General features: G+C 43.8%; 5 protein-coding genes, 1 long non-coding RNA gene and 1 pseudogene across 8 annotated transcripts; 3 read left to right on the top strand and 4 right to left on the bottom strand.

Moving 5' to 3' along the window:
• Positions 1 to 27,087: 27,087 nt before the first annotated feature.
• Positions 27,088 to 34,995, bottom strand: ATP5MG (ATP synthase membrane subunit g). The gene is made up of 3 exons (XM_082683674.1): positions 34,627 to 34,995; positions 28,542 to 28,702; positions 27,088 to 27,290 (listed from the first exon to the last, which is right to left on the bottom strand). Exons 1-3 carry the CDS (start codon positions 34,676 to 34,678, stop codon positions 27,192 to 27,194), a joined length of 312 nt encoding a protein of 103 aa, XP_082539800.1. The 5' UTR covers positions 34,679 to 34,995; the 3' UTR covers positions 27,088 to 27,191.
• A 106-nt stretch (positions 34,996 to 35,101) lies between these two features.
• Positions 35,102 to 37,315, top strand: LOC309840972. The gene is made up of 2 exons (XR_014298877.1): positions 35,102 to 35,289; positions 36,418 to 37,315. It is a non-coding gene; the product is annotated as an uncharacterized lncRNA (long non-coding RNA).
• UBE4A (ubiquitination factor E4A) lies at positions 36,951 to 79,592 on the bottom strand. Its single transcript, XM_082683558.1, has 20 exons — positions 79,383 to 79,592; positions 72,816 to 72,977; positions 68,218 to 68,391; positions 67,538 to 67,650; positions 66,359 to 66,511; positions 65,676 to 65,835; positions 65,223 to 65,425; positions 64,827 to 65,018; positions 63,590 to 63,923; positions 62,600 to 62,720; positions 60,066 to 60,370; positions 58,434 to 58,566; positions 57,271 to 57,458; positions 54,246 to 54,346; positions 54,017 to 54,130; positions 50,258 to 50,432; positions 43,797 to 43,977; positions 43,007 to 43,154; positions 41,072 to 41,229; positions 36,951 to 39,932 (listed from the first exon to the last, which is right to left on the bottom strand). Exons 2-20 carry the CDS (start codon positions 72,934 to 72,936, stop codon positions 39,803 to 39,805), a joined length of 3,204 nt encoding a protein of 1,067 aa, XP_082539684.1. The 5' UTR covers positions 72,937 to 72,977; positions 79,383 to 79,592; the 3' UTR covers positions 36,951 to 39,802.
• LOC309840963 (cytochrome c oxidase subunit 7C, mitochondrial pseudogene) lies at positions 48,695 to 50,249 on the top strand (annotated as a pseudogene). Its single transcript has one exon. The product of its transcript is annotated as a cytochrome c oxidase subunit 7C, mitochondrial pseudogene (transcript).
• A 5,511-nt stretch (positions 79,593 to 85,103) lies between the features above and the next one.
• On the bottom strand, positions 85,104 to 93,987 carry CD3G (CD3 gamma subunit of T-cell receptor complex). 2 transcript variants are annotated; one of them, XM_082683666.1, is made up of 7 exons: positions 93,767 to 93,987; positions 88,476 to 88,499; positions 87,789 to 88,010; positions 87,057 to 87,188; positions 86,396 to 86,439; positions 85,912 to 85,991; positions 85,104 to 85,281 (listed from the first exon to the last, which is right to left on the bottom strand). In XM_082683666.1, exons 1-6 carry the CDS (start codon positions 93,819 to 93,821, stop codon positions 85,926 to 85,928), a joined length of 543 nt encoding a protein of 180 aa, XP_082539792.1. In that variant the 5' UTR covers positions 93,822 to 93,987; the 3' UTR covers positions 85,104 to 85,281; positions 85,912 to 85,925. The 2 variants fall into 2 exon arrangements, with proteins under 2 accessions (XP_082539792.1, XP_082539791.1); XM_082683665.1 differs by having other exon boundaries at positions 85,908 to 85,991; positions 93,767 to 93,982.
• A 1,161-nt stretch (positions 93,988 to 95,148) lies between these two features.
• CD3D (CD3 delta subunit of T-cell receptor complex) lies at positions 95,149 to 101,345 on the top strand. The gene is made up of 5 exons (XM_082683667.1): positions 95,149 to 95,400; positions 97,439 to 97,651; positions 98,109 to 98,240; positions 98,536 to 98,579; positions 98,798 to 101,345. The coding sequence occupies exons 1-5, from the start codon at positions 95,346 to 95,348 to the stop codon at positions 98,861 to 98,863; spliced, it is 510 nt and encodes a 169-aa protein (XP_082539793.1). The 5' UTR covers positions 95,149 to 95,345; the 3' UTR covers positions 98,864 to 101,345.
• A 4,097-nt stretch (positions 101,346 to 105,442) lies between these two features.
• CD3E (CD3 epsilon subunit of T-cell receptor complex) lies at positions 105,443 to 116,608 on the bottom strand. The gene is made up of 7 exons (XM_082683664.1): positions 116,471 to 116,608; positions 116,246 to 116,357; positions 114,348 to 114,371; positions 108,686 to 108,901; positions 107,563 to 107,730; positions 106,964 to 107,010; positions 105,443 to 106,078 (listed from the first exon to the last, which is right to left on the bottom strand). Exons 2-7 carry the CDS (start codon positions 116,292 to 116,294, stop codon positions 106,022 to 106,024), a joined length of 561 nt encoding a protein of 186 aa, XP_082539790.1. The 5' UTR covers positions 116,295 to 116,357; positions 116,471 to 116,608; the 3' UTR covers positions 105,443 to 106,021.
• Positions 116,609 to 120,124: the final 3,516 nt, after the last annotated feature.

The following is a 120,124-nucleotide window of genomic DNA, read 5'->3' as shown; positions in this document are numbered from 1 at the left end:
CCTCAATGAACGCGCTTTCAAAATTGAAAAAAAAAAAAAGAGAGAGAGAGCCCCTCCCATTTTTATGCTGGAGCTCTCTCCAAAATACACACACCAAGTGGCAAGTCTCCCGCCACCTCCTCGCCCCACTATGCACTCGGGGCTGAGGAACCTCTGGCTCTCGTGCCCTTCTGCAGAGAGTTGGGTCCTGTTTCTCCAGCCCGGGCATTGGGGCCACGGCGTGCTCCGCTAACGAGGCGGTGTTACAACGAAGCTGAAGCTGGATGGCTAACGGGGCCTGGAGGGAAGAGGCGGGCAAAAGCGCCCCCGCCCCTTCTTCCTCAGTTCTCGGCCTGCCGCTGCATGCAAAGCAGACCCTAATGTATGCATGCAGAGGGAGGGGGGCTAGCGAGCACGTTTCTGATTAAGAGAGGGGGAGGAGAAGAGCGTTGGGCATTATGATACACGGGGTGGAAGGGGCCCGCCGGCGGCGAGCTCTTGCGCGGGGTTAGTAGGCTGAGGGGGAAGGGGGAAGGGGGAAGGAAGGAGGGGGGTGAGGGCGGGGGATGAATACCCACCCGGTTTACTTTATTGCGGGAAAGAGGGGAGGGCGCCTAGAGCTAGGCGTTAGAAGCCTACGAGGCTGGGAAAGCAGCGAGGGGAGGGAGGGGTTTGTACCGGGAGAACTTGTGTTGGCTGTGGCTGGGGGATCGATACGCAGCCCGCAGGCCCCGGGGCAGCCTCCATCCCCCCAGCCGAGGTGGAGTTCGCTGGAAGGTCACGCAGCCTTCCTGGACTCCCGCATGGGTACAGAGCACACTGCTTGTAATATTACAGCCTGGGGCGGCGAATTTGGGAAGGAGGGGGAGGGTCGTGGTGAGCAGGTTGCTCCGGCCCTCTGGAGGGTGCACTGCACGCCTCCAGAGAAGGTCCACGGTCTCCTGGTGCTGAAAACCTACGTCCTTCCGCGGGCGAAACGTTAGTGCACAGCGAAAGGTGGGGTGGGGGCTAGAGGGGAGCAGAGAAAGGGAGGAGACGCAGGCAAGCTCCAACTCCCCCAACTCGTCCGGGATCGATCGTCGTTCCAACCGCGCAGGATGGAGCCCAGATGGTTTGCAAAGCGCACACTCACAGCACACACACAGAACTAGATTCCGTTGTTACATCGCGTGGCTTACTGGGTGCAAAAGGGGTGGGAGTAGCGGGAGAGTCTCTTGAGCGGCAGCCCCAAGACTCTGCTGAGGATATAGACACCCCATTGTGGACGGTTTCTCCATTGCAATATATTTGGCGGTAGGCGCTGGGGGTTTTGCTTCAGTGTAGCTGCTCTGATCAGTTACAGATTGGGGACCACGTGGATTCCCTCATGCATCCTGATTTGTTCACTCTCTCACTCTTTCTCGCTTATTTTTCTTTTGTATTTGCCGCCCCCCCTTCTTTAATATGCATAACGGTCTGCAGAGGTAATAGGCAGGGGACTGAGTGACAGGCTTTACATAACTGTGTCAATCGGATTTCTCTCAGTCCTCCCTCCCTGAGAAAACATAAACTGGCTAGGTTCTGAGTACCCTTACTTCAAGCTCACTTCATTTGGCACAGGTGGGAAGTCTGCAGGTCGGGGAGGCTGGCGCGCGGGGGGCGGGGTGGCGGGTTGCGCAGGAAGGAAGAATGTCAGAGAACAATGTATGAAGTCCCCCAGACTCAAGCCCCTAGGTAGGAAAACTCCCTGAAAAATCTAGTTTGTCTCTTTGCCTCCAGACTAGTCCAGAAGGAGCCAGAGCAAATCAGAATTTGGTTTATTGTCGGAGCTTTTAAAGCAGAAATAATAATAACTTATATTTGTTGGGTGCTTTCTGTCACCTCAGTGTTTTTATGTGCATTCAATTCTCGCCAGCCCTCTGAGATAAGTCTGATTTTACAAATGGGGAAACTGAGATGGGGCGCCTGGGTGGCTCAGTGGGTTAAGCCGCTGCCTTCGGCTCAGGTCATGATCCCAGGGTCCTGGGATCGAGTCCCGCATAGGACTCTCTGCTCAGCAGGAAACCTGCTTCCCTCTCTCTCTGCCTGCCTCTCCATCTACTTGTGATTTCTCTCTGTCAAATAAATAAATAAAATCTTTTTTAAAAATGGGGAAACTGAGGCCTGGGATAATGTCCAAGGTCACACAGCTAGTAAGAAGCACCACTCAAAGTCATGGGGACCTGACACGGATATCGAGTAGCCATACTGCTGATCCCCAAAGACATACTATGCAACCTTACACCCATTAGGATGGTTACTATAAAACAAACAAACAAAAAAAATGAGAAAACAAGTGCTGGTGAGGATATAAAGAAATTGGATCCCTTGTTGGTGGCAATGTAAAATGGTACTGCTGCTGTGGAAAATAGTAACAAAACATTATGATGGTTCCTCAAAAAATTAAAAATAGAATTACCATGTGATCCAGCAATTCCATTTCTGGATATATACCCAGAAGGACTCAAAGCAGCATCTCAATGATTTATAGACCCTTGTTCTTTGCAGCATTCTTCACAATAGCTGAAACACAGAAACAACTCATGTGTCCATCAACAGATGACTAGGTTACCAGAATGTGGTATATTCATTTACTGGAATATTAGTCAGCCTTAAAAAAGAAGGGGAAAAATAGGAAGGAAATTCTGCACTATGCTACAATACAGATGAATCGTAGGCACGGTATAGTGAGTAAAATCAGCCAGTCACAAAACGACAAACACTGTATGATTCTGCTTGTGTGAGTTACTTAGAGTAATCAAAATCATAGAGACAGAAAATATGTGGTTGCCAGGGGCTAGAGTGAGGGGAAGGGGGAGTTATTGTTTAGTGGGTATAAAGTTTCAGATTTACAAGATGAAAAGAGTTATGGAGGGCAGCTGGGTGGCTCAGTGGGTTAAACCTCTTCCTTCAGCTCAGGTCATAATCTCGGGGTCCTGGGATCAAGCCTCACATCAGGCTCTCTGCTCAGCAGGGAGCCTGCTTCCTCCTCTCTGCCTGCCTCTCTGCCTACTTGTGATCTCTCTTTCTGTGTCAAATAAATAAATAAAATCTTTTGAGAGAAAAAAAAAGAAAAGAGTTATAGAGATGGTTGGTGATGATGACCATACAATGTAAATGTCTTAAAAATGCATGTGGTTGGGGCCCCTGGGTGGCTCAGTGGGTTAAAGCCTCTGCCTTAAGCTCAGGTCATGGTCCCAGGGTCCTGAGATTGAGCCCTACATTGGGCTGTCTGCTCAGTGGGGAGCCTGCTTCCTCCCTCTCTCTGCCTGCCTCTCTGCCTACTTGTGATCTCTGTCTGTCAAATAAATAAATAAATAAAATCTTTTTAAAAATGCACATGGTTTATTTTTAAATTTTAATTCAGTTTCTTTATCTTGAATACCTAATATATCTGTATGGTTAAAAGTTTATTTTTTAACTGTTTTTAAAGATTTTAAAGATTTGTTCGCTCTTGTTCTGAACTCCCCTCCTCTAGTCATATCACACTTTTTCTTTTTTCCTTTTTTCTTTTTAAGATTTTATTTATTTATTTGACAGAGATCACAAGTAGGCAGAGAGACAGGCAGAGAGAGAGGAGGAAGCAGGCTCCCGGCTGAGCAGAAAGCCCGATGAGGGGCTCGATGCGGGGCTCGATGTGGGGCTCGATCCCAGGATCCTGGGATCATGACCTGAGCTGAAGGCAGAGGCTGAACCCACTGAGCCACCCAGGCGCCCCATATCACACCTTTTCTTAGGGACAACTAATGTTAGCAGTGTCTCAAATAGTCTTCCAGGGATAGTTTGTGCCTAGACAAGCGAGTCCGTATAGAAGTTGTCTCATTAATGAGAGAGTAGTGACCACGCTTCCTAGATCTTGCTTGGAAATCTGTATCTTGGAAATAATTCCTATTACTGGATGGCATGTCCTCATTCTTAGGACCGCATGTAGTAGATGTTTATTCGCATAGTTTATTTAACTTGTTCTCCGGAGGTGGTCACTTAAGTTGTTTCCAAACTTCTGAGATTTCAAACAATTTTGCAGGGCATTACTTTGACCATTTTGCTAATGTGTAAATATCTCTGTAGTATAAATTTCTAGAAGTGGAATCACTGAGTCAAAAGATATGTACACTTCAGAGCGCCTGTGTGACAAAGTCGGTGAAGCATCTGACACTTGACTTTCGCTCAGGTCATGATCTCAGTGTCGTGAGATTGAACCTGACATTAGGCTCTGCACTCAGTGCAGCGTCTGCTTGAAATTTTCTCTCTCCCACTCCTTCTGTTCCTCCCTTCCGCTCATGGCTCTTTCTCTCCCTCTCTTTCCAAAAATAAATAAATATTTTTTTTTAAAGGTACCATATGTTTGTAATTTAATAGATGTTGCCAAGTTATCCCCCATAAAGATTACACTAATTCATAACTCCCACCAGTAATGTTTGAGTGCCTCTTTCCCTCCACTCTTCCAGAAAGGATTTTTTTTTTTTTTAAGATTTTATTTATTTATTTGACAGAGAGAGATCACAAGTAGGCAGAGAGGCAGGCAGAGAGAGAGAGAGAGGGGGAAGCAGGCTCCCTGCTGAGCAGAGAGCCCGATGCGGGACTCGATCCCAGGACCCTGAGATCATGACCTGAGCCGAAGGCAGTGGCTTAACCCACTGAGCCACCCAGGCGCCCCCAGAAAGGATTTTTAACTTCTTGATCTTCACTAACCTAATGGAAATGGAAATATTTGACATTTTTTCCAAGTGACAAAAGGGAAAATTTAAGATAGGGACCCCAGGGGCGCCTGGGTGGCTCAGTGGGTTAAGCCACTGCCTTCGGCTCAGGTTATGATCTCCAGGTCTTGGGATCGAGTCCCACATCGGGCTCTCTGCTCAGCGGGGAGCCTGCTTCCCTTCTTCTCTCTGCCTGCCTCTCTGCCTACTTGTGATCTCTCTCTGTCAAATAAATAAATAAAATCTTTAAAAAAAAAAAAAAAAGATAGGGACCCCAAATTGTGCCCCTTTTTGCAAGCTTATGAATTACTTCTGGTTTGAATGGACCTCTAGTTGTTCACTCCCTTTTCCCCTCTCCAGAAAGACTCTTCATGGGAAGCCAGTATGGTGGTGGAACTAATGTGGGCTCAGAGTCACAAATCTGGGCTTGAATTGCAAGTTCTGTAATTGTAGCTATGTGATCTTGAACCAGGTGCATAGGCTTATTACACCTGTTTCCTAATTTGCAAAAATAAAGATACTAATAGCAACATCAGAGAGTATTATGAAGACTGAATGACATAATCTAAGTAAAGTGTCTTCTCTCTCATTCAGGTAGACACATTTTACCCCCAGGGATTTTCTTAGGCATTGATGAAGATGCCCTCTCTCAGACCAGCCATGTCCTTTCTCCAAACAGGCTGCCAATGGAAAACATTGTATTAGTAGACCTTAAAGTCCTTAAAGTCATCGAACTAAAAAAGAATAGTGCCTGAGTCATTTAAGCTTGCCCATTGGATGCCTTGATCATCATTGAGCAGAAGACAGTTCAGAATCTTTTTTTTTTTTTTTAAGATTTTTTTTTTTTAAGAATTTTATTTATTTGACAGAGTGAGATCACAAGTAGGCAGAGAGGCAGGCAGAGAGAGAGGAAGGGAAGCAGGCCCCTGCTGAGCAGAGAGCCCGATGTGGGACTCGATCCCAGGATCCTGAGATCATGACCTGAGCCGAAGGCAGTGGCTTAACCCACTGAGCCACCCAGGCGCCCGACAGTTCAGAATCTTAATAATTTTTTAAAAGATTTTATTTATCTATTTTGAGAGAGACAAAACAGAGGATGGGGAGGTAAGAAGCAGAGGGAGAGAAGCAGACTCCCCACTGAGCACAGAGGAATGGTGGGGAGGGGGTGCTCAATCCCACAACCCTGAGATCAGGACCTGGGCCGAAATCAACAGCCAGGCACTCATCCAACTGAGCCATCCAGATGCCCAGACAGTTCAGAATTTTTAGATGCTACTGTCTTCTGGAGAAAGAAGGGCCAATCCTTATTACCCTTCTAAACAGGCACCTTTTTTTTTTTTTTTTTAAGATTTTATTTATTTATTTGACAGAGAGAGATCAGAAGCAGGCAGAGAGAGAGAGAAGGAAGCTGAGCAGAGAGCCCAATGCGGGGCTTGATCCCAGGACCCTGCGATCATGACCTGAGCCGAAGGCAGTGGCTTAACCCACTGAGCCACCCAGGCGCCCCCAGGCACCATTTTATTATAAATGAAGCGATGGTTACATCTTGCTACTGCCCTGAATCCATGAGTTTCCATTTCTGAGCTCCAAAAAATTAGGTATAACAACACCTATGGCCAAAAGGTCTTTAAATACTGACCTCGGGGTCACCTGGGTGACTCAGTTGGATAAGCGACAGACTTTGGCTCAGTTCATGATCCCAGGGTCCTGGGATGGAGCCCCCCATTGGGCTCCCTGTTGAGCTTCTCCCTCTTCCTCTGCCCATCCTCCCCCCTTGTGTTCTCTCTCTCTCTTTCAAATAAATAAATAAAATCTTTTAAAATAAAATAAACAAATACAGACTCCAGCATGGACAGCTGACTTTCTGTTAAGGATTAAGTACATAGTCCTGGCCAAAGGCAAGGGCCATGAGCTCTTTGAGAACAGGAGTCATGTATCTTCGTATCCCCTGTGCTAAGCAGTATCTGTACCAGCTCAATTAATGTTTGCAGAATAAAGGACCCTTCCCAGCTAAACTCTCAGACCTTGAGATTCATAATCAAAGGGTCTTGTTTTATCAGAAGATTTTGTCAGCAGCATGTACTGGGCTATGGGTTTGATTAAAAAAACATTTTATGTGGGGTGCCTGGGTGGCTCAGTGGGTTAAGCCTATGCCTTCGGCTCAGGTCATGATCTCAGGGTCCTGGGATCGAGCCCCGTGTCGGGCTCTCTGCTCAGCAGGAAGCCTGTTTCCCTTCCTTTCTCTCTCTGCCTGCCTCTCTGCCTACTTGTGATCTCCGTCTGTCAAATAAATAAATAAAATCTTAAAAACAAATTTATGTAAAGTCAGTTTAATTGTGTCCTTTAGAAATTGTATCAATGATGGGGTGCCTGGGGGACTCAGTCAGTTAAGCCTCTGACTCTTGATTTCAATTCAGGTCATGATCTCAGGGTCATGACATCCAGCCCCTGACCAGGCTCTATGCTGGGCTTGGAGCCTGCTTAAGACTCTCTCTCTCTCCTTCTCCCTCTGCCCCTTCCCACCCACTGAGCATATGCTCTCTCTCTTTCTCTCAAAAAAAAAAAAAAAGGAACCGTTGACTAAAGTTCATATCTCTCAAAGAGAGAAAAATGATAGGAAGAACTATTATTTGATTATTACGATCTTACTTGTAGACTCTTGAAGCAAGTGTGGCACCAAAGCATTTCCTTTCCTTCTCTTCCTAGTTACCTCTAAAGTGTACTCCTTGTACACTTTACCCCCTTGTGTTGCCTTCCTCTTTTGTTCCCAGGTTTCAGCAGAAAAAAAAAAAAAAAAGTACACTTTTTTTTTTTTTTAAAGATTTTATTTATCTGGGGCACCTGGGTAGCTCAGTGGGTTAAGCATCTGCCTTTGGTGCTCAAGTCATGATCCGAGGGGTCCTGAGAGTGAGTCAGGCTCCCTGCTCCACTGGAGTTTGCTTCTTCCTCTGCTCTTCCTCCCACTTTTTCTTTCAACCTCTCTCTCTCTCAAATAAATAAAATCTTTTAAAACAAGGATTTAAAGGGGCACCTGGGTGGCTCAGTGGGTTAAAGCTTCTGCTTTGGCTCAGGTCATGATCCCAGGACCCTGGGATCGAGCCCCGCATCCAGCTCTCTGCTCAGCGGGGAGCCTGCTTCCCTTCCCCCTCTCTCTCTGCCTGCCTCTCTGCCTACTTGTGATCTCTGTCTGTTAAATAAATAAATAAAATCATTTCTACTTATATGTCACTTTTTATTTTTTATTTTTTTAAAGATTTTATTTATTTACTTGAGAGAGAGAATGAGAGAAAGAGCATGAGAGGGCGGAGGGTCAGAAGGAGAAGCAGACTCCCTGCTGAGCAGGGAGCCCAATGCAGGACTCCATTCTGGGACTCCAGGATCATGACCTGAGCCGAAGCCAGACGCTTAACGAACTAAGCCACTCAATTGCCCTATATGTCATCTTTAAAAAAAAAAAAAGATTTTATTTCTTTATTAGAGAGAGGGAAAGAGAAAGCACAAATGGGGGAAGGAGCAGAGGGAGAGAAAGAGAGAGAGAATCCTAAGCAGACTCCGAGCTGATTGTAGAACCCAGCAGTGGGCTCAACTTGGGGTGGGATCCAACGACCCTGAGATTAGGACCTGAGCCAAAATTAAGTCTACCACTTAACTGACTGAGCCAGCCATGTGCCCCTAAGGTGTACTCTTATAATAGTCGTCGTCGTCTTATTATTATTTTAAGATTTTATTTATTTGACACAGAGAGACAGTGAGAAAGGGAACACAGGCAGGGAGATGGGAGAGGGAGAAGCAGTTTTCCTGTGGAGCAGGGAGCCTGACACAAGGCTCGATCCCAGAACCCCGGGATCATGACATGAGCGGAAGGCAGACGCTTAACAACTGAGCCACCCAAGCGCCCCTCTTCTTCTAGTCTTCTGATTGGTGTCCTAAACCCTCAACTTTCTGTCCTTTTACTTACTGAAGGAGTCTTTATTGAACTTCTGCTTTGTACCAGGTATTGGTTTAGACCTGGAAATACAGTGATGCCATGTGACAGAACTTTCACAGAAACATGCAAAGGAAAGAGGCCTTTGAAAACCAAAGAGTACCTCAGTATTGCTTGAACATAAGGTACATTGGGGAAGTGTCAAAAAAGGACTAGGCAGATCAAGCAAGGATTTTGGATTTCACTCAAGAAAGGTTTAGAAAAAATGGAAGATTTCAAGGAGGGACTGACGTAATGGGAGTTTGTGCCATGTCACTGTGACAAATGAGTGTAAGAAAGCAGGCTGACAGTGAGACTCGAGGCAGAAAATGCAGTTAGAGTATCTCTGAGCTCTTCCCGGGACTTAGATGCCCATATCCACATGTAATAGTCCGGATTGTGAGTGCCATGACAGTGGAGATGAGGGAACAAGGACAGATTCCAAAGATATTTAGCAGATAGAATGACTTTTAGAGGTCCATTTAGATGTGGAGGGTGAGCAAGAAGTGTTTTCCTCAGGTTATAGCTAGGGTCAACCAAGCAGATGCTGATACCACCAGCACGATAAGAACAACAAGAGCAGGAGGAGGATATTATTTGGCGATGATGAGTCTGGTTTCAGAGCAGCTCTGAGATGTCTGTGAGATCTGCAGGTGGACCTGTTTAATAGGCAGCTGGGTATATGGACTGGAGCTCAAGAACAGGTTGGAAATCTAGATCGCGAACTTGGCAGCATAGAGAAGGTTTCTGAAAGTGCAAGCCCAGATGAGCCCAACAGAAAAAGTGTACATAGTGCACAGAGGCAAATGGGTCAAGGATAGAACTAGAAGAAACCCAAGTCTGTTGGGTGGGCTGATAAAAAGTAGCCAGTGAAAGCGATCAGAGGAAGAAGGTTCCATGAGGTCAAAGTGGACAAGTGGGGAGCCAAAAGGGAAAGCATTTCAAAGAGAAGAGCTGTAAGCAATGTCAACCGTAGCTGAGAGATGGATGGAGAAGCAAAAGGACTGTGGACGGTCCCTGAGAGTCCTGGGGAAGTCACAGGCGATGTCTGTGCAAGCAGTAGGAGAACAAAGGTGAAGTCCGAGGTCAGACTGTATTTGGTTGAGAAGGAAATGGAAAGGACAAGGAGACGCGAGTGGAGGCCACTTGTGGTTGTTTTTTAAGCTAATTTTTGATTATTATAAAAGTCATGTATGCAAGGTGAAATTTTTCAAGTAGTATGAAACAATATAAAGTTAAAAGTCTGCATGTCTCTTCCCTCCCTCAAAAAGTAATCACTGTTGAGTTTGTTGTCCAGTATTTCAGAATATCCACAAGCATATATGTATATAATGTATATATCTAAATACAAATGGACACACACATTCCTTTTTTCAGTGTGTTAGCTAATATGTCTGATCCCTTTACTTATTTCATTTATGTGAAATATTTCACTTCTATGTTCTGGAAGCCTTCCTATATCTTTCTGACCTTGTCACCTGCCTCTCTCTCTCTCTCTCTCATTCACAGTGTTCCCCCTGCACTGACCTCCTTGCAGTTCCTGGAACACACCGGGCACACTCACACCTTAAGCCTTCTGCACTTGCCGTGCCCTCTGCCTGGAATGTTCTTCCCCCAGATATCCTCTTGGCTCCCTCTCTCACTTCCTTCAGATCTCTACTTCAATGCCCCCTCCTCCCAGAGGCAACCACCTATCATTCATAAAACTTTACCCTACTTCATTTGTCTTTGAGCCACTTATCTGTTATTTTATTTTTTTAAAGTACCCGCCAATGTGGTACCCAATGTGGGGCTTGAACTCATGACCCTGAGATCAAGAGTCCCGTGTTCCACCGACGGAGCCAGCCAGACCCGCAAGCACTTACTGTCTGCCCTGTCTGTCTTGCATCAGCTGACTTGTTCAGTGGCTGACTCCCCCACAAGAATGTGAGCTCCATGAAGAGAGGGACTGCCTTACAGCTCTACATCCGGAACCTAGAGTATCGGATCCTTAGTAGGTACTTGATAAAATAGGGGAAAAATAGAGAGAGCCAGCCTCGTATAGTACAGTGGATAATAACATAGGGTTGAAGACTGCTTGGATTCTGATCTTTATTTCTTTGTAGGTGGGTGCACTCGGGTGGTGAACTTTTTCTCTGTAAGATAGGGTCATACCAGCACCTCACTCCTTGGGGTTTATGTGTGAACATATGAAACATACTTAGAGCAGTAGCTGACGTGTTGTGAGTGGTGAGGAATGATCCTGGCTTGATCATTAGCAGTATTCTGTAAAGGCTCTAGTAGCGCTGACGTCAGTGGCTCATTCTTCCAGCTCTTCTTCATGTCTTTGATTATGATTATGCCTTCTTGGCCTCCTTCCTCTGAACTTCACCCCTTAAATACCAGTGTCTCCTGAGTGCTTTTCATTTCTTACATTCTCTTCGGGTGAGCTCATGGTTTTAACTACTACCCAGCCTGAAGAGTGCTCCAAACCGCACTGTTCCCCAGGGCCTCAGACTCTTGCATCCAACTCTGAGCATTTCCATTCTAATTACTTGTTAGATTGGATGACTCACTGAAGTGTGGGTTCCTCAAGGGCAGGGATGGCTTTCTTGGTTATCTTTATCTCCGCTTCTCCAGAGGAGGTGCTCTTGGAAGGCGTACTTTGCAGGTGTTTACAGTCTAGTGAAGGGAAGGAGACAATACATATATGACTATAATAGGTCAGATGGTGACAAGTGCTGTTGAGCACGACAGAGAGAAGAGAGAGCTGGGAGAGGCTAAGGTATGATGGTCTATAAAGGACGGCCAGGGAAGACCTTTGGATGTTTGAAGAGAGTGCTGAAGGACTGATGATACCTGAGGGAAGAGTATTTTGAGTACAAGCCGACAAATGCAGAAGGCCTGTGGCAGAGTGTGTTCAGGGCACAAGGGGGCCCGTGTGGCTGGTGAAAAGGAAGCTGAGGGGAATAGTGGTTGGAAAATAGGTGGGTAAAGAATTGGGGCAAGGGTGTCTCTGATCATACAGGGCCTTGAAACGAGATGACAAATCACTGGAGGCTTCTAAATAGAAGACTGACAAAATATGACTTAGTATTTGGAAGGGTGCCTCTGGCTGCTGGTATAAGAATAGACAAGAGGGAAGGGCGCCTGGCTGGCTCAGTCAGTGGGGCATGCAACTCTTGTTGGGTTTTTGAGTTCAAACCCCATGTTGGGGTTTGAATAAAATAAAATCTTTAAAAATTTTTTTTAAAGATTTTATTTATTTATTTGACAGAGAGAGATCACAAGTAGGCAGAGAGGCAGGCAGAGAGAGAGGAGGAAGCAGGCTCCCTGCCGAGCAGAGAGTCCGATGCGGGGCTCGATCCCAGGACCCCGAGACCACGACCTGATCCGAAGGCAGTGGCTCAACCCACTGAGCCACCCACTCAACCCACTGAGCCAGCCCCCAAAAATAAAATCTTAAAAAAAAAAAAAAAAAGAATAGACAAGAAGGAGGCAAAGGGTAAAAGCAGGGAAATCTGTTGGAAGGTTATTGCACTGGTCCATGTGACAAGATGTTGGGGCCTTGGCCTTGGTTGGTAGTGTGGAGGTGATGAGAAATAGATTCAGGATATATTATGAAGATTGAGTGAAAATGTGCTGATATATTAAGTGTAGGGCTTGAGAGAAGGAGAGGTGAGAATGAATGGATAAGTAAATGAGTAAGTGAATAGGATGTACACGTATATCCATTATAGAGTGATGGCTTCCAAGGGCTGCCTAGGTCAGAAAATAAAGGGGAAATATTACCTAATGACGATGCAGCCAAGATTCTGAGAAGAATATTTACATTCACAGCCCCTCCACCCCAGTTCCTTACCATCTTCCCTGCATACTTCAAACCAGAGTCATCTGCCTCCCACTCCCATTGATACTGGTGACAGCAAAAACCCCAGTGATTTCCAGGTTGCTAAAACTAATGGTGACTTTTTCATTCTGTTGTTCCTGGTATTTTGGTAGCATTGTCGAACTTCTGGAAGTTCTCCTGCCTTGGTGTCTATGACCCCACACTTCCCTTCCTGCTTTTCCTTTTACCTCTCTCAACTTTCTATCTCAAACCCCTGCACTGGCTTCTTGTCACATATCCATCCCTCAACATTGGTGTTTCTTAGAGTTATGTTCTTAGCCCTCTTTTCTTTTTAATATTTCATTCATTTATTTATTTTAAAGATTTTATTTATTTATTTATTTATTTATTTGACAGAGAGAGAGAGCACAAACAGGGGGAGCAGCAGGCAGAGGGAGAAGCAGACTCCCCGCTGAGTGGAGAGCCCAACGTGGGGCTCGATCCCAGGACGCCGCCATCATAACCCAAGCCTACGGCAAACATTCAACTGACTGAGCCACCTAGATGACCCGCACTTGTATGTCCTTAAACTGAATTCCTCTTTACAGTGAAGTTTGCTTCTCTCTGTATCACTTCTCCTAATGGCACCACCATGCTCCTGTAGTTGCTCACTTTTCTTCAGGATTCCTGCAATGGTTCCCAGGCTAATCATCCTCTGCTACAAAGACTGACCTTCCGAAAATGCAAATTAGACCATACTTTAATAAATACTTAAAATACTTTTAAAATTCCTTATCATCTTTTTTTTTTTTTTAAGATTTTATTTATTTGACAAAGAGAGACACAGCAAGAGAGGGAACACAAGCAAGGGGAATGGGAGAGGGAGAAGCAGGCTTTCTGCCAAGCAGGGAGCCGGATGCAAGGCTGATCCCAGGACTCTGGGATCATGACCTGAGCTGAAGGTAGGCGCTTAATTACTGAGCCACCCAGGTACCCCTAAAAGTTCCTTATCATCTTAAGATCCTTTATTATCTGGTCTCACTCTTCCCTCGCCTCTTACCTCCAAACACACCTCTGATTCCTTATGTCCTTGCCTCACTGAACTTGAATTTTCTTGTATGGTTGTGCTTTAGTGCATGTCATTCCCTCTGTTTAAAATGTCCTTCCTTCCCACTTGTCCTGTTGGCTAACTCCTGACCCACTTCATGTATTACACCGTCCACCCCAACCTTCTTTGACCTCTCCTGTGTATACCACTGTAGCATAATATGCAGACATCTGTCGTGGGTATAAACATACTGTATGGTCATTGTGTGGTTTGTGATAATGTATTCTGCTACCTCTTCCACTAGACCATGAGTCCTGTGAAGGTAGGAAAGTGTCTTTCACTTCAGTGTCCCAAAAACTTAGTATGTCCTATAACAAGAGTATAAGAAATGTTCATTGAGCCAGTAAATGAATACATAAAAAATGGAGAATGGATAGGAAGAGATGGCTGAAGAGTAGAAAGGAAGAGAATCAAGAGCAAATATAAAAGGATAGTTTTGGAAAGAAAGTCCTAAATGTCTCTTTCTAGGACAAGAGAAAAGAAGGAAAGGGATAGTTAGAAGCAGATCAGTTTGAGGTGAAGGTAAGAGATCGAAGGAGTCCATCTTGGACAGTTTCTAATTTCCCCTTAACGCAATAGGAAAGGTATAGCTCTTTTCTGGAAGACTTGCATGTGCGTGAAGTTTTGTAACTGCTTCTTTGAATCTCACCTTTCACACCTGCAAAACACTTGATTCTGTTCCATAAACCTCATCTCTTGCAAAGAGCTCTTTGGGTTTTGAGCTCTTTAGATATGTAGCAATGGACCTAGTGATGATCATTACTTAAGTATGACTTTAAATCCATGCAGATGAAACCTGCTCAATTCCAAAGCCTCTCCCATTTGATCAGCCCTTTTCATTCTTTCTATGTATTGTCAATGCTGCAGTTCCTAGAACTGGAGACATTACTTGCCTCCAAATTACTCTGAAAAAATTCACTAGACATAACATTACCAAGTGATTTCTTTTTCTTCCTTTCCTTCCTTCCTTCTTCCCTTCCTTCCTTCCTTCTTTTACAAAAGAGAGAAAAAGGATAATATTATCCTCTAACTGAGATGTCTAGCTTTTTTGAGTCATGCTTAAAGTCTAACTAAATGGTCTAAAATTGGTTTAGGATTCCTTTCAGGCATCAATGCCAACTTAGGCTAACAGGACCAGAGTTCAGTTGATATAAATTAGAACAAAATTTTATCCATAGTCGGGATGGAAAATCTAGGTGAGGATTAAGGTCATGGCCAAGGTACAAAAGGGGGAGGAAGTCTGAGTTAATTATAACCTAGGTTCTGCAGTCCTAATTCCAGGAAGCTGTCCCTTAGCTAGGTGGACAACTTGTTGATTGAAGAATATTCTCAGAGGAACTAGATGCTATAGCTCCTCATTCTAAGATGAATTTCCACAAGTTAAGGTGTTAGTACTGAAAGACTAGAACTTCTTGTCAGTTGAAGAAGCCCTTTGAGTAATGAACATTTGGTTATCTTCTCTTCAGCAATCATGACTGGCCTGGAAGATTTCCCAAAGGTTATCTTTCTCAGGGCCAGTTGGGTAAGTTTGCTTTGACATATTCTTGAATCTATATTACAGTGCACGTATTGTGTTCATTTGTTTATTCCTAGACACTTTTGGTAGATGACTAAAGTAAAAAAACAAAACCCCCCAAATCCAGGAGGATATGATCATCATTGTACCAGGCAAAGATCTTCTGATCTCTGAAGCAAAATGCAAGCCTGAATTAAAAGCTACATGATTTTTCTTAAAGATTTTATTTATGGGGTACCTGGGTGTCTCTGCCTTCTGCTGGGGTCATGATCTCAGGGTCCTGGGATCCAGCCCTGTGTTGGGTTCCCTGCTCCCTGGCAAGTCTGCTTCTCCCTCTCCCTCTGCCCCACTTCCCCTGGTTTGTACTCTCTCTCTCTCACTTGCTTTCTCTCAAATAAATAAAATCTTGAGAGAGAGAGACACACACACACACACACTGCACCTTGTTTGCACACCATGAGCGAGGGGAGAGGCAGAGAGAGAGAGGGAATCTTAAGCCGGCTATTCTCTGAGTGTGGGGCCCTACCTGCTCGATCCCATCACCCGAGCCGAAATCAAGGTTCAGATGCTCAACCGACTGAGCCATCCAGGTGCCCCTAAAAACTACATTTATTAATGTCTCTCATATGTGAACTCATCTGAGCTGATATCAAGTTCAAAAACTGAGAATGTACTTTGAAACATTATGGGTAGAGAATGGGTGATTAATTATGATCACTGGTTCATTTAACTTTTAAGATGTTTAGGATTAGGTTTTAGCCTCTCCTCTTTCACCTTATCCTTATCTCTATTTTTTTAAAAGATTTTATTTTATTTATTTTTTTAAGATTTTATTTGTTTATTTGACAGACAGAGACTACAAGTAGGCGGAGAGGCAGGCAGAGAGAGAGAGAGAGAGAGAGGAGGAAGCAGGCTCCCTGCCGAGCAGAGAGCCCGATGTGGGGCTCCATCCCAGGACCCTGAGATCATAACCTGAGTGAAAGGCAGAGGCCCCAACCCACTGAGCCACCCAGGCACCCCAAGATTTTATTTATTTGACAGAGAGAGAGAGAGAACAAAAGCAGGGGGAGTAAGGGAGGGAGAAGCAGGATTCTTGCTGAGCAGGGAGCCCGATGCAGGGCTCAGGGCTTGATCCCAGGACTCTGGAATCAGGATGTGAGCTGAAGACAGAAGTTTAATGACTGAGCCACTCAGGCACCCCACTCTTCTCTATTTTGAGCCTTATTCACACCTAGCCAATCCTATTGCTTAAGACCCAGGAAAATCATGTCCGAGGCTCCGGTGCAAATTATACGCTGGGAATCATCATAGATTCCTGCTAGAGTTTAACTGGCGTGTCTTACACATGGGTTAGAGGTCAGATTTCAGTAATTTTCTAAATAAAAGCATCAAATCAAATCATCACCTTGCCCACCCCTGCCCCTCACAGCGCAAAAAGCAACCCCAGCTTAGGGAGGATGTGGTTAGGGTTAGGAAACCAGGAATCAAGTCCTACATTCCAGACTTCTGCCCCTGACTCACTCACCTCTGGCAAAGGCTTCTACTTCATCTCATTTTTGCAGGTGGGAAGTGAGGAGAGTAACATTTCATTTCAAATCTTCTAGACCGGGTGGCTTCTGTTAACCTGCAAGAGGTCTTGGCTGTCACAGAGAGGGACAAATAAGGAAAACGTGTAGTGACAGATACTGTCTTAAGAGAGATGAGAGATGGGTTTTGTCTCCCATTTGTGTTTCTTGCACTGATAAGTGTGCGAGGTTTTATTGAGTCTCCATCGGCGGATTTCTTCTGGGATGGAGAGTCAGATGGAAATGGTAGAGCAAACAAAGCAGATCAAGGGCCATTCGGCTGCGGTATATAGCCCCAGTGCCATGGGGGTGAGATCTGGAGCCTTGGGTGAAGTGGGTAATAGTTCCCTCCATGTTGTAGTAACACGGGCATCACGTAATAAAGTCTTTCTACTAGCATAGTCAAGGCAGACAAAACCCTCATCGGGTCCAAGTTCAAGCAGGGATGATCGATACACCACTTCTGATTTAACAAGTATTTAGGTGATATCGTTTGTTTGTTTAACCAATCCTGGGCTTACGTGGCTTTCATTCCTTTCCTCCACCTGAAGGTCACTAAAATTGGGAACTGATTTCCTATCATCACCTTAGAACTCACTGTTATCTCAGAACTATATTTATTCACTTGTTCTATTAAGATCCCTACCCCCCTGAGACCCGGAGTGTGGTGACATCAAGGTAAAAATGCAGGCTGTCCTTAGGGAAAACAATAGGTATTTTAACAAGCAGGCTATAATTCAAAACCGCACAACAGTGTTTTAATTGCTTCTGGATCTGACAATAGTGGAATGCATTAAAACTCAGAGCTTCTAAAGATCACCTTTCCTACTTTGCGTAAGGATCCAACATGTAATTCTTATAAAAACCCATCCATAGTTTGCATGTGTAAATCCACGGAGTAACAATGTGGGGTTATAAGCTGCATATGCTGTGCTTCTTTCAGTTCTGCTAAGGATATAAATCCTGAAATGCAGGCTTGGCAAAGACAGGAGTTAAGATGGTCAGTTCCTTAGGAATTTCTGGGATTTTCAGATTACAAGAGAGGTCTTCTATAGAAGATCTGCTGCCCATGGGCTCATTCTTCTCACCCAGGCCTTATGCGAAGGCAGCTCTGCACTCTCACCTTGTACAGGAAAGGGCTGTTAATCAGGGATCCCCATCTCTGCTTCAGAGTGAGAGGCTGAGCTGCGGGAGTGACTCAGCGGGCATCAGCTCTCCCGCTCCAGCAGCCCAGCCTGCAGGCCTCCAGGAAACAAGTCCCCCAGGCCTGCATCTCCCTTTGTGGCAAACTGCCACCAAACTGCTGCGTGTCAACACCGTACCAAACACGGTAAGGACAGTTTGCTGTTTCATTGTTTGAAAACCTACTCTATACAAGCCAGAGAGATGATGTGATAGGCTAGGGTTACCAAGGTGAGGTAGATCTTGTACCTTCCTTAAAAAGCTTACAGTTTAGTAAGGGAAAGAAACAAATGTAAATGTATCATTAGAGTACAATGACAGGTGTTAGAAGAGGCCCAACAGGAGGGCCAAAGGAAGCAGCCTGGGAAAATCCGGAGACTTCTCCAGGTGGAACAGGGATGTGCTGGGTCCACAGAGCCAGGGTAAAGCAGAGGGAAGAGCAGTTTGGAAAGGCATGGAATCACTAACGGGCGGTTTATTCATCACATCTGTACTGAGTGGCTTCTATGTGCTTGGAGCTTGGAATGTATCAGTGAACAAAACATCTATATATTTTTTCATTTTATTTTATTCATTTATTTGTCAGAGAGAGAGAGCAAGAGAGAGAGCGAGAGCACATGCCCATGCCCATGCCAGGGGAGCCGGAGCAGGAGCGGCAGGCAGAGGGAGAAGCAGACTTCCTGCTGAGAAAGGAGACCTAGGCAGGGCTGGATCTCGCAGGGCTCGATCCAAGGACCCTGGGATCATGACCCGAGCTGAAGGCAGATGTTTAACTGACTGAGCCACCCAGTCATCCCAAAAAACAGATTTTAAAAATTTCTGCCTTTGGGGGCCTTGCATTTATTTAAGTAAGGTAAAACAATTAAACAAAAAAATCATAAATCAGTAAATCACACAAAATGTTAGAAGTTGATTTTGGGAAATTGGGATGGGCGGGGGGTGGGGCGGTGTGTGTGTGTGTGTGTGTGTGTGTGTGTGTATGTGTGTGTGTGAAAAAATAAGTATTTGGAGAGAGGTTTCTTGGAATGATAATTAGGGTGGTTGGGGAAGCCCAAGTGAAAACCCTGAATGAAGGGAGGGACCGGCATGAGTCCAGGAGGAGCAGTTCAATCCTAGGGGCCAGCCAGGGCTGAGGTGGGTGGCACGGTTGAAGAAGAGGAAGGAAACCCAGGAGAAGAAAGGGAGGGCAAGAGTGTGGGAAGGTGAGGAGGTCAGATACAAAATAGAAAGCCAGATCTTGTTGGGCCTAGTCTACTGTAAAGATTCTAGCTTTGGAATTTGAGTGAGGTGAGAACCACTGAAGGGTTCTGAGCAGAGGACTGACATGGTCTGACTTACATTTTGATGGGATCGCTCTGAACGGCCTGAAGAATAGACTATAGACCTGTAGACAGGCAAGCTTGGAAGCAGGAGGCCAGTCAAGAGATCATTCCAGCAATCCCGGTGAGAGATGGCAGTGCCTTGGTGTTAGCAAGAGAGTTGGTTAAAAAAAAAAAAAAAGGTTCCGATTCCGGATACATTTTGAAGGTGGAACCGCAGGATTTCTTGATGGATTGATTTAGATATGAGACTAGTAGTTGAGGATGACTCCAAAGGTTTTTAGCTTGAGCAACTGGAAGGATCGAGTTGCCAACAGCGGAGAGGGAGAAAACTGTGGAATGGGTTTCTGGTGGGGAAGAAAATCAAGAGTTGGATTTTGGACATGTTAAATCTGAGATGTCGATTAAGGGAGTGCAGAGGCGTACCTGGGTGGTTCAGTCTATGAAGCCTCTGCCTTCCGCTCAGGTTGGAAACCCTCATCCAGCTTCCCTGCTCACCAGGGAGTCTGCTTCTCCCTCTCCCCTCTCCCCCACCCTCATGATCTCTAACTCTCTCTCTCAACTAAATAAATTAAATATTAAAGAAAAAATAAAAAGAAGTGAAGGTTGTGGAGATACCAAAGGGGCAGTTGCATCTACGTTTAGAGTTCCAGGGAGAGGTGGGACCTAGAGATAAATTTGAGAGTCATCAGTGCGTAGATGTTATTTAAAACCACACGGAATGAGATCATCCATGGAATGAGTAAAGAGAGAGAAGGACTGAGCCTTATCTCTGATATTCCAAAGATACTGAAGCTGGAGGAAGGAGGAACTGGAAGAGGAATCTGAGAAGTGAAGAAAAGGAAGGCAGAAGGAAGGCCGCAGGAAAGCTGGGGAAGTCAAGTGTGTCGTAAGGCGCAGCAAACGGGAAGAGATGTTCAGGGGCGTCAAACACTGCGGAAAGGTTCCCGTAAAATGAGGATTGAGAATGGACTCTTGCATTTCTTGTGTAAGGAGAGTGGTTCCAGTAAAGTGGTAGGAATGAGCACCTGACTGGAGTTTGTTCAAGAGAGAACAGGAGTTGGGGACAGTAAGTGAATATTTGTAACTTTTAATCTTTTTTTTTAAAGGATTTTATTTATTTGACAGAGAGAGAGACAAGGAGAGAAAGAATACAAGCAGGGGGAGTGGGGGAGGGAGAGGGAGAAGAGGGTGAAGAAGGCTTCCTGCTGAGCAGGGAGCCTGAGGCGGGGCTCCATCCCAGGATCCCCAGATCACAACCTAAGCCGAAGGCAGATGCTTAATGACTGAGCTCCCCCCAGGCTCATATTGGTAACTTAAAAAAAATTTTTATCTTATTTCTATTTAAAAAAAATTATTTATTTATTTATTTGACAGAGATCACGAGTAGGCAGAGAGAGAGAGGGGGAAGCAGGCTCCCCGTCGAGCAGAAAGCCCTATGTGGGGCTCGATCCCAGGACCCCAGATCATGACCTGAGCTGAAGGCAGAGGCCCAACCCACTGAGCCACCCAGGTGCCCCTATTATTATTATTATTTTTTTTTTAAGATTTTATTTACTTATTTGAGAGAGAAGAGAGGAGAGGGCCAGAGGAGGGAGGGAGAGAATAAATCCCAGGCAGATTCTGCCATTGAGTCTGACGTGGGGTCCGACTTGGGGCTTGGTCTCACAACCCTGAGATCGCAACCTGAGCCAAAACCAAGAGTTGGATGCTTAACTGACCACCACCCAGGTGCCCCGAGTATTGGTAACTTTTGAGGTGTTTTACTGCAAAAGGGAGCTGGTTTAGTGAAAGATGGGCTAGGTAATAGCATGTGTACACACTCATAGGAACAACAGAGTACGGAAGAAAATTAATTATGTAGGAAAAGGGAGAAATCACAAAGACACAAAGTGGAGGGAATGGGCTTTAAAAAAGAGAAAGAGGGGGTGACTGGTTGGCTCAGTCCATGGAGCATGTGAGTTGTGATCTTGGAGTTGTGAGTTAGCCCCACATGAGGTACACAGATTCTTTGAAAATAAAATCTTAAAATAAAAAGGAGCATGAGCAACCCAGTATAGGCAAGAGGGAGCATACACATGAGTGCCGACAGTAGCGAGTAGATGAAGTCAATGGAAGTTCTCCAATTTCTTCAATTTTCTTAGTAAAATAGGAGGAAAGGTCATCTGTGGACAGCAATAATCATGGGTTGAAGAAATAAAGTATGCTTATCAGGTAGTATTAAATGCTTTCTTAAGGTTCTGTAAAGGAATTTCTATTCTTGCAGTGAGACTAGCCAAACTTCGTTGTTCTCTCCAGCTACACCAGTGCAAGGGCAGAGCACATAGACTTAGCTGAGGATGTGGTTTGGCAAATGAGCACAACAAAGGGAGTGAGAGGCAAGGATGTTGGGAGTATATTCACGGGCGTGATCGTGACTGACCATGGAATATATGTAAGGTAGGTGAGGAAGGAAAGAAGGACATCAGGATAGTGAGGGAGATGGTAGCACCCATTTATCAGTGGTCACAGTGATTCCAAACTATGGAGTGGTTGAAAAGACTGGTAATGACTTGGGAATGAGTGCCCAAGGAAGGGGAAAGATCTAATCAATGGACTTTAACAGGAAATCAAGAGGCTAGTTTGTTGGATCATTTGTGTCAGTGGTTTTCAAACTTTAGCCTATGTCAGAATTACACAAAGAGCCAATAAAAACACAGATATCCTACCCCCAGAGTTTCTAGGTCTGAGTCTGAGAATTTTTTTTTTTTAAGATCTTATTTATTTATTTGACAGAGACAGAGCGAGCGAGAGCAGGAACACAAGCAGGGGGAGTGGAAGAGGGAAAGCAGGCTTCCCATCGAGCATGGAGCCCAAAGTGGGGCTCAATCCCAGGACCTTGGGATCATGACCTGAGCCGAAGGCAGATGCTTAACGACTGAGCCACCCAGGTGCCCCTGAACCTGAGAATTTTCATTTCTAACTTTCCTAGTGATGTTGCTGCTGCTATGGTCCAGGGACCACACTTTGAAAGCTACTGATCGACGTGTATGTTGAAACTGCCAATTATTAAGATGTAAGTAGTTCTGTAGGATGACAGTGAGCAGGGAGAAAAAAAAAACTGTCAAGAAATAAAGAATGGGGCGCCTGGGTGGCTCAGTCAGTTCAGTGTCCGCCTTCAGCTCAGGTCATGATCCCAGAGTCCTGGGATCAAGTCCCACATCAGGTTCCCTGCTCAATGGGGAGCCTGCTTCTCCCTCTGCCTCCTGCTCCCCCTGCTTGTGTGCGTGCTCTACCAAACCAATGAATAAAATCTTAAAGAAAGAATGGTTGGGGTGCCTGGGTGGCTCAGTTGGTAAAAGCGTCCAACTCTTGGTTTTGGCTCAGGTCATGGTTGGGGGGGGGTCGTGAGATAGAGCCCTGACAGGGAGTGGGACCTTGCTTTCAGTAGGGAGTCTGCTTGAAGATTTTCTCCCTCTGCCGGACCCCACCCCCTGCTAATGTGCGTGCTCTCTCTCAAATAAATAAGATTAAAAAAAAAAACAACCTTAAAAATAAAATAATGGGGGAGCCTGGGTGGCTCAGTGGGTTAAAGCCTCTGCCTTCGGCTCGGGTCATGGTCCCGGAGTCCTGGGATCGAGCCCCGCATCGGGCTCTCTGCTCCTCGGGGAGCCTGCTTCCTCCTGTCTCTCTCTCTGCCTGCCTCTCTGCCTACCTGTGATCTCTGTCTGTTAAATAAGTAAATAAAATCTTAAAAAAAAAAAAAATAAAAAAAATAAAAAAACGAAACAATGATTTGGTGGCTGATGAGCTGCATCCGTTAGGGATAGTCGAGCAATCATGTGATTAAAAGCTGGCTTTTATGGGGACTGGTTGAAAATTGGGGGGCTGAAGCAGAAGCTGGTAGCAGCATGAGATTAAAACAAAGCTACAGGGACGCCCGGCTGGCTCAGCTGGTTGGACGACTGCCTTCGGATCAGGTCATGATCCTGGAGTTCGCAGATCGAGTCCCGCATCCGGCTCCCAGCTCCTCGGGGAATCTGCTTCTCCCTCTGACCTTCTCCTCGCTCATGATCTCTCTCATTGTCTCTTTCTCAAATAAATAAACAAAATCTTAAAAAAAAAAACCCCACAAAAACAAAGCTACAGGCTTCATGGCAATGTTTTGCCGTGGTAGATTCACAGGTCGGTGAGTTCCTGCTAAGGGACTCTGGTAGAAATGCTGCTGTAGTTACCTTGAGTGATCACAATTGGACCAGTTCATTTCTGGTATAAGTTAAAACTATACTACTTAGGAAATACTAAGTCTCACAAAGCTGGATATCACTTTACTTGAGATTAGGTGGGATGACATCTGATGGGACAATAAAGCTTAAATAGCTTGGTAGTAGGGCAGATAAGCCTGAGAACAGACAGAACAGTAATACAGAATGGAACTGTGGAAATGCCACACAGGGAGGTTTCCAAGGTGGTCAGGGCATAGATGACAACATGGGGTCATTACCTGGGCCCAGTTTGGGGTGCCACTTACTAATCATGGGGTCCTAGCCAAGTCATTTAATGTTTCTGTTGAATTTCCTGTCAAATGGGTATGTCATTGATGCCACATTACTCAGGGGAAAGTCAAGGATGAAATAAGTCAGTGCACATGGTTTGAAGATGTGAAATGCTGTACAAACATGATGAAAGTAAATTGCATTGAACTGTCCTTAGAAATGAGAGCAGAAGAAACTTAGGAATGTAAGAAAGGAGTGAAAAAGAAAGGAGAAACTGTTATCCAAGGAAAGCGTGAGGTGCATAGAACAAAGAATTAAGTGTGCAGTGTGGACAGTTTCACATTCAATATGATCCCTCATAAAAAAGGGTCTAATATTTATTTTTAGAAGATTTTATTTGAGGGGCACCTGGGTGGCTCAGTAGGTTAAAGCCTCTGCCTTCGGCTCAGGTCATGATCCCAGGGTCTTGGAATCAAGCCCTGCGTCAGGCTCTCTGCTCAGCAGGGAGCCTGCTTCCTCCCCTCTCTCTCTCTGCCTGCTTCTCTGTGATCTCCGTCTGTCAAATAAATAAATAAAATCTTAAAAAAAAAAAAAGATTTTATTTGAGAGAGAAAGCAAGCTCAAGCAGGGGGATGGGCAGAGGGAGAGGGAGAAGCAGGTTCCCCACTGAGCAGGGAGCCCTGTGACAGGCTCAATCCCAGAACTCTGGGATCATGACCTGAATGCTCTGGTATTTATTGACATTCATGTGGAGAAACTTTTTTATAGTTGTTTCCTCAGAAATCCTACCTTTAGACCATAGTTGCTGACATACATGAGTAATAGGCTTGAACTTGAGCAGCTGTCCTCTCCCCTCTTTGTTGTCACCTTGTGCTAACAATGTCTGGGCTTCTACATAGTGAGCAAAGGTGGGGGGGCACCTGTGTTCTCGGATGCACCCTGTGCAGGTTTCTGTCCTGGCTTCTGTTACCTGGAATTGAAATTGCCTGCTGCTGTTAGACCAGACAAACGGAGGGCAGAAATTGTGCCTTGTCAAACTCTTTCTATGGTTTTCCATGCACTGGCCTTAAGATAGCCCAAACCCTGGTATGGCATAAAAGGAACTTCATGATCTGGTCCCCATTCTACGACCTTACATCACTACTTCTACCTGGAGATTCAGCCAGATGTATGTTCTTTCACAACCTCCAATGTGTCCAATTTCTTCTGACTTGACAGCCTTTTTTTTATTTTTTTTTAAGATTTTATTCGATAGAGAGCAAAAGTGCACAAGCAGGGGGAGCCTTAGAGGCAGAGAGAGCAGCAGGCTCCCCGCCGAGCAAGGAGTCCCATGCAGGGCTCAATCACAGGACCCTGGGATCATGACCTGAGCCGAAAGGCAAGGGGTAACAGCCGAGGAAATGAGGCACCACTGACTTAATAGCCTTTACACAGGCTGTTCTACCTGCCCAGTGTACCAGGTTCCATTCTTGGCTCTTACTCTTCTAATTCACTTTTGATACTGGTTCCTCGGACAGCCTTCTTTGAACCCTCTTCACAAGTCTGGGTCAGACTCTTTCAAGCATGCCTTTCACTTCCCTCTTTATAGCACTTTTCACATTGTAACTGCACGCTTAATTACCTGTCTCACCGAACACTGAAACAGGTAACATTCAGTCTTATCCATGACGTCTGCTTCTATTCTTTAGCACAGTGCCTGGATTTAGGAGTTACACGAGTATCTGAGGGATGCTGAAGTTGTCTGCTCATGACTCAGCACCCACAAATTCAGTGAAAGCCAGCCTCGATGGCTCTTCACTAGGAGAGAAAAGACTTTTGGGGTTCAGGAGGGCAAAAGTGAAGTTGCCACTTTGAGGAGCCCGCTATTTTAACTTAAGAAAATACTGTACATGCACTATTAACCACCACACACTGGAGATGTGCTGGATGGCAGAGGAGGAAGTTGCAGTGGAGTGAGTAGTAAATGTTTGTTTTGAGGACTTTTTGGGGGTGACCAGGTGGTTACCAAAAAAATTACATGTCATGAATCAACTAGGCCTTAAAGGTTATTAGTGCTAGCTGATCTCATACCTTTAAATTTAATTCTCACTGTTATGAAACTGAGAAACCCCTGAAGATTACTAGGACTGTAGTAGTAATTTTCAGTCTTTTGCTATGCATATTTTAAGTTACCAAATGTCTTTTGAAGAGGTAGTTTCAGTTTTGACCACCTGTGATTACTTCAAGAAGCAGTAAGTTAGGCATGACTTCATTTCAGAAAAGCAGCAGCCACTGTGGAGACTTTCCTGCTGATCACTTAGGAAAAATTCCCTTGATTAAGCTAAAGCAGTGGTTTTCTAAGTGGATAAATTTGGGACTGACTGGGTGAATGTTCAGTACTGTTAAAGGATTAATACTGTACTGTGAGCCATAATGCTTTTTCAGTATGCAGTTAGCTTTTGGCCGTCAGCTGGTAATGCAGGTCTTGCCCTGGCTGCAGGAGTTACGATGGATTTAGAAATGTACCAATAAACCATTCAAAGATGGTAAAATCCCCTGAAAAGCCAATGAATGATTAAGTCTCTCCTACATCCTCAATAATAACAGCTCAAGAAGACAGATAGCAAGCATTTGTATTTATTTCAGGACATAATGTACTATTTAGAACAATAGAGAATACTAAATTTTTAACTATTTAAATATCCATAGGGTATTTTATTTTTATTAAGATAGGTTCTAAAAATCATGAACTGAACAGATTAATAATTTAACACACATCAAAATTAGATTTAAAAAGGAGGTGGTGGCTCTTAGTAGCTCTGTCCTGGTGTTAAAGATGGTGTAAAGATACTTACTTAGACTACAACGAAGTACTCTAACATTTATAAATGCAGGTGTTATCAAAAGGTCGATCTCTGGGGTGCCTGGGTGGTTCAGTCATTAAGCATGTGCATTCAGCTCAGGTCATGATCCCAGGGTCCTGGGATGGAGCCCCCCATCGGGGTCCCTGCTCTGCAGGAAGCCTATTTCTCCCTCTCCCACTCCCCCTGCTTGTGTTCCCTCTCTTGCTGTGTCTGTCAAATAAATAAAATCTTAAAAAAAAAAATTTCTGTAGCAAAGAGAAACCATCCAAATTTTATTCTTTATATTATGGACATGATTTAACTATATCACTATGGCACGTGGTATTACTATTTTTCTTATTGTAGCAAGTCCTAGTTTTCCCAAGACCTTTTCCCTGACTATTCTGGAAATAAAATAAATTTGTCATGTATTTCAAACCTTCAGGTTAGAATGTTATCCTCAAAAATGTATTTGCCAGGTTGGTATATTCACATATATCCTTTCCGATTTTAGGTTAAGCAAAGACATGCCCTTAGAGATGAGATGTATTAATGTATTAAAGCAAGACAATCCATCTTATTATCAAGAGAAACTATAATCCTTCCATGTAGTGTCTGACAGAGAAAACACTGATTTTGACACATTATCTTCTTTTATTCAAGTACCAGTATGATCACACATGGTCCAAAAACCCTCAAATAATAAGCCACATATAAACAGATGTTAAAGATTGGTCTTCAAACATTATAGCCAATGATGCCACGCTTGCCTATGATCTCGCCGACATAAAACCACATCCACACCTCGGTGGCCACCAAACCATTCAGCAGAGCTTCCTGAAAAAAGCAGCACAAATTTTAATGTACATTGTTTTTCTTATGTATTTAAAAGTACTCTTCCCCAGGATCAAGTAACAGAGAATGTAAGGATGCTATTCATTTAGAGAGCAGTTTTAGCCAAAGTCAAAGTTTACTGATGTTAACTTTGTTCAACAGCTGAGACACTTGAACTTTCAATTATGTAAGGTAAGTAGTCCAGAGCTTATAAATTCTTTCAAAGCATTCTTTAAAGACCTGAACTGACTTAACCCTTTCATTATTAGTTTATGAGACACTTTATGAGCCCTAGAACAACCCACATCCTGGAAATAGCTGACACATTTAGACAGGGCATTCATATGAAAGGATGGCCATAGTAAGGGAAGTCTCTGAAGAGACATTTCTGTCTGGCCAAAGAGAATTCGTTGACAGATGAAGAGCTCTGTCTTCCCCTTTCTTCATTTATTATTTGGTTTAACTCTTTCCAAGTATTCAGTAATGACTCAGTTTCACAGATCAATGTTTTACTGCCCTGAAAAAGCACGCTGTGTGCAAGTGCAACTAAGAATCTTGAAACTCCAGTTGAAGTACTCCTCTACAACAAAACCGGGCCTTTCCTTTTAGCACCTGGATGTGAATTTTAATTTTCCCCTTCAAACTAGACCAGAAATACCAGAGGTCTGAAAAACAACTGTATTTTCCAGGATGTAGATTCTAAAGCCAGAAATAATTTAGTTGTTTGGCTCAAACAAGCAAACATAAAATCCAAGTTCCAGTTCTTAACAATCTTTAGATTTTATCTTAATGCTATTCAGTAACCCTTCATATTACATGATACACTTGCTAGGTTTTGATATTTTTATCTTCATGTAAGTGTTAGTTGCCTGATAGTCCAAGAGATCTTTTGGCTAAACCGGGAGTATTTCCAGGCCTTTGGATTAAAAAAAGTACAAAATCAGCAAAGTAAGCCATCCTATTTTAGTATACTAACCAAAATAGGAGAGGGAAAAGAGTTGCCCAGAAAAAATGCTCCTTTCTTTGTTAGAAGACTAACAGGAAACAAAGACATATGATAGCTGAATTATTTCAACCCAGATGACAACATTAGAAAGGTAAGTATCTTTCTCAGCAGTCAAGAAAGAGATTATCTTTCATTATGTAGGTTTTAGTCTCACTGGAAAATACATATATTAATCAAAACAATCAAAAAAATCCCAAGGGAAGACATTTTCAGTTACGCACATACGTTTTCATTTAGCCCATAGTTACCTTAACTGTGAGCTGTTTGAAGCTACCAGTTTGAGCACTCTTGACTATTTTTTTCAAGCTCTGAATAGCTGTAGGGATCTCAGCAGGGGTTGGAGGAACCAGCTCAACTTTGGCATAGTGCCAAAATGTAGCCAATCGAGGCTTTGAGTAAGTCACAGCAGCTGGAAAACAAAACAAAACAAAACAAAAAACCAGGATGAACTCACAAGAGACCCAAAGAAGCAGATGTGTGGGCCGGACACAAATATTTATTCATGCATCACATTCATTCACTGCTTGTACCAAATGTGCACCCTGTGTGAAAAAGTCAAAGCTGCTCCCTGGTAACAAGAGGCTTTTAAAGATGCAGAACACCTGTGTCACAGGGAAGTTCAATCAGGCAGGAAGCTGTAAGCACATTCAATTATGCCAGGACTTCACTAGTGGCCAGCCAGTACGGTTACTTCATTTACGAATGGCAAATCTGGTTAACTGTAAAGTTATGAGAAGTTGGATTCAGAAGCAAGAAAACAGAGCAATGTAGCCTTATTTTCTTGGTAGAGCAAGTAAAAAATTTGGAGGGAAAAAGTGTGGAAGGGGAGGGAACGAGCTACACAGAACAGCATCCTTAAGAATAAGATTAAAACTTGTCAAAGTGTTGGCTATGAATCCAGATGGAATTATCCCAATTAGTGCCCATTTTTGGTATCCTCATCAATATGTGAATTAAATCTTTCCTTAACAAAAGCCCAGCTGCTCCTCCTTCAAAACCGTACAAATAATAAAAATAAAACCTACATGTATTGTTCAGAGCAGCCAAACTCAAATCTATTACTCTTGTGAAATTCCTCAAGGTAGTTACTATTTCAGAGAAAAAAAAATTCTTAATAACCCAAGTAGATGTAAGATTATGGTAGTGATTTCAGCAAGAGAAAGGCATTTAAAAAAATTTTTTAAAAAAAGATTTTATTTATTTATTTGACAGTAAGAGAGCACAAGCAGGGGGAGCAGCAGAGGGAGACAGAGAAGCAGGTTCCCTGATAAGCAAGAAGCCTAATGCGGGCCTCAATCCCAGGAACCTGGGATCATGACCTAAGCCGAAGGCAGATGTCTAATGGACTGAGTCACCAAGGCATCCCGAGGAAGTAATTTTATAAAAAAAGTTACAACAAGACAATGTGATAGAAACAGCACACTTGCATGAACATCCATAAACTGTCTACTATTCAAAGATGGGGGGGTGGTGCCTGGGTAGCTCCTGCAGTGAAGTGTCTTTCTTCAGTTCAGGTTATGATTCCAGGGTTCTGGAATCCCACACTGGGCTCCCTACTCAGCGGGGAGTCTGCTTCTCCCTCTGCCCTGCCCTCATGCTTGTGCATGTACTCGCTCTCTAAAATAAATCTTAAACAAAAACAAAAAATTAAAACAAACCCAAAACACGGTAAAGATGGATTATCCAAGGTTCTTGGTACTTCTATTATTAGCTTCCTGGATTTGGGTATTCACTACTCTTAGAATCAGTATCTGCACCATCCTTTGTGTTCACAGCCATGGGTAAATCTTTAAGGAGACACAAGTTCTACATAGAACTGACAGTGCCTGGAGGATGGGGCTATCACACACAAAAAAGGGGAGGTCTATCACAGAGTACAAAATCTTGTTTAATTGTCTTTATAGTTATCTTCAACACAGATATTTCATCCTTTAAAAAAAAAACACAGTACTTTGGGGGGCCTGGATGGCTCAGTGGGTTAAGCCGCTGCCTTCGGCTCAGGTCATGATCTCAGGGTCCTGGGATCGAGTCCCACTTCGGGCTCTCTGCTCAGCAGGAAGCCTGCTTCCCTCTCTCTCTCTGTCTACCTGTGATCTCTCTCTGTCAAATAAATAAAATCTTTAAAAGTAAACAACAACAACAACAACAACAACAGTACTTTGTACACAAACACTATACTTTAGTTGGTAAATTTGTTTTTCAGGGAGTACAGGTTAAAAAGTTTCAAACTGCTTTATGTATGTATAAGGGATGAATAAAACAGATGTAAATGAATGGTGGATGATGGGAGCCAGGTTTCTCACTGTAGGAAAATTATAAACAGGCAAGAAAAGAAGCAAGAATAAATCCCATAGTACTGGATTAGAGTTGGAGACATTCATATGACCTCACCTGTAGTTCAGTATATATACAGATGGGCAGATACAGAAACAATCATGTATATGCATATATACACATGGGTTACCATACACACACACCCTTAAGAGGCCCCAGAAGTAATGACATTCTAGCAGTCTAGTAGCAAGAAAGATATTCATTGCCTAGATCTTAGTTTCAAAGTACGTTGTCCAACAAAAGAAACTAGGACTCCTTGGAGAAATGGTTGATTCTAAGGCTGGGCAGGGAGAATGTAACATGACTTTGAAGGATTTTGTAGTACAAGAAAGGGGGTACTCAATGGGACAGAGGTGCCAACCTGAAAGGGTTCTCAATGGCCAAGGCTGCAACAATTTGAACAAAATAAATAACATACTTTTGGAGGTAAGGAAGAGTAAATAAATGTACATGAGTCCATACATGACTGAATAAACACACAGGGAAGAACAAATCTTTCTCATAGAATTCCATTTAATTATATGTAAATACTCCTTCCTACAGGAGATGGGATCCCTGCTGTTGGCAGCTGCTCCCTGCCCCCTCAGCACACACCACTGAGAAAACTTAGTTACTTGCTTCTAGGGAACAGATTATGGGAAGGGAAAAAACAGTAGCTTTACAGTGAGAAACCTAGCAACACCACCATAACCAAATGATGAAAACTATTTCATCAGTGATGTTACACAGGTATCACGTACATCCTGATATGTGATTATAGCATGTGGTGCCCCAAAAGAACTGATTTTTAAGTAGTCTCTACGTGGAGCTTCACTTTTGTAATATTCTTTCTCAAAATCCATAGCTTGACTGATCACGAGAAAAATACCAGACAAATCCAGATTGGAGAACATCTTTATAGGACACCTAGATAGGTATTTACAAAAATACTTAAAAACAAAACAAAACAAAACAAAACTGTCAAAGTCGTGGAAAGTAAGAAAAACTGTCATTAAAGTGTTACATGTCAGAGGAATCTAGGGAGATTAACAACTCAATACGATGTGGAACCTGGATGGGCTCCTGGAACAGGAAGAGATTAATGGGAAGACTGGTAAAATCTCAATAACTTTTCAATTTTAGTAACCATGAAAAAAAATTAAACTCTTATGACTTCTTTGGGGAAGTCTGATGATAAAGTTACTAATTTCTGTAGCTTCTTTGTATCCCCAGGTTAATTAGCAGATATAGTAATTTTTTTTTAAACATAAACTCTCTCTCTATATATAAAAACAAGTTCTGTGCCGAACATGGGGCTCGAAATCACGACCCAGAGACTGAGAGTCATGCTCTATAGACTGAGCCACCCAGATGCTCCTATAGTCAGTTAAAAAAAAAAAAATAAGATTATGTATGTATGTATGTACTTTTTAAAAAGATTTTACTTATTTATTTGACAGAGTGAAATCACAAGTAGACAGAGAGGCAGGCAGAGAGAGAGAGAGAGGGAAGCAGGCCCCCCGCTGAGCAGAGAGCCCAATGCGGCACTCGATCACAGGACTCTGAGATCATGACCTGAGCCGAAGGCAGCGGCTTAACCCACTGAGCCACCCAGGCGCCCTGTATGTATGTATTTGACAGAGAGAGAGAGAGACAGCCGGAGAGGGAACACAAGCAGGGGTAGACGGAGAGAGCAGGCTGCCCACCAAGAAGGGAGCTCCATATGGGACTCCATCCCAGGACCCCAGGATCATGACCTGAGCCTAAGGCAGATGCTTAACGACTGAGCCACCCAGGCGCCCCCCCCCCTTTAAAAGATTTATTTATTTGATACAGAGAGCGCATGGGGGAAAGAGTGCACAAGCTCAAGAGCAGCAGGCAGAGGGAGAGGGAGCAGCAGGCTTCCCCTGAGCAGGCAGAAGCCTAACTGACTGAGCCACCCAGGCACACGGTTAGCAATTTTTTTTTTTTAAAGAATTGATTTTTTTTGTTTGTTTGTTTAAAGATTTCATTTATTTATTTGACACAGAGACAGAGCGTGAGAGAGAGATCATAAGTAGGCAGAGAGGCAAGCAGAGAGAGGAAGGGAAGCAGGTTTCCTGCTGAGCAGAGAGTCTGATGCAAGGCTCCATCCCAGAACCCTGAGATCATGACCTGAGCTGAAGGCAGAGGCTTTAACCCACTGAGCCACCTGGCGCCCCAAAAGAATTGATTTTTAAGTAATCTCTACGTGGAGCTTGAACCTGCAACCCAAAATCAAGAGTTGCAGGCTCCACTGACTGAGCTAGCCAGGTGTCCCAATTTTTATTAGACATTTAACATTTACATTTAATACACTGAATTACATTACAAAGCAAAATATATTTCACATTTAACAGCCTGGCCCCAGCTGAGTAGTTCTTTCTGAGTACTTCTGGAAGAATAACAACTGTTACTTTTTTTTTTTTTTTTTAATATTTTATTTATTTATTTGAGAGAGAGACAGTGAGAGAGAGCATGAGTGAGGAGAAGGTCAAAGAGCGAAGCAGACTCCCCATGGAGCTGGGAGCCTGATGCGGGACTCGATCCCAGGAATCCAGGATCATGACCTGAGCAGAAGGCAGTTGTCCAACCAACTGAGCCACCCAGGCGTCCCACAACTGTTACTTTTAATTACAATAATACAGGAGAGTTTGCTTCTTAGTAAAATTTCCTTTTGGTATTACTCTTCTTTTGCATTTTATTACTAAGTTAGTTTGCAAACCCACCACCTGAAAAATGTGAAAGCCATGCCCCAGGGGGGAAAAAAAATTCACCCGAAACTTAAAAAAAATGTTGCTTCGAATCATCCACAAAAGTCTAAAGGATAAAGCCACAATCCTTCTCTTTTTATTCATGTAAAGAAGTGTAGAGCTCTATCAAAACAAGTACTGGGATGATCTTAGTAACACTGCAAACTTGAGCTCTTTACGGAAATGTGTAAATTAGTCGACTGTGGGGTTGTGTAGGAGGAGAGGCTCAAACATTATTGTATTTGGCACCCTAATGCCTTCAATAATCTACTGGCTGCTGATGGGAGCAAAGGAAGAAGATAAATCGATCACAGTAAAATAGGTTAAAAAATATCACATATAGTCAGAAAATTATTTCTATTCCCATTTCAGAATCAAATTTGAGTGAAAGCTATCTAGAGATACGTTCTTCAACCGCTCACTAGAATATAGCACTCCAGAGAAGACGCTCCCCTCATTTTATTTCATCTCACTTTGGAAATAAAATGGAAGAGCTTGCTACCCAGAAGACAACTGCGATATTTCCTGACAGAAGAGGCTACTTCTCAGGGCTGTTGACTATTCAGGGTCGTTCTCAAGTACAGCGGTCTGTCAGTAAGACAACGGTTTTTTTCAAACTGAAAAAAGCTCCATGAATATTAACGCTAGAATGATAAAGATTACTGTTCATACACCTCCCTTTCTATGTTTGTGGGAGCAGGGATATTCGTCCACAAAGTCCAATTCCATCTAAAATTTCCATTAGATTAAAGAAGCATTTCATAATCTGGCCAGGACAGAAAGCAAAGTCGACGTTCAAAAAGCATGCCTACCCCTAAAAACGTATGTAGACTTCCAGATACCCTATTTGAAACCAGACAGCCCGGTGCGGTCAAATTTACGGTACTTTCACCTGCCTCTGCCCTCCCTTTCCCTCGTTCGGCCGCAGGGCCCTACCCTCCATACCCCCACGCCTCGACATCTAAGGGGGCGTCATGGCGGCAGTGGAGGGCGACTCCAGCCTTCCCACACAGCCCTCCCCTCCTTCACTGTGGCGGTTAGAATTCCGAACTTCTTGAGTGTACTGAGAGCCCCAGCTGCAGGCCAGGCGGACGGAAAGGCTAGAGGAGTCGCAGCCTGGCCCCTGCTCTCCCTCCCCCGAGCCCCCACACCGGCCGTCCCTCCCCAGCTTCCGCGGGGCCCTCGAGGCACCACCGCCCGCGGCGTCCCCTCAGACCCTCCCGCCCCGGCAGTCCGCCGCCGCGCTCACCGTTCACCAGCGCCGGGGCCTTCTCCGCCAGGTTACGGACAAACTGGGCCATGGTTCCAAGCTCGAAGGTCCGTCGCCCGGGACGGCCGCTGAATGTCACCCTCCCCGCCCGAAGGACCCGCCGCAGGACCCCGTTCCGCTTCCAAGGTCAGGCCTCCTCTTTCCGTGCCGGTCCAAAGTATTTAGGCGTCCTGTTACCATTCCGGAATCTAGTTAGCCACATTATTCTCTTCAGCCTCGGAGGAGAAAGAGCAGATGGAAAGGTGAGGTCAGAGAACACGTGGAGAGCGGTGGGCTTCGGCGGAGGAACAGGCATCTGTTGGGGCAGCCGCTCACAGAGGCCCGGAAGGCCCGCCCTCGGAGGGCGGGCGCATGCGCTGTGGGCCTCCCATGCCGGCCTTGGCGCGGGCCGGCTCCGGTGTTAGCTATTTTTCTGAGAAAACGTGGGAAGTTAGACCTGGAAGGCGTCTGTAAGGTTTTCCTAGGCCAGGACGATCGTCTTATAAAGACAGACAGCTCAAACGTGGAGAGTTATGGTCAGAGCCGGCGCCACATAACCTGTCATGTGATTCAGTCCTTTGCCTTTCTTCAGCGGATCTTTCCTAGTCCCGATCTCCCCTTCATTTTGTATCGGGATCGGAGTCCAGTCCCTCTAATTCCCTAGTGAGTCGCAAGGAACTATGGAGATGGGAGCAACAAAACATTTACTGAGGGAGGGCCTCCAGTATGTCGGGCCTCCAGTATGCCAGGCCTTTTGGAATTTGAGAAAGCCTGTTAGGCAGTGTCCCCCATTTAAGACTGGGATTGATAAATGGCCACATAGCTAGTGAGGGGCAGAGTTGGGATCTGACACGATTGCAGTGTAAACAGGTAAGAGTCGAATGCAATTAGGAGTGATGGTGATCTGGAAAGATTTCTAGAGAAGACATAACAGCTCTGTACTTCAGGATTGAAACTTTAATATGACTGGGAGAAAAGATTTATCTAGGGAAGTGGTATTTGATGTGAGAAGCATTTGATGTGTGTAATGTACCCTGGAGAAGCGTGAACAAATCTGATTGATGAAATAGTCAGGTGGAAAGAAAAATTAGGGTTGACATCAAGGAGCCAAGAGCATCGTTTCAATGGCAGTGATTCAGCTGCCAAGTGCTCCAGAGAAGTCAAATTAAGACTGGGAAAGTTAATTTACCAATATGGAAATATTAGCTACAGCAGTTTCAGAAAATTAGGATAGAAGCCAGAGTATGTCTATAAAGGACTGTAAGTTGGAAAACCAAATAAGGGGTGCTTGTGTGGGTCAGTCCTTAGACATCTGACGTGATTACACCTCAGGTTATGATCTCAGAGTTGTGCCCTGAGCCCCCCTTTGGGCCCTGCGCTGGGCTCAGCCTGGGCATGGAGCCTGCTTAAGATTCTTTCCTTCTCCCTCTGTGCCCTCCTCCACTCAATAAGACCAAGTAAGGATGTGGAACTTCAGGTGGACGCTGAATATAGAGAAGGATTGATAAAATATCTGAAGAGACAAGAAAGAAGATTGGGGGGATTAGCCTTGGAACCTTGGGGCTTATTCACAGATGGGATGATGGGAGAGAAATCTGAAAGTGAAAATTCTGAAATCTGTATCTTTCTATTTAAGTGGAAGGCAAGATCTTCAGTGAAGGTCTGAAAGATTGGCAGAAAGGTTCAAGTTTGGATTGGAGCTGAGTTTCTGGACACATAGCGTTGTTGGGCAGTTAGCAACCATTGATTTGTGGTCACAGCACTCAAGATTGTGTCATTTTTCTCCAACAGTGGTCTACAACTTGGATACTGGAACAGAGAGGAATGACTGGGTCAATCTAAACTGAGTTCTCACAGGGAAAGGGTAAAGAAACTAGGGGCAAGACAGGGAATGTGGGGGCACCTGGGTGGCTCAATGGGTCATGATCTCTGGGTCCTGGGATCGAGCTCCACATTGGGCTCTCTGTTCAGCGGGGACTCTGCTTTCCCCCTCTCTGCCTACTTGTGATCTGTCAAATAAATAAATAAAATCTTAAAAAAAAAAAAAAGACAGGGAATGTGATAGTGAATGATTAAAATGAAAGACCTGGGGTTTAGGCTAGATAAAGAAAAGCGAAGCTGGACGTGAACCGATGAGGAAAAAATATGCCCAAACACTCTTCTGCAAAACTCGTGGGTCCAGAAGCCTGGTAAGGGAGGTTAGCTCAGCCAGGCGACGGACATTTGATACCACCTTAAAGAGAAGTGAAGGTCAGAGTCCTCTCAAAATTCCGAGAAACTGCCACTAGCTTTTCATACTGTAATGAAGGAAGTGATAACAAAGGTTGTAAGTCAGGTGTTCATTTATTAAATACAAGCTTTGAACAAACACCCCCAGGCAAGTTTGACAAGAAGTAACCTTCCTGGAATGTTTCAAAGTACAGTTATGTTGATCAAATTTTATTTCAATCAACCTTTTTGTTGTTTTATTTTGTACTTTTTTTTTTTTTTTGTCTAGGTTTTCCTGTGTAGCAGTCAGAGCATGTGCATTATTTCCTCACATGACACCAACAGTGCAGCATCAGCCTCTCTGGCTTGTAAAGGCACCCAGTAGACTTATGCTCTGGGCAATGGCTGCTTAGCAACCAGCATCAAAGAAAGTAATGAAGCTTTTGTAGACTATGATACCAAATAGCAACTGGCACCTTCACCTGCACCATTAAAAAACCTTTAATGTTTGTTTTTACATATCCATTACAAACTATACTAAAAAAAAAAAAAAAACAACAACAACAACAAACCAAGATTGCTTGATAAAGCCTACTTAAATAATTTTCCAAGTTGAGTTATCACCCTCTTGGTAAGCAATACCAGAGCTGATAAAAAGTCTTCATTTTCCTATCATACTCCAGCAAAGCCAACACAGAAAACTGGGTTTATCAGAAAGTCTGCTCTAATAGATTTTAGAGCTGTTTCTGAGTTCCAGGTAACAAAACATCTCTTTAAGCTTCCAAGCGCATATACGCACCATGGTGTACACCAAGATGATAATTCTTTAGTCTCATTTTTGGGATGTTCTTAAATTACTTCAAGGAAAGAAAAAAAGGCACAGAGGACACTTGGTTTCCTTACCAACAGTGGCCTTAAGCTATACACTTGCCTTTGTGATGAGTTTAAAGATACTCAGCAGCATTAATGGTGCCGTAGCCATTCATAAAAAGTTTTAGGAAAAAAAAAAAGCTTGCCAGGAAAGGCTTACAATCTGAAGACCACAGAAGTAGAATACAGACACAGATACAAGAGGCAGCATAGAGGTTGTTAATTAGAAAGCTGCTGTGAACAGCTGCCTTCTGAGGTTTTGTGCCCATTTTTCCTCCAATTTCCTCCTATAAAACTCTGGTGTTTTCCCCACTTAAAAAAAAAAAATGAAAACATCCCATTAGATTGGGTTTGGAAGATAATTTTAAGTAGACAGAAGCTATTTTATACACAATTCATTCTCAGAAAAGTAAAGGAGGATAATAAATATGAAATGAAGCTCATTTTAAGAAAATAAACAAATCCTGGTAACCCAAGCCTTAAACGCCCAGGTGCACATTCAATCTTACATTTCGGCATTTCTAAGAGTCCTAGACTCCTTTTTCATTTTTAAGCACAGCAATAGGCAACATCTACTTTATACCTAGTGTGGGATGCCCTCTGATGTAAGGTTTTCCAAGTGATGCCATCAAAAGCACATTAAGGACTGCTTAGAGCAACTCGTGCTAGAATATCCTAAAACTACCATCTTACTTGAAAGAGGCCATGGTTAAAGATGAAAGTGACCCCTGTTTCTAGATCCTTTCACTTCCCTTGTCACTTATGATACCTTTAGGCTAACAGGGAGAGTGACATAATCCATAGGAGAATGTGCCTCACTTAGCATTTGGTAAGCCGTGCAACTGAGTAGGGAGCTGCAAGCTCAACTTGCAAAAGTGGGACCCATCCGCCTACTAAATCCAGGGGGCTATGTGGATATTTAAAACAGCTGTGGACAAGGTTGTGCTCAAATTCCTACTTTATTAATTGATGACCTAAGGCTGAGTTAGACGCAGCTCTTGGAAGTTAGGTCACAAGCCCAAACAAACTAACTATATACATGTTATAGTCTCAGAATTTTGTCTAGAGTGTGTCAGTAAACATGGCCACACAATGCATACATCTTACCATGGAAGAGACAATATAAAGTTGTACTCACTTTACACTAGACCAATATAAAAATGCACATGGTGTCTATATTACTGAAATATATTGTTGATAACAGTGTCTCAAAATGACATCTTTGATGGTTATAATATTTGTTCCCTAACTTTTCCACTCAAGCCTAGTTGTTGTGGCAACAGATTTCCATAAGATAAAGAGGGCCTAACAGCCTTTTTTCTTTCACTTAATTTTCTGAATTATCAAAAATTCACGTTTGTCCTACCAATCCTAAAAATATTACGAAGCTAAGTTTTTTGTGGTGATGACAGCCCTAGGGGAGAATGTTTGTCCTCCACTGGATCTCTGAGTGATGAGATAATACAAAATTAAATATTACCAACAGAAATTGCATGAAGATTCCTTTTTGAAAATCTCATCTATTCTATTCAAAAGCCCACTCAAACAAATCAAGGTATCTGCTTTTGTGTGAAAGGTTATTCTGTAATATAGCAGAACTATAACAAGAAAAGGGCCGACATCCAGGTCATGAAGACCAGTAAATACCTCGATGACACAGGACTTTCTGATGGTGTCACCTGTCACCAAAATATGTGACATCATATACTTAAAAGCTGGGCTCTCCAAAGGTATTTGAGCAGTTCTTGACAGAGCAACAGTAAGGTGGCAGGAAGGTTTAATAGTTGAAGTTAATATAACTTAAGGAAGGAAAAGAATGAAGAGTAGGAAGAGAGAACAAAGGGTACAAATGAGTGGTCATTTCCAAACTTGGTGCTGCTATAATCAGCATAATTTCCTGCAAGCCAGGAGAGCACTGTAAAATTCTTAGGAATAAATCTAAATTGTCATAATTTCAGCAAGAGCAGTTCTCTAGTTAAAAACAGAAAGAAAGAGAGAAAGAAAGAAAGAGGAATGGAACCAAAAAGAGAGAAACCATAAACAATTGCTTATCTACATTCTGGGGTTGGTTGTTTTTGGTTTGTTTAGTTCACAGTATTTATTCAAGTTGCTCCTTTTGTTGTTGCTTCCTCTCTGCAAGCCACCGTTGGATTTTTTCTTTTAGTTCTGTGTTTGGCCGGATCTGGTCCATGGTGAGGGGACTACGGTTAAAGGGATCGGTTTGGTCACTGGGACAGAGAGAGAGAAAGGGAAGGTGGTTATTTCTGTAAGCTCGAACCGCCAAAGCCCAAGCTAGAAAAGCGGGCCCATCTCCCTCTGAGAATGAAGCCGGACGTGCTATAAGTCTGAGTCAGGCGCTGCCTTGAGGTTAGAAAGGAGACGAGACGAGAGAAAGAGTGATTCAGGAGGTTCCTGGGTTCTGCAGATTATTTCGCTAATTGTCTCTCTGTTACTTAACAAACTTGATTTTCACATTGCTACTCAGATCATACTTGGTTGGACTGCAGAGAGCCTGCACACTCACGTCAGCGTAGAGAGCTGCTGGTAGTGTTACTGACAGTCTCTCGAACAGTCTAAGGTGTTAGGGCATAAAGCTTTGGAGAATGACACCTGATTTACTTAGCTGACTGCTGCACAAGTAAACACAGATTATGGCTTCCTGACAGGTAAGGGGGTTTACAGTATACTTCAAGAGCTGATTCTATCTTCTATCTGTATCCTGAGGCCACAATAAAATATAAATTTTCACTAACATTTTGGAAAAGACAGATCGCCTACTAAAGCATTATGCGTGTAGTGAATGCTTAATACCAAATACCACAAAGTAGAAAATTCCCTTTTGCAATGTTTAAAAAATTGTATTCCCTTAAATTTGGATCAACTTATAGAACTTCATTTTAAATAGGAAGAGCTTCTCAGTACCCATGTCAAGCTTATGCAGCAGGCCCCAGCTGGACTCGTTGGCCATCGTGGCTGAGTGAGACAGCAGCAGAAGCTGGCTTAACCTATGCATGATGGCTACAGTGTATACTGGACTTAAACAAAACAAACTTCTCATATTTTTACACCTTAAACACAATTAAAACAAGTTCAAGTCTTCAGGTTCATAATTTATAACATCTGATAGAAATGATTTCTTCAAGGAAGGAGCAGGTAAGGGGTTAGGGCCACCATTTCTCAACAAAGTGTCCCGTTTTGGATGTTTAAATCCTTAACAGTCAACTGATATACCTCTCCCGAAATGCCTCCCTAACTCATTTATAAATCAACAGTATGAATCACATCCTGGATGTATTAGGAACTGGGGAAAAAGGAGAGCAAACACACACGTCTATTGTCTTGAGGCTGCTCTTTGGGACTTGCATACCTGAGCAAATGTCTGGCAATGGTGGATCTATCCACAGTGACTCTGGAGGACGGCAGCACCACAGGGTCAGACATAAGTGTGCTCATGATGGGATCCAGAAACTCATCACAGGCGTCTGCGTAGGTCTCCTCCTCCTGTTGTTGGAGGTCAGCTAGAGACTAAGCACAAACAACTGGTCGTTAAGGTGAATTCACAGAGCAGCTGAATTCCAAATACTCAGTAACTATAACCTTAAAAGGTCACTGAGGACCCTTTAGAGTAACAATGGCAATTCTCAGCCTTTAAAAAATAAAAGATTTTATTTATTTATTTGACAGAAAGAGACACAGGGAGGGAACATAAGCAGGGGGAGTGGGAGAGGGAGAAGCAGGCATCCCCCTGAGCAGGGAGCCCAAAGAAGGGCTCGATCCCAGGACCCTGGGATCATGACCTGAGCTGCAGGCAGCTGCTTAATGACTGAGCCACCCAAGTGCCCGGATTCTCAGCTTTATTTTCTAAAGAGGCCAGGGACGTTATAAAAGCAAGCTGAGCATTCAACCCCAACTCCCAAACCTCAGTGTGGCTCAGCGGCTGGCAGTCATGACCAGAGATGGGTTTAAGTGTTAACAAAGAAACTTATCACACACAAGATCCTCCTGGCAGCAGTCCTACTGTAAATGTCATCATTGCAAAGGGGACAGTGGTAAGAGAGTTATTTGCAGAGTCACTCATGCAGTCAGTGTATGAAAAGCAGCTTCTGGTTTTAGGTACAAACAGGTATGGGAGGAGTTTAAAAGTAGCTTCAACATTTTGATCCCTTCATGACTCTAGTTCCTCAGGGACCCATCTGGCTAAGCTCTAGGCAAGATGGAGCTCAACTCAATAAAAAAAGTAATTCAGTGAAGGGAACATGCATGTTAACAAAGAAGGTTTTCTTTCTTTTTTTTTTTTTTTTTAATAAGGAAGGTTTTCTATTATTAGAGCCTGTGCCATGATTTTTCCTTCTTTGTAACTAATGGAGCTCTGTCAAACTCCACCAAAGGGGATTAGTTGAATGTAAGATAGTATTTTCATCTACAAAATATATTACTATTCCCATAGAAGCCAACTACTAACTACAAATATAATGAACAAAGAAAATCTAGGGTGCTTGGGTGGCTCAGTGGGTTAAGCCTCTGCCTTTGGCTCAGCTCATGATCTCAGGGTCCTGGGATGGAGCCCTACATCGGGCTCTCTGCTCAGCAGGGAGCCTGCTTCCCCCCTACTCTCTGTCCCTCTCTCTGCCTCCTTGTGATCTCTGTCAAGTAAATAAACAAAATCTTAAAAAAAAAAAAAAAAAAAAAAAAAGAAAATCTATACAAATCAAAAGACTAAAGACAACTGATCTTGAATTTTATCTGAAAAAGTTTTGCATTAACAATATAGATTTTCAAGTCTATTGGTAACACTGTACAGAAACAGTCTACAAAAGGCTGTATATTTTTCTCTCCTAGTAGAAGCTTCTTAAATCAATTTTCTGTTCTTCCCTTTCACGTTGAAAAGAGAATTAAGAATATGGTAGTGATGATACGATGATATGGTGATGGATGGAATTCTTTAATTACAGTCTTGTACACCTGAAACTAACATTGTATGTTACTAACTGGAATTCATTTTTTTTTTAAAAGGCTTTATTTATTTATTTGACGGAGAGGGAGAGATCACAAGTAGGCAGAGAGGCAGGCAGAGAGAGGGGGAAGCAAACTCCCTGCCGAGCAGAGAGCGTGATGCAGGCCTCGATCCCAGGACCCTGGGATCATGACCTGAGCCCCAAGGCAGAGAGCCACCCACTGAGCCACCCAGGCGTCCCAAGGCAATACCCTTTTCACCCCTTGAAATAGGGTAACCAGCAGAACAGTTGAGTGAACACAGTGATTTCTACTGAGTAAGTTAATAAACAAATCCTCCTTGCCTTACCTTGATTCTCTCTGCTAAGTTGCTGAAAGCCACAATCATATTCCCGGGCTTATTTATTTTCTTGAGGACTCGGACTGTCTGTGCAAAGAGAGTTGGGGAATAGGAACGTCCATCCTTGGGCACCGTAGCACAGAAGTTCTCCTCATCCCTGGAAGGTCAGCATCAGAAAGAAACTGAGCATCAGAGGAAAGGTCCTGAGGAACAAGGTTCCCCATCTCTTACATGCCATCAATGTTCTTTTGATATAGAAAGATTTCTTCTAATTTTTAGGAAGGAAGTCTATCAAGTCTTCCGTAACCTTAAAAAGAATACTGCTTTTCTAAACACTGGTTACAAGTATTAAAGTTTACCTTTGCACAGATACAGGCAGAATGCTGAAAATTTTAAACAGTGTCCCAGAAGTCAGACAAAATTTCATGATTAAAACTACGTAAAATTCGGGGCACCTGTGTGGCTCAGTGGATTAAAGCCTCTGCCTTCAGCTCAGGTCAGAATCCCAGTGTCCTGGGATCGAGCCCCACATCGGGCTGTCTGCTCCGCAGAAAGCCTGCTTCCTCCTCTCTCTCTCTCTGCCTGCCTCTCTACCTACTTGTGATCTCTGTCTGTCAAATAAATAAATAAAATCTTTAAAAAAAAAAAAAAAAAAAAACTACGTAAAATTCTTTCATCAACCAACTAGAAATGAACCATTTCTTTTCTATTTCCACATAATTACCAGTCATTCCATTATCAAAACCCCAAATTAGAACATCAGCATTCCCTCTGGCTTGCCCAATTAAATCTCAGGTACCCAAGATTTAAGTAGATTGTGCAGATATCTGATACGAGCTGCTGGGGTTTGAAGTCAAATTCACTGAAGTCCTTGACTTTCAAGGCCCCCATCTTGGGGCCAACCAGGTGCTGCAGGAAGTAGTTCAGCATGGAGATGATGCGCTCAGCCAGGAAAGGATGCACAAAGAGTGATTTGATCTCTAGAAAAAAAGGCAGTCTGTGAAAACTCAACCTATAAGCCATCTTTCACTTATTATGTCTTAAAGTTTCACTTGGAGACCTCTGGGGAATATTTAAAAAATTATATGAGTAATACATTTTCATTGTAGGCATGTCACAAAACATTGGTGAGCAAAAACAAATTATCAAACTACCACCCAGAAATAAACACTGTTAACATTTTCAAATACATCCTTCTAGCTTTTCTGTCCATATTTACAAACATACATATTTTTAAAACAAAATGATTGCATGTATATATTCTATAACTTACTTTTTAATTAGCCATATCATAAATATCTCACCATTTTGGTAAATATACGTCCCTGTGTTGTCCGACATGATAGCCAGTGGCTGGCCTGACATGTCTATTTAAGTTAATTTCAAAATTCAGTTTTGTAGGCACACTGACCTTACATCTCAAGTGTTCAACAGCCACACATGGCTAGTTTCTACAGTATGAGTCCAGATTTATAAGCTTTTCCATAAGACAAAGTTCTGTAGGGTAGCAATGATTTGTACTTTTTAAAAAAAATTTTCCTCGTCTTCCTCCTCGATTTGCATTCTTTTTAATGGCCACACAATTTCCCAATGTGTGTTACTTATCTTTATTGCTAGACATTATTTTTACTGCTAGACATTTTATAAACATCTCATATCTATTTACACAAGAAAGATTTTATTTTATTTTTTAAAATTTGTTTTTTGAAGATTTTTTAAATTTATTTGACAGAGATCACAAGTAGGCAGAGAGGCAGGCTGAGAGAGAGGGAAGCAGACTCCCTGCTGAGCAGAGAGCCTGATGAGGGGTTTGATCCCAGGACACTGGGATCATGACCTGAGCCGAAGGCAGAGGCTTAACACACTGAGCCATCCAGAAGCCCAGAAAAGATTTTATTTTTGAGGAAACTCCACACCCAATGTGGGGCTCACACTAACAACCCTGGGACCAAGAATCATATTCTCCACTGAATGAACCAGCCAGGTGCCCCACCATTTCACTTATTAACTTCACTATGTACATATTTTGCAGTTACTACTTCCTTACAATGATTTTGTAAGGAATTGCTAGAGCACAGGACATAAACTCCAAAAATTAAAAAAAAAATACATTAACACATGCCTTGTCTTGGTAAGTTAGTTTTAGTTTTAGTCAGTCTATTGACTCCACTACTGACGAGAGTTTAGCTCGTATTTCCTGTCCTTCTCTTCCAAATAGAAATCCCAGTATCTAATAAAATCTTTGGTTAAATAATTTAGTTTATGTCATGAAGATTGTAAAAATATCACTCACAGCAGAGCCATATAGTATCCTAGTGATTACATATATAAAATAAGATATATACTAAAAAAAAAAAAGGATTTATCTATTTGAGAGAGACAGAAAGAGCAGGTGTGTGAGTGGGGGGAGGGGCAGCAGCAGAGACTCTTCAAGCCGACTCCCCACTGAGCACTGAACCCAATGCGGGGCTCTATCCCACAATCCTGAGATCATGACCTGAGCTGAAACCAAGAGTTGGACGCTCAACCGAATGAGCCACTCAGGCACCCTGGTAATATATATACTTTTTAATGTAACTTTGTAAAAATCTGTTTGCTTATTTTCAGAGTACCAATCACTAAATCTTTCTAACCTCTCCACCAGAAATGTAAAACTCTCGATAGGATTTCCTTCTTTCTTTCTTTTATTTTTTTTTAAAGATTTTATTTATGGGACACCTGGGTGTCAGTCAGTTAAGCTGATGCCTTCAGCTCAGGTCATGACCCTGGGATCGAGTCCTGCATCGGGCTCCTTGCTCAGTGGGGAGCCTACTTCTCCCACTCCCTCTCTCTGCCACTCTGTCCGCTTGTGTTTTCTTTCTTTCTGTCAAATAAACAGATAAAATTAAAAAAAAAAAGATTTTATTTATTTGACAGAGAGAGACACAGAGTGAGAGGGAACACAAGCAAGGGGAGTGGGAGAGGGAGAAGCAGGCTTCCCACAGAGCAGGGAGCCTGAAGGCTCTGTCCCAGGACCCGGGACCCTGAGCCGAAGGCAGACGCCCAATGACAGCCACCCAGGCGCCCCCTCAATAAGATCATTTCTAGCAGTTCTGTATTTTTTGGAAATGCTCCTTCTGGAAGCTCCCATCTGTCACTTCAATCTGGACTCCTTGCTCTATCAGCCTGTTGCATGGTAGTCATACAAGTTCCTTTTACCACCATCCTGGACACTTTCTTTTTCTCCTATGGGATTCCACCTTCCTCCTCTGGATTTACTCTCTCACTTTGATGGAATGTATCTTTTTTTTTTTTTAAAGATTTTATTTATTTATTTGACAGACAGAGATCACAAGTAGGCAGAGAGGCAGACCGGGGGAGAGAGGAGGAAGCAGGCTCTCCGCGGAGCAGAGAGAAGACCCTGGCATCATGACCTAAGCCAAAGGCAGAGGCTTTAACCCACTGAGCCACCCAGGTGCCCCTGTCTTTTTTTTAAGATTTCACTTTTGGGGGCGCCTGGGTGGCTCAGTGGGTTAAGCCTCTGCCTTCCGCTCGGGTCATGGTCTCAGGGTACTGGGTACAGTGCAGGGCTCTATCCCAGGACCCTGGGATCATGACCTGAGCCAAAAGCAGAGGCTTTAACCCACTGAGCCACCCTGGCGCCCCTGGAATATATCTTTTTTAACTTCTCAAGGAACGCTGTACTGGAAGTAAATCTGATGCCTTCACCCTTGAAAATGTCCTCATGTTCACCTTCAAACAGAAATGACAGTGAGGCTGGTTATGGCATTCTGGGCTGAAAAACTATTTTCCATGAGGAGTATGTTCCAGCTTCCAATGTCATTGTTGGGAAAATCAAAGACATTTTATACTTAAAACACTGGACATTAGCTGACTTTTCTTGGGACATTTTAGGCTCTTCTCTTTACCTTGATTTCCTGAAATGTCACAAAGTCACCTCAGAGTGAGAGTTTAAAAGGTCCCTGTGCCAGGCACATTGTGGCACTTTCAAGTAAGAGGCTTTTAGTTTTTGAGAATTTTTGGTATTATTTCTTTGGTAATTTCCTCCACACCATTTACTCTTTTGAGACTTTCTGGATTGATCCTTTGTTTTCTTATCCTTTCCATTTTAATTTCCAACACTTCTTCTTTCTTTTCTACTTTCATGGAAGAGCTCCTTCATGTGATCTTCTAACCCTTCTACTGACAGGTAAAAATTACTTAAACTTTATTTTCAGTATCCAAGATCTCTTTCTTGTTCTCTGAATAGTACCTTTTATTGCCTCTTTGTTCTTGTTTTATGGACGCTAGATCTTCTCTTATTCCTCTGAGATTATAAGCAGCTCTTAATGGGGCGCCTGGGTGGCTCAGTGGGTTAAGCCGCTGCCTTCGGCTCAGGTCATGATCTCAGGGTCCTGGGATCGAGTCCCGAATCGGGCTCTCTGCTCAGCAGGGAGCCTGCTTCCCTCTCTGTCTCTTTGCCTGCCTCTCCATCTACTTGTGATTTCTCTCTGTCAAATAAATAAATAAAATCTTTAAAAAAAAAAAAAAAAAATAAGCAGCTCTTAAAAATGTTTTCATCCAGGGATGCCTTGGTGGCTCAGTCAGTTAAGCCACTGCCTTCAGCTCAGGTCATGATCCCAGTGTCCTGGGATCAAACCCCTCATCAGGCTCTCTGCTCAGCAGGGAGTCTGCTTCCCTCTCTCTCAGCCTGCCTCTCTGCCTACTTGTGAGATTGAGTCCCACACTAGGCTCCTTGCTCAGCAGGGAGCCTGCTTCTCTCCTTCTCTGCCTGCCACTCTTCCTGCCTATGTGTGCTCGCTCTCTCTGACAAACAAGTAAATAAATAAAATCTTAAAAAAACTTTTTTTTTTCGGGGCGCCTGGGTGGCTCAGTGGGTTAAGCCACTGCCTTCGGCTCAGGTCATGATCTCAGGGTCCTGGGATGGAGTCCCACATCGGGCTCTCTGCTCAGCAGGGAGCCTGCTTCCCTCTCTCTCTCTCTGCCTGCCTCTCCATCTACTTGTGATTTCTCTCTGTCAAATAAATAAATAAAAAATCTTAAAAAAACAAAACAACAAAACAAAAAAAAAACAAACTTTTTTTTCATCCAGTATCTGTGTTTCATGTTGGAGGATTTCCTCAAATGTCTGGCGATTCTTGGTTATCATTTCATATGTAATCAATAAAAAATTATTATTTTTTAAGAAGAAATATTTTACTTCCTTTTTTTTTTTCTTAAGATTTTATTTATTTGACAGGCAGAGATCACAAGTAGGCAGAGAGGCAGGCAGAGAGCGAGGAGGAAGCAGGCTCCCCACTGAGCAGAGAGCCTGATGTGGGGCTTGATCCCAGGATCCCAGGATTATGACCTGAACCGAAGGCAGAGGCTTTACCCCACTGAGCCACCCAGGCGCCCCTTTACTTCCTTTTTTTAAGAATATTTTTAAGAAGAAATATTTTACTTTTTAAAAAAAATACTGGGATGCCTGGGTGGCTCAGTTGGTTGGACAACTGCCTTCGGCTCAGGTCATGATCCCGGAGTCCCGGGAATAGTCCCTTATTGGGCTCCCAGCTCCACGGGGAGTCTGCTTCTCTCTCTGACCTCCTCGCTCATGCTCTCTCTCACTGTCTCTCTCTCAAATAAATAAATAAATAAATAAAATCTTAAAAAAAACAACAACAACAACAACAAAAAAAACAAAACTACTCTTCCCTTTCGGCTCCTACGTGCTGAGGAGCAAGGTCGTGAAAAGAGGAGGACGTCGGGGTGCTGCCATTTGTACCGTCTCAGGCTCTGCGCTTTTTGCAGAACCTCCAACGGCGCTATGTTGGGACAGAGCATCCGGAGGTTCACAACCTCTGTGGCCCGTAGGATCCACTATGAGGAGGGCCCAGGGAAGAATTTGCCATTTTCAGCGGAAAACAAGTGGCGATTACTAGTTATGATGACTTTGTACTTTGGATCTGGATTTGCTGCACCTTTTTTTATAGTAAGACATCAACTGCTTAAGAAGTAAGGATATTTTAATTGACCAATCAAACAGATGTGGAAAGGAACATTTTAAGAGGTGCAGTCTCTTTGAAAAATGGATCAAACTCTTGAATTCAGCATACTCAATATGTTTGTAAATAAACTTATGGCATGAAAAAAAACAAAACAAAAAACTACTAAGTCTTGGGGCACCTGGGTGGCTAAGCGGGTTAGGCCTCTGCCTTTGGCTCGGGTCATGATTTCAGGGTCCTGGGATCAAGCCCCACATTGGGTTCTCTGCTTAGCGGGGAGCCTGTTTCCCTCTCTCTCTCTGCCTACTTGTGGTATCTCTCTCTGTCAAACAAATAAATAAAATCTTTAAGGTCATGATCTCAGGGTCCTGGGATCAAGCCCTGCATCAGGGTCTCGGCTCAGCGGGGAGCCTGCTTCCCCCTCTCTCTGCCTGCCTCTCTGCCTACTTGTGATCTCTCTCTGTCAAATAAATAAATAAAATCTTAAAAAAAAATGCCTAATAAACACATGTGGCAAGTGGCTACCGAACTGGATACTGTAGCTTGAGAGGGAGTACAGGTAAGTGTCTTTGACCTACCACATTTAACCAGAGTTCAAGAATGTTTTCAGGTTAATACACACACTCTCCCCCAGATATATTTATATGGCTAACTTGTTCTCAAGAAAAATTATATTAACTTATGCTTTCTGGCAAGCTGTGTGAGGGTGAATGTTTCTCATTTCAACAGGCATCTTCTTTTTAATTTTAAGTAGGCTCTGTGTCCAGTGTGGAGCTCAACGCATAGTCTAATGTGGTCGTGTGATTTCATGACCCTGAGATCAAGACCTGAGCTGTGTGATCAAGAGCTGGATGCCTGGGCACCTGGGTGGCTCAGTAGGTTAAGCCGCTGCCTTTGGCTCAGGTCATGATCTCAGGGTCCTGGGATCGAGTCCCGCATCGGGCTCTCTGCTCGGCAGGGAGGAGTCTGCTTCCTCTTCTCTCTCTCTCTCTTTGCCTGCCTCTCTGCCTACTTGTGATCTCTGTCTGTCAAATAAATAAATAAATAAATAAAATCTTAAAAAAAAAAAAAAAAGAAAGAGTTGGATGCCTGACTGAGCCATCTGGGCGCCCTGGGCATCATCCTTCTTGAAGCTTCTCTAGTGGTTCATTTCCCTCTCAGATTGTGTAGAATACTATTGCCAGAGTCTGACTTCTTAGTTTCAGCTGGGCTGATCCCTCAAATGAAGCAGATCTTGACCACTGGATTTTTTGGGAACACAGTGCTTTGTCCTTACCTGATGTCAGAAAGGCAAGGGTACCAATTGTTTCATTGGACATGATGTTATGGAAACGTGCCAGCTGTCCAAACATCTGTAGGCCGGCCTCCTTCTCTCGGCGGGCTTCTGGAGTCAGACTATCCCATTCACCTCGGTCTTTCTCAATCTGTTGAATCTTTATCTTGCTCAAATACTACAGAAACCAGAGGTGAAATGTATCAGAGAAGAAAGTACAGTTGAAGAGAAGATGATATTTCAGTGGTTATATTAATTTTTAAATTTTTACAATTTATTTATCTGCAAGAGCGTGAGAACAGGTAGAGGGACAGAAGCAGAGGGAGAGAGATCTCAAGTAGATTCTCTGTTGAACGCAGAGTGTGACATGGGGCTCGACCCCACCACCCGAGACAAAATTAAGAGTTGGATGCTCAGGGCGCCTGGGTGGCTCAGTGGGTTAAGCCTGTCTTTGGCTCAGGTCATGATCTCAGGGTCCTGGGATCTAGCCCCGAATCAGGCTCTCTGCTCAGCAGGGAGCCTGCTTCCCCCCCTTCCTGCCTGCCTTTCTGCCTACTTGTGATCTTTGTCTGTCAAATAAATTAATAAAGTCTTTAAAGAGTTGGATGCTCAACCAACTAAGCCACCCAGCCCCTTAAGCCGTTCTATTTATTTATTTATTTTTAAGCCGTTCTATTTAAAATCTAGTTTGTCTTTATATTAATTAAAAAAAAAAGAGATTTTATTTATTTGTCAGAGAGAGAGTGAGCGAGTGAGCAAGCATGCACAAATATGGGGACTGGCAGGCAGATGGGGAGGCAAGCTCCCTGCTGAGCAGGGAGTCCTATGTGGGACTCCATCCTAGGACCCTGGGATGCTGACTTGAGCCAAAGGCAGATACTTAACCAACTGAGCCACCCAGATATCCCTAAAATCTAGTTTAGTAACCAGGAAAACGGGGGACTATGTAAGAAATGTGAGCCTTTACTTCTCAGCATAAGGCTGAGGTTCCATATAGATTTGTTTTACTAATTTGTTCCATGTGAGTATTATAGTATCTGAAATAGAAAGGAGGATAAATAGTATCGTGTCTGAAATCCAGGCAAAAATAAACAGGCTGAAATGAAAAAAAGGGACAAATCCTTCTTAAAAAATGAAAAGCAACAAAAACAACAAAACAACAACCCCAAAACCTCCAAAAGTCCCAACAAAACCAAACCCTAAACTGCCTTTCAAAAAACAAAGCTCTATCAAATATGCAAGATGTCTGGAAGGAGAAGCATAAATATTAAAAACTGTCTACTTCTCATCATTCTTGCAGTCCTATGACAATGCCATCTGGTGTCATTCTTTGTATCACAGAGCTCTTGCTCAGAAGGGTCTATTTATTAAAGGACTTGTTCGTGTTTTCCATGAAAGCCTATCTAAAATCAAGAAGTATGGGACTATGAAAAAAGCAAGAACTCTCCTCACAGATTAAATACAAGTTACTGGGGTGCCTGGGTGGCTCAGCCGTTAAGCATCTGCCTTTGGCTCGGGTCATGATCCCAGGTTCTTGAGGTTGAGCCCACATTGGGCTCCCTGCTCAGTGGGAAGCCTGCTTCTCCCTCTCCCACTCCCCCCTGCTTGTGTTCCCTGTCTCCCTGTGTCTCTCTCTGTCAAATAATAAATAAATCTTAATAAACAAATAAATAAATGTATGTACCTACGTATGTCTGTATGTATGTTACTGAGGGACTGCAAATCAGTATGAGGAGCTTGTGGCTATCCCACAGGCCACCTGCATGGCTTACCTGCCTCATGCCCCTTTGGGCCACTGCCTTAGCTTTCTTACAGCGGTCACCACCAATAAGGGAACTTTTTTCCTTAAGATTTTTTAAATTTTTTTAAGATTTTATTTATTTATTTGACACAGAGAGAGAAAGCACAAGTAAGCAGAGCAGCAGGCAGAGAGAGGGGGAAGGAGGCTCCCCACTGAGCAGAGAGCCCCATTTGGGGTTCGATCCCAGAACCCTGGGATCATGACCTGAGCCAAAGGCAGAGGCTTAACCCACTGAGCCACCCAGGCACCCCAGGGAAGTTGTATTTTTTTTTTTTTTTTAAAGATTTTATTTATTTATTTGGCAGAGAGACACAGCTAGAGAGGGAACACAAGCAGGGGGAGTGGGAGAGGGAGTAGCAGGCTTCCCCAAAGCAGAGAGCCCACTGTGGGGCTTGATCCAAGGACTCTGGGATCATGACCTGAGCTGAAGGCAGACACTTAACAACTGAGCCACCCAGGCGCCCCCTAGGGGAGTTTTTAATATGAGCAAAAAGCAGCTCCATGAGGAACGAGTGAGGATATGATGCACTGAAGCTGGTGACAGGCACCCAGGTGAAGACCTTGGGAAACACACGTTTCAAATGTAAAGATGTAAGAGCCTATGGATAGGTGAAGAGTCTGGTGACCTGCAGTGTTTATATGAAAAAATAACCAAAACCAGAGAGTTTTTATCAAGTAGTGGCACAAAAATCAGAATCTTTCAGGAAGGGAATAAGAATCATTGCCTTAGTGAGTCACTGTTACTCATGGGTTGGGATGGACAATGGTTGAAAGTTATTGACCAGGGACGCCTGGGTGGCTCAGTTGGTTAAGTGACTGCCTTCGGCTCAGGTCATGATCCCAGAGTCCCAGGATTGAGTCCCACATCGGGCTCCCGGCTCCGCGGGGAGTCTGTTTCTCCCTCTGACCTTCTCCTCGCTCATGCTCTCTCTCAAATAAATAAATACAATCTTTTTTATTTTTTATTTTTTTTATTTTTATTTATTTTTATTTTTATTTTTTTAAAGATTTTATTTATTTATTTGACAGAGAGAAATCACAAGTAGATGGAGAGGCAGGCAGAGAGAGAGGAAGGGAAGCAGGCTCTCTGCTGAGCAGAGAGCCCGATGCAGGACTCGATCCCAGGACCCTGAGATCATGACCTGAGCCGAAGGCAGCGGCTTAACCCACTGAGCCACCCAGGCGCCCTACAATCTTTTTAAAAAAAAAAAAAAAAAAAGAAAGTTACTGACCAAACGCGAGGTCTTCAGATTTCCTTCTGTCCTGCTAGCATGATTAATCATGCCGGTTTACCTTAGTTTTAGCTTTCTTTTCCACTTTATTGCCCAAGTTTATGAGGCTTCAATGACCCTTGATATTGGTCTCTAATGTAATAATATCTATCAACCTCTGTAATGGCAAGGTTCATGGTATATTACTTCTCACAAATTTTTGGTGTCCAAACTGGTACTATGGGCATAAAGAGTGGTCTATTCTAACTTTTTTTTTTTTAAGATTTTATTTGTTTATTTGAGAGACAGAGAGCACAAATGGAAGGGCAACGGTTAGAGGGAGAGGGAGCAGCAAGCTCCCCACTGAGCAGGGAGCCTGATGTAGGACTCGATCCCAGGACCCTGAGATTGTGACCTGAGGTGAAGTCTGACTGAGCCACTCAGATGTCCCAAGACTGCTCTATTCTAATCTGAAGGTAAAAAGTATGTATTTATTATTTGATAAGGGCAGTTAAATCTGTACTAAAGAATTTTTATTTAAATATTTTATTTATTTGTTTGTCAGAGAGAGTGAGCGAGCACAAGCAGAGGGAATGGCAGGTAGAGGGAGAAGCTGGCTCCTCACTGAGCAGGGTGCCCAGTCCAGGACTCGATCCCAGGACCCTGGGTCATGACCCAAGAGGATGGCAGATGCATAACCAACTAAACCACCCATGCATCCCTAAAATTTTTTAATTTACTTATTCTTACCTGTATGGCTTCATCCAGGAGAAAGATGGCATCGTTCATCAGCAGGTTAAGAAAGCGGAGGAAAAGCGGGGGATTCATGGCTTCTAAATTCTTAGAGGCATAGTCAGCCAAATCCTGTTAAGTCCCAGCCCAAGACAAAACCATTTTAGTACCGAACCACAACTCAGTGGGGCATATCTGAAGTAAAACTCAGAGAACTCAGCTTTGGCTTCACCAAAAACTCTCTCACCTTAATGCTCTCTCGATAGGGATCTGTTCCCCACATGTACCTTAGGATGGGATACATGGGACGTCGGTAATTAAACTTCTGTTCAAATTGATGGGGGTCTCCTGGAATAGGGTAAGAGCAAAAACCCAGCAAAGGTGGTGCTACTAGAGAAAGATAAGAGTTTATGCCTGGGAAGCCATTTTCTTTTATTCTGAATGTGTCAAGACTACTGGTAATATCTGCCCTGGGAGTTTACAAAGGCCCAGAATGACAGCCAAGTGTTTACTTATGTCCTTACTAACAGAATAAGAGGGGCCAGACGGGGCGCCTGGGTGGCTCAGTCAGTTAGGCATCTGCCTGCATCTCGGGTCGTGGTCTCGGGGTTCTAGGATCAAGCCCCGCATCGGGCTCTCCACTCAGCAGGGAGCCTGCTTTTCCCTCTCCCTCCGCCTCCTTCCCACAGCTTGTGCTCTCTCGCAAATAAATAAATAAATAAAAATTAAAAATTAAAAAAAAAAAAAAAAAAAAAAAGAAAAGAAAAGAAAAGAAAAGAGGGAGACAGACATAAAAGATGCCACATGCAGAAAAGGACAAGGACCAAGCTGTCCACTAAAAGCCAGGGGAAACAAATACTTCCATATCCAAATGTAAAGTCTTATCAGACTCTGAATGAGGCCTCCAAACTGACTGTTGTGGCAGTGACAGCCACGTGCTGAACAGGATATTAAGTAACCTCCACGTTCCTCATAGACAACATTCCAGCTGCAAGATGAACTGGCTCTTAGTAACCCTGAAAAATCAGGTCAGGGACTAAAAACCTGAGGCTTATACTGTTTTGACCAATCAAAGGAACTGCTCCATCTTTGTAGCTTGGGTCATATAATGAAAGTAGAATATGGGATTTGGAGTCAGAATATATAGGTTTTCCCTTTGGCTCCACTTATTTCAAGTCTCTTAATATTTTTTTTTTTTAAAGATTTTATTTATTTATTTGACAGAGAGAGATCACAAGCAGGCAGAGAGGCAGGCAGAGAGAGAGGAGGAAGCAGGCTCCCTGCTGAGGAGAGAGCCCGATGCGGGGCTCAATCCCAGGACCCTGGGATCATGACCTGAGCCGAAGGCAGCAGCTTAACCCACTGAGCCACCCAGGCGCCCCGAGTCTCTTAATATTTTTAAACTTCAACTTGCTCAGAAATAAAACAGGAATTAGAATCGCATGTAAAGGGTTGAAATGGTCATATAATGAGATAACTGCAGTGATTGACTGTGTGGCTGTGTATGTATTAGGAAGATTTACATGAACTATCTCATTAGTTGTCACTTCACCCCATGTTATAGATGAGGACACTAAGGCTCAGAGGTGAGCAAGTGACAAAACCAAGACTTAAACAGGAAAGGCACTCAGAACAATGTTAAATATCTCTTTAAATGTTAACTGTATTTATCACCTGATGGTAGGACAACTTTTATTTTTTTAATTTAGAACATCTCTTTTAAAAGGGGTCTTGTATAAGTGCCTAACATATATTATTTACTGGTTGAGATGGGGTACAGTTTACTTTTGATCTCAGGGTGGTGAGTTTGAACCCCATGTTGGAGACAGAGTTTACTTAAAAAAAAAAAAAGATAGGGTGCCTGAGTGGCTCAGTGGGTTAAGCCTCTGCCTTCGGCTCAGGTCATGATCTCAGGGTCCTGGGATCAAGTCCCACATCAGGCTCTCTGCTCAGTGGGGAGCCTGCTTCCCTCTCCCCATCTGCCTGCCTGCCTAACTTGTGATCTTTCTCTCTAACAAACAAATAAAATCTTTTTTTTTTTTTTTTTAAAAGATTTATTTATTTGTCAGAGAGAGAGCGAGCGAGAGCGAGCACAGGCAGACACAGTGGAAGGCAGAGTCAGAGGGAGAAGCAGGCTCCCTGCGGAGCAAGGAGCCCGATGTGGGACTCGATCCCAGGATGCTGGGATCATGACCTGAGCCGAAGGCAGCTGCTCAACCAACTGAGCCACCCAGGCGTCCCCAAACAAATAAAATCTTTAAAAAAAAAAAGAAAAAAGAAAAAAGAAAAAAGAACTGTCCCACTACTCAGCAATTTTGAGGCAGATAAAAATAAGTACTTGGGGTTGGGGTGACTAGGTGAGTCAGTTGGTTATGACCTTAGGGTTGTGAGACTGAGCTCCGCACTAGGCTCCACACTGGTGTGGCTCCTGCTTAAGGTTCATCCTCTACCTCTTCCCCTGACCCTCCCCAACCCCCACTAGAAAAAGAAAAAAGACATAGGTTGTAACTGAACAGGATACTTTGCTGGAACATAAATCAAGCATGTAATAAAATTGATAAGAGTATGTGGGTCTTTTTAGATTTTTTTAATTAAAGATTCTTTTTATTGTCAGAGAGAGAGTGTATGCACACACACAAGCAGAGGAAGTGGCAGGCAGAGGGAGAAACAGGCGCCCCACAGAGCAAGGAGCCTGATGTGGGACTCGATCCCAGGACCCCTATGATAACAACCTGAGCCGAAGGTAATCATTTAACTGACTGAGCCACCCAGGCATCCCCATAGATTTTATTTATCTATTTGAGAGAGAGAGAGAGAAAAAGAGAAGCAAGAGTTGGGGGAGGGACAGAAGGAGAGGGAGAAGCTGATTCCCTGCTGAGTGGAGCCTGACATGGGCCTCCAACCCAGGACCCTGAGATCATAACCTGAGCCAAAGTCAACTGCTTACCAACTGATCCACCCCAGGCAACGCCCCCACCCTTGTTTTTCTTTTTGAGGGGAGACAGAATCAGCCTGATTCTACCACTTAGTTGTATGACACAGACAAATTATCTTTTCAAGCATTCATGTCCTTATATGTACAACAGGGATGATGTAGTAAAACTTGCCAGATGGTGACAAATTAATGAAACAATGTAAGAAAAGCACTTAGCATCAAGGCTGGCACATAGATATTCCATAACTGATGGCTGATGCTATTTTTCTGACATTAAATACTGATCAAGCTAGGAGACTCCACTAGGGATCTGCTTCTCAGTTCTGGACTGCTTTACCTGTAAACTCAATGTCCACAAACACCTTGATTAGCGCTTCTGCAAGGTGGGCTGCATAGGGAAAGTTGCAGAACACACGTTTCCGGTGGAACACACTGGTTACCAAGGGATTTGGCGTCTGGTCCAGGTGGGGCATCACTGCTTCCAATACCTCAGCCAGTTTGGCCCTTAGGTGAGGATTCTTCATTCTGCACAAAGGACAGAAAGCCAGTTGAGCAGGTAGAAAAGTTAACTCTCAAACTGATGACAATTTTCTCCACATGAGGAACCACTGCTGGAAGAGAAAAGAGGGTTCTGTCTTGTCCAGGCTGTCAGTTTCTGTGGGTAACGTAGGGTACAACATCATTTAACTTTTGAGATCACAGCCGGCCAAGTATGAGGACGAGTACTCAAGTTTCTCTATAATGTCTAGCCATTCTGTTTACTTTTCTATAATAATCTACTGTTTACTGCTTACATTCCCTGACAGTTTCATCGAGGAGAAACCTGCCTTTCTAAGTTTCCTGAGGGCCAGGGTCAGGCTGCAGTTCTACATTACTGATGCTGGACAGCACGTGTGCCTGATAAATCCTAGTTGGCTCATGACTTCTCCCTGGGTCTGCTCAGCTCAGGGAAGGACTGGCTTCTACCTACTTCTCACTGACACGGCTCAGGGCATTGCGCATCATTCCATTTGCACACACGGTTTACTTTGGCCTGACACCAAAAACTCCAGGGAAGCAACTCTACAGGTCAGTGAGCATCTCTGAGAAAGGGGAGCAGAAGCTCTGAATGAGAAGATGAGATGTGAAAGCATTTACCTGTGTTGACTGCTCATGCAACTCAGAACGTTAAGGGTAAACTTTGTGACCATACAGAACTACCTGCACTGGTAAGGTTTTTGGCATTAAGGTAACTATTTTAACCAGCCACTTGTAGTGGAATTCCCACTGGTTCTCTTACAAGCACGTTTGGATTCTTTGTAGGCAAAGTCCTTGGCTTGTTATGCCTCTCAAGACGGGGAATTTCCAGCTAGCCGCAAGCACGGTCAGGTGATTCATTAGTGTTAACCCCACTTCTGAAGGCAAGCCCTTCTGATTCAGGCTTGTGTGTTCTTGGTTGAGAAGTTTTCTGAATGCTCTGCACCTCTAAGTGGTATCAGAGCCAAGCTTCCAAAACCTCACCTTTCTATGCTTCCAGTGAAAATCGTAATAAAGTGAAGAACATGTTCTAGGGAGTCGGCAGATGTCTCCAAGATGTCATCAGCAAAGCGGCGGAGAAAAATGAGGAAATCGCCCAAGTTATCTGCAAAAAATTCTGAAAAAGAAAACATTTACTGCAATTAGTGAAACATCTGACTTTCTGTATTAAGCAATATTGAAATTCCTCCCTTTTGCTCTACCTAATGAAGGTTAAAAAGTCCCAAATGTCTTAGTAGGTACTAAGAATGGAGACAAGGTCATAAATGCAGACTCTCCTTTAAAGGTAAGTCAATTTTTCAGGGCGCCTGGGGGGCTCAGTCATTAATTGTCTGCCTTCAGCTCAGGTCATGATCCCAGGGTGCTGGGACTGAGTCCCGCACTGGGCTCCCTGCTTGGTGGGAGGCCTGTTTCTCCTTCTCTACTTCCCCTGTTTATGTTTCCTCTCTTGCTGTTGTCTCTGTCAAATAAATAAAGTCTTTGGGAAAAAAAGGAAGGGTAAGTCAATTTTTATTTCTATCCAATTCAATATGAAAATAGCAGAGACACAAAATACTGTTCACACACCAGAGCAACTTAAAAAGGTACACTGATAGACATTCATTTCACACTCAAGGTTAACTGTGCATTAAATAACCCTTTAGATGGATAAAGAATCTCCAACAAAGATGAATACATTAGATGACTCTGGTCATCCGTCTCAAGGATGGTCCTCCAATTGTCTTTGCTTCCTGGTATTCATGTCCTTGTGTGTCCCTCCCTACATTCGCCCAGAGGATAGGCATATAGGAGCAATGGTATATGTATTTCCATGGTGAGGTTATAAAAGCCTATAGCTTCCTTGCTCTCAAGGAAGCCAGCTGCCATATCACGAACAGTACTAGGGAGAGATCTGTGTGACCTGGAAAAGGGGCCAGTAAACAAATGAGGTCTGCCAACAACCACATGACCTGGCTTGTAAGCAGATCCTCCAGTTCTGGTCAAGGCCTCAGATTCCTGTGGCCCTGACCGACAGCTCGGCCACAGCCGCACGAAGAGACCCAGAGGCAGAACCATGCGGTCAAGCCACTCCTGGACTCTTGACCCACAGAATACGTGTAAGATGACATTTGTTTTAGGTGCTACGTTTTGGGATGATCTGTTATTTAGCAACAGATGACCAATACGGTGATCAAGAACATACAACCTGATTCTAATAGATAGCATCTGCCAACTCCTCACCGACAAACCTACATACACAATCTCCTTAACCAACAGGGGATCACAGTTTTTCTTCCCCTAAAGAAGAGCACAGGGAGAGCCGGACAGATAAATTTAGAAGATGGACAATGGAAACAATATTAATGCTAAAACTAACAGCTCTGAAAAACCTGGCAGCACTTAATCCTTTGAGGATTATTTTCTGATACACACAGAAGTGGGGACACAAGGCTGAGGAAAAAGCTGTTGGTTCCCCCATCCTTTGACCAGTAGATATTATCTATAAATTTGAGTTATTTCTCCAAAAACAGTTGAGTGATCATTAAGGACGGGTACTTTGATGGTTAAACTTCCGAAGTGACTCAGTGAAACTTAGCTAGCTATAAATAGGCAGTTCCCAAGGAAGAGCCCGCTTACCTGGCACATAAGCCAAAGAGCTGTAGCCATCTGGCAAAGGAAAAGTTAGCTCAACTGGCTGTGAGCCCTCATTGCCTATGGCCAGCTGGACGAGCAGAACAGCCATGGACACCTGCAAGTTGAGACAGTTCTGTAGCATCTGGGGCTCCGTCATGGCAGTCTTGGTAGAAAGGTAGATGGTCATCAGCCGTTCAAACTGCTCACGAAGGTTGTCAGCGGCAGGGCTAGAACTTTGCTGAGCATCTCGCCAGGCAACCTGCAGCCGATGCAGGTTCTGGTTGATTTTTACCATCTGATCATGCAACCTGCCCCAAAGAAAGAAGAAGAGACTGGGTCAGGAGGCTCATACAGGACAGCTGAGTACAGATTGCTCCAGAAAAACAAACCCTCATTTATTTTTTCAAGTATCCTCTTTCACGATATAGGGAGCTGTGAATGTGGTGACACAGAAGGCACTCGCACAACTTACTGACAGGACAGGGGCAGGGGTTATAGCTCTGGGAAAACGTCACCCAGTATTTGACATAAATGACACTAACTATAAATAGCAGCCTTTAGATGAAAGCACCATCCAAAGACCAGTAGCTTTCTTGAAGAGGGTGTAGATTGGGCTGTTACCATGTAAAATAAGTAACGATTAGATAAAGTACAAAGAGAGCCCAACAGGATAGTCTGACACTGCACAGTTGCAATGATTGTACCTGGATATATTATACGGACAGTTTCTCTACGGTTAGTTGAGAACAAAAGCTTGAGGAGAAGGACTCTAAGTTAGTAACGACCACATATAAACTGGTAGCCTCCTGGGATGCAACCTAAGAAACAGCTTCTAGTCCTTTGTTGTTCAATATAAAATTACATTATTCTTTACAAAGGGTCAGCCAAATGTTCTCTAATGAAAGGAAGCCCCGTAATTCAATGTTACGGATAGTTGTCTCTATGGATACAGTCCAAAGTCATCTTCTTTGGCCCTGTAGACAATGTCTACGGTTAGCAAGCCAATACGGGGAGTCTAGATGACACAGTCATTTCTACGTCTGAATGTCGGTGGCTGAGCAGGTTAAACATATGCTGCGTTACCTATTTTGTCATTTAAAATGTCGATGACTGGGATAGAAAAACTAATAAAGACAGAATTTCATTTTTCTAGAAATTCACTGAGTTTTAAAAAATCCTCTGTGCCAATCAATGTAAATATCCTGAGAAGACATTAATAACTGCTATTCTCAGTACCTCTTCCTAAGGACTGTACCAACTTTCTTTTTTTCAAGATTTTATTTATTTATTCGACAGAAAGAGACACAGCGAGAGCGAACTCATACAAGGGGAGTGGGAGAGGGATAAGCAGTGCTGAGCAGGGAGCCTGATGTGGGGCTCAATCCCAGGACCCTGGGATCATGACCTGAGCTGATGGCAGATGCTTAAGGGCTGAGCCACCCAGGTGCCCCTTTAACAACTTCCTTAGTTAAACTTGCAGTCATGTTCAGCTAAACCAGAGGACAGAAACAATCACAAAATGGTGTGTGGCCTGCCAGAACCAGAACTCTAGTTCTTACATTTTCATGCTTCTAGAATCCTTTTGATCCTTGATACATAAATCTTTTGTGGTCCTACTGATCTTATTGGTATTCCTGATAAACATTTCATTTCTTCTTCTTTTAAATTTTTTTTTTTTTTTAAATTTTAAAGAGAGTGAGAGAGAGTGCATGTGCGTATATGCTCGAGCCCCAAACATTTCTTTAATTTTGTCAGTTTTGTCTCTGTATCACAGACTAGAGCTTGGTCTTTTTCATCAAGAGTAGTAAGTAATGAAAATTCAAGAGCAGACAGTGAAAAGTTAAAAGAATTCCACTTTCACAGATCACAATAGGAAGATAGTGATTTAAAAATTTGCCAGTTTCGGGGCACCTGGGTGGCTCAGTCGGTTAAGCTCTGCCTTTGGCTCAGGTCATGATCCCAGTATCCTGGGATCGAGTCACACATTGAGTTACCTGATCAGTGGGGGAGTCTGCTTCTTCCTCTCCCTCTGCCTGCTATTCCCTTTGCTTGTGCTCTGTTAAATAAATAAAATCTTAAAAAATTTTTTTGCAAGTTTGGGGGCCCCTGGGTGGCTCAGCTGGTTGAGTCCAACTCTTGATTTCTGCTGCAGTCATGATCTCAGGATTGTAGGATGGAGCCCTGAGTCAGGCTTTACGCTTAGCGGGGAAGTCTGCTTGAGGATTCTTTCTCTACCCCTCCCCGCCCCTTCCCCTGCTCTCTTTCTCTCTAAAATAAAGAAATAAATCTTTTAAAAAATTTTCATGTTCAGTGAACAATACTAGTGTCTTTAATTTTAATTAGCATAGCAAGTAAAAAATGAAAAGTAAAGTAAAGTAATCTGGACAAAGGCAATTCACATAAATACGACAAAGTACATATAAAACCCCGTTCCTTTTAGATCCTAATGGGAGCCTTTAGAATGAAGTGAGGCTCACTTTCAACCTTTTGGTTTGTAACCCCACGAAACAGTTTTTGAATGACATTAGAGCAGTTACCTGTGAAATCCTAAGTACAAGGTGTACTCGGTCAGGACAAGGTTCTCTGTCACTAGGTTGTAGTTCTGGGGGAACTTTGGCTCCTGCATAGCTGGGATCAAACAAGTCTCTTTGTCCAAACCTCAAAGAAGGTAAAAGGAACAGTAAATGACTTGCCCCAGACTTTTGTCCTGGGTATCCAGTGTCCCCTTATTCTAAACTGTCAATATTGCCAAGTGATAACAGTGGATCATCTCTATCTATTTGTGATTTTCCAGATTTCCTGTTGACTATATATTGCTTTTAGGTTTAGAAGAGTCATAAAACGGAGGAAATACACCAAAATTAAGAGGAGTTCTTAATTTTTTTTTCAGGAATTATTCACTTTGAGTGACTTGTTTTCTTCTTTTCACTTCTCTGCATTGAGTTTTCTCCGAACTGGCCCCGATATTTTTCCTCCCTAGACTCATTTCCTGCCAATTCCCATACTCCTTTCCCATCTAGCACTCCCACTGAACTTCTCACTATTCCCCAATAAAGCCTTTCACAGCTTTGTATCTTTGTACTTTAAACCCAACTCATCTTTCAAGACTCGGCCACAAAGACTTCCAACTTCTGTAGAATTTATTATTCACTCTCTCCTTTGTGCCCCCACTGTTTAGCCCTATCTGTATTATGATTATCTATTCATATATCTGCTTTCTTCTGGAGGCTTTGAGTTGAAAGACAAAACAGTGACTGCGCTTTATTATTTTTACAAAGAATGAATCAATCAATACCCAAAGGCTGCTAAATTCAGAAAGAAAACCTAACAAAAGGACAATATCTAAAAACTACCATTTTAGATATCTGTCTTCCTAAAATTTATAGTAGCTTTGCTTTTTGCCTCATCTTGAGAAAGAGGCACCTTTGTGAAAACGGATAAAAGTGATGTCTTAGATGTTACACACACACATACACATACGAGCACGCGCGTGTGCACACATCTTGAGAAGCCCAGTTCCCCCCTACCTCTCATGTGCACATTTTTAATTTTTCGTTCTTCATCATTCAACTCCTTCAGGGCACAGTAAGTGGGGTTAAAGGTGAGGAGCCGAGAGGATCTGGGTTTGCAAAACGGCTGGCATAGCTTCAGGAGAGCAGCACCCAGATTCAGAAAGAAGGCATCCGAGGCATACATTTGGAAGAAGATTTCTGGCATCTGATTGGCCCAAATCTTGGTGCGGCCTGCGTTTGCATGCAAACAGTTTCCAAGCCAGGACAAGATACAGTGTTTGGTTTCTGGAGAGAGCTGGAGTAAGTTCTTCAGCATCTGGTAGATCTTTTCATGGAACTGAGCCATGAACTGTTTAACCAGAAAACACAACCACAGAACATTCCAGTTTCACAATCCTCATATTTGTTTCTCCCAAACCTTAGCCACTGGCAATTTCCAAAAATATCCTAATCCTAATCTTCTCTCTCACTCTCCCTTTGCTTTATACCCCAGTTCCGATTAAAAAAATTTTTTTCTTTCTGAGCATTTATGAGAGATTGATTCCCCGATGAGCTGCCAAACTGCAGACAGCATTTACATAGCTTTAGGGGTCAGTAAATTTTTGTCCGCAAAGGGCCAGATGATAAATATTTTTGGCTTTGCAAGCTATATGCTGACTGTGGCAACTATTCCAACTCTACCACTGTGGCATAAAATCAAGCCATAAACAACATGCGTATGAACGGCCAAGGCTGTGTTCAACAGAACTATTTACCAAAACAGGTGGCAGGCTGGATCTGGCCACTGCAGTGATTTGCCAATTCCTGCCTAAATGGGTCAACCACTTACTGCCTCATGTTGGCCAGACCTCTGCTGGAATTCTCACTAAGAAGCCCAAATGGAGAGGACGTTGGTGGAAGGAAGAAAAGGAAAAAAATCGGTTTATATGCTGGAGTTCAGTTGGAAGATTTTAGGAGCCCAGGTCGTAAGAGACAGCTTGGTGTCAACAGCAGGGGCTGAGGGGAAGTGGCTGGGCCCCAGCACCGCGCAAAGAGCCACAGCAGCTTATTCTTAAACTGTGTACCAGCTTCTCCTCTGCCCTGAGCCTGGGCTGAAAAGAGGACAATTTCTTTACGTGATTACAGTAGAAAGCCAAGCAGACTGATCTGCTTCCCCAAAGAGGCTCAAGCGGCCTTATCTGCATCTGCTTCCCGAGGAAACTCGACTTCACCTAGGATTAGGGGGCTGGGAGACAGTGGTAAACAGTTCCACCTGATGGATGTTGGCCTCTTGCACTTTGATCTCCTGGGGACTGGAACGAGATGGATTCAGGAAGTAGCCGTGATTTTCTACTACACCTGGAGTCTTTAATAAGCAGGAGACATTCAGGATTACTCCCAGCAAGGTCTTCTGGTACATCTGCCCATTGCTAGGGTCCTTGGGCTGAATGTACTCTACAAAAACCTAAAGGAGAAAACAAGTCCTACTTACTCGTCTGTATGAGGAGATAAAGGTAGTGGGGTGAGAGGATCTCAAACAGTCAAGTCCATACAACAACCAATGTATCTTTTTTTAATTCAACAGGTAATATTACGGCACGTTCAGGACAGGGACCCATAAAGCGTTAAATCTCCAGTGCAAATGCGTATGTATCACTTTCAAACCTACCTTTGCCATATCCTTCTGCCTAGTGAAATAGAGAAGAATATCCAGATATGCATAAAACAGGATCTGACAGAGTTCTAGATCTTTTATTCGGCCCAATAAAATATCGAACACTGGAATCATGACTTCTGGAAATGTGCGCACTTCCTCATCCAATATCAAGGCTTCAATGACCTCTTCGAGAAATTCAGTTACATCTTCAAAATCTAACAGATGACAAATGAGAGGAAAAGAAGCTTGTGTCGATTTTTATATGCTTTTACACGCAGGCTCTCTACCCTTCTCACACTTCTGATAATTCTACTGGTATTCAACCCCAGAGGTCAAGATATGAGCTCTCTTCCTTAAGTTATCCTTTCTGGAACCATAATGGCTCTGAGGCTTTCTAATGCAATTAAAGGACTTTAATTTGGAAACCAAAATGTAGAAAGTCAGCGATCTTGCTTATGTACTCACGGGCTCCTTGGATGGCTTCCAACATCAAATCTACCAGCTGCTCATGAATGTTCTGGTCAACATAGATCTCTGGGGTGAGGAGGACTGTTCGGGTATTGGACACGGTGAGGTTCCTGCACTGCACTGCAAAGGGGAGCAAGTTCTCTGGAACTTTGGTAATCTGGAAATAGAATGAAGAAGAGAGGGGAGAGTCTAGCTCTATGACCTGAACAAGGGTGACCACAGCAAATGGAATGAAAAAGACAATGTACCCCAGAACAGTACTGCTGTCCTGTGGATGCTTGAAAATTTGTATGAGTTCATTCTTTGGTGTTAAGAATCTCCTAACTGCTAGAATTCTTATCCTGAAGTGACCAAGCTTAGTGCACTCTGTTATTTACAGCTCAGTGGAAATGAGTCTATCACACCTTTCCCCGCCCCCTCCCCTGAACTTTTTAAGAGTATGACTTTTTCAGGTTTGTAGGAGAATAAGAGGCCCTGGTTAACTGGGGAAGGGGTAGACCCCAAGCCACCGAAAATACAAACGAAAACTTTTGACAACTCCTAGTGCCTCTCATTTCTAGTTCCCGATATATTATGATGTATATAAACTGATATAAAAGACACTCATCCAACTCTCTGGCTTCCATGTTAAAGTCAAACCCAAGAGTACCACACAGTTCTTAATGGGAAATATTCCTTACCTCTTCCTTAGCTCTTTGGAAGCAGGAATAAAGGTAACAAAAAATGTGCCTCTCCCCCGCATCTCGATCAGCAGAGAGATTCAACGTCGTAGAAGAAGTCATGTTGATCAAGTGGTTGCCCGGGTCCTGAAGCAGCAAGCGAGCGAAGACAGCCTTCAAGAAAAGCAAACAAACGAAACGCTAAACCGCTGCAAAGTTAATCTTAGGACATCAAGATGTAGGTCATTTTGACACAGGTTACTGCCAGAGTCACAGGATGTAGAGTGAAGGGGGAATATAAGTTCCGCCCTTATACTTTAGAAAATATTAGGTATATAAATATTAGGTATATATAACTGTATGTGTTGATCCTTGAACTATATGGGTTTGACATGGATATTTTTTCAATAAATACAGAACAGCACTATAAATGCATTTTCTCTCGCTTCTGATTTTCTTTGTAACATTTTCTTTTCCCTAGCTGACTTTATTGTTTCTTATCCATAAAGCTTCCTGGCAACAGTATGCTATTAGTTAAAGTCTTTGGAGAGTCAGAAGTTATGTGTGGATTTTCAATGGCCCCTAACCCTCATGTTGCTCAAAAGTCACCTGTACAGTTCTCCCAAATAGAGTTCAAGTATCTAGTACAGCCTAGCATACATACAGTTTGTATTAAAACAGTATTTGCTGAATGGTGTGGAGAATCAGCGACTGAACTTATACATGGAATTTACTCCTCTGCGTGACTGCCGGCCTTACTCAGTCTTATATAAAGATATAAAGATAATTTAAACACATAAAGTTAAACTACAAGTTGTCAAGTGTCTGTCCTACTAAAGTTTTATTCCTTTAATGTTCATTAGGCACTTACAAGGTAAAGCACAGTTTTGATTTTGGGAAAGATGCCTTGCTCTCGAGAACTAAAGGGTCTGATAGGGGAGATAAAACAGGTACATAAAAAAAAGGCCACTACATGTGACAGAGGTAACAACTGCCATCCGAGAGGCACCGATAGGTCACTCCAGGAATTCAAATATGTGGCCATGGTAAACGAGAAGATCCCCAAAGAGGAACACCACAGACAATGTCAAGAGATAGAGTTACATAAGCAATGTCGCAGCTGGAGAAACACAAGCAGGGCTCAACTGCATGGCTAGTCTGTGCTGAAGGCACTCTTGAAAGGAACATCAGAAATGGTACCTGCTCCACATTGTTCATATCAAGCCAGTCTTGATCTTCCAGGTCTACTGCCATTTCTTCCAAATACACACAACGGCTAGGGATGCCATTCCCACTTTTCAAGCTGGGGTCACCTGGGAAATGATTTTAATCTGGCAGGTTAAGGATAACGCTTCTGTCTTACACAGACAACCGATCTCGACAGCATTTCTCTTGAACTCCAAGTCTGACTAAGGTAGTATCAGGGTAATCTTGACACACAAAGCAGTATCTAAAGACTTAAGGTTTTTCAAAGAGTCAAAGAGCATGTCAGGTTTTGTTATAAACCTAACATCATGAATCCCAGATATTAGCACCTACTTTGGGGTTTAATCACAGATAGGACATAGAGGGAAAACATGACCTGATGCCTCGTCGGGCTTCCGTCTAAATGTTCAGGTCACCTCTGAGAGGAAAAAGGATTTGGCTACCACTCGCGTTTCCCTTTTAAGGTGGTAAAGGCAAGGAGCTATATGGTCCAGTCTGTACCAAAATGGTAATCAAAGCTGCACCTGTGTCTAAATACTGTTTTTAGGTCACATCCACAAGGGGTACAGTGGGTTTGTTTAACCATTAGATACAATAAGTTTCTAAGAGCAAGTTCCTCGCCCAAGCAGGAAGGGAAGAGTAATGAACAGACCAGCTCCAGGTCTGTAACTCACTGTTGTCCAGAGTAATGAGGAAGATCCTTTGGATCATGTGATTGATGTTGAGTTGTTCACATATTTCCTGCTGTGAACGGAAGGAGCGGCTAATCTCAGCCACAGAGTAATCAAATTCATCCAGGCTTTCTGACACACTATTATCCGAGTCATCTGGGCTAGCTGGGAGTTCATCTGCCAGAAAATGTAAGCCATTAACAGTTAAACTCCTCTCTTTAAGAGAACCAAGCATACTATCAAAAATGATAAATGTTATCAAGAGAAAGATAATTCTGGATGGGAAACAAGTTAATTATCTAATTAGGGAACATCTCAAGTCAGGCAACATCTTTTTTAAAAAACTGAGGTGTGACATTTAAAAAATGACGTATAACATTCTTATTAGTTTCAGGTATAAAACACAATGATTTGCTATTTGTATATATTGCAAAACGGTCAACACAATAATTCTAGGTAACATCTGTCAACATAGTTATAAATATTGTTTTCTCTTGTGAAGAGAACTTTTAAAATCTACTTAGTAACTTTCAAATATGCAATATACTATTATTAACTACAGTCACATGCTATTCATTATATCCCTATGGCTTATTTATTTTATAACTGAAGTCTCATCCTTTTGATCCCTGTATCTACCCCACCCCGGGCAACCACCAATCTGTTCTCTGTATCTATGAGCTTTCTTTCTCTCTTTTTTAGGTATCACCTATAACTGAGAACATTTGTTTGTATTTGTCTTTTTCTGTCTGACTGGTTTCATTGCACACAGGTCCATCCATGTTCTGCAAATGGCAATAATATCCCATTGTGTGTGTGGTGTGTGCATGTGTGTGTATCGTATTTTATTCATCCATTCACCCATCAACAGACACAGGCTGTTTCCATGTCTTGGCTATTATAAACAATGCTGCAACAAACACAGGGGTGCAAAGATCTTTTCAAGTTAGTGTTTTGTTTTCTTTGTGTAAATACCCAGAAGTAGAATGTTGGATTATATGGGAGTTCTATTTTTAATTTTTTGAAATATCTCTATAATGTTTTCCATAGCGGCTGCAGCATTTTATATTCTCACCAACAGTGCACTGGGGCGGGGGCAGGGGGTTCCCTTTCTCCACATCCTCACTGACACTTGTTATTTCTTGTCTTTTTGATAGTAGCCATTCTAATAGGTATGAGGTGATACCTCATTCTGGTTTTGATTTGCATTTCTTTGATGATGAGTGATGCTGAGTACCTTTTCGTGTACCTGTTCGTCAGCTATAGGTCTTCTTTGGAAAAACGTCTATAGAGATCCTTTGCCCATTTTTAAACTGGATTATTTGTGTGTTTTTTCTTTTCTTCTCTTGAGTGTTGTATTGCGTAACATCTTAAGTACAGGATTTTGAAATCCCTGGCTGTAAATCCCACCACATTTTACAAATCAAAAATGTTATCCTCCTACTCCATTTTATTTTTTCACTCCATACTAAAAATAGCAACATTGCGTTCCCTACAGAATCTTAGTGAACAGAGAATTACCTGTAATAGATCAATATGCTTTTAATTATTTTAAATATATGGCTCCCCCCCCCGATTTTAAAGAACACATGTATTTGAATAATTCCAAACTGTATACGAAAACATAATATAAAAAGTCTCCTCTGAACCAATTCCCTATGGACAACTATGTAAGTTAGCAAAGTGTTTCAGACTTTTCACCCCCCTTATTATGGTGCTAATGTTTATCGCTAGGATTTTCAGTTTAAAAAAAGTGGGGGGGAATCATACTATATATAATGCTTTTTAGCCTGCTTAATCAGCACCGGGGTGCCTCGGTGGCTCAGTGGGTTAAAGCCTCTGCCTTCAGCTCAGGTCTTGATCCCAGGGTCCTGAAATTGAGCCCCACATTGAGCTCTCTGCTCAGCAGGGTGCCTGCTTCCCTTCCTCTCTCTCTGCCTGCCTCTCTGCCTATTTGTGATCTCTATCAAATAAATAAATAAAATCTTAAAAAAAAAAAAAACTTAATCAGCACCAACATCCTTCCCTGCTAGGTCATTTATAGGCCTACCTCATTCTGTGTAATGGCTGCACTGTATTGCATTGTATGCATACACTCTGACTTGTATAGCTACTTCTCAACTGATGAACATTGGGGCTGTTTCCAATTTTTCATGATTTCAAACACTACTGCACCAAATAGAACTCTTTTTTGTACGCCTGTGTGAATATCTCTGTAAGGTAAATTTGCAGAAGCAGAACTGCCAAGTTAAAGCGTTTGCACATTTAAAAGTTAACATTATTACCAAATCATCCTCAGAAAGACTGCTCTTATTACAAACCCCTCAGCAGTCTGAGAGTGCACCTGCTCAAATCCTCACAAATTTCATAAGTAAACATATCCCTGCATTACTAGGCGGGGCTCCAATTGTTAGTGAGACTGGATTTTTAAAGTCATTTGATTGTTGCATATAAACTGCTTATCTGAATCTTTCCTCCTCTAATTTGTTACTATTTCTTTTATTGATTGGATCTCTTTATTTCTGTAAAAAGCAACCTTGCCTTAGGAGATCGTAGGAGGAAAAGGGGAGTGAGGAATAGGAGTTATAAGGAAATGGGAAAATATGATTTATGAGTAGGTGGCTGATGGAAATTTTGCTACATAGATGCTTAGTTCCTATCGCTCTCGCTCTCGGGGTTCAGGGGAGAACTTAACTATACAGGAGTAATGTGACAGAATGCCTGTCCTTCTGGCTGTCAGCAGACAGAGTTGCCTCTCGGAATGGAACTGAGGCTGACGGAGTACAAGTGTGGTGCTGTTTACCAAAAGCCACATGCGTGTGCATCTGCTTCTCTCTACTGACAGTGATTTTCTGAAAGGCCAGGTAAAACATTCAGAGGTTAAGAGTTGCTTTGGTATGGTGAGTTTAGTCACTGTGAAGCTCAACACAGGAGGCCAAAGGTTTTGGCAGAGTTCTAACTGCTGGTGGAAAACAGGTTAGACCTGGTGGCATGCTAAACTCAGTATAAACAAACTAAAACGAGGAGAAGCCAAAATAGTAACAGGAACGCATGTACCTGATTTATCCCCCGGCTCAGTGCCTGCAACGCTCCCAACTCTAACCAGCCTGAAGTCTGCTGACAGCCAGAAGGACAAGCATCTGTCACTCTACTCCTATACGATTAAGTTCCCTGCTGAACCCTGAAAGCGACAGGTGCTAAGAACCTTTGTAGCAAAATTTCCCCCAACCACATACTCATAAATCACATTTCCCCATTTTCTTATATTCCTACTCCCCGTACCCCTTTTCCTCCTACAATCTCCTAATGCAAGAATCTGGAAGAGACAGACGGAGACCCAGAGCTGCCTCCTTCTATCACGGTAGAAAGTCAATGTTACATATACTCCCCCTTTGCTTCATCATCACTTGTCCATTGCTCATCTGTCTTGCCCTTACCTCCTTTTTATTCAGTCCTGAAAAAGGAGCAAGGCTACGACTTAGCTATGTATACCAGTACTTATGAAATAAACAAAATAAAGGGAAAACACAAACATTTCTCTTTTCCAAAAAATACTATTATTTTCTTCAGAGGGAGAAAGGGAGCAATTTCTGGCTTGAAAGATCGTGACTACCCTCCAAAGACTAATAAATTTGAGAAACACCATATTAATTCCTCTAGGCTATATGTCTTCTCACAGGAGGAAGTTAGACCCAATCTTAATTTTGGTCCTAAATGAGGAAACCCAGCCCCAGTTGCCTAATGGATAAGGCACTGGCCTCCTAAATGAGGAAACCCATTTTTCTGACTAGTGAGATATTATTGATTTCTTTTTTCACATTAAGGCAAAGGATCAGATTTTCTTTCCTTTTTTAAAATTTTTATTTTTTATTTTTTATTAACATATATTGTAGTATTAGCCACAGGGGTACAGGTCTGTGAATCATCAGGCTTACATACTCACCATAGCACATACCCTCCTCCCCCCAGCAACCCTCAGTTTGTTTTGAGAGATTAAGAGTCTCTTATGGTTTGTCTCCCTCCCGAAGGATTAGATTTTCTTAGAAAGCTGTTCTAACAGCATTATGCTATGAAAGGGGCCACTCTATGGAACAGAAGAGGTATTTTGCTTGGGATCAACTCTGAAGCACCAAGCTTCAGAACAAATTTCACTTACTTGTCTACCAAAAAGCCAAAAAGCTTTTGTAATTCTTCCTTTTATACATCTGCTCTCTACAGCTACATGTAACCTGCTTTCTACACCTATGGCTACAACCTCATCTTCCTATGTTAAAAATATTGATTGAAATGAGCTTTTGCTAGGTGATTTTTAAAATAAACAGCTCGACAGCACTGGGATCATGACTAGCATCTGTTACTATGGAACCACCTGTTATCTCGTCTCTCCTTATGCAGCTGGCAGGGGGGGTGGGGTGGGGGGAACAGGACCCAAAAATGAAACAAAGAAGAAAAATGAACAAAAACCCCAATTTATGCCTAAATGAACAAAAAGCCTGACCTCTGCCCCCAGGTTGATTCCAATTGCAATTACCGACCCTAAGACTTCACTTGGGAAGACCCTAATCTAGGTCATCTCCACTGCTACTGGCCCCCCTACTTACCAGACTGCTGCTTCAGCTGCTCTTTTTGGATTGCCGCAAACTGCTTGGCATCAGCCAGGGAGCCAAAAAGAGCAGCAAAGGGGTTACTTGAGATGTTGTTGTTATTCTCCTGGTCTGTCATTTCACTTTAAAGTATCCTCCATGCAGACCTAGGGGGAGGGGCTGCAAAGAGGACAGGTATCAGACACCGAGGGGCGGATACGACAACAGCTGGGATTATACCTACAGTCGGTTCCTTCCCCATTTCGTGAACACAACGCATGTAAAAAGGCTCTGGGTAAGACCTTCCAATTCCTGTTCCAACATTCAAGATATTTTTGGCAAAATGGTTACAAACCCACCAAATGGATAAGTTGGCTTGATTTGGGGGTGGCTAAAACCAAAAAGCTTTAAAAATGTTCAAGCTGGAGGGGCGCTTGGGTGGCTCAGTGGGTTAAAGCCTCTGCCTTTGGCTCAGATCATGATCTCAGGGTCCTGGGATCGAGCCCCGCATCGGGCTCTCCACTCAGCGGGGAGCCTGCTTCCTCCTCTTTCTCTCTGCCTGCCTCTCTGCCTACTTGTGATCTCTGTCTGTCAAATAAATAAATAAAATCTTAAAAAAAAAAAGTTCAAGCTGGAATGCATTTATCTGTTGACACATTTCTATTTGCCATACCTTTAAAAAATAGGCTAACCAGAAAGAATTACTGCAGTCAATGAGGGAACTCATCTACTCACTGTAACAACAATGTGGCACTGACTGAAAAATAATAGGGTAACAGCTACACATTTCTTGTAAGTCTCTAGGACGGCCAACTAGCTCTCATGCACCATGAAAGTAAGATGGTGCTTGCTCAGGCTTCTAGGACTTAATACTGCAGCCAGGAATTCCCCAGCTACATATAAACTAACTGTAAGCCTACATCAAACATGGAATGGCAAATCAGGACAGGAACCTAATCAGCAGTGTGTTGTGGGTTTTAAATATGTATTAAGCAATTTATCTCTACCCTGAGGCTTATAACAATTGAGATTTCTTCCACTAAAAACCAAATGGTCTTTGCTTAATTCTAGATTTAATTTTTTTTTAAAGATTTATTTATTTGATAGACAGAGATCACAAGCAGACAGAAAGGCAGGCAGACAGAGAGAGGAAGCTAAGCAGGCTCCCTGCGGAGCAGAGAGCCCGATGCGGGGCTCGATCCCAAGACCCTGGGATCATGACCTGAGCCGAAGGCAGAAGCTTAACCCACTGAGCCATGCAGGCGCCCCAAATTCCTTTTTAAAAAATTTTTTATTTTATTTTTTCAGTGTTCCAAGATTCATTGTTCGCACACCAAATTCCTAATGTGGAACAGCAAACAGGTATTTACCTCAAAGGTATTTAGCGGAGCTGACCGAGCCTGTGTTTGCACCTGTCTGATTACACTTCCTCATTCAAGCACCAAGGGGACTCAGAGGCCCGACAGGATGAGTGCGTGAGTGGAGTGCCCTGAAAGCTTTCTCCCCTTCCTGAACTTTTAGGGCCACAAGCACAGAAATACAACCCTGAAAAGGGTGGGGAAGAGACAAATGGTATGAATATTTGGCTCATAAGGATATTGAACCGCTAAAAGGACAGAGGCCTTAAAGAATGAGGGAAGGAGAAAAAAACTTTTTGGGTCTACCTTTAATTTCCTGAGGTAAGACTCCTACAGAATCATATCAACAAGCTAATGCAATTCGGAAAAGTTACCCTTATTTTTTGGAGGAAGAGAGACTCTAACACTTCTTGACAATTCTGAGACACCTCCACCAGTTGCTTCCCACTCCTTGGTTGTGTTTTCTGCGTAAGAGGCAATGGCTAATTATCTGTACTAACTTAGGCACACAGTCTGGTCACCTCTCAGCATTGTTCTGGGCTTTACTGCTTAAGGAAATGAACTATTAGCTGTTGCTCTATATATTTTATTTTTTGCAATGCATAGTTTAGTTAAGCTTAATAACCCCAAAAATAAAAATAGCACCTTTAGTGCTGGAATTCACAATGCTCCTTGAGAGGACTTCCCCCTCACTTAACCACTGCATAAGCTTAACTGTTACCCCTAATTCACGTAGAGATGCTAACGATTGTCTCATTGTTGGCTGATCACCACCCTACCTCTAACTTAAGGTACCCCAAGGTCCAGAGGCATGCAAGAAGTATAGGGAACTCTTGTCATTTTCTGTCTTTGAAACATCCTCTTTTTTTCAACATGACACCCTACATTTTTCCTTTGAGGATCCATCCCATCCTCTCCATGTGTTCATAAGGGGATGGCCTCACTCACTAGCTCCGGGAATGAGCATATAAATCTGGCCTGGCCAAAAAGAACGCATCATACTCAGGCCAAAGTGACTGATTGAGGAGTGGGCACAAGACACTGACAAGGCCTATCAGGATCAATGAACACCCAGTTTCAGGCCTTTGGCTGAACCTACAGAAAAGGGAACTATTTTTTCCAGCTTGGTAAGAAAGGGTAAGCAGGGTTAAGAAATAAACCTGGAGGGGCAGCTGGGTGGCTCAATGGGTTAAAGCCTCTGCCTTCGGCTCAGGTCATGATCCCAGGGACCTGGGATCGAGCCCCACATTGGGCTCTCTGCTCAGCAGGGAGCCGGCTTCCCTTCCCCTCTCTGTCTGCCTCTCTGCCTACTTGTGATCGCTGTCTGTCAAATAAAGAAATAAAATCTTAAAAAAAAAACCCAAAAAACAAAACAAAAAAAACAAACCTGGAATTGCCATCTTTCCACCATCTAGAAGAAGCCTAGCACCAAACTAAGTCAAGATAGAGGAAAAGTGTTGAAAGATGGAGTCTTTCAGTTATTTAAAAAAAAAAAAAAAAAAAAAAAAAAAGCCAACAGATCTCCCTATACTGTATAAGCCAGTTTGAATTTTTTTTTTTTAAAGACTTTATTTATTTGACAGACAGAGATCACAAGTAGACAGAGATCACAAGTAGGCAGAGATGCGGGCGGAGAGAGAGGGAGAAGCAGGCTGGCCACTGAGCAGAGAGCCCGATGCAGGGCTTGATCCCAGGACCCTGAGATTATGGCCTGAGCTGGAGGCAGAGGCTTTAATCACTGAACCACCCAGGCGCCCCTTGAATGGGCTTTTAAAAACAGCCTGAGGGGTACCTGACTGGCTCAGGCAGTAGAGCATGCAACTCCTGATGTTGAGTTTCTAAGCTGAAACCCCATGTTGGGAGTAGAGATTACTTAAAAATAAAATCTTAGGGACACCTGGGTGGCTCAGTAGGTTAAGTGACTGCCTTTGCCTCTGGTCATGATCCCAGGGTCCTGGAATTGAGTCCTACATTCAGCTCCTTGTTCAGCGGGGAGTCTGCTTACCCCTATGCCTGCTGCTCCCCACCCCCAACCCTGCTTGTGTGTCCTCTCCTTGAGAAACAAATAAATAAATAATCTTGGGGTGCCTGGGTGATTCAGTCAGTTAAGCCTCTCCTTCAGCTTAGATCATGATCCCAGGGTCCTGGGTTCAGGCCCTGCATCTGCCTCCCTGCTCGGTGGGGAACCTGCTTCTCCATCTCCCTATGCCTCTCCCCACCTCTTTTTTGCTCTCTCTCTCTCTCCCCTCTCTCTTTCAAATAAATAAATTAAAACAAACAGTACAAAGGAGATGCATTATCTGCACCTCTAAGAGGTAGAAAGGAAGCAAGGTGAAAGTCAGAAATACAGAACATATGAAAAGATAAACTCCTAAGACTATCAAGACAAATAAACAGGATTTATCCTTTCTCAATATTACAGTTACATTATAAAAAGAAGCTGAGGTGCCTGGTTGGCACAGTCGGTTAAGTGTCCAGTGCTTGGTTTCAGCTCAGGTCATGATCTCAAGAGTGTGGGACGGAGCTCCATGTAAGGTTCCACACTCAACTGTAGTCTGCTTAAGACTCTCTTTCCCTCTCCCTCTGGCCCTCCCTGCTGCATGCACATGTGCACTCTCTAAGACAAATAAATCTTAAAAAAAAAAAAAAAAAAAAGACGTTAGCTTCCCATTACATTTTATAATAGGATTTATAACTTCCTACGTTATATTCCTAAAGCAGACCTCTACCTTGCTAGACAGTAAGCAATTTGAGTATAATTTCATATCTGATTAGTTTTTTTTCTGTGTCTGAAATTATATATCACAATCACAAAGTCCCAAATAAATCTTTATTAAATGATTCAATCTTACATATCATTACTCCTGACCTCCTTTGAAGGCACCCATGATCCTATTTCAAGGTAAGGGCTTTACTGTGTGTCTTGGGTTGCAGTAGCAGGTCAAGCTTCTGGGTCAGACACTTGAGGCTCTTTGGTATCTCAGGATGTGTAGAATAGAGAATGGAAATAAATCTCTTGTCATCTCTGGTATATGTCTTTTTGAAGAACAAAAAATTTCTGCCTACCTTACTAAGTTCATCCTTCTCATATGAACTTCAAAGCTGTGAAAAAACTACTTACATAGTCCAATACTGTGTAACCACTTACAGAAAAGTTTCACAGAAAAAGGGAAAAATGATGGGAACCTTTGTGGAGATGTCAGTAAAGATACGTTCGATGGTCTCACAAATTTAACAGTACCTAGATATCACCCACTCCAACAGGTCTGATGAAATGGAAACCTGATTTAAAAAAAGAATGTATTTATTTATTTGACAGAGAGGGACACAACAAGAGAGGGAACACAAGCAGGGGGAGTGGGAGAGGGAGAAGCAGGCTTCCTGCTGAGCAAGGAGCCCGAGATGGGGCTTGATCCCAAGACCCTGGGACCATGGGCTGAGCCGAAGGCATATACTTAATGACTGAGCCACCCAGGTGCCCCAATATTTTGTCTGTTTTAATATTCAATGTCACCAATTACTTATAATCTCTTATTTTCCACTGCCATACAGAGATACAGCACCATTCTGTTGTCAGTCTTTGGGATGGTGCCACCATCAAACCTTAGGAGCTCTTGGATTTGATTACCTTTTTTTTCAAAAAAGATTTTATTTATTTATTTATTTATTTATTTGAGAGAGAGAGAGAGAGATTACGAGATTACACAAGAACATGAGCCAGGGGTTGGGGGTGGGGAGGGCATTGGGGGGGGGGGGAGAGAAGCAGACTCCCCCGAACAGGGAGCCCGAACTGGGGCTCCATTTCAGGAGCCAGAGATCATGACCTGAGGCAGTCTGACACTTAACCATCTGAGCCACCCAGGCGCCCCAGAGTTGCTTCCTTTTTAATATGTCCTACTTAGGGGCGCCTGGGTGGCTCAGTGGGTTAAAGCCTCTGCTTCCGGTTCGGGTCATGATCCCAGGATCCTGGGATCGAGCCCCTCTTCGGGCTCTCTGCTCAGCAGGGAGCCTGCTTCCTCCTCTCTCTCTCTGCCTGCCTCTCCATCTACTTGTGATCTCTATCTGTCAAGTAAATAAATAAAACCTTAAAAAAAATGTCCTACTTAAAAGCACATTTCATTCTGATATACTTACTGCAAGGTTTTATATCTACAGTAAGTATTCACTTCCAGTCCTACAAAATCCTCTTACCCTCCCTACTGCCATTCACTCTTTTGTTTATGAACAGTACTGCTAATCCCTAAGGGCCATTGTCAGCTCTTAAAGAGGAGAGCACACAAATGTTTTAACATTAGACTTGGTGTTACTTTTAGGGAAATACGTAGACTACTTCGTAAAACTGGACTGACAAAATCATGCTATAGTGAATCATGCTTTTTAAGGTCTCTGTCCTGGTTAGGCATTAAACCAAGAAGGAATGAAAATGTTTTCAATGTTATACGTTCCACCTCAAAATTCTTTCACGTCTGGCTAGAATGGTAACAAATCCTAACAACAGATCAACAAGCTAGAAGGATCTCAAGACAAAACGCCAAAAGCATTCCTTCCCGGGTCCCATTTTATCTCAGGAGGGTTCTCATAGGAGACCAAAATAATGAGACCAAACGAGTCCTTGCTCTGGGAGCAAAAAACTGATTCCAAAGAGAAGCCCCATCAAATATAAGCTCCTGAGCTGCGGATACTCAATCTTATCAGTGTCCTCCACGACCTACTGATGAGGGAGCACGAAGCACAGTGCCAGGGGAGTTTTGAGTAGTGAAATGATCACCTGCCTTAAGAAATGTCAATATCTTGCCATATGTATTCAACTGGTTTCACTGCTGCGAATCGTGCTTAATTCCCCCTTCTCTGACATCTGGCTGTTTGTTGTTTACGCTTTGCATTTCATCTCTCCAGGTTCCATAAGGGATTCCTGGCAAGGAGGGAGACCCACCCACTCGGCGTCGTTCTAGAGAAAGGAAGTCAAAGATAACGCAAGGCCAGCACTGTGGCCTGTTCCTGGAGGGGAATGGCAAAAGGGGGAGAGGTGCCAGAAGCTGGGACACCATAAAGGGGTCTCAAATAAGAAAGGGTCGAAGTTCACGAGGGAGAGGGTCAAGGGTCAGGAAGGCACAAGAGAAGCAATTTTGGAGGCAAGAATGCAGAGACTTGGAGTGGCATTCAGCTAGGAGAAGAAAATCTCATCGCAAACTCAGCGATCCCCTCCCGTCAAGCTATTTCCTCTTACCAGAGCCTGAAGGGCCACCAGCGACGACACGACAAGTCTCAGGGGCCGAAGGGTTCCCACTTCCGACTCAGCACGGCAACCGGAACTCACATCATGATCAGGCGCCGGGCCTTGTGGAATCTCATCAGGGCGCCGGAAACAGGGTGTGCCCCTCTGCGCTGGGAACTGGCGCGCAAACATCTCCACAGCGCACGCGCTGGCTGGCTGGGCGGGGCGGAAGTGGCCGGAAGTGGCCCTTGGGCTCCGGCCGGAAGGGTCGGGGGCGGGTCGGGGGCGGGTCGGGGGCGGGTCGGGGGCGGGTCGGGCAGGGGGCGGGGGCATGGGGCGGTGGTTAGTTTGGAGTTTGGTGAAACTGTAGGCGGTTTTTGAAATCCGGTGTATTGCGAGGTGCCATGTCTCGGTGATACTGGGCGCTGCTGGCAACCTCTGTGGGCTTTTCCTTTCTATTTTTCCCTCCAGTGACATGCCCTTTTGAAGCAGGTTCTGTTACTCTTCATAGATTATCATTATCTCTGGGGCAACAGCAACAAGAACAACAGCAATAACACTAATAGAAAGTTTTGAGTTCTTATTAGGTGTCAGGCAGTGTGCTAAGATATGCTAGGGTTGGCTTTCAGTTTTATCTGTGAAGAGGTGACAATATGCATGCTACAAGGTTACTTTGAGGTATACAAAGGCAGTGAAAGCAGCATACTTTTCAAGAGAGCAAGTGAAAAGACAATGCATAGAATGAAGCCAAATATTTGTAAATCACATGTCTGATAAAGGATTAATGTCCAAAATATATAAAGAACTTCTACAACTCAACAACAAACCACAGTGTGATTAAAAAATGGGCAATGGACTTGAAAAGACTTTCCTTCAAGGAAGATATACGAGTGGCCAGTAAGCCCACGAAAAAGATGCTTGGTGACACTAAGGCAAACTGAAACTGCAATGAAATAATACTTCACATCTTTGAGGAAGTCTATTAACAAAAAAATTGGAAAATAAGTGTTGGTGAAGAGGAGGAGAAATAAGGAACCCTTGGGCATTGCTGATGGGATTGTAAAATATCGCAGCACTTTGGAAAAATTTTGGTGGTTCCTCATAGAGTTAAACAGAATTACTGTATGATACAGCAATTCTGCTTCTGAGTATATACCACAAAGGACTGAAGGCAGGGACTCAAACAGATATTTGTACATCAATGTTCATAACAATGTTATTCATAATAGCTAAAAGGGGGAAACTAATCAAAATGTGCATTGACAAATGAATGGATAAACAAAATGTGGTATATACATACAATTGACTATTATCTAGCCTTAAAAGGTCTGAAATTCTAATACATGCCACAACATGGATAAACCTTGAAAACATTATGTTATATGAAAAAACCAGACGCAAAAGGACAGATATTGTATGATTCCACTTATATGTTACACCTGGGATAGGCAAATTCATTGGGATAGAATAGTAGAATAGAGGTTACCAGGGTGTGGGGGAAAGGAAGAATTGAGAATTATTTTTTATATTTTTATATATTATATTTTTATTTTTTTAAGATTTAATTAATTAATTAATTAATTATTTGACAGAGAGAGAGAGAGAGATCACAAGTAGGCAGAGCAGCAGGCAGAGACAGAGGAGAAGCAGGCTCCCTTTAAGCAGAGAGCCCGACACAGGGCTCTATCCCAGGACCCTAAGATCTTGACCTGAGCCGAAGGCAGAGGCTTTGAGAGACCTGAGCCACCCAGGTGCCCTGAGAATTATTTTTTAGTGAGTACAGAGGTTAAGATGATGAAAAAGGTTCCCAAAATGTTTGTGGTGATGGTTGCACAGCATTGTGATTGTATTTAATGCCACTGAATAGTACACTTAAAATATTTAAAATGGTAAATTTCACGTTATGTGTATTTCGCCTCCCACCCAGCTATACACCCACACACAGCACTGTGCAATCTTTGAATGCTTGTCTTTTTTTTTTTTTTTAAAGATTTTATTTATTTATTTGACAGAGAGAAATCACAAGTAGATGGAGAGGCAGGCAGAGAGAGAGAGAGAGGGAAGCAGTCTCCCTGCCGAGCAGAGAGCCCGATGCGGGACTCCATCCCAGGACCCTAAGATCATGACCTGAGCCGAAGGCAGTGGCTTAACCCACTGAGCCACCCAGGCGCCCCTTGAATGCTTGTCTTATTCCAGCATTATGCTAGTTTCTGAAGATACATTAGTAAAAAGTACACAAGACTTTTCCTGCTTGGAGTTTACAGTCTGGTGAGGGTAGAGTGGTAACTTAAAATTAATGGGCATGGAGTGCCTGGGTGGTTTAGTTACTAAGTGTCTGCATTTGGTTCAGGTTTTTGTCTCAAGGTCCTGGGACTGAAACCCACATGGCCGCCCTACTGGGCAGGAATCCTGCTTCTCCCTCTCCCACTCCCCCTGCTTGTGTTGCCTCTCTCACTGTCTCTCTCTCTCTGTCAAATAAACAAATAAAATCTTTTAAAAAACCCTCCAAAATCAATGGGCATAAGATGGATAATTCAAAAAGTAGTTCTGGAATGATTGGGTAGCTATGCAGTGTGCAAGTTAGTATGTTAGGCCTTTACATTAAAATTAATTCAAGATGGATCATTCATTTAAATGTATAAAATGAAACCATAAAAAGGCCAGACGAAGTCATAGGAAAACTTTTTAAAAATAATAATCTTAAAAAAAAAAAGATTTTATTTCTTTATTTGAGAGAGAGAATGAGCAGTTGGGAGTGGCACTTCCCACCGAGCAGGCAGCCCAATATGGGGCTGGATCCCAGGACCCTGGGATCATGACTTGAGCTGAAGACAGATGCTAACTGACTGAGCCACCCAGGCGCCCCTGAAAGAAAAATCTTAAATTGGGGAAGACCTTTCTAAATAGGAAACAACCTAGAAGCTGCAAGAGACCAGTGAATTCTACTATATGCAGGTAAATAAAATGTACACAGAAAACCAATCATCATCAAGTCAAAGAACAAATGCCAAAATTGGAAAAATATCTACAACTAATATCACAAACAAAAGATCTAGTTTCCCACTCGTATTAAAGGGCTATTGCAAGTCAATAAGAAAAAGATAAAAGAATATGACCCTATATATCATGAGAAGGAAGAACACATGGTTCACTTCTATTTTTTTTATAAGGAAAACATAAATTAAAACTATACTGAGGGGCGCCTGGGTGGCTCAGTGGGTTAAAGCCTCTGCCTTCGGCTCAGGTCATGGTCCCAGGGTCCTGGGATTGAGCCCCACATCGGGCTCTCTGCTTGGCAGGGAGCCTGCTTTCCCCCTCTCTCTCTGTCTGCCTCTCTGCCTACTTGTAATCTCTGTCTGTCAAAGAAATAAATAAAATCTTAAAAAAAAAACTATACTGAGATGCCATGTTTAAGTTTTTTTTTTCTTTTAAGATTTTATTTATTTGTCAGAGAGAGAGAGAGTACACACAAGCAGGCAGAGAGGCAGGCAGAGAGAGAGGAAGCAGGCTCCCTGCCGAGCAAGGAGCCCGATGTGGGACTCAGTCCCAGGACCCCAGGATCATGACCGGAGCCGAAGGCAGCGACTTAACCAACTGAGCCACTCAGGCGTCCCAATGCCATGTTTAACTTATCAGATTGGCAAAGTTCAAAAAATATGGAGCAAAAAGCACTCTCAATTATTGTAATTGGGAGTAACCTCCATGAAGTGCAATTTGGCAATATTTAATAAAATTACAAGTGCAAATACATTATGGCTTCCAAATCTCATTTATTTGTATTTGTTATGAATTGTCCTAAGTATGTTCAAAATTACATCTGTCAATAATAAAACTATGAAACTTTCGAAACTATAAAAGGAAGACATAGGAGAAATCTTTGTGACTTTGGGTTTGGCAAAGATTTCTTAGGCATGATACCAAAAGCACAATTTGTTAAAAAAATGGGTAAAATAAGCTTCACCAAAATTAAAATTTTTTTGGCTTCAAAAGTCACCATGAAGAGAATGAAAAGATAAGCCACAGACTGGTAGATGTATTCGCAAATCATATATGTAATAAAGGACTCGTATTCAAAATATAAAGACCTCTTTCAATTCCACAGTAAGACATACAAACAATCCAAATTAAAAAAAAAATTTAGAATAGACATTTCACCAAAGATAAAAGAATGGCGGACAAGTATATGAAAAGATGTTCAATAACATTAGTTATTAGGGAAATGCAAATTAAAGGTAAATAAGATACCATTTTATACCTAGGAGAATGGCTATACTAAAAAAAGAATAAGGTAACAAATATTGGTGAGGATTTGGAGAAATAGAAACCCTCATCCATTGCTAGTGGGAATGTAAATGGTACAGGGAATTTTAAAAAGTTAAACATAAATTTGTCATACAACCCAGCAATTCTTCACTCCCAGGTATCAACCCCAGAGAAATGAAAACGTGGGGTCCACAAAAAGATAGGCATGAAAGTGTCCAACACATTGTATAAATTAATAGCATATTGTATTATTCCATTTATATGAAATGTACAGAAAAGGCAAATCTGACAGAAAAGAGATTAGTGGTTGCCTGGGGCTGAGATTGGAAACAGGGAATGACTGCAAACAGCAGAAGAAATCTTAAGAGGGTGATGGAAACGTTCTAATGATTATGGTGATTACACAGCTGGGTGAATTTTGTAAAAGTCACTGAGAACAGGGGAAATCGCTTAAAATGACTGAATTTTATAGCATGTAAATTATATCTCAATACAATTATTTTTATTTTTATTGTTTAAAAGATTTTATTTACTTAACAGGGAGAGACACAGCAGAGAGGGAACATAAAGCAGAGGGAGAGGGGGAAGCAGGCTTCCTTCTGAGCAGAGAGCCCAACCAGTGGCTCGGGCCCAGGACCCTGGGATCATGACCTGAGCCGAAGTCAGAGGCTTTAAACCACTGAGCCACCCAGGTGCCCTTTATTTTTATTTATTTTGTTTTATTTTTAAAAAATTTTATTTATTTATTTGAGAGAGAGAGAGCATGAGAGGGGAAGGGGTCAGAAGAAGAAGCAGACCTCCCGCTCAGCAGGTTGCCCAATGCCCAATGCGATCCCAGGTCGTTTAACCAACTGAGCCACCCAGGCACCCCCTATAAAATTATTTTTAAAATGACACTTATACAACGTTAGTCATTGCAGCATTGCAAGAGCAAAATATTGGCAGCAATATTTTGTCTATCCATGCGGGGTGATTAAATAAATCATAGTGAGTCTATGTAATGTGGTTGCACTTTAAAAAGACTGCTTTACTTACTGATATGAAATAATCTTAAGGTTTATTAGGTGAAAAGTGCAAGATGTATAGTATGACACCATTTGTGTGAAAAATAGGGAAGGGAAGAATAATGTGTACTTAAGAGTGCTTATGAAAAAAAAAAAGAGTTTGCTCATGTATGCCTAGAATACCTCTGATTTAAATACCTATATATTTACCTTATAAAGATACATAAGAAACTAGTATATTGTTTGTCTCTGGAAAGGACAACTGAATGGCTGGGGATGGAGGTGGAGGGAGACCTTTCATTGCATATTTGAACGATGTAAATTATGAAAGTAAATTACAGAAAGTAAATAAAAATTAGAAGTTTAAAAAGTAATATTCAAATAGAGGGCGTTATGGGACCTTTTCCATTTTCTTTTACAGGAAAATTACTTCCCAATAGGTGGCGCTCATGCAACACCATACATATTTTTACTTTCCTTTTAGTTTTATTTTGAGAAAAATCCATATTTGCTCTGATGGACTTTCTTCTCCATTTGTCACCTTTGGGAAACTCGAGTCTAGAATTAGGGCTGAAAGTCTCTCCGCTAGGAGTGTTCCAAAGTGTAATGCCATGTTTCTGGGATCTATCCAGCATAGAGAACACCTGGATTGAAAAAAAGAAAAATTGGGATTGGTTCAGAAAACCAAATAATGCTTGGGTCCTGTTTTCTTGATTGAAACTTGATTGATTGAATCAGAACTCCTGATTGCTTGATTGGTTGATCAAGAGGTTAATAGAGGTCAGGGGTTTGTAATGAATGTTGATTTTGCCCTGGGGGAGACACTTGAAATATCTGGAGATATTTTTGGTTGTTACATCTGGGGGTACTCCTGGCATCTGGTGGAGAGAGGTCAGGGATGCTGCTGACAACCCTACAATGAACAGGATAGCCCCCTCACGACAAAGAACTATCAGTCACCTACCCTCCCCTAAGCTTATAGCTTCTTGGAAAAAGGAGATAGGCTTGGCAACAGATGGGAAGGCAGGTAAAGGAAAGGTTTTGTTTTTCATGAGAGAGCAGGTGCTGGGGAAGAGGGACAGAAGGAGAGGGAGAGAGAGAGAGAATCTTAAGCAGGTTCTGCGCTGAGCACAGAACCCAGTGCAGGGCTCCATATCACAACCCTGAGATCATGACCCGAGCTAAAATCAAGAATCAGACATTTACCCTACTGAGCCACCCAGGTGCCCCAGAAAAGGTAATTTTTTAGAACTGGTGTAGAAGGACATACCTACTTTGAGTCCTGAGTTCAATTTTTCCTCAATCGCTTTCCTTGAAGGTGGCCATATTGGTCATTTTCCCGATCCCTGAGGGGCTAAAAAGAACAGCACAGTCATAAACTCATTTTCCCTCCTCCCTCCTCATCTGTGAATTAATTTGATGCTCATGTATTGAATGCTTTTTGTGTGCAAGGCTTTGGAGTGGGTGCTTCACGATCCTGGGGGTGAAAGAGGACAAGGAGGTCGGAGGCTCTGTTTACAGTTTCTTTGGGTGTCCCTCTCCGTGTTTCTTCAGTTTTTTCTCACTGGATCCAGACCTTAGTCTCTCTCAACCTTTCTCTTCATTTCTCTTCTCTTCATTCGACCCAAAGTGTGACTATGTAATCAACCTGTGTGCCCTAAGCAATTCCTTATCTGTGTGGTCTCCTCTGAATAACTTGTCCCCCACCCCCAAATTGTACTATTAATTATAGTAATTATTCATTCCCCCCTCCCTTACCTGGTAAAGCTGGTCATTGGACAACAGAGTCTGCTTGTCTGAAGCTACAAAAAACAAACAAACAAAAAAACGCAAGGTAGGCTAAGAAATTGGGTTATATTCACACACTGGAGTACTAAACAGTAATGAGTGAGTGAACTAGAACAAGGTGGAAAGATTTCACAGGCATGTTTTTTGAGTAACAGAAGCACACACACAGGAGTACTTTTGTATGAGTGCATTGACATAAGGAATGTAAACAGGCAAAATTGATCAATAAGTTGGGATAATACTGGTTTTGGGGGATGGGTAGAGGCTGGAATTGACCACAAGGGGGATGTCTAGGGTGTGGGTAATACTCTCTTGAACTGGGTGTTGGATTCATGGGTACCTTTGCTTGTTTAGCTGTGTGCTTGCCATTCATGTATGTTTCTCTCTGTATGTCTTAGTTCAATCAAGTAGCTTTTTTTTTTTTTTTTAATTCAGAGGAATCGGAGGAAAATCAGAGGGAGGTGGTTCTTGAGACAGGTAAATATGCTGTGAACACAACAGGATCCTTTTCACCCAGTTGGGCTAGATGGCAACACGTGCCCACCTCATCTCTTCTACAGGGTCTACTTTGGTAGGAAGGAAACTGAGGGTCCCCGGTGGTCTGGTTTCTCACTGAGGAACATTCTTTTACCTCTGGACTGGCGAACTCCATCCTGTCCAGCAATGAAGTAAACCCCGACAGCAAGGAATAAAAAGCTGATGATTTCGGCGAAGACAAAGCCGGATACAGTGCCTGCATTCAGGTCAATGCAGTTCTGACACACTATGGGGAAAGGGAGGGACAAGGCACCTTCAAGGTGTGAAAGTGGTTCTCCTGAATCTTTTTCTCTTGCCTACACGTGCTAATGCCTCCATCTAGGGTAGCAGACTCTCTCTGTGCAAGGTTTGTTAGGGGAATTGCCTGGGAAGATCCTGGGACTTAAGCATGCAACACTTCCTGATATCCCCCCATCTCCCAGGCATTCTGGGGAAACCTATAAAGTCTGACCATCAGGAAATATGTGAAATAGAAGGAAGATCAGATCCCCTTCTCTGTGGTCATCTGCCTTCTACATTTCATTGCTGCTCACCTTGTAATCTCCTCTGTCTCCCTGAAACTACCCCAACTCAGTTTATATAAATAGATGATGGCTCCAATTCATGACTGCCTATCCAGAATTAAACCAGGCTTTATAGGACCAGGTATGCTTTTCTAAGAAGATGAGGGAATTGTCTTGTTATATTCAAAAAGAGGCAAGCAGAGATTGAGAGAACGAGAACTGGTTAGTGTCTATTCCCATACTCATCAGGGATAAGAAGCCCACCAGAATAGTGAGTACTGCTAGATAGATAGATAACAAACAAACCGAAGGGGATTACATACTTCTGTAATATATTTGGAATGGTTTTGAAATGCCCTTTGATCCTTTACACTGATATATCCCTTGAGGGTCCTTGATACTGCTTCCCAGATTCAGCTTAGCACCATTCGAGGAATTTTCTGGTTTCCCATCTTTATACCATGTGATCTTTGTGTCTTTTGAGTTACAAATCAGAAGTACCGAACCATCTTCTTGATCGCCATCTAGTTTTACCACAGGAACTTCTGAAAAGGGAAAAGTCACCGTCTGTTAAGGATCTCTCTTCTGAAATTTTCCCTGCCTCGAGGTATCAGAACAAGACCACTGTAGCAGCTCTTCTCAAACTTTACTGTGCACATGGTTCCCATGGGCAATCTAGTGAGAATTTCAGATTCTGCTTAGTAGTTCTGGGAAAGAGCTGAAATGGAGCATTTCTAACTTGATGCCAGTGGTGTTGGTTCATGGGTCCCACTTTGAATAGTGCCTAGCTGCTGGGGTCCTGTTTCTATTCCAAGAATTAGAGAGCTAATTGCTTGACTTCAGGAAAGCTGCCCAGAAAGATCATGACTGGCCAGTCGTTTGGTTGACTGCTATTATTACCCATCATCCCATCCTTTCTGTCACTCAGTCCTCTAGGGCTTCTAGTGTAGGAACCATATTTCCATGAATTTCTTCAGAGTTTGAGGATAGAAAGAAGCCATTCACACTACCTTGTTTTGTCTCGGCTGTCGTACCTATAGAGATAGAAGAGAGACAGAGTATTAGCTGGGTATAGAGTTGTCCAGATGCCCTGAGGTAATCATTTCCTTGGTCATTCAAGGCCAAGATAGATATCCTAATCTAAGAGTGGGCAGTATCTATACTTACCTCCCTGGGTTGTAGCCTAACTCACCAAATTGAATTCAAGGTGTTGTATAATAAAGAATTTGTTGGGTCTTTGTCATAGATTCCTGGGAAGGAGTTTCTAAACCCTTGGAATTTCACGAGTGATAGGAGTGTCTGTGTTATTCTTGGTGGGCTTATTTATTTATTTTTAAAAAGATTTATTTATTTATTTATTTGCGAGAAAGCATGAGAGAGCATATGGTAGGGGGAGATGGAGAGAGAGAGAAGCAGACTCCCTGCTGAGCATGGAGCTCCACTCGGAGCTTGATCCCACAACCCTGTGATCATGATCTGAGCCGAAATCAAGGGTTGGATGCTCAACCGACTGAGCCACTCAGGTTCCCCTTGGTGGTCTTTTGGACCATACATGAATTTGTGTTATGAGATGACTCAGGATGGGGCTGGTCAAGACCTGTGTAATCTGGAATCTGAGCTTGTCTGAGGAAGGGAGCTGCAGACTGAATTCGGTCACGTGGCCAACAATTCAATCAATTATATGTATGTCGTGAAACTCCAGTAAAAACTCAGTGGAGGGGTGCCTGTGTGGCTCATTTGGTTAAGTGTCTGCTTCTGGATCAGGTCAAGATCCCAGGATCCTGGGATCGAGCCCCACATTAGGCTCCCTGCTCAGTGGGGAGCCTGCTTCTCCTTTTCCCTCCTCCTGCCTCTCCTCTGCTTGGTCTCTCTCTCCGAAAAATAACAAAATAAAATCCTAAAACAAAAACAAAAACAAAAACTCAGTGGAGGGGCCCATGCATGGCTCTGTTGGTTGAACATCTGACTCTTGGTTTCAGGTCAGGTCATGATATCTGGGTGGTGAGATCAAGTCCCGTGTTGGACTTTGTGCTGGGCGCAGAGCCTGCTTGAGATTCTCAACCTCTCCATCTGTTCTCCCACTGCTCCCTCTTTCTGTAAAAAAACCCCCCAAAAGTCAAGGGAAATAAAATTCTCAGTGGAGCTTCCTTGTTAGTGAGTGTATCAATGTACTAGGAGGGTGATGTATTCTATTTCCGCAGGGAGAGGGTACAGGAACTCTGTGTTCAGGACCTTCACAGACCTTACGCACCTCTTCATTTGGAAAAATGCTGATTTTATTTTTTATAATTAAACTGTAATAGTAAAGGGGCACCTTGGTGGCTCAGTCATTAAGCATCTGCCTTCAGCTCACGTCGTGGTCCTGGAGTTCTGGGACTGAGCCCCAGGTTGGGGTTCCCTGCTCAGTGGGGAGCCTGCCTCTACTTCTGCCCTCACTCTGCTCATGCTCTCTCTCAAACAAGTAAGTAAGTAAGTAAGTAAGTAAATAAATAAATCTATTTTTTAAAAAAGATTTTATTTATTTATTTGTCAGAGAGAGAGAGAGAGAGAGCGCGCACAGGCAGGCAGAGTGGCAGCAGAGGCAGAGGGAGAAGCAGGCTCCCTGCTGAGCAAGGACCCCCCCCAATGTGGGACTCGATCCCAGGACGCTGGGACCATGACCCGAGCCGAAGGCAACCGCCTGACCAACTGAGCCACCCAGGTGTCCCAAATAAATCTATTTTTTAAAAATTTGAGCTGTAATAGTAAATATGTGCCTTCTTGAGTTTTGTGAGTTGTTGTAACCAATCGTCAAATCGTACAAACCCTCCAGGTTTGTACCCAGCTTGTCAGAAGTTTAGGTGGTATAGGAACCACTGAACTTGTGCCTGGAACTCAAAGGGAGGGCAGTCTTGTTGGGCACAGTGCCCTTGACCTGTGGGGTCTAATGTTAATTCTGGATGGTTAGCATCAGAACTATACGGCAATATACATCAAAGTATTGCACGCATGGTCTGGAATGCTCTGCTTTTTTTTTTTTTAAAGATTTTATTTATTTTATTTGATAGATAGAGATCACAAGTAGGCAGAGAGGCAGGAAGAGAGAGAGGGGGAAGCAGGCTCCCTGCTGAGCAGAGAGCCCGATGCAGGGCTCAATCCCAGGACTGTGGGATCATGACCTGAGCCGAAGGCAGAGGCTTTAACCCACTGAGCCACCCAGGTGCCCCCACTCTGCTTTTTTTTTTTTTTTTTTAGCTGCTAAAGCTCCATCAAAAGTGGGTTTACGTGATCTAAAGGCTTTTTGAGTACTTCTAAAATCCTCAGCCTTGGTAATCCATTTTTTATTTATTTTTATTTTTTTTGTAGAAACCCTGGAGGTCCTGGGGTGGGGGGTAGCTATTCAATAGCCTTCAAATCTGTCTCAAAACTCAAGAGTAGTGGAGTTGCGTTCCTTGTTGTACTACAGAGAAGTAGCACCAGAATTCAGTTCAATTGGATTGAATGCAAACATTTACCAGGTATGCTGACGTACCTGACTTGATTAAGCTGTGTGAAAGACAGGAGTGGTGATACAAAGAACTAACTTGTTGCCTCCAAAGAGTTTACAGTGAAGCAGGAAAAATAAACACCGATGTAACTAACATAATAGAACATATAAATTATCTTTAGTATTCATGCAAATGCATTTGAAAGGGGCTAGAAGCTATTGATTTTGCCCAAGAGTCAGGGACAGGGAAAACTTAACAGAGAAAGTGACATTTGGTTGGAACTTGAATGATTGGGAGTTCGCTGGACAGAAAAAGGCATCCTGGGGAGAAGGAGGAGCGGAGCAAAGACAGGTTGGAAAAGGACAGAGAAGTAGTGTGTCTAGAGGTGGAGTGTATGGTGGGGACAGATGAAGCATGAATCAAAGTATGAAGGGGAAAAAAAAGTATGGAAATAGTTGGAAGGAGTCAGCTGTTTTAGAACTTCTTGCAAGGTTGAAATGATTATTAATTGTACTCAACAGAGTTTGGAACATGGTAGCTTTATATTTGTTGAGTGAGTGCACGAATGAATTAAAAAAAAAATTAAAAAAAAAAAAAAGCAAAGCAAACAGTTAAGCAGATTTCTCACCAGCGGCCCTTCTTGACCACCTGATCACCATGGGAGGGACAAAGGGACCCCTTGTTCTAACTCAGATTCTATAGGAGAGAGGGTCCAACTGATTGCTAACATCCTTTAATTTTGCTTCTGTGAGTCTTCTTTCTTTTTAGGATTTGAGTGCTCATGTAGCCAAATTTCCTAGGCTGACTGGTAAGAGGACAGAGCCCATAGGAAGGAGAGATCATCCAAGTTCACACAGCTCACTTGTGGCTGATCCGGACCCAGAGTTCCAGTTTCCATTGCTCTTTCTGCTATATCTAGCTGCTTCACACAGGCTTTCAGCCCTGCCCCTCCACCTGTGTGGTCTTCAGTGGCTCTTCCCCCCAATTTCCTGCAGAAATCATTCTAAACTCTCACTGTCCTCCTTGAGTCCCCCACTCAGGAACACCAAGCTCAGTTTTAGCAAGTGGCATCATCTACCACTTAGGTCATTGAGAACGTAGATGCCGTAATGACCTTCTCCAGCTTCCTTCCCAACTACACACCTACCCATGGCCAAAGCCATTTGCACTTCCTCTCTCTTGCCTTCTCCTCTGCGTCCTTGACCCCACCCTTTCAACATTAGCTCCAGGAACTTGCTCTACTCTCTGCATTTTCCTTTAGCCTAGAAATGGGCTCACATTTCTCTCACACTCAAAAATATTTCATCTTAGATCCTATGTCCTTTTTTATTTACCACTCAAACTCTCTTCTCTTCTCATCCAAACGTCTTTAAAGACAGTCTACACTTGGTACTTCATCACCGTCTTCATCTTCTACACACTTCCATTTGGTTCCCCCTCATACCACCCCAATGAAAGGGTTATAAATCAACTGTGGCCTTTATTTTGTTAAATCCCACAGGCTTAAACTTTTAAATATATTCTTCTATCAGCAGGATGTCTCTATAATATTTCATTATTGGTGATTCTTTCCTTTTGGAAGTTCTCTGCTCCCTTCGTGTTGCATTATCTGATTATTCCAGCTCTTTGATCATCCTCTTATCTCTTGTGAGATGTTTTACTCTAACTACCCTTTATTTATTTATTTATTTATTCCTTAAAAAGATTTTATTTATTTATTTGACAGAGATCAGAGGTGGGCAGAGAGGCAGGCAGAGGGTGGGGGGAGGGAGAAGCAGGCTCCCCGCTGAGCAGAGAGCCTGATGTGGGGCTTGATCCCAGGAATTGGAGATCATGACCTGAGCTGAGGCACAGGCTTAACCCGCTGAGTCACCCAGGCGCCCCTCTAACTGCCCTTTAAAGGTTAATATCCTCTCGGTTCCATCCTCAGGCCCTCCTCCTCACATCTCACGTAATCCTTGTATGATTCCAGCAACTTTTGTGTTTCCCTCAGCATGTGGAGAACCATCTCTAGTCCAGATTCCAGGCATCAACCCAGGTCATCCACTTCCCATTGTTTATGTCCAACAGAATATTCATCCAGGCATCCTATATTGGACCTTACACTTAGTCTAGTGACACCGAAGCTTCTCTCTCCAATTAGACTATAAGCTCACTAGGGCAGAAGGTTCTTTTTTTTTTTTTTTTTTAAAGATTGTATTTATTTATTTGAGAGAGAGACAGTGAGAGAGAGCATGAGAGGCGAGAAGGTCAGAGGGAGAAGCAGACTCCCCATGGAGCTGGGAGTCCGATGTGGGACTTGATCCCAGGACTCCGGGACCGTGACCTGAGCCGAAGGCAGTTGCTTAACCAACTGAGCCACCCAGGCGCCCATGGGCAGAAGGTTCTTATCCTTCCTTATATCCTCCTAGCATATCATGTAGCAGGATCTCACTCATATTTGTTGACCTGTTGGCCCTATGACCAACTGGGTGAGTGCCTTATAGTTCTCCCCCGAACTCCAGCTCTGAGTTAAGGAACACACACTTATTCTTTTCAGGTCCCTGGCCTGTGCCCTTTGGGGCTACATTCAACCTAAGATGGCGGCATCCGGGTCTTCCCTCTAGCCAGTAAAGTCTGCTGTTTTCATTTCTTAAGAGACAAGGACCCCATCTCTCCCACTGGACACTGCTTCTCTCTAGCAGAGAACAGTAAGAGGCTTCATTTTGCCCTTCTTTCTCAGAATTCTAGTGTGACATCTGAGGTAGCCTTGAGGTTAGAGATCCCAATACCATTTCTTTCCCAGTAATGATCTCTTCCCCTGAGCCTTTCTCCAGACTACCAGAACCCCGTACCTTGAAGAAGAGTGACAGCCAAGATGAGGCCAGCCAGATGCTTCCCCGGTTCCATGTCAGTCTCTGTCTTTCCCCCGAAAGAAGCACGAAGCAACTCCCAGCAGAACCGCCAGCCTGCAGAGCAGCTCGTCTGGCTCCGCCCAGCATCCCTCAGCCTGGGGCCCCTGAAAGAAGGCTTGAATCCAGAACCACCACCCTCTACTTCAGACGTGGGCAGAGAGGGGCCTCAGGAGGTCTGCAGGTGCATATGTATCTTGCTTGTGAAGGAGTAGAGAATGGGAAGATGTGGGAGGGAAAGGGAGAGAGGACTGCTTCTCCATCTCAGAGACAGCTTGCACAGAGAAACCCCTTGGGTTCTGGGTAGGAGATGGGCCCCTTTCTTCATGAGAGGGGTAAACATCTCTGCCACCTCTTGTTGCTAGGATGTCAGTTGGTTGCTAGAACTCATGAATTTAAGTGAGAAACCTTACGTGCTCAAGCCCTTATTCAGGAATTTTTCACTGCTCTTTGGAGACAAGATCATCAAAAAGGGGCCTGCCTGGATGAGAATAGGTAGGAAAATTGGAATAAGACAAGCCATATATTTCCAGGCGTCAGAGCCTGAACCAAGTTTCCAGGATCTTAGGCCCCTGGCTCCCTCAGCCAGTCCATCAGTGAGTCAACAAAAACATCTACAGAACCTCTAGTCATGTGCCAGGCACAAGCCAGGTGATGGAGATACAGAGGGAGCAAGACATGTGCTATCTCTGCCCTCAGGTAAATTACAGTCTGACTTGGGCAGCGTAGAGAGTTTGGATCCTCATAGGCCACAGGGGAGAAAAGTCCTCTTGTCTCCTGGTGAGTCAATCACATTGTTATTAATAACTGTCTCTTACTGAGCAAATGTGGTATCTCATGTACCATGAAAACTTTTTGTCTGAATCCTTATTGGCATACGCAGAGAATTAGGCTCTGAAAAATTCCATGACTGGCCCAGGCCCACTGGGTAGGCAGTATTGGAGCTGGGATTCAAACGTCCGGTTTAAAAAGCTACTTGTAATCTGGTGTCCCAGGCTGTCCAAGGAGGACCTTGGGCGGAGTCCCAAGAAAGACCAGAAATGGGAGGAACCTTGCTGGTATGGCTTATGGGATGGGGTTCACAGTATTTCTCAAGGGTTTTGAGAGCTGGGGGTGAGTTTTCAGGGGGTGAGTAAATGTAGTTACGCTGTTGACAGAAACTCTGGAATTACTGTTTTTCATCAGTGAGTTGGGAAAGAACATCCTACACCTTCTTTTACTTCCTAGAGGTCTAGGCAACATTTTCCACATTCTCTGCTATCTCTTTCACCTCACCCCCAAGCTCTGTGCTCAGAGAAAGAACCATTTGCACCTGCTTCCTTTCTACCCCACCCCCACTCTGCCCTGCCCTGACAGTCTCCTCTGATCAACGGCAGAGAGCAGACAGATAGGCGTCTTCTGGTTCCTCCCCCACACCTTTACTTTTTCCGGGTACCCATGAGTCAGTGGGAGGAGGGTGTCTTTCACCCTGGTGGATAGTTCTGTGACCTGGGTCTACCTACTGAAGGAATTCTGCTGGAAAATGGAACACTGTAGGTTTCTGGCTGGCCTGATACTGGCTGTCCTTCTCTCCCAAGGTAAGGCTTCTCTAGATGGTGAGGACATCTTGGACAAGGGATGCGAGAGGAACATTTGCACCTGGACTGGGCTCCACGTTAAAGTCCTTCTCAGTGCTAGCTTCACTTTCAAGCAGAGTTGTCAAGGAGGGCTGGGATGTAGTACAGGGTTCAGATTGGGAAACAGGCTCTTGGCTTTGAGTCTACCTAGGCATGTATGTTGGCCTTGAATGCCCCTCTAAGGGCCTTAGGCCAGAGATCTGCAGGAAATGTGCCGTTTGCAGGAGCCTGAGCCTAGGACTGATAAGGGAACACTATTTCTTCTAGGACAGGGAGGCTCTGGGATTAGTACTCTTAGTGATTTGGCCATCATTTGTCACCATACGGAGCCATGACCCCGTACTCAGGGGGATGTTTTAAGAGAAAGTTGAGTTTAGGTGGAGAAGGAAGGAGGGCATATCTGGGATGGTAAGATAATCAACTCATCTTGGTTTGCCTGGTTTTAAAACTGGTAGTGTCTTGTCCCAGAAACCCCCTCAATCTCAGGAAAACTGGGACAAATGCTTTGGGACATCCAGGATTTCCAATGGAAACAGATCCTCATGGAAAGCATGATTATAGGATGTGATATAACCTTGGCCTGTGTGAGATGCACAAGAAACAGCTCTTTGGGGGATTTTCTAGAAGATGCTCTTGTATTCAAATTGGTAATGGAATATGAATTCAGGGAGAATCTGGACTCCACTTTTCCCTGGGATTGGAGATACAGATTCCCATGTCTCTGTGGGTTGTGGAGGTGTTCTCAGTCAAAACAGTTCAGTGGATCTAGAAAGGCCCTGCGCATACCTCCAGCCCTCAAACTCCCTAGAAGCCTTGACTTGTGTGACGCACCAAGAATGAATTTGATAAAACAATTTTTTCTACCTCCTTACCCTTAAGCAAGGTTAGAACAAATAAAAATCTTTACATGGGATTTTTCCCGGGGTCTCCTTCTGGATTGCTGGGCTAGTAATCCATACCAGCTTTTCTCCTACCCCAACCATCACCGGTCCCAAGAAAGACGTTAGTGACGAGAGTCCTATTCTCTTGGTAGTTGTGGGGGCAGGGGCAAAGCGGGAGGGAAGAGGATGAGAAGCTGAAGTGGGAGGGTTATAGATGGCTGGGAAGTAGAATTAGAAGCTTTGTTGGAGGGGCACCTACGTGGCTTAGTTAGTTCAGCATCTGCCTTTGGCTCAGGTCATGATCTCAGGGTCAAGAGATTGAACCCCTCATCCAGCCCCTTGTGGAGCCCCTCCTTGGGCTCCCTGCTCAGCAGGAAGGCTACTTCTCCATCCGCCCCTCCCTTTCTCCCTCCCCCACCCCGCTCCTGCTCTCTATCTCTTTCTCAAATAAATAAATAAAATCTTAAAAAAAAAAAGTTTTGTTGGAAAACAAATGTGGACATCTCCAGCCAAGGAACAGTCTTCTGCATTTCCATATTTCTTGAATGTTTCAGTAATCTATACTCTTCTTCTACTTTTATTTTTTTTAAGATTTTATTTATTTATTTAACACAGAAAGAGATCACAAGTAGGCAGAAAGGCAGGCAGAGAGAGAAGGGGAAGCAGGCTTCCAGCCAAGCAGAAAACCCGATGCAGGGCTCGATTCCAGGATCCCAGGATCCTGGGATCACCACCTGAGCTGAAGGCAGAGGCTTATCCCACTGAACCACCCAGGGGCCCCTCCCCTTCTACTTCTAATCAGTGGTCTGAACTTCTTTCCAGGAAGGTTCTTAGATCCAGTTGGCTCCATGATTTCCAATTTGGCTCCATGTCCATCAGGGTCTGTCCTCTGCTGGGACTGAATCCTTGCATCCTTCCTGGCCCCTGTAGTTCACGGGGAGCCTCCCAAAGCCTTTTTCTTGTGACTTCTGTCTCTCACACTAGAAACCATAAATTGTCCTAGACTTAGAAAGTGGTCCTTTTCAAGTACAAACTCAGCAGAATAAGGCATCTGCTGCAGACCAAACAGTTGGCTGCAGTCCTGGTTGGGTTTTGGTTTGCTGTTGTTTTCCTCGTAGGGAGCCCCTCCAAGATAACCGTAGAAGAGCTTGAGGACATGGTGTTCCTGAGGTGTGACACCAACATCGAGTGGTGGGAGGGAACACAGCCATTACCACATGGTAAAATGTGGAACTTGGGAAAACGCAACCTGGACCCACGAGGAATGTATATGTGCAACGGGACAGATGAACAAGAACACAAACGCCCTTTTACGCAAGTATATTTTCGAAGTATGTGCCTTCTGGACCCTCTGGTTTGAAATGAATGGGACCTCTGGATATGAGAAGCTTATAGCCAGAAAGGACCATGCTGGACCAACCTGTTCTCTAAACAAAGTGGGGGTCCCTCTTGTAATGGTGTGCACCAGACTTTGGAGCTTAACTAATGGAAAAAAAAAATAGCAGGGGCCTTGGTACTCAAGCAGTAGAGGCTGGGTTGGGAGAGTGGTTTGGCCCTGCAGACTTGTTTGCATTCTTACAAAGCTGGTACTGCTACTTGGCTCCTTTTCAGGGATTCCTTGGGATGAAGGGTGGAGGTGGATGTAGCAAGGGTATCAGCAGGCCTTTTTCTAGGGATCTTACTGAATTTGGGTCCTGGTGTGAGGTCCCGGGGTTGCCCTACGAGGCAGAGATGGTTCCCTGGTCTTGAAGGCTCTCCAGTTCTCCTCTCATCCCCACCCCCCTGCAGTGTGTCAGAACTGTGTGGAGCTGGACTCAGCTTCCCTGGCTGGCATTATCATCACTGACCTACTCGCCACTCTGTTCCTTGCTTTGGGGGTCTATTGCTTTTCTGGACATGAGACTGGAAGGTTCTCTAAGGGTAAGTGGAAGGGACAGAGTGTGCGTTCATGCATGCACACGTGCACACGTATGTTGTGGATGTGGGTGTGAGTGCGGACCTGCAAAGAATGGGGCTGGCAGTGGGTTGTGTCTCCTCTGGGAATCACTCTTGCAATCTCTAAGGATTCCTAACTCTGGTTATTGGAAGACTTGTGCCCATATTGCCCATGTAGACTTCTGAGGGTACAACCAGCTGCTGTCCTCTTGTAGTGTTCATGGGGTCTCACTGTCCCCTCCTCCTAGGCCCTTGATGACTCTTTCCCCGTTTCTTCTAGCTGCTGACACTCAAGTTCTGTTGGAAAATGACCAGCTCTATCAGGTGAGCTGTGAGGGGGAAAGAGACATGAATGGGAGGGGAATGGGAAGGGAGGAAGAGGCTGTTGCTAGGTGTTCTGTGTATGGATGAAAGGTTCTAGCAGGGAACTCATCAATGGCAGGGCTGGAAAACTCAGCATGAGCTCTCATCTCTGGGGCCTACTGGGGTCTTCCCTGGGAGAATCTGACCCTGCCTCACTGATTTCCCTTCTCACCTCCTAGCCCCTTCGGGATCGGAATGATGCTCAGTATAGTCATCTTGGTGAAAACTGGCCTCGGAAGAAGTGAACCTGACACCAGTGGCTTATGGGAGTATCGACTGTACCTTCTTCCCTTGATCAGCCAATAAAGATGTCTTCTCTCACTCAGCAGGTGCCTGGACTTTTCGAGGCTCTTGGACAAGGCACGGGAGTTGTCCTGCCTTGGCTGGACCCTTGCCCTCCCTGCCACCTCTGTCCTTCCTTCGTTGCTTCCATTCCTCTGCCCCAGATGGACAGTGTGATGGGTTGTCTCCCACCCCATTCTGGCCCACTGGTGTTTCTGGCCTGGTGGGCTTCCTGGGGGTGGGGGCGGCTCTACCACACTCTCTCAGCTGCTTGTTGCCTCCAGCCCCTGTTACAACCCCTGAAGGGCTTTGGTTTCCTCACCACAGTTAAAGGCAGTGTTTACAGACCCAGCCGCACTAAAGTTTCCATGACATCATGAGCAGAGGAGGTGGAAACATCAAGGGCCAAGAGATCACTTTTTATCAAGACTTGGAGAGCATGTGTGACCAAGTCCCACTTCTGCTAAGGGGCTGGCCTTGTCTTTTTGACCGCTGTGGATCGGTAACCACTAGCTGTGAGGAGGTTGCCCCATAAGCCCATTCAGGACCCTTTCCTCCTCTATAGAAGGTACCACTCAACTTCCTCTCCTCAGAATCTGTTCCTGCCCCACCCCGTCTTCTGCATGATAAACTAATATCAGAAACTCTTTATTACCCCTCTTCACCCACTTGGAAAGCTGGAATTGGAGAGTGGACAGGAGCTTGGGATATTTTCAGTGGAAGTCACGTTCTCTAGTGGGTTAGTGGTGGTGCTGAACTTTGGGAGCCTGAAGGATTTATTAAAAATATAGACACTTGGGCCCTACTCTAGGCACCTAGCCCTCAGCTGATTCTGAAGCTGCCCCATTCAGAGTCTCCAGTTTTGAGGAAGAGTGAGGCCATGGATGCTTTTGTATCCTTTACGCTGTTCCTGTCTACCACAGGGGCAACCCCTCCTTTTGTTCTCTGAGCTACAGTAACTGAAAGATCTTCGGGACAGTTTCATAAGAGTAGGACTTTCCAAGACCAGGGTTCAGAAAGAGGGAGCCAGCCAGAGATCTGGATGATTCTGCCCACCATCTTTGTGAGCTATACACAGATGCTGATTTTGTTAGAGACTATAAACTTCCAAGGTACACATGCTTCATTCGTGGTCATGACTTCTTTCTACCCTTTACATCCCTAGGACTGTAGTCCTCTGCAGCCTGCCTCCAGCTTTCCACATAGGATCCCTCCACCTTGGGCAACTTTCTGGTGACATCTACCCACCCAGTACTTACCTCCTTTCCACACCCTGCACACTTCCCTTCACCTTGTAGTCCTTGTAGGCTCTTAGATTCTCCCATACCTTTCACCAGTTCTCACCATTGCACACACCTGGGAATCTCCAGAACTCCTGATTATCTTGGGTGAAAGCATCAGGACTTTCAAAGTGGCTTAAGGTGATTTCATCATGAAACCATGATTGATAAAGCTGCCCTAGCCCTTCTGGAAACTTGTGTCCCTTTGGATCTCCTTTGTGTGTGTGTGTGTTTTAAGTTTTTTTTTTTTTTAATTTGTTTATTTGTGAGAAAGAGAGACAGAGTGCAAATAGGGGAGCAGAAGGTGAAGGGAAAAGCAGGCTCCCCATTGAACAGAGAGCCTGATGCGGGGCTTGATCCGTGAACCCTGGGATCATGACCTGAGTCGAAGGCAGATGCGTAACTGATGGAGTCACCCAGGCATCCCTCTTTTTTTGTGCTTTTAATCCCTCTTTTGCACCTGGGGTGCCTGGGTGTCTTAGACAGTTGAGTGTGCGATTCTTGATTTTGGCTCATGTCATGATCTCAGGGTTGTGAGATTGAGACCTGTGTTGGAGGTTGACACTCAGTGGGGAGTCTGCTTGAGATTCTCTCCCTCTCCCTCTCCTCCCTACACACACACACTCTCTCTCTCTTTCTCTCTCCCAAATAAATAAATTAATTAAAAAGTAAATTAAGAAAACAGCTTTACTGAGGTAAACCTACATGAATAAACTACATATATTTAAAGTATACATGTGATGTTTTGTCATATGTATATACTTGTGAGACATCACTGCAAAAAAGGTAATGAACATATCAACACCTTGAACAGTTTCCTTGGGCCCCTTCATATGCAATTCCCCCCTCCTTCCTCTCCTTACCCCCCTACCCTCCAGGCAACCACTGATCTGCTTTCTGTCATTATAGATTAGCTTTTGTTTTTCTAGATTTTTATGTAAGTGTAATAATGTAACATGTACTCTTTTTTTGGTCTGACTTCTTATGCTTCAGCATAATTATTTTGTGATTCATACGTTTTACTAATATTTTATTCCTTTGTACTGTACAGTAGTATTCCACTGTATGGATATATCACAGGCTATTTACCCATTCACCTGTTGATATTCTTGTGGGTTATTTCCTGGCCTGGGCTGTTACAAATAAAGCTTCCATGAATAGTCACATATAAGTTATTGTGTGGATGTATGCTTTTATTTCTTTTGGATAAATACTCAGGAGTGAATGGACTGAGATGCAACTTTTAAAGAAAGTAGTCTGGTATTCTAGGTCCTTTGTAGTCCCATGTGAATTACCTTCTCAGGTACTATAAAATGCCTGCTGGGATTCTGATCAGGGTCATGTTGAGTTTATAGATCAACTTGGGGAGAATCTACATCTTTTTTTTTTTAAATTTTTAATTTTTTATGAACATATAATATATTTTTATCCCCAGGGGTACAGGTCTGTGAATCGCCAGGTTTACACACTTCACAGCACTCACCAAAGCACATACCCTCCCCAATGTCCATAACCCCACCCCCTCTCCCAACCCCCCTCCCCCCAGCAACCCTCAGTTTGTTTTGTGAGATTAAGAGTCACTTATGGTTTTTCTCCCTCCCAATCCCATCTTGTTTCATTTATTGAGAATCTACATCTTAATGACATTGACTCTTCCAATCCATGAGCACAGCTTTTGTCAGATTTATCCCCTAAGTATTTTATATATATATATTTTAAAGATTTTATTTATTTATTTTACAGAGACACAATGAAAGAGGAACACAAGCAGGGGGAGTGGGAGAGGGAGAAGCAGGTCTTCCACCAGCAGGGAGCCGAAGGCAGATGCTTAATGACTGAGCCACAAAGGCACTCCAGTATTTTTTATGTTTTCATGTTTTTTTATATGGTATTTTTAAACTTTCAATTTCCAGTTGTTTCATTGTTAATATCTAGAAATACAGTTGTTCTGTATATTGATCCTATACCCTGAAAACTTCGTAAATTCACATATTAATTATAGTACCATTTTTTTGGTAAAGCCCACCTGAATTTCTACATAGATGATAATGTTGCTTGTAGATAAAGGCAGTTTAACTTTTCCATTTCCAATCTGAGTGTATTTTATTTCAGTTCCTTGGCTTATTATGGTGGCTAGAACCTCCCATACAATGTTGAGGAGAGGGGAAGTGAGGATATTCTTGCCTTATTTGTGATCTTAGGGGGAAACCTTGTCTCTCATCATTAAGGATGATACTGGCCATAGGTTTTTCTTAGAGGCTCTTAAACAGATTGAGGATAATGCGCTCTCTTTCTAGTTTGCTGGAAATGTTTAGTAAAAATAGTTGAGTACTGTCAAATGTTTTTTCTGTATCCATTGAGATGATTGTATGGTTTTATTTCTTTAGTCGGTTAATATGATAAATTACATTGGGGATACGATCTGTTACACCGATCCTGCATTCCTAAAATAAACTGTACTTGGTCATTATGTATTATTCTTTAACATATATATTTTATATTTATTTATATATAACATATTTAGATATTTATATTTTATGTCATTATTTATTTATATATAATATATAATAAATGCCTATTTATTATTGATGTTGATATATTTTTAAAGTAAACTCTACTGCCAACATGGGGCTTGAACTCACAGCCCCAAGAATGAGTGTTGCATCTCCATTGACTGAGCCAGTCAGGTGACTGGCTTTTTAAAAAAAATATATTACATATATTTTATTAGATTAAATTTATTTTTATATATTATTAGATTAAATTTGTTAAAATCTACTGAAGAATTTTTGCATCTATTTGTAAGGGATATTGGTCTGCGGTTTTTTTTTTTTAAAGATTTTATTTATTTATTTGACAGACAGAGATCACAAGAAGGCAGAGAGGCAGGCAGAGAGAGGGAGAGGAGGAAGCAGGCTCCCTGCTGAGCAGAGAGCCCGATGTGGGACTCGATCCCAGGACCCTGAGATCATGACCTGAGCCAAAAGCAGAGGCCCAACCGAATGCCACCCAGGAACCCCAGTTTTTTTTTTTTCTTGTAAAGATTTTGCCTGTTTAGGTATCAGGGTTGGTTATTAGGGTTCTCCAGAGAAACAGAACCAACAGGATATGTATGTAGGAGACAGAGGAGAGAGAAGGAAGGGAGGAAAGAGGAGAGAGAGAGAGATTTAAGGAATTACGACAGTGAACATTGGCAAGTCTGAAATCGGCAGGGTGAACTGGCAGGTTGGAGACCCAGGGATAAGCTGATGTAGCAGCTTGAGTCCAAAGGCAGTCTAGAGGCAGAGAGCTCCCTCTTCCTCAGAGGACCTCATGCTGTTTTTTTCCTGTAAGGCCTTCAACTGATTGGATGAGGCTCACCAACAAACACAATGGAGGATAACTTGCTTCACTCAAGGTCTGCGGATTTAAATGTTAATCTCAACTAAAAAGAATACATTCACGACAACATCCAGATGCATTTGGCCAAACATCTGAGCACTGTTGCTCAGCCAAATTGACACATAAAATTAACCATTACGCAAGATGAGTTTGGCCTCCACAGAATGAGCTGGAACTCCTGCCTGTTCAATTTTCTGGAAGAGTTTGTATAGAATTGGTATTATTTCTTCCTTAGATGTTTGGTAGATTTCACTAATGAAGTCTTCTTGGTCTGGGGTTTTCTTTGTGGCAAGGTTTTAAACAATAAATTCAATTTATTTAATAACCAGCAGCCTATTTATGTTACTTGTTTCGTCTTCGGTGAGTGCAGTGCCTTCTCCCCTGTCCTCAAGTTCTATCTACCCTTTCCTTCAAAGGCCCAGGTGAAGTTGCTCCGGGTACTATGTGGGCTTAATCACATCTGTTTTTCTGTTGTTCAGCCTTCTGCATAATTGGCCACTCTGCTGTAATCGCAAGCCCCCAAAAGCAAAAACCGTTTTTTGTTTGTTTGTTGGCTTGCTCGTTTTTTTTTTTTTTTTGGTCTCCCCTGAGCTCTTAGCACGGAGCTGGTCTGCAACAGACAGGAGGGGTGAGAAAAGCACTCACAGAAGGAGTGCCTAAGTGATTAAATACAGAACTTGTAAGCCAGAAAACCAGAATGATCCTGGTTGGCACTGGCACCAGGTGGCTGTTCAGAGTATTGGAGTTGGACAGTCCTGGCTGCTCATTCCGGCTCTCTCCCTCACTCACTGTGCAACCTGGGCAGATAACTTAACCTCTCTGAGTCTCCGTAGCCTCACCTGTAAAATAAGGACAACATCTCTCTTGTCTACCATGCAGAGCTGTTGTAAGGATTAAATGAGATAACACATGGAAAATGCTGAGGTGATTTCTAGAGGCTCGTCAGGGCTCACTAGACGTTAGCTGTTACTGTTTTTCTCACCCTGAACCATACCTCCCCTTCCTGGAACATTGTCAGACACATGTAGGACAAGAGGGCCAGCCGGCCGGTCAGCAGCTAGTGACGGGCAACATCACCATCTGCTTGTGAGCCTGTGGGTTGAGTGCACGGAGGGCAGGAAGCACCCTCCAGCAGGGCCAGCAAACCAGCAGCCAAAAGCCCGAGGCTGAGCATGCATGGCACGTGGCAGGCTGCTAACCACGCATGGCCTTTCCGTGGCCGCCACGCGCCTAAATAGCGCTGTGGTCAGCTGGGGAGGTTTCTGGGTGCCGAGAGGGAGAAGGGGGCCCGCTGGGGCTTCTCACAGCTCTGGCCTCCGCTCTGTGCTGGAGGAGCACAGCGTCCCGGGTGGGGACCAGGCCCTGCTACCGGCTCCCACAGCCCACATCCGGGCGTGACAAACCGCAGCCACCTTCTGGCTGCAGGCTGCTGCTTGGCAGCGGGGGAGGGAGGCTGTCGAGCCGTGCCCCTCCCTCTCCCCTCCCCACTCCCCTGGCCTGGGGCTCAGCCCCGCTTCCTCTCAGCAGCAGCTTGTGGAAATCTAAGTCCCGCCCCACAGCCTCCAAGCTCCCATCCGTCGCCCACACCTGCCTTTGAAGGCTTCTGCTTCTGTCCTCTGTTTTCTGAACTGACCACCTCATCGGAGACCAGTCAATCACTCTCTGCCATCCTTGGTGTTTTTCTCCAACAGAAGTGAGTCAGAGGACCATATCCCCCCCTTGTCTCTCTCTCTCTTTTTTAATTTATTCCCTAACACCCTCTTGAGAGACAGTGGGAGCTAATGCTGTGAAAACAGGGATCATAGCAGGGCAACTGAGGCAAAGGACATGAGGAAACAAGGCAGCCTCTGAGGGCATCCCAGAAAAGAGGGACAGCAACTCTTTCAGCCCAAATACACTTTATTTCTTTTCTCTCTCAGCTGACAGGGAGCCTAGCGTATTCATGCAAGGGCCTGCAGGGAAGACCTGGGGTAGGAAGTAAGGGGTTAGCTCTGGGCCAGGGTCTGCGAATGGGGCAGGAGCCCTGCCAGAGTTACCCAGTCCATCCCCACAAAGGGGTGCCAAAGAGAGATCTGGAAAAACAGAGAGGTAGACGGAATAGTTAGGGACAGGGGCCATGTTCTGCCCAGGGAAGGGAAAGGAGCAGGGACATCTCCCGCAGGGTAGGAAGGAACAGGTGACGGTGGGGGTGAATGACAGAAATAGTGCCCGGACCAGAGGGCAGTCCGGGTGTGGGTGCGTTATGTCTCATGGGATAATGAGGCAGAGATAGTCTAGGACTGCATGTCAGCACAGGAAGGAGAGGGGAGGAAGCTGGGGACAAGGGTGCACGGTGTGAGTTCTCCAGAAGGCAGAGGAACAATTCTCTTCTGGGGTCCAGGATTTACCCAGGGCACAGGGAGTAGCAGGCCCTGGAGAAGCCAGACCTGGGCCTGGAGGAGGCTGTGTCCTCAGGAGCCATCAGATGCCTCTCTGATTCAGGCCGGAATACAGGTCCTGCTGGCCTTTCCGGATGGGCTGGGGTGGAACAGAGAGATTGTGGTCAGCAGGGCGGGAGGAAATAGTTCCCAAGAACGGAGGGCCCCCTGGAGATCTAGCTTTAGAGTCCCAGAAAGGACCTGGCGCTAGGAGTTAGGAGGCAGGCTCAAATTCTAACCTGAGCCCCCACTGGGGCCAGATATGAACCTGTCACTTTCTGGGAGCCTCAACCTTCCCATCTCAAAAATGGGAATCTCAAGACCCCATCAAATGCCCCAGGGCATTTGCCAGGATGAAATGAAGTCACTTATATGAAAGTGGCTATTACAAGCTCAATCAATATCTGGGAGTTTGTTCAGGTGTGAAAGTCCTGATATGTAACAACTGGTAGAGCCCATACACACACCATCCCACCGAGACAATCACGGAGGTTCCCTGCATGCCAGGCATTAACTCTTTAGTTGTCATATCGAGAGGCAGTCTAGTAGGGGAGAGAGGCTGTGATGTCTGGCTGTGTGTGTGTGTTGGGAGAGGGGGGCAGGAAGCTGGGGGCTATTTACCAATGAAGAACTTTAATATTTTTACAACCCGTGTGTCTGCACCAGTGCATGGAGGGGGGACCTCAGTCCTGAATTGACCATGTTAGAGTGTGTGGATATGGTATTCCCCACACTGTATCCCCGCTAGCGGATAAGCCCCAGAAAGAGGGTGTCACCCCTCCTCCCCAACATGCCTTGGGTGTAGAAGCCACGCAGCCTTGGAAACGGCCCTGCTCTGCTTAGAAGGAGGCAGACGCAGGCACAGCGTAGCTTGTCTGGGAGCCCTGAGCGAGGGGCTTCCAAGTGTCCGGCCAGCCAGATAGACTGTCCCGCTGGTCCCCTTCTCTTCTAGAAAGATCCCCTCCCCCTCTCTATCCCTTGGTACCTCATAGTCCGGATTGGGAACAGGTGGTGGCTTCTCCTTGTTTTGTCCTGCAGAGGATGGAGGGGAAATGATTAGTTCCCCCAAGGGAACACCCATCTGGTGGCCACAAGATCCTGATTCGGGCGGGACGGCAACCCCCTTCGTTCTCTCCTCTAGGCCTCCCTTTCTCCATCTTGGCCACTTCATCTCCTGTTTCCTTTAATACCCCATCTCTAACCACTTCCATAGTCTTTTTATCATTTTATGACTTTCCTCAGCTCAAAGTCCTTCCATGTGTCCCTATTCTATGGGTAAGGGAAGGGAACAGGCAGAAACTAAGATCCCAGAGTCTCTCTCCCCATAGACTGGGTTGGGGGGGGGGGTGGAATCGGAATCTCATTACTCCAGAACACCCGCAGCCATCTTGTTAATGTACTTCTTGTATCTCTTTAGGGCAGGATAGAGAGAAGCAATCTGAGATGTGATCCCCTGTGTCCAGAGGTTGGCCACACAGGAAATGTTCTATGGGAGCTGCCTTGAGCTGGCTGTGGACTCGCCACCCATCCTGGCCTAGGCTGGACATCCCCTTTGGCAAGATTCTCTTTCAATTTAACTCTTACCCCTAGTCCTGCCGCCAGCGCCTTTTGCTCTCATCACGGCTGTGGCATTGGCCTTCCTATTCTTGCTCCAGTAATAGACCAGCAGAAGCAAGCCCAGAGTAATGCAGATGTCAGCGACGAGGATTGCAACCACCGCCATCAGACTCACCTCTATGCAGTTCTTACACACTGCGGGGGACAGAGATATGGGGGAGAGGACGAGAAATCATCAAGCAAAGAAGACACAAGGATGGCAGAGGCTAGCAAGGAACAAATAAAGGCGATTCTCCCTTTACTACTCACATGCTTGCCACAGCCAGAACTGGACCTTTCAATGTTTGTAACACCAAGCAAAGAGTGAAGGTTATGGGGAGAGGCTCTGGAGTCAGACAGTCCTGGGTTCGAGTCCCAGCTCCTTCAGGCACTAGCTGTGAGAAGTGTTTACAACTCACAAAGCTTCTGTTTCCCCTTGTGGGAATAAGATAGGGGTGCCTGGGTGCTTAAGTGTCTGCCTTCAGCTCAGGTCATGATCCCGGGGTCCTGGGATAGAGCCTGCTTCCCCCTCTCCCTGCCCTGTGCTCATGCTCCCTCGCTCTCAAGTAAGTAAGTAAGTAAGTAAGTAAATAAATAAATAAAATCTTTAAAAAAAATGGGAATCAAATAGTACTTAAATCATGATTGTTGAGAGGATTACATGAAAAAATTCCCTGGCACGTGTTTGGTAAAGTGCTTAAAATTAATGTTAGCTATCATTATTATGCCTTAGTTTAGGACACTATCATAGCAGCTTTGCAAATCCTTCTGCAGAACTGATCTCTGGATAAAGCACCAGATAAACCCATATTGACGTGCCGTAATTCTGGGTTCAATATAATGCAAATGACACAATCCCTTCTCTTGGAAAGCTGTCATTTTAGATGGAGTGTGGTCTGGGCTTTCCCAGTCGACTCCATATTGGTGTTTAATCCATATTTCAGAAAACACTGATGCTGTGAGGCCCCTGAGAGTCTCAGGATTGAGTATAAGAAAAGCACAAAGATGCCAGGGGACTGTGAGGTACGGTAGGGGAAATGATTGAGAATACCCTCTTGAAATGGCCCTTTCTAGGGTGTCCCATGGTGTTTGCTCTGGGGACCTATATTACCTCTTGCTTTCAGGTAGAGAGAGTTCTTCTTCAATTTGTCTGAAAAGCAGGTATAAGAACCACTGTCTTCCACTTCTGAAAATGTATGCATAGTGTACTGCATTTCATTAGCTCCTGTTATTGCTTCACCATTTTTTTCCCATGTTATACTGTTGGTATCAACCTCCTCAGGGCATGTCAGCACTACCATAGTTCCAGAGATGGAGACTTTATAACCTGGGAAACAGGAGAGAAGAAAAGAGAAATTGGAGAGAGAAACTAGTAAAATTTTGGCAAAGGCAGATTAGGAACAGAAGAACCAACCAAATGCAGAAAGTCATCTGTCGTCCAGGTCTGAGATAGTCTTGTCAAAGGGGAGCTCTACTGGCTAGGACATATGAAAGAGGGGCTCTGAAGGAGAAGAGGAAGCAGAGAACCTTTGGAACGTGACTTCAGAGTTTAGGCATGGACCTGGGGGCTTGGGAAGGGGAGTAGGGAAGTAAAGGAAAGCCTAGAAAAGTCCATTTGAGAATATTTCCCAAATAGGAATTAGAAGGACCTCAGTTCTTGGGGGTAATCTCTCCCAATCAATTCCTTCTCCTTCGTCCACTCAACAGCACCCTCAGGGCCTACATGAAAAACAGAGAAACTTAGATTTCTCTGGAGATGAACCTGTTGATTTACCTGAACGTGAGAAAAGGAAAGCACTGTAAGAAAATAACCTTGGCTTAAGTTTAAATTGTAGATAAAAATTTTCAAGTGGGACCAGACATTATCCCCAAGAACCTCCCAAGAAGGCCCATCCTTTAGGGAGCCCCAAGCCTTGAAGGTGAGGTATGCTCATTGAGGCTGTCGAGTTTCATCACACCGAAAGTGTACCAGCATGTGCCCCTTGATCCCAGTCTGTTGGAGCTCAGAAAGTCTTAGAAGCCTGAAGTTGAAAAATTCTAGAAGTCTTCAAGCTCAGCCTCTTACATGAGCAAGAACTGTATTCTGGGTAGACATGAAAGGGTCTTCTCAGAGATAAAGACCTTCACTCACCTTTGCAAGATCTTTGAGCCACTGATTCTTGGCCTTACCTATTTTTCACCATTTGGAAATTCTCGCTGATAATCAAGAGAATCCCTCATAGTGGAGATCAAACACCCTTCTCTTTATTTTACACCACTTTTCTTTTACTGCCCTTGAATTAGGTAAAGGACTGTACTCATTTGAAGGGAATGGCTCTTCCAATAAAAACTGGCTTTATGTTGAACCATCTCCTACATATAATCAGCTCTTGATTATTTTGGTTAGAGGGAGGCACTTTTGGTGTGGACAACCGAAATCCACTAGTATAATTTAGGGACCCAGGCACATTCCCCAGAGCAGGCACTGTTGTCCTGGGAGGTGCGGCTGGGGTGCATCCTTGTTTTCTGGAAGACTTGTGGCCAGGACACAGGGTGGCACTAGACATGCTGAGGCCTGGATGTGGCAGCTGCAAGACAGGAGAGGTGGTGATGCTCAGAGACAGTGCTCTCCCCGTTGGGAGCTTTTCGCTACAGAATGCTGTTGCGAACAGAGCACTGGACTGCATCCAAAGCCCTGTGTTTGAATCCCAGATCTGCCTTAGGCTGTGGGTCTGAGGACAAGTCACTGAATTTCTCTGAGCCTCAGTTTATTCATCTGGGAAATGGAGATGAAACACCCACCTCACAGGATATTTGCAAGTATGAGATGGATTATGCTGGCAAAAATGAATGGTACAGGGGCACCTGGGTGGCTCAGCTGGTTGAGCCACTGCCTTTGGCTCAGGTCATGGTCCCAGAGTCCTGGGATTGAGTCCCACATGGGGCTTCCTCTACTCTGCGGGGAGCCTGCTTCTCCTTCTCCCTCAGCCTTTCCCCCTCCTTGTATTCTCTCTTTCTCTGTCAAATAAATAAATAAAATCTTAAAAAAAAAATGAATGGTACATAGCAGATGCTTAAAGAAAAATGTCAGTTACTTTCTTCCTTTCCTTCTTGGAGTCCTGCTATGATGGAGAACAGAACTGAGTTCTGACCCAATTGCTCAGGCCCTTTTCTGGCTGAGATAACACGGGATGGTAAACAAGTCATTCTTCAGATTTATCTATCTGCTAATAATTGGGGGTTGAGTATAACGACATAGGTAGTTGATATTATTTTGACTTAGAAATAATTTTCAATACTGCTATTTCTTGGTGATGTTAAAGAAGCCAGAAATAATAAATAAAACCATTTAAAAGTAAATAGACGGGGTGCTTGGGTGGCTCAGTGGGTTAAAGCCTCTGCCTTTGGTTCAGGTCATGATCCCAGGATCCTGGGATCGAGCCCTGCATTGGGCTCTCTGCTTAGCGGGGGGCCTACATCCTCTTCTCTCTCTCTCTCTGCCTGCCTCTCTGCCTACTTGTGATCTCTGTCTGTCAAACAAATAAATGAAATCTTTTTTTTTTTAAAAGTAAATAGACATTTCCTCTGCTTGGTGTGTTTGTTTTACAAAGAAATGCAAAGAATGCAAAGAAAATTGCTCAGGAATTTTATCAGCACAGAATTTGGTAGCGAAGCTTAGACATATATGTTCAGATGAGGGCCTGGATGTCTGTGCCTAGAAGTAGTTTGAAATCTCACAAAGACTTGAAACACATCCAGAGATTCATGATGGTTAAGAAAATGAACTTCAGGAGCACCTGGGTGGCTCAGTGGGTTAAAGCCTCTGCCTTCAGCTCAGGTCATGATCCCAGGGTCCTGGGATGGAGCCCCACATCGGGCTCTCTGCTCAGCAGAGAGCCTGCTTCCCCCTCTTTCTCTGCCTGCCTCTCTGCCTACCTGTGATCTCTCTCTCTCTCTGTGTGTCAAATAAATAAATAAAATCTAAAAAAAAGAAAAAAAAAGAAAATGAACTTCAGTATCAACTAAATCTGCGTTTATATTTATCTCGGTGTTGGGACTATTTATTTCTAAACCTTGGTTTCCTTGTCTGTAATATAGGGACATTAGGAAAATTAAATGAGAAATTTCAGGTAAAATATTCAGGGCAATAAATACCTAGAATATGCATGCTTAATAAACTCTACTGCTTATTACCTAGTCGGCATGCTTCCCATATAATAATAATGAAAATTCACCCATTGCTTCTCTATGTCAGATCATGTTCTAAGTGAATCACTTACTCCATCCTTAACACAACCTTACAAACTAGGTGTCATTATCATTTCCATTTTATACACAGTGATGTTATAGCACAGAAGAGTGAAGTAAATTATTCAGATACTCAACGAATAAGAAGTTGATCCAGGATTCAAGTACGGCTGTCTAGCTTCTTAACCTTACACTACACAGCCTTAGCTCCTCTGCCTAAAATATCCTTCTTTCTAAAATACAAGTTCATCCTTTCTTATTATTACTTAGAGAGAGATAGAAAGAGAGAGTGCATGTAAGCAGGGAGGGACCCTGATATAGGCCTCGATCTCATGACCCTGGAGTCATGGCCCACGTTGAAATCAAGAGTCAGACACTTAACTGACTAAGCCACTACAGCATCCCAAAGCTTATCCTTTAACACTCAGCTCAAGAATAACCTGTGGGGAGGCTTTCCCAGCCCTCCTCCGAAGAGCTGTCCACTGCTATTTTTATAGCTTGTTTTACCTGTGTCACAGCACACAACACACTGTGTTATCGGTTATTTGTCTCTTGCACAAGACCATCAGCTTCTTGAAGAAAGGGAATTAGTGATCACTTACTCATTCAAAAAATGTTTGCTGGGCACCTACTATGTGCCAAGCCCTGGGCCAGGTAAATAAGACGCCATCTGTGCCCTCAATGAACTCGTGATTTGCATGAAAATTCAGTGGTGAACTCCCACTCACACCCACATTTGTTTTCTTCCCTGAAAGCATGCTCAGGGATCCATGATAGAGACAGACATAGGCACATTTCATACAGATCCTACCGATAGACAATTGTATTTTTCCTCTGGTAGTTCTGGTTCTCAGTGTTTATGACTATGATTGTCCTCCATACCATTTTGTTCCACATTTGAAAAGGGATGGTGTAGAGTGAAAATCCTCTTACCGGAAGTTCTCTCTGAAGTTCTCTCTGTATCTGAAAAGGAAATGATAAGTCACTATTAGCTACACTTGTGTCAGCTCTTGAGACCAGATCCTGCTCCCTTGGGTTAGAACCTTCTGAAACTAATGCAACATTGTGTGTCAATGCAGAAAAAAGACTGCATTGTGGCACTGGATCAGCCTGTCAGCAATGTTTATGACAGGTGAAATGATTATGGACAAGTTTATATTAACTTTCAAATTCTCTTACAGTATTAAAATGTGATTTTTGGGGGAGCCTGGCTGGCTCGGTTGATAGAATGTGGGACTCTTGATCTTGGGGTTGTAAGTTTGAGCCCCACATTGGGTGTGGAGGTTTCTTTAAAAAAAATCTTGGGGTGCCTCTGTGGCTCAGTGGGTTAAGCCTCTGCCTTCGGCTCGGGTCATAATCTCAGAGTCCTGCGATTGAGCCCCGCATCGGGTTCTTTGCTCAGGCAGGGAGCCTGCTTCCTCCACTTTCTCTGCCTGCCTCTCTGCCTACTTGTGATCTCTGTCTGTCAAATAAATAAATAAAATCTTAAGGAAAAAAAATCTTAAAAAATTAGAAAAAATGAAATGTAATTTTCTAAATTAACAAAAAAGAGGAAAACAATGGATCTTCAAATTCCTCCCAGCTGTACAGGAAAAGCCATTTGGGGCCCTACACCTTACCTTAAACAAATAATGGCAATTTACAAAAATGGATCCTAAGTAGTAATTTTGCAATATCAATGATTGCATCATACACCTTAAACTTACATTGTGTTATATGTCAATTACATCTCAATAAACCCAGGGAAACAAGAAGATACGTATTGCATGTAAATCAATGATGAAGAAAAATCAATTCTAATTGGCAGAAGCATGCAGAAGAGATTAGTTACCCTGAAACACACAAGTGCTCTCGACATAAGGTAGCATTAAAGCATGCTGCAGGATAAAAAAGGAAAAAAAAAAAAGGATTCTAAAAACATTGCCAGTGGGGCAGTGTCACAGTGTGTAGACGGGCCCGGTAGCCGCCTTTAAACACAAAACTGGGTCACTCAGCTCAGAGGAGCTGATTGAGCAGAAAGCCTTCCAATGTTGGGACACTCCTGCCTCTACCTCTCTGATCGGGAAGTCTATCTAGGCCAGGCGTACTCACACTTGTGTGCACACACGAATGTACATGCACACACATCCAGAGCATTTGGACATGTGACTCTAAAAGGTACACCTAGATGATGCCCCAGAGGCTTAGTTCCCACGTCCCCACGCATATGTTCATTCCCTCTACAAAAGCCCACATCAAATACGAAATGCAAACAAAAGGAACTTTTGGCACATTCAACTCAACAGTCTCGATTTTTTTCCTTTTGAATGGTTAAGACTTGTATTTCCTGTGATCTCCATTGCTTATCCTCTTCTGGGCTGGAACTGTATCTCTAGACTGATCGGGAAAAGGCAAAAGAGAACATGAAACTCCTTTTACGGGTGTCTGGAGAAGCTGTGTGTGTGTGTGTGTGTGTGTGTGTGGAGGGTGGTCTTAGAGAAAGCTCCGTTCATAAAAACAAAGAATGCCAGGTTGATTTCATAACAAGGAAAGAAAGCGTATCTTACCTTCTTCCTGCCCCCAAGCTCCAACTAGAAAATTAAAAAAAAAAAAAAAAAAAAAGGAGTTAGTAAACGTTGTGGGTCCCTGAAATTCCAAGCAGAGAAAGTGATGTGGTTTGGTCTCACCGTTTCTGAACAGCTAGAGTCATTCCCAACCATCCCCTGATCATACTCATTCCTGTACCCCAGGTAAGTGACATGTACTGCCAGGTACGGACCAGGGGTTCCCAATCAGCTGGGACAAAACAAAACAAAGAAGCATCTAGCATTAAACACGAACACCCAATATCTGACACACAGGAGTTAGAAAAAGTTAAGGCTACTTTTTGAGCCACTGGAGAAACAGCAAAAGAATTTTGCAGCCAAGCCTCCATTTTGAAAATCAGACTGCGGAAGAAAAACAAGCTCTCAGTTAGGCACACACGTTGAGATCCTCACTCTGTCTCAGGCTCCGGCTGGCCTGATTGTTCAGTTTTTCCATTTGTTTTCTGCTTGACTCAGAGACGAAGATATCTGATATTCCCCTTACTCATCAAGTAGAGCCTGTGTGTGGAAAAGCCTGGGCTCCTCACTCAGCAATAACTTGGATTCATTGTGATGACCAGTTTCCCTGATGTGGCCTCGAAGTTTTCCCTATTCCTGGACCTCCCTTTTACCAACAGCCTCTACATGGAGTGAGGCCCCTCCTCCCGCCCAGCGCCCATCCATTTCCAGAGCAGAGGGGGCACACCTCATGATACCAGATCTTGAGGGGTGCTTGGGACTTTGATATCCGGTCTCTCTCCACCTTCCCCACCCCCTCCACCCTGGGAAAGCAGAGTTGATGTTATAAGCCTCTAAGAAAATGCCTGACCACTCCCTGCAGGGGTCACATTCTGCCCCTTGACAAGCTCAGAATGTTTTCCTTGGACCAGCTGCAGATGGAGAAACCCAAGAGCTTGTTAGCAATGGGAGTTGTAAGCCCCATCATTCCAGTCTTGCTGAGGTAGAAGTCGCAGGATGCTGGGAGATGTATGTGAGGCTTCCCTCCTGAGAGATGCACAGCCAGGCAGTTAGTGGAGACATCGGGGCCCTGGCTCTGATAGAGGAGCCCCAGCAACGGGAGGGTCGCCTTGTCTAAGCTGCTGAAATAAAACCTGAGCCATTTCATACCATGTAGCCACGTGTAGACAGACGGTGCTGTTCCCCAGGTCAGCTTTTGCCCTTACTAGCTGTGTGGCTTTACTATCTTTGTGTGTCAGTTTCTTTGTCTGTGAAGTAAGGGATGGAACGTTTACCTTCCAAGATGGAGGTAAGAATTCAATTAGTTGACACATGCAAAGAATTTTTTTCTTTATACAATCTCTGGCACTTAATGAACGGCAACTTTTAAAAAAATCTTTTCTCCTATGGGATGTGGAATTGCTTTTGGTTATTTATCAACTTACACTCTCTCTTGCTTCAAAAGGACTAAATTAATTGAAAGCTCTTGGTCATCAGAAAGGGACTGAGGGTTACGAGGTGTGTATAGTCTCAGGGATCAAGGATTCCCCTGCACGGTTCCAGTCCAACTATCTGCTCTCCTTACAAGGAGGGGTGGAGATTGGCTCTTCTGATCTCTTTTATGTCAGTTCTTAAAGCCTGGGTCGTTCACTGATGAACGAACTTGTTCTTGGACGCAGAGAGACTTCTCTGCTTTCAAAAGCTATGATCCCAAATGTTTTTCTTTGCTCCCTGAAGACCCTCTTGTGCATCTTTCTCATTAGCCTGCAGTCTTAGATCCCAGAGCCCTAATGTCACACAAAACATTCCTTATATCTTCTGGTAAATGAGCCTCTGTGGGACCACCGGGCAGCATCAAGGTCGGCTGTGAGCCTTCCCACAGTCTGGAAAAATACCACCCTTTCTCCTTTCATCCTACTCACCTAATAAGAGACAGAGTCCCAGAATTCTCCAGAGGTTCCCCGGCTGCATCCTTCTCTCACTGGACGGACCCTTGCTCTACCTAAGATGGCGGAGGCCAGCGGCTTATTACTTCTGAAAAAGAAACCAGAGAGGACTTTCCCAAAACCCCTGCTGAAGGTGAGGACCCTGAGGTCATTGTTCCCAACACCGGGATGAAAAAGGGGACCCGTTAGAGGGAGACTCACCATTTTCCGAAGCAGGCGCCTAAGGCTGGGAGGGGAGGCAAGGTTCTGAACCCCTCACAGGAAGTGTGGAGGGGCCTCTGGGCCTGTAGGGTTCTACGTCACTTGGAAACGTTCGAGGCAGAGGCAGCCACCTGGGTTGGCTGGGGAGCGATGGGCCCCATATCTTCCCATAGCACAAGCGGCGGGGCTGTGGCAAGACCTGGAGGGAGGATGAGAAATACCTGCAGTTTCACCGTGCGGAGCCTGGCGCGGTGCTAATGCCATGGCTGGGACTCCCTTCGCCAATATCCCGCCCCCCAAAGAAATTGAGACAAGGAGGGGAGGCACTGAATATTTGCTTTTTTTTTTTTTTCTTTTTTATTTATTCATTTGAGAGACAGAGAGACAGACACAGAATGCACAAGCAGGGGAGGGACAGAGGGAGAAGCAGACTCCCCACTGGCCAGGGACCCCTGACACGGGACTGAGTTCCAGGACCCTGAGGTCATGACCTGAGTCGAAGGCAGACGCTCAACCATCTGAGCCACCCAGGCATCCGGATATTTGTTTGTTTGTTTGTTTTTAAAAAGATTTTATTTTATTTATTTTTTAAAAGATCTTATTGATTTATTTGAGAGAGTGAAAGGGTGTGAGAAAGCAAGCATGAGCAGGGGAGAGATGCAAAGGGAGAGGAAGAAACAGACTCTCCGCTGAGCAGGGAGCCCACCTCTGGGTTCTAAACCAGGACGCCAGAGCCAGACCTGAGCCAAAGGCAGATACTTAACTGACTCAGCCACCCACGTGCCCCTAAAGATCTTATTTTTAAGTAGTCTCTACACACAACGTGAGGCCTGAACATACAGCCCTGATACCAAGATTTGCCGGCTCCACGGACTGAGCCGGACGGGCGCCCCCTGGCTGTCTTAGTGGTGTGCGCATCATGGAATGGCAAGGTGCAGATGTCTCATTAACAAAGCCCATTGACTTGAAAATACCCGTTGGCTTAAAACCATGAGATCCCACCCCCCTTTCTGGCCTATAATATTTACAAAAATATACATGCCTTTTTACAAAAATATTTTAAAACACAACATTCAGTGTTGGAAAGGGTAAAAGGTGACAATCTCAAAATCCGGTGATTTCAGTGTATATTGATATAGCCTTTCTTTATTTTTTTTTCTAAGATTTTATTTATTTATTTGACAGAGAGAGAGATCACAAGTAGGCAGAGAGGCAGGCAGAGAGAGAGGGGGAAGCAGGCTCCCTGCTGAGCAGAGAGCCTGATGCTGGGCTCCATCCAGGACCCTGAGATCGTGACCTGAGCTGAAGGCAGAGGCTTAACCCGCTGAGCCACCCAGGAGCCACTAATTTCTCATTATTTTAAGTACCCTCCCACTTTGCAAACTATTTTAAGATCTACTGGATCCAATGTCAGGTGCATTCCTACAGGTGCTGTGGGAATGATAAAGGGGTGACTAAAACAGTTTGAGGGGCTGAGAAGTTCTCCTTGAGAAACTGACACCCAAGTAGAAATCTGACGGCCGGAAGAGGAGTGAACCAGGTTGAGGGAGGACGGCTAATACATTCCAGGCAGAGCCAGGCGTGTTTGAAGCCCAAGTTAGGAAGACAGGCCCATTTGAGAAAGTAAGAGTCCAGAAGGGCGCTAACAGAGAGAGTGAGGTAGGAAACTCCACAAGCGCCAGGCAGGGAGAAATTGTGAGCCATGTTAACAATTCTCAAGGGCTATTCTAAATGCAATGGGAAACAATGGAGAGATTTAGAACAGGAGAAGGATAGTATCGAATTCTTTAAATTAAAAACATCTGGGGCGCCTGGATCACTCAGTTGTTAAGTGTCTGCCTTTGGCTTAGGTCATGATCCCAGAGTCCTGGAATCGAGCCCCGCATCGGGCTCCCTGCTCTGGGAAGTCTGCTTCTCCCTCTCCCACTCCCCCTGCTTGTGTTCCCTCTCACTGTGTGCCTCTGTCAAATAAACAGTAAAATCTTAAGAAAAAACCAAAACATTTAAGTGAACAAAGATTTTAATGACAGAAGCGCACAGAAGGGGACATAACGACCAGTCTCCTGCCCCTCCTCGCCTCAGCCCTGTTCCTCTCCCGAGAGAAAACCACTTTTAGCTTCGTGCACTGGTTTCTTCTGGTGGTTCCCTTCTTTTCTCTGAACACACACTGCCACCGTTCGGGTTCTCTGGGAAACAAATTTTGAAGATTTGTGTGTAGGAGGCCTATCAAGGGGGTGCAGGGACAGCACCTAGAAGGGCAGGAAGCAGGATTGGGGGCTGCGGGGTGGGGGGAAGGTGAACTAAGTCAGGGTAGCAGCAGAGAGCTCGGCCAATCCCACAGAGAGCTCTCAGCCTGGGATGACCTCCCAGGATGGTCCGGAATTGAGGAAACAGGCACATCATCTAGTCGTGGATATGAATCATTCCCAGGAAGGGGGTAAGGTCTTGGGCAAGGCAGCAGCTTCTGTTGAGAGCTGCTGAGCTGTGAAAGAGCTCAGCTGAGAGCCCCCAGGGGACACAAGGCTCCAGAAGCAGTGAGCAATCCTCAAGGGAGAGCCTGGACAGCATCATGGAGCACCCACACAGTTCACCCCTTGCCCTGCCCTGGCCCACTTGCTGTTCAATCATTTCACCCTATCCTTAAACAGCTTTCACAGGACCCTGCTTGAAGAAGAAGTATCTTCTTCTCCCAGGGAAGCTTGTCTATAAATGGGAAGTTAATGGGGCTCGTTAGGGTTCCACTATACGGCGGTTCTGGAGCCCCATCTGGTAGTCCTCACCCTCTTTATCACCCATTCCAGAGTGCTCCCAGCCTCAGCTAGCGCTTCTGCTAACCTAGGGGAAGATGTAGCTTGAGGAGTCTGAGCCCCAAGAGCCTGGTGACCTGGCCTTCTCAGGCTGTGAACCCAGGGGTTTTGTATGAGGTCTCCCTGCTCCCTACAGCCCTGACTCCTCCTGATGATAAAAAAAAGATTCCTTCTGCTGGGACAGTGAATCTTCTTTAAAAATTTTTTAAAAAATTTTATTTATTTATTTGACAGAGAGAGCAAGAGAGCACAAGCAAAGGGAGACGTAGAGGGAGAGGGAGAACTGCTCAACAGGGAGCCCGATATGGGGCTTGATCCCAGCACTCTGGGATCATGACCTGAGCCGAAGGCAGATGCTTAACAAGCTGAGACACCCAGGCGTCTCTCACATTTTTTTTTTTTTTTAAAGTAAGTGCTACGCCCAATGTGGGGCTTGGACTGAAAACCCAACCCCAAGATTAAGAGTCATATGCTCTACTGAGTGAATCTTTTTTTTTTTTTTTTTTTTTGGTCTCGGGATCTCTTGGCCATGATAGTGAGCAGGTGTAGCTTAATTCAATAGAACTCTTGCTGTGTAATGCTGGTGGAAGCATTCTGCTTCTGGAAACCATGACCTCTAGAAACTCAGAGTCTAGAGTTATGGGGACAGGAAGGATGCATTTCCTGAATGGTTCCCTGGGAGTAACGGTAAGCGTGGATGCTCCTACTCACAACTCTTAGTTCCTGGATGCATGTGTTATACTTCTAAAGGACACAGTACTGCATTCTAGTCATTGATCTAAAATGTATACACATAGTGTTCCAGACTGCAGGGTGTCATCTCTGAGCTGATACCTTACCTATGTTG

Source organism: Mustela nivalis (genome assembly GCF_964662115.1).
Source record: "Mustela nivalis genome assembly, chromosome: 9".
NCBI classification, from domain to species: domain Eukaryota; kingdom Metazoa; phylum Chordata; class Mammalia; order Carnivora; family Mustelidae; genus Mustela; species Mustela nivalis.
This window is presented reverse-complemented; position numbering and strand designations above follow the sequence as displayed.

Bases quoted from the DNA above. Each gene is read 5' to 3' on its own strand.
- CD3D (XM_082683667.1), top strand. From the start codon at position 95,346: ATGGAACACTGTAGGTTTCTGGCTGGCCTGATACTGGCTGTCCTTCTC. The intron at 97,652-98,108 runs GTATGTGCCTTC...ACCCCCCTGCAG, and splicing joins TACGCAAGTATATTTTCGAA to TGTGTCAGAACTGTGTGGAG. The intron at 98,580-98,797 runs GTGAGCTGTGAG...CTCACCTCCTAG, and splicing joins AAAATGACCAGCTCTATCAG to CCCCTTCGGGATCGGAATGA.
- ATP5MG (XM_082683674.1), bottom strand. From the start codon at position 34,678: ATGGCCCAGTTTGTCCGTAACCTGGCGGAGAAGGCCCCGGCGCTGGTG. The intron at 28,703-34,626 runs GTGAGCGCGGCG...TTTGTTTTCCAG, and splicing joins GGCCCCGGCGCTGGTGAACG to CTGCTGTGACTTACTCAAAG. The intron at 27,291-28,541 runs GTAACTATGGGC...TGCTTTTTTCAG, and splicing joins TCAAACAGCTCACAGTTAAG to GAAGCTCTGCTGAATGGTTT.
- UBE4A (XM_082683558.1), bottom strand. From the start codon at position 72,936: ATGACAGACCAGGAGAATAACAACAACATCTCAAGTAACCCCTTTGCT. The intron at 62,721-63,589 runs GTAGGGGGGAAC...ACCTTCTTTGAG, and splicing joins TAAAAATGTGCACATGAGAG to GTTTGGACAAAGAGACTTGT. The intron at 54,347-57,270 runs GTAAAGCAGTCC...ACCCTATTCCAG, and splicing joins TGTGGACATTGAGTTTACAG to GAGACCCCCATCAATTTGAA.
- CD3G (XM_082683666.1), bottom strand. From the start codon at position 93,821: ATGGAACCGGGGAAGCATCTGGCTGGCCTCATCTTGGCTGTCACTCTT. The intron at 88,500-93,766 runs GTACGGGGTTCT...CTATCTCTATAG, and splicing joins GGCTGTCACTCTTCTTCAAG to GTACGACAGCCGAGACAAAA. The intron at 88,011-88,475 runs GTAGTGTGAATG...TTCCCTTTTCAG, and splicing joins GACAGCCGAGACAAAACAAG to AAGTTCCTGTGGTAAAACTA.
- CD3E (XM_082683664.1), bottom strand. From the start codon at position 116,294: ATGCAGCCGGGGAACCTCTGGAGAATTCTGGGACTCTGTCTCTTATTA. The intron at 114,372-116,245 runs GTGAGTAGGATG...TTAATTTTCTAG, and splicing joins GGGACTCTGTCTCTTATTAG to TTGGAGCTTGGGGGCAGGAA. The intron at 106,079-106,963 runs GTACCAAGGGAT...GTTCCACCCCAG, and splicing joins TTCCCAATCCGGACTATGAG to CCCATCCGGAAAGGCCAGCA.